The sequence below is a fragment of the Rhea pennata genome, chromosome 1 (genome assembly GCF_028389875.1).
Source record: "Rhea pennata isolate bPtePen1 chromosome 1, bPtePen1.pri, whole genome shotgun sequence".
Classification (NCBI taxonomy): Eukaryota; Metazoa; Chordata; class Aves; order Rheiformes; family Rheidae; genus Rhea; species Rhea pennata.
The window spans coordinates 31,417,325-31,561,503 of record NC_084663.1 but is presented as its reverse complement, the minus strand read 5'-3'; the positions used below and the strand labels follow the sequence as shown (position 1 = coordinate 31,561,503).

Sequence of the window (144,179 nt, the reverse complement as noted above, 5' to 3'; positions counted from 1 at the left end):
TCTGTAACCCATCTCTATTTCAGAAGGGGAAAACTCTAGGAGTCTGGTGAAAGATGTTCTTCACATAAAAGTACATCCAGAAGTAGAACTGAACAGCCCAAGGAACTATACTTACCTTCTTCAGGCCTCTGGGAACAGTGGTGTCTCGATAATTACACCAGTGATCTACAGGGAGAGCTCTGTAGTTGCTTGCTACAATCATTCTTGTCTATGATGGCAAGGGAACCTGGCTTTGCCACTTACCTACCGGCCTTGACTGAAAACATTAGTTTAATCAGAATGTAATATCAGGTTATACAAATTGGCGTATGTTCTGGAATGTTTGTTGAATAAGCATACTGCCATAAAAGAGCATCAGTAATGAGTGCCAGTAATAAAATTATTGGAGAGGGACATATAATCTACACAGAGCCACATCTTCCTTTTCCTCCTTTATGCTCTCAGAAATTTTTAAAAATATTTCTGCAAACATACTGTTTTGTGTCAAATATAAACTGAAGATGTGAGGATATGGTTTCTTTTGTTTGTGTCTGACAGTCATAGAGTTAGCCTCCTTTTTATATTCAGAATGATGAATCTATTTCAATTTTTAAACCTAATGTTAAAAGTGTGTACCTAATGCTTTTAGCTGGATTTGACTTATGGAGCATTGTGTGCTGTTTGTTAACCAAGAATTGTATTTAATAACTTTCAACAACAGAATGAATCCAGGTTTGAAAAATCAAAATATAAATTATAGATTCTTATATATTATTATTATTGCATATAAGATTTTAACATTTAAAACCTAATATATTGTTTTTACATTTCTTTCAGTATATCATTCCAGAAGCATTTCTTCATATGACCACATTATTAATGTTTGGTTTTTGTTTAATGGATCCATATTGAATGTTTCAAGTAAATTAAACACATTAATTTTTCTGCACTTATAATTGTGATAATTGTTCTGCTTTAGGGATTTTGAAGAAAGATTTTTTTTAATAAAGGTGGAATTTAGGTACAAATGTAGCAATAGTTTTAGAAATAGAAATCTACTACATCCTGTTATAAGAACACAATCACTTTCATCTATCAGACAGGCTCAATTTTGGAATAATCTTACAAATATGTATAGATATGACCAAAATAAAAAGAAACATATTTTCAGCTTTCCTAGAAATATCACATCATGTACAGATTTATACACATTGCATACTGCATGCCACACTTACGACTGCATAGCTGTCACTACGGAGGCCTGTATGAGTATTTTCAGCCTAATAAAAAAGTCTGAATAGGTTAAATAAATTCAATAATACAAGTTTTTTTAAAAATCCATGTTGGGATATTAAAGAACATTTATCATCTAAAATCACTAACTAGTTTCCTTAATCATCATGTCTATTCAGTGGAAGAAGGCTTAATTCTGTTTCTGAATGACTCTCTGATGTAGTCTCTCCATCCCCTCTCTTTAGAAAACAGCAAGAAATAAGATTACTCAAGTAACTTCCATGGCAAACCTAGGTGGCTAAATTTGAGTAATGTGAATATTGTTATCACATACCTGAATTCTATAGTGTGAGACATGATGACACCAAAATGTTAGGTAAGAAAACAAGCTAAATTTCTCTGACTTAGTTTTTAAATACCTAGGTCTGATCCAGGTACCTTAGACTCACATAATGTTCAGAGGAGAGAACTAGGATATATGAATCATCATGTAAATATGTCTGTTTCTCCCTTCTGAGTGATTAACTCAGACTTGAGTATCAAACTTTTAGATACCCAAATTAGGTTAGATGAATTTCACTGATATACTAAAAGCATTCTAAGGCATCATGAAAACTTCGCAAACCTCCTCCCCCTTCACAAGCCCTGAGAATGGAACTGAATTTGAACTAGGCTGTGATAAGTGATGAAAAGGTAGCAATAATGGCTACATATTGTAAATACTGTCCAGATTTTTTGATTCCAAGCTTCTACTAAAAAGAAAATCATTTGCATTTGAGTTTCAGCTGATACAACTCTTTTGTCTGTTAAGGAAAAGAAGATGAAATCTGCTAAGTGAAGCAATTATTGAAAGAAAAGAAACCTCTGCATAATGCTTGATAGCAACCTTGTCTCACTTTCCCAATAAGACATAGTAAAAATACTTAGTAACACTTCCAAAGATTTAACACAATTTGCTTCCAAACTGTTTACTGAAAATTGTTCTCAAGAGATTACATGTAATGAACAAAGTTATATCTAAAAGGGAATACATATAAATGGAAAGCAAACTAACACTTCTGTATGTTCTGAAGGTACTTGATACCGTAGTTCTCTAGCAATCAAGGACATTAAAAGATTTAATAGACATGGAAGGCCGGAAGTCAATGAATACTGGCATTTTTATTCCATCCACTGAAATCATAACAGTGCAACGTAAGAGCAATTTGATTGGGACTCATGTAGCTTATTTTGTAATTCTTACTGCAAGAATGTTTTTCCTTGCTCATTAGATTACTGAATCAAGTACTTCAGCTCTAGAAGACTCTAATGTTCATCCAAGAACTGAGGTGAAATTTATGAAGAATTCACCTAATTATCTTTTGAAAATTTTGCAGGATCTCCAAGACCTAATTCTTAAATTTAACATGATAAAAAGAAAAATACTTTGAAGAACAAGTATTAGAGGCTTTCTTTAGCTCCTGTGAAGTGATCAATTTTTATACATATATTTGCTGAATCATACTAATTGTACTATGCTGAGAATGTTGCACACTGTCATTGTTTTTAATTGCTGGAAAATGGCCAATATAAAGAAAAATTGGGAAAATGTTTTAATTAAGTGTTTTTCTGAACAAGCTCAGAAGAAAATTCTCTTTCCATATGACTCTTGAGAAGCATCTCTATCTAACACTTCATCTGTGTATTTCTGTAGTGCCTTACATCTAAGAGTGTCAGAGCTTCTTGCAGCATACATTGTATCTCATGGCAGCCTTATAGGGTAAGAAAACAAGTACATCACTCTGTGACAAACAAACAATGGAAATGCTGTAAATTAAAACAGTGTTACAATGGGTTTAAAAAATGTTAGTTAAAAAAAATGGTCTGTTTGTTTTGGGACTTTCCCCTCAATATTGTGGGAGAGCAAAGTGTCAGTTCAGAATTTCCCTCCTCACAAGACACTGTCACTTATAACACCCTCACAGACAATGTGATGAGGTACAGACTAGATAAGTAGTTGGTGAGTTGGACTGAAAATTGGCTGAACTGCTGGGCTCAGAGGGTTGTGATCAGTGGCACAAAGTCCAGCTGGAGGCCAGTCCCTAGTGGTAACCCCCAGGTGTCAATACAGGAGTCAACAGTGTTGAACATCTTCATTAACAATCTGGATGATGGGACCAAACGCACCCTCAGCAAGTTCACAGATGATACAATACCGCGAGGAGTGGCTGATACACCTGAGGGTGTGCTGGCATTCAGGAGGACTTCAATAGGCTGAAGAGATGGGCAGAGGCGAACTTCACAAAGTTCAATGAGGGGAAGTGCAAAGTCCTGTACCTGGAGAGAAATAACCCTATGCAGGCTAAGGTCTGACTGGCTGAAAAGCAGCTTTGCAGAAAAGGCCTTGAGGATTCTGGTGGACAAGTTGAACATGAGCCAGCAATGTGCCCTTGCAGCCAAGAAGGCCAATGGTATCCTGGGCTGCATTAGGAATAGCATTGCCAGATGGTCAAGGGAGATAGTCCTTCCCTTCTGCTCTGCACTGATGAGCCACAGCTGGAATGCTGGGTCCAGTGCTGGGTTCCCCAGTACAACAAAGACATGCACCTGCTGGAGCAAGTCCAGCAAAATGCCACTAAGATGATTAAGGAACTGGAGCATTTGTCACACAAGGATAGGCTGAGGGAACTAGGACTGTTTAGCCTGTAGAAGAGAAGGCTCAGGAGGATCTTATCAATGTGAATAAATACGCGAAGGGAGGGCCAGACTCTTTTCAGTGGAGCCCAGTGACAGCATAAGAGGCAATGGACACAAACTGAAACACACAAAATTCTGTTTAAATATAAGAAAACACTTCTTTACTGTGAGGGTGACACAGCACTGGAACAGGTTGCCCAGAGAGGTTACAGAGTCTCCATCCTTGGAGATATTCAACACCAGACTGGACACGGTCCTGGGCAACCTGCTCTAGTTGACTGTGCTTTGATCGGGGGGCTGGACTAGATGATCTTCAGAGATATCATTTCAGCCTCCACAGAATGGTGGAGGCTGAAACTGTGGTTCTGTGACTTTATCCTTTTCTTTTCAATATATGTATACACACACGTGTATGGACTGCAGTGTTTCATTTGTTTGCTTTAAGACTCAGGAAATCAGCTTAAACAGTCCTGAATCCTTCACAGTATGAAATATAAAGCTATACTTCAGCCTCCAAAGCTGATTTGAAGAGGGGTTTGGAATGTTTTTGTTTTTTTGAAGATAGTTTGTTTCCAAAGTGTCTTAAGGGAATCATTTCTATTCACGTTGAAAAACTAGGTATTTTTCCCTAAAAGCTCTTTACATTCTGTAAGTATGGGTTACATTATGGACACACACACACACACACGTTTTTATGCTTCCTATAAATTAAAAATTTTATGAATCTGATTTTCTATTTGGACTAATACCACTACTATTTTAAGTTCAGTACTTTTATCCTTATGTCTCAGCTACTAGGCAACAGGCTTCTGCTTTCATCTTTTCAGCCAATGTATTCCCATAATATACTAAAGCCACATATGCCAAGGCCAAAAAGAGAAATTTTCTGTTATATAGAATGTAATTAACTCTTAAGGAAAGTAAACAACAACTTCTACCTCCCTGCAGATTGTAAAAGTAAGCAGTAATAGTACCATTAGGACATGCACTTGAGCTAAGTGAGCCAAGTACCTTCAGTTCTACCTAATACAAGAGCAATCATGAAAGAAAGAAGGGAAAGAAATGACAGTTCTTGCCAAACTCCACTTCTTTTGCCTTTTTTTTAAGATCTGTATGTATCCTGAATATATGAGAACTAAACCAAAATGCCCACATAATGTTGTGACATAATTAACATTTACTATTTTAGATTATAGATATATTATGAGTTCACACAACTTTCAGGCAGGTATACGTTGGAGAAACACAACATCTAACACATACCTTGAATGTAATAGAAAAATGTATCATCTCTGCAATAAGTACGCCTGCCTACAAGATATGCCAAAACAGATTTCCAAAGCACTATCCTCTTTAAGGATCTGGGAAATTAAAGTGGGACTGTATGCATCTCCTTCCAATTCTTCCAATTCCCTTCATTTCTGAATGGACTTTCCAATGATTTATGTTTAATTTCTGAAAATTTTCAGGAGTTGAACACAGACACAGGATAGAATATTTCAAAATCCATCACTATACATAAAAGCAAAAAGCAAAAAGGCCACAAAAATCACAAGCAAAATTTACAACATTTACAGGTCTATCATCCATAAGTACAGAAAATAAAGCATTAATTAACCTGTAATCAGTAAATATTTAAACAAGCCACAACTTTGAAAAATGAATTAGAAGCAAAAGAACCAGAGACTCACCTGCCAACTGATCAAAGGATACTTGTATGCAAGGACATTTAAGATTTTCACCTTCGTAAATGCTTGCACAGAATATACAGGACGATCACAGAAGAAAAAAAAGACTTTGTTTAAAATAATTCCCAAAATTGCACATACTGTTTCGTCCAATTGATACATTACGCAAATGTTTGAGACTTCTTTTTGCCTTTTTTTTTCTTTTGTACTAGAATAAGCTTTCTCAAGGTTGCAGGACTTCTACAATAATTATGGCTATTATTTTTGCTGTAATTTTTTTAATATATGCTAAAATGAATCACTGCACTGAAGCAAATGCCAATATTCTTTATTTTCTGCTTCTTACTAAATTTTCTCTTTACAGTTGCTTACACCAACCCAACAACTGTTGACTCTAATTGAGGAAAAAAATGAAGCTACTGAGATGCAAAACACATCTCTGATTTGGATAAATGACATAAGATTATTCAGTTACTAGGAGCAGGAGTCAATCACAGGAACAAAATAAAACTGATAAAGATGCATTTTGGATTTTTTCTCCTCCAGTCTGGATGGTACTGATGTCAAGATTAGTACATTTGCTTTAGAGGCTAATTGCTATATAATTAAACTAGATAGAAAGCAATGGAAATAAACAGAAAGTATTTCCAATACAGAATGTCTCATTGCTTCTAGTGATCTGCAAATCTCACGTTAATAACAGTCAGCCATCAGCTTATTAAACAACCATGCAGAAATCTTGCCATCTGCATTAAATGGAGCTTTGCAATTTCTGTCCAAGGTACAGAATATGCATGGGATATTCATTCAAGTAATGCTCAGCTTCAGTCTAAATAAAGTATTTTCACTTGAAAATATCTTGCCCCTATTGTTCATTCTAATATTGAACAAACTTTACCTCCAGTGTATAAGAAATAATTTTAGGATAACTTTAAATGCTGTTAATGAATGGACTACTTTAACTGACCTTGAGAAAGAATATTGATGGACTACCTTTTGAAATTACTGATCAGAAGAGCTCAAATAGTAAGAATCTGTGAATTATATAATGAGAAGATACTAGGCAATCTATCTTAACCACAATATCAAAAAATTCTCATTCTTAAGATAAAATTATTGATTGACAAGCAGTTCACTGGTTGAAATACATTACTATTACAGTTAGGCTGATGATTTCAAAAAGGAACCAACCTGTGAAAATTCTTCTCTGCTTGAATAAATTGTGCACCTCCTCCCCTTTTTAACTATTTTGAAATATACTGTGAATTATTTATCTGAGTTCTGCATCGAAGAGATTAGAAGCAGGGTGCAGGGTGACTATCAAGAGGTCACTCACAGCCCTTTTCATCAGCCTGTCTGTGCTGAGTCAAAGTTAAATAAGAAAATCAGAAGCTATATTCCTTTCCAATTTGCGTAACTCAACTCAAAATCTTACAGGTTATTCTGCATTCATTATGAAATCTTTTGTAAAGATCAGATTTTGCTTCATGTTAGATTGCATAAGTCATTTTCCATATGCACACAAAAACTGTATTTTAAATCAAATGATTTTATTATTTTTGAACAAAATCTTGAATTGTCCATTGGATTTTCTTCAGCTTAGCCTTCAACATTTAATACTTAACATTTTAATCCACAAATGTCAGGCAAACACTCACTATTTCTCTAATGTTATGTTTTGATCAACACTGTGTGAATTGATGCTCTCACACACACACGTACGCTCTTTCTGTTTAACAGTGTCTTTTCAATGTAGTAACTTTAGGATTACTGCTATTACATAATAATTGCACTTCAACACACAACAAATCATATTTCTTCTCAATCAAGGGAATCCAAAGGTTCTTCCATTTATTAGATGCATGGAATATTAAATGCCACTAACGGAGTTCTCTTTATTTGAAGAAAGAGAATCACTTTTCCACAGGATTAGCAAACTTACAGTGTTAACCAACAAAAGCATTAGTTATATTCATCTACCTATGTCTTACCCTTTTCTAATATCCTTTGTCATATGTGATGATATGCATAACTTAACATTCATTTTCAAGAGAATAAAGAATTAGACTTTTGTGAGCATATTAAGTCATTGTAATATTTACTTTATAAATGCTGCTTTATTAATAAGCACTTAGCTGTATGCTTGCACTGATCTCAAATTAAATCATTTTTCCAGCTGTCAGTCATGTGCCACACAATTCTGCAGTACTAGATAAATTCATAATCACTTTGCTGATTGTGAGCACAACTACAATGGGGAGTATTCTCATTGCTGGCAAACAAATGCCAGAGTGCTCAGTGCATCATGCTGTGCCATGACTGCCACATACAAAACACTGGCAAGTCATATTTTGAGGAGACTTAACTACTACTCCCACTTGTAATTGGGAGTAGTAATTGTAATTGCATTTGTAATTGTATAAAATATTCTATTAAGATCTTTAGACCACATAGAAAAAATAAGATAATTGGCAACTAAAGTGTTAGGGAATTTTAAGTGGTTCAATCGTTGCTGGACTCTATCCAAGTCTGGCCAAAATCACTGAAGACTCCCTCAATGATGCAGGCTGTAAATAACATCCTTAAAATAAATCTTATTCAAATAAAGGCCTGAATACATGTTCTATTTTCTACATGTTTATAACTACTAAGAACAGTGAATTGGTACTGTTCATCAGCTTTATTTTTAGCGCACATCCCTCTGAAATACTTAATTAGGTAATCTAATGTTCCACTTTACTATGCCATTTATCTCTGCAGAGACACCAATAAATAGTAAACAAATAAAAAGTAGAGCAAGTCTAAAAGATTTGATGATACTTCTTCCAGAACTCAAAAGACAAAGAAAACATTGATCAGTTTACAAGACCAACAAAATAATCAAATATTGACACTCCAACAATAAACCAGCACATCTAATACTGCTAATGATTAAATTTATGAGAACCAATACATGAAAAAAGTCCATCATCGTTGCCTGGGTGTGAAGAACTGAATGTCTAGAGTGAATGGCTTTAACTTAGGGGTCATCAGGGATTCTTCATGACCACATCTTATGTCTTACTGGTCTTATCTGTATTAAGTGCTAGTGCTTTCACTTAGAATAAACATTACATTCTGGAACATTTTTTTCCAGGACCAAACAAGGTATTTTTCTTTGATACTATTTATATTAGGCCTTCCTGGGCAGTCTTTGTTCAAACATATGCTTCAAGTTAGAGAATCTTTTTCACTAGCTTTTGGAAAAGCTAGTGTGACCTACTTTAAAATACTCATATGCTGACATTGCTTTCAAATGAACATCTATTTCATAAGATTAATGACAGAATTGAATAGTATAATGGGATATGAGACTTGTTTACCCTAAGCTGAATGAAGACAAAGCAAAACAAAAAAACCCCAACATCCTCCACACATATGCAAAGGAGAGATAGGTGTTAGTGGATAAGGGCAGTGAGCTATGAATTAACTAATGAAACCCTGAACCCTGTTATTCCAAAATTCTCCTTTCTATCTTCCCGATAATTATTCTTTAGCATAATTCTCCAGACTGACAATACTTGTTTCCTCCTTCAATTACAGTCTGCCACCAAACCTGTATGTATCACCTCCAGAACAGCTTTGTCCAGGTAACTACAGTACGTATCCTGAACTGAAGATGAAGACAAAACAGAAGTAAGTGCTAGTTTATGACAAAAATAACATTCTACTTTGGCTGCAAAATCTCCCTTCAAAACAAATCAGTGCTTTGATCGTAGGGCACTACTTTTAAAAGGACTCTTGTGACTTACGCAAAATTGTAATTGCAGCATATTTACACTGAATCTAGTGTTCACACTAGCACCACCCTGACAGCATGAGAGAAACTGCATTAATCGCTCAAGAATTTACCCAGAACCTCAGGCACATTCTGCAGCCATTGTTGAACCCGATTTTCCTAGACTGCCCTCTTAGCAATTAACCCAGTTAAGCTCACTTAAAGTTAGCTCATGCGTGTCTACAGTGCTAATAACGCTTTTGATGGTTGAATGGGCACCTGCTGTTATGCACCTACATTGCAGTGCCTTTCAGTGGGATTTAGGTTGAGATTTGAAAGTTTTTCCCCAAACTGGGATTGATGATTTGGTAGATTAACAGAGAGCACACACCCACAGCTAACAGCTACCCATTTCCAGGGTAGTAAGCCCCAGGCAATGGATGACAGACGTTGAAATAAAATATTGAGTTAGAGAAATGGGTGAAAAAAATACAAAGAAGAAATGGAGGTGGGATTACATCACAGAGTGCAACCTTATTCTATCCACAAATATATGCATAAATCCTATGACCACTATGAGGGCAATGATAATACATGTCCCAGTCATTGTTTAAAGTATTCTACAATAAAAGACAAAAAAATATACTGTTGCATATTGTTTAGAGGAATGAAGGCACACTGGCAAATTAAGATTTTCCAGACCTTTAAACAAGTGTGTCACTTTTGCTATAGCTCCATCTAATGACTACAATATTCAGCAATTGTTTAAACTTAGTATACTTCAAGTTACTCTATGTTATTATGGCTCTGCCTACACTAGGAAACTGAAGATGCCCTGAACAAGGCACAGAGGTAAAATGCTATCAAATAGCCCAAATCCACACACCACACAGGGTGGCCATGTTCACACTGTCTATCGGGAAATGATTCCTGGTCCATATTCATTCCCAAACTACACTCATCATTGCTTCTGCAGGGTGCTACGTGGCTCCTCCAGGAGTTGTTCTAGCAAGTTAGCAGTACAAGCAACTGAGTCCTAGTGCACAAAGCTATTCCCTACCACTCTTTGATTAGTAGTACAGGTACAGTGCAAGTGTCCCAGAGATCACCAAGAGATCTAAAGACAGAATATTATTCTTACACACATACATAATGGACAGAATGAATATTTCAGATCTCATGTAGTTAATAGCTTCTTATTCTAATTGAACACTGATAGCACCTATAGTTCAAATATCTAGATGCTACTGTGAAAACTGCATTTTTCCCTTTAAAAAAAAGTACATTTTGGTGATTCAGACCATTGTCTAACCTCTTTCGGAATATTCAAATGCTCATCTTGCTGTCTTCATCAGAGAAACTGAATAGGCAATTTCAGTTTGACAGCAAGTGTAAGCCATCAGATTCATATCAAATTCAAGATGCTCATCCTAAGCTACAAAAGCCTATTATAAGTCTGAACATTATCTCTCACGATATAGGTGCTAACTGAGTTTGTTTGCTATCCAACTTGCCTCAGTGTCATAAATGCATTTGAAAAGGGAGATGCTCTTGCTGACACTGCCAAAATTGCCTTAAAACTATAGAGCACCTGGAAAGAAAAATCACGCAAGTTTCATACAAGCATATAATGCCAATATGAATTTTTAGCAGTTGTAAGAAACCGATGTTTGCATTACTGACCACAGCAGCTTTACAAATAACAAACATTATCAGCTGAAAACTGGGCATCTAGATTCCCCACATCAAAGTCACCGTGGCTGTATATATACCTCATTCTCAAAAGTACTGCTCTCAAGGTACAATGAAAGTCATTCTCTGGTTCCAGACTACCTTCTCGATATATCCTTCTATCTGCACTGTCACATCTTTATGAAAGAATGATATTTTTTTTTATTATGAGATGTCACTTCAAATGCAATTTGGCCTTTTGCTTCTGAAAACAAAAATACCATGGATGTTAGATAGGAAAATCACTATAAGAAGGTAGCATGAATCAAGCTGTGTTTTCAGCTACCAGCAAAGTAGAACGAATTAATATTTTGAAATCAATTCTTGAAGTACTTTCAAACCTGCAATTTCTGCAACTCACAGACTTTCGTGAACGAATTTCTGCAAACGTTTTCAACTTCAACCTGAATTATGCACCTAACTATGAAGACTCACTTACTAAGCCTTGCTGGAGATGAGTGCACAAGATAATAAAGGTCAGCACGACCAAAGGAAACACTGCAATTTCTGATGCAAATCTAAACAGCATTTAAATAATTAAATCCAAGTACAAAGCAAAACTTAGAACTGACAAATAAAATAAGAATGGAATAAGACTGATTTTTTTTCTGAAATCTTTTCCTTTAGTACAAAGAGTCCATTTTAAGAAAAACCTTGCTATTAAAAAAGTGGAAAGCTCTGTATCAAAATGAAATACGCCACTAAACTTTGTTCTACATATAAATTCATCAAATAAAAAAAAAGAAAACATTTTCTGGTAGTTATCCCATAGGAGTGGGAAAAGATACCAAAACAAAAAATTATGCTGCTAGTGTTATGAAGTTACACAACATTAAAAAAGTTTAAAATTTAGTACAGTACTTTAACTAAAGATGAACCAGTTGACAGTATGTAATTTAACTTTAACATGCCATTTTTCCCAAAAATGTTTAATTCTTTCTGAGACAGAAGAACATGACAGGCCAGCACTGTATGATGACTCATCTATCTGACCAGAATGCACTAGAATAATTTGTGTCCATATATAACAAGTAGCATATTGAGGCAATTATGATAAATTTAGCTGTATCTGTTGTCTTACAACTCCTTTTCAATGTGTCATTTTTAATAGAAGTGTCATTGGGGAATGGGAGGGACTAAGAAGTAATATTCATTGGGTACTGGTCCAGGATTTGAAGCATTGATTAAATGAAATTAAACTACAAAATGCATCTTATACAACAACAGAAAAACAACCCTGCTTTATAAAACCTTGAACAAACAGCAGAACTATCTGAAACCAGACCACTTATTTAAATAGGTAGGTATTTTTCTGCATTAACCACTTGGCCCAGATCTTACGTATAGTAGAGCTGAAAGCACTGATGGTCCAGTGTTTATAGAATGAATGTTTCTCTTAAATAATAACACAGAAAAGGTTGCAGAACATGTATATGTAACTGAAATATTAATCTATATATTCACCCAGTTCTCCATTTCCATGGTAACCACTAGAGAAGGGTTTTCACTCTGAAGGAATTTTTATTTTACGGTAGCACTGACCTTAGCAGAAAGCTGTCATTGGAGCAGCATTGCCTATTTGTTGCTCGGAGCATAAGAAATTCAAGGACAGGTATAACGACACTAACTCAAGGACAGGCTGGGGCCTCCTAGAACAGATCTGATGTTCCAGAGGTGGAAAAAAACATAGATGAGCATAGCTCAGAGTAATTAACCCTGCATCCCCTTCCACTTCCCTGTGCCAAAAAATCCCACAAGTGGAAGTAGGTCCATACCAGTTAATTTGTTTCTCATGAAAGAAATAGACAGAATGTCAAAAGGAAGAAGTGAGAAATCTTGAAAAATAGGAGGAGGTGATTCCGTATGAATAATATCACACAAATAATTTGACTGATATCTCTTGATGAGAGACTACAGCCCTTTTCTGATCATTACGTCATTCAGAATCACTTTGTGATGAGTCCAAAAAAGAAGACAGTCAATACCTACAGCCTGCAGTGGTCTAGCATCCACAGCAGCATTTCAGAATATTGTATTAAATGCTCAGGCTTCTTAGCCAGTGAATAAGAAATGTTAGATGCCACTACAACCAAACTGGATGCCTAAATTACTCACAGTGGGGAGACAGGCTCTAAGCAGTTTTTAGTCTTCCTCCCTCTATCATTTTGTGAAGCTCAATTACACTTAACTTACGGTTTGAACAGTCAAATTTTGTACTGAACAGTCTTCAGCAGGAAACTTTATCATGAGAACTAACAGCATTCCCTATACTTGCTGGAATTTCAGGATCAGCCATCATGCTGCCAGCCAAACCTTAATTTTTGGTTTCCAAGATAACATTCTTCTCACTGAAGAAGAAATCAGGTATCACAACCACATTATGAAATTCATCTGATCAATCCCTGAACTGTGAACCTGTTATTACTTCTCCCCAATGCATCATTTTTCCTTCCTCACATTACTCATAACTGCTTTATTATCCTCATGATTTCTGTTTTAATAAAAGCATGGTTTAGTGACCTAATCTGTTTGGGCTGAAATACATGACAAAAATCTCTCACTGTTTTAGAGAGAATACTAAAACCAAGCACAGCAACACAGGTATCAATTCCAAGTAGGTAACATGGCCCATACAGAAGCAGACATATGGGAAGCTATATCACTACATATAGAAGCTGACAAAAAAAAGAGAGCTTATGGAATATAAAATTTATACAGCATAAAGCTTACTTGGTATGAGTTAAACAGCACAGTATTTCACATATATTAAACAAAAAGCATGTTTTTGTAAATATATTTTCATGCTTTCAGTAGACTTGAAGGAGTTGAGACTTAAATATATGAATATTAAAGAAGTAGGTGCTTTACAATGAACAAGTGTCACTCAGTAAAAGATGGTTTTGGAGTAAACAAACTGTTCCAAGAGAAGAGCTACTGAGGTTTCCTAGGAATATATTCAATGCTCTACTATAGCAAAATGTAAATCCCCAGGCTTTTTCCTTAAAGATGCCACCTACTCCTGAAATACCTCACAGTTTTCATCCAGTCTCTTGAAAGCTTTCCAACAGCCTCTTAGATCCTGAATTAGCAGCACAGCAAGAGGTAGTTCCAAGCCATCCACTCATGACTGCTAGTAGATCAAACAAGATGGGTAGCTATTCTGTTTTGTTGATCTCAGGCTAAACATTTCCAAAAGCGAATCTGATAAATTTGGTTCATCAGACACTCTAGAAAAAAAGGGCTACTAATTAAAGCTAGTTGTGAAATTTGTAAGTGGCAGAGCAACGTTTAACACACCAATGTAGAGTCTGCTCTCTCTCTTACATTTTCTGAGGCAGACTATCAGCTTTCCTTACGGAATACAAATTCTAACAAGAATATTCAGTCACAAGTATATTCAGATTGAGGAAGGAATAAAAATATCTCAGTAACATGAATTTTTAACCTATAATCCTATTGTTCTACTAAAAAAAAAAAGTAAATAATAATTAAGAGATGGTTTTCCACAACTATTCCAAATAGGACAGCTCAAAGCAAGACATGCTATCATACCGGCATTCTTGGAGTTTCATTAAGTAGGATGTGTATTTTTGAGGAGGAAATTTATGAGTAGTAAAAAGTCATCGAATTGCTGTCCATTAGTGTGCTACAACCCGTACACTCCTACTGAAATATGCTAACTTCCAGTAACTGTTACTTACAGCACAACACTATGACAAAATAAGAATTTCATAATACATATGTTATGATAACTTAGATACGTTAATTTATATTTTGTTTGATTTATAAAGACGGTAGTGACAGCTAATAATTACTAGCACTATTTATTACAGGTACTTATCTACAACAATGCAATGATCCACAAGTCTCCTATCACGCAGTTTACTTGGCTGAGAAGTTTCGAATGCCTGTGAGTTGCTTTCCTTGCTCAACTAGTTGGCTCAATCCATGAGGCTGCTATTACGAAGGAAATCCAAAGCACAATACTGAGAAAATACTCCTAATATCAGAGTCCCTCCAAAATCCACAGCAGTAACAAAAGAAATAAAGAAGAAAAAAGATTTCGTAAACAAAATAAACAAAACCATCTTAGAAGAACACAAAACAACATTGCTTCTTCGCTGTCTTAGCTTGGTTTAGTAAATTAAGTTACGCATACCTGTTTGCTCTCCATGCTGAAATACAGGATTAGTATTATATTAGTATGTATAAATGTTTTTCTTCACAATCTTCAAATCCCTCCTCTCCTTTTTTTTAAATCTCCTGGAACATTAAGCTTTAATCACTGGTTTTTTGTTTAGTTGGTATCACTGTGTGTTTAGTAAGTTTTCTCGTTACCAGGCAACTATATATTTTGGTGAAAGCATCTGCTTATGCAACGTGATTGCTACTTACATCAGCAAATGGAGAGTCTCAAATCAAAATACTTAGAAATATTCAATTATAAAAAATTGGAAATGCCTGAAAAAAATCTTTGATAATAGCTACATTCATGTTTGTTTATCTGAAATGAACAGACAGATATATGATTAGTATCTTCTGTTCACTTACTTACAAATTTAGCATGTAAAAGCATGTTTGTCAAATACTTTTCTCATTTTTTGCTTACACCTATGTCTTACCAAATGAAAGTGAAAAAATAAACTATTACCACAATGAAGATGGGAATTATGTTAACTAATTTCTGTATATGTTCTGTTCTGCTGGATGGTTTTGCAGTATGGCTTGCTTAAATCCCACAGGAACCCATACAAATGTTTGTAAACAGAATTTGCTTTCATAGTGCTCAGTAGGACAGAAACATATTTCTAAGATATTGAAATAATTTCAAACCTAATGCCCTGTTTTGATTAAAAAGCAAAGGTTGAATAAAATTACAAATTTTTCATGCAATTGTCTACAAGTAACACTAAAATCTAAAGTAAAGTAAAATATTTTAATAACACTATTAATGCATCCATTTTGATTTTGTGGGAAATCTTTTGTAGTTCAGGATTTTGAGAGCACATCAGTTGTTCAGATGGCTCAGACATAAATTTACTTATGTCAATAAAAATAATTAAGTATCCTGGGAGGGGGGGTTGTGTGTTTGTTTTAGGAGTTATTCAACTAAAAGTGAAAAGAGGTTCTTAAATAAAAAAATGCAATAAGTGACAGTTATTTTAAATGTTCTCTAGTGCTCCCTTCCTAGAACTTATCAATTCATTAAAATGGTGATCTCTTTCTAAAAGTAAATTCTTCAGAGACAAACTAAAATCAACTCAACATCTAAACAAAAAAAATCAAGGGCAAAAAGCACTTTTGTTAGACTAGAATCAAATGCAAGTGGAACCATCAACACCACCTCTTTTGCCATAAAATTCAATCATGCAAATATTTAATCACGGACTTGGCAAACCCCACCTCATGACAGTATCAGCACCAGCAAATGATGCCCTGAAGTTTCAATATACACTGACTTTTCTATTACTTCATTTAGTGATAAACTCAAAAACAGAACATAAAAATTGACCTACTTCTTCCATTTTAGAGTTTTCATTTACTGCCTCTAATGATAACCAGAAGACTATTCTCCAGGGACCACATCAGTGTCTAAAACAGAGTGAGGAAATGAATATAATCCCCAATTTTCAATAGTCAAGCCTGAAATTCAATCCCTGATAAAAGAACATCTTTGCACATACTGTACAGGACAACCATCTGTCCAAATGTGTCGATACAGAATGTGCTCATTGGAACAGCTACCAGAATCTTGGAACAGAACACAAAATTTATTCTAGATTAAACAAGTGTTTTAGTGATTGCATTACACAGCAAAATAAAGCATTTCCTATTAATATAAACTGAAATAGATCTTCTTATCATGCAACGAAACTTGGTAATTTCTTTCTCTTTTGCATCTATGGTAATTATTGAAACTTTGTTCTATTTTTCTGACTGTGCATACACCTTGCAATAGCTCCAATTGATGTTAAAAAAAAAGGGGGGGGGAATTTTACATCAACAAGAACAGCACGCTCCATCACAGCCCTCCACCTGAACAACTAAAAGCATTACTTGATACGATACAATTATTCATGTGAGGACCCCCACATAGCCATATTAAATGCTTTGGTTTAAAGGCAATGAAACACTGTGCCCAGGAAGATAACAAGTACAAGCACTGTCTTCTGGGGATTATCTAGTAAGATTTTGTGCATGTCTGTGAGCCAAAGTAAAGCTACAGAGGCATCTGAAAGGAGACAAATGACACTGGCAAATAGCTTAAGGGAACTTGCTTTTAAAAGAGCATTGAGATTTTCCTGTTCAGACACTAGTTGTGGGGTCAGTGTGTTCTTCCTGATTCCCATGAGTGTGTTTCTTTTTTTCTGGCCAAGGACTCAGAGTTCTTCCTAACTAAATGGTGCAGTTGGGCGCTTATATTAAAATATAGAAAAAAACATTAAACTGTGAGAAGGCTAGCATTTTGATAAAAAGAAGGGGCTCAACCTCTCTTGAGCCTGTTCACATTAAAAAAAATGAATTACCAAAAAAAAAAGAAAAAAAATAGCCTCAGGAGGGAAAAATGCCCTAAAAGCTATTCTTTGTCATCTTTCTGTTCTTCTGCTTTCTCTTATATGAAGGATTACTTTGAATAACCGATCAGTTATAACAGCTTTAAAAATCCTACCCTAACCCACTACTATTTAATAAAGCCAAGATATTGTAAGGTGATTATTTTGATTTTTTTTAAGTGGGGTACAATAGCTTTTAAATTTTTCATCAGCTCATCCACTGAAAAAAAAAATACAAACACTCCCTGCATTTTAGTCAAAGTGAATACATTACATCTGTGGCAAATATAACAGATGAAATCACCTGGACAGCATTCATTCTCTTGACCTATTCATTTATTTCAATACTAAAACTATAGCTCAAAGAGCTACGAAATAGGTATTCAGACCTGTGTTGAAAATGCTTTGCATTTTCCTCCTCAAATGCTAGTCATTTATAAACAGCATATATAATTCTATTCCAAATGAGCATGCATTTTGAAAACATGGCACTGTATCTTTTGATAAATTCTTCTTCTGTATCTTTATGGTAGCAAAACTCAGAATTAAAAATTGGATTAATAATATAGTACTCATATGAAAAGAGGAAAAAAAAAAACAGAATAACTCCATTAAAATAAGGAATTGTTTATCAACAGTCAAAACTCAGAAATACTGCAAAAGTGTCACAACTATCCAAAAACCAAATGCTACAAAAACCTCTTTTCTCCCCTCCCCAAATATTCAGTACCACGTTTACATATAAATCAAAGAAAGGTTAGTTGAACAGAGGTACAGTTATTATCTGTAGGGTAACTGTAGGACAGCCATTACTTTTTGCTTTAGTGTCACCATGCAATAAAAATATAAATATGACCAAAACACTTTAATGTCTATGCACTCAACTTGAATAGATGTTAATTGTGTCTATTTACGGCGTCAAGAACTGCTATATACAAATTAGCTGTCACAGAATAGCCAATTTTTTTTAAGGTCACAGTACCCTTAGTTAAACATCACTGCTGCTCTTGCATGGTATTTTGGTAGCCTACAGTGTCATAAACTCTTTTTTCCCCTTATTACAAACTAATCAAATATTTAAACGTATGTCAATATTAACAATGGTGACAAATGCAGATAGTTTTATTATCATAATCACTCAGAACAAAAATGGCATCAAAAAAAGGGAGATTCACCGAGGAATGACCTGCTAGGACACAGGTTTTAGTTAATTTTAATTCAAATTAATTGTCTAATTTACTTTCAGGTTCTTGGAAAATCATCTCAAGACACAGAAAGTGTTAAAAATGAGCTATATAAAAATATGGTGTAATGATTCCTAGAGAACCTGAATTAGCTTTTTAAGTAGGAATGGAACTCACAGTTCATTATGCAGTTAAAAACTACAAAATACCTCCATAATTACAAGCTATTCATCACATTAAATTGACAATCTCATACAGCAAAATCATCAGGTGAACACTCCACTGCCAGAATGCTCAAAGGTATATATTCAGTACCAAATGAAATGTTCAAGCAATTAAAGAGTGTTGAAATGAAATTAAAATACAGTTTCATGTTGCAATCTATATCTAGAGGATATATGAAATGTTAAACACCACATATACACACTGAAAAGCATAGAATAGCCTACCTGACTTGTACAATGGTAAACCCAAACAGTTTGACGTATAATGCCAATTTTCATAAGAAATCCATCTTTTTTCAGAGGTGAAAAGCTCAGGCTGCCTTTATGGGCATGTTGGAGCATTCAAGCTGCCTTTAGCAAGCATCAAAAATTAAATGATCAGAGGCAGTATGTAAGATTTTATCTTCAAATACATTGTTATCGCATTTGCAGCCAAATCAATGTTTGAAACAGAGCTAGCAAAATAGTTTCTTCAAAACGATAATTTAAGTCCTTGTTTTAGATACCTATCTGTAATGCAGCATTACATGATGAAATTTAGAGATCATGTAATGGCTAACATTACATGACTCCACACAGGTGCTTATAGAAAACTTCAAGCAACTAAGAGAATAAGCTATAATGGGACTCTCCTAGGAGAACATTCATATATTGTTACTGTAGCAATATATGAAAAGAACTTAATATATTAAAAGTAGTTTTATTATTGATAGGACAGTAGTTGCAGTACTTCTACTGTTTCCAAGTCAGATCTTTTTATCTTACAGCAAAGAAATAGTACTTTCAGTGTTGTCCTATTAACTATACCTAAAAAAGTTGAATTAATCTACCTGTCTGTGAGTAAAGTAAGATCTGCCATATAAATTACTTCTAATCTTCAACATACTCTGCAAACAAGAGTCATTAAAATCATTTCTATGCAAGTGCTACTTCCTTGATGTCAGCTCACTCATATTCGCAATATATACTTTCATACGTGAGATTAATATCAGACCTATTAACCAGATAATCAGAGCAGATATCCAAAACATTTTCTGCTATTTATTTTCAGGAATTATAATACTTTTTCATAGAGGGTTCAATGTACCTTAAGGTCATGGTAAATGGCTAGACTGAAGTTCTTTACATTATTAGTAGCAGCTAGAAGCTTTCACAATAATATAAGCTTCAAGGGCAGAATTTTAAATTATGACAGTTTAGTAAAACAGAAAAGTTATTAACATTTGTGATTGAGAAAGGGGAAGAATCATCCTGAAACATAGGTGACTACTACAGAAATAGTTCACTCAGTTACATTAAATAAAATTGCTAGAACATATTGAATTACATAAGATTAAGAAGAAGCTACAGACAATTGTCATGAAACAATGTGACAAATTTTCATATACTATTTTTGTAACAATTCAAAAATGGCATTAGACATGGTCCTAATGGAAGACATAACTTTCATAAAGAATACAAAAAGGAAACCTAAGTTTTAAAATGATTACGGTCCAACTCTAAATGTATAACTAAACCTGAAAGAAGGTTGAGAAAAATGTTTCACAAGTCAATGACAGTTCATTGGAGTTTCACATTACATTAACAGTTGTCCCAGAGTTGTGCTGTCATAAAAATCTTGTCTGTGCTTGTTTGTGTTGTGTAAATGGACCCCACGGGTGTGGATGACAAACAGTCACCAGAAAATAGCATGCTAAGGAGAGGTAAAAGTATGTGCTGAGAAGTGCGTGAGTCTCCCACATGCTGATAAGCTCTGGAGACTTGTGGTCCTGTTGCATCTGCCAGAAATGTTAAAGAAAATCCAGAGTCAGCCCAAAGTATACATGGCCACCAGCTAGCATCAGCAAGGGACTGTACAACTGCAACCGCATCCAAGGCAGTGGTGGCTGTTCTATGCAGTTAAGTGCTATAGGATTATATTCACAGCTGGTGAAACACCGGACCCCCATGAGAGACTTTCTGAAGACCTACCTACAAGCCACTGGTATGTCAGTACAACTCCACACTTCTCAGTAAACACACAGGATTGGCCTCCAACCAGGTAACTATGAGTGACCATGCAAATGATGTGAGGGAAAAATTTAATGTACTGCACAAATAGCAACCTGTCTTTAAAAATAGTTTGATTTTATTAATAATAGTAGCTTAATTAATAAAAGGTGTCCTAGTAAATGTCAGTTGTGATCTGTCTCTCCTTGACTCACTCCCTTACTCAGGGAAAAGGGAATTTACAACAGTGTTTGGATGTTCTAAATGAGATAAGAATACAACCTTCTAGGCACACAGGCATGCATTACCTTACCAGCAGAATATATATATATTTTTTAATATACGTATTTGTTTCTCACACAATTGAAGCTGTCTCTGAGAACAAACTCAAAGAAGTGTTTATTAATAGACTTGGAAGAATATGCAGGGCAAACTCCAAGACATTTTCAAATCAGATTTTGCATCTGATGCATGCCTCTAGGCTCATGGAATTCCATAGATTTTTGTGAATTCTATCACTCTAATTTTAAGTACACTATGATTTTGCATCTATTCACACTCTCAAAATCTTCAGAAGCTGTCAGAAGCAAAAGACACCTAAACATCTTCCAGCAGTAAGATCCTGCAAAACAGACTCATCTTTAATTCTAGCAGTGCTCCATTAAAAATAAATAAATAAATAAATAACAGATGAAACTCATGTCATGTATGGTACACTGCTGACTCATCTGTGAAGGCTGCCCTTGCAACCCCTGTACAGAAGTATTATATTGACACATACAATTTTTATGTAATTAATAGGCTTCAAGTGATACCAGAATATGACTGTACTGTGCAATATTATTTTACATAGCTCATCAGAATATATAGTGTATTAACAGAATAAGTTGCATAATGGCTTTATTAAAAACTGTATTGTTAAAAGATTTTTTTTCTCCTCCTTTTGGATGAATATGACCACAATTTTCTGCCTTAAGGTAACAACAGTAATATAGGCCACACAGGACACATGTCCAGTCAGAAAGCTTTACAAAGGGATTCTAACAAATGCTTATACAATTTTCAAGAAGAATGCTTTAGTTTGCAACACATATACAATTATCTTACTTTAAACAAACAGTAAAGACATATGCTGTATTTGGCTAGAATTTCCTAAATGGTTTCAAATATAAATAATTATACATAAACAATAGAGCTATTCACCTATCCTAAGAATCATGTATTTCTTGAAAGAAAATTCTCTGAACCATGAATCTAAAGGAGGAATCGTTGTATTCAATGAGGAAGACACCAAGATATTCCTATCCTTTACACACATGCCTTCATGTTTCTAATAGTAACATTTTCACTTCCCAGTCTTTCTCATCTTTCTACAACTACTTAGCTGACATTTGTACAAAGTATGTTTGTATATCATCACGATTCTGAGTGACGCAGAGAAGAGTGCTGTTCCAACGAAAGTTAATTAATAAGCATTAATCTTAAAGATAGAAATGACTTGTAACAGAACCTCAGGATAAGAAGTTAATGTCACTAACTAACGAGTACATTTACCTCTCCTCTAATTTGCAGAGAGAGAACCTCTTTTTCCTCATTTTCTAGTAGGCAGGAAAAAAAATCAAAGGGAAAGAAAAGAATCATACTTTGAGATGCACACTATAGAAATGTTGTTCCTAATGAAGGGAAAAAAAAGGAGCCATTATCTGCCTAACTGAAGTTAATTTTTTAAAAAACAAGGTTATATTTTGCCACTCACTTCACCAATATATCCCTGTTTTTTCAATTGGCACCCACTTTAACTTTCAAACATTCTTCAATTGGTTTTCAAAAATTTTGGTGATACTGAGCTATCAGTCCTTAACTGGTTCAGAAAAACACATGCCATTCTGAGGACAAGTACTTCTTTCCTTATGCTGCTTATATCTATGCACTCTTTCTCTGAGGAAACTGGATAATTGCTGATTTTTTCTGGAAAGGGAACAGAAAAAGAACTTGTCTTCAAAGACGATATTGTAGCATGAGAGCAGGAGGCAATTTCCTTACCCAACTTCTATGCCAATTACCAAGCTGTGCAGCTTACAACTCTCACTTATTGGGAGCTAGCACCTGCCAACTGTCACCCAATCAACAGAGAAAGGAACACACACAGTAATGCATATATACAGCTTTGCAGTCAGCGCTAACACAAGAAAGCACTATTTTCAATTGTCTGTCAAAACCATACGAGAAACATTTCTAAAAGTATTTTCTGAAAATAAATAATACTCTTACTTTTATATCACATTGGAACGAAGATGATGTTTAAACCCAAAGATCTGCATCACCAGTATAAGCAACTGATCTATAACAGATTCTTTCATAGCTTCCAGATGTTTTCTAAGGTAGCCTTCTAGGTTTGGCTAACTGAAAAACAAGAATACAGATGTTTCTGCTTATCTCCATGTAATAATGCAGAATTTTGCAACTAAAAAGCTGCTGCTTATTATAAGTGTCCATATCTTCCTGCAAACTGACTGAAAAATAATACAAATTAATTGGCAGACTATGATTCCCTGCACAGAAGTGGCTCAAATATATACTAAGGGTTACACTGCATGCCAAAACTGTGTCTAGCATGTCAAATAAAGATGATTTTATTTGGAAGAATTTATTAGTTTAGCAGCATAGGTAGAGTAATGAAAGTATCTAAGATATAAAACCAACAACTGAGCAGAAAGAGGGCATTTTGTGCACACAAAAGTGAAAGGATTTAACTAAAACCATAGTTTTAGTATACTCAATCAATATACAGCTTCTGCCTGGCTTGAATTAAGCAAGCCTCAGATTTTCTTCTGCTGAATCATCACATAATGATTATAAATAATTATCCTGTAATATCAGTTTATGCCTTTGTTTTGGTTATGCTTGTATATTTAACACAAGAAAATCTTTTTTATCTAGTATCATTCTTCATTTTTCATTATCTATCCTCGAGACATTTTGAGATGTGATGTGTGTACAGCTCAAATTATGAATTAGATATCAAGTTTCTACATTATATACAGAGATCAGGTCGAAGCCCATAATCTTGGATTGGCAAACCTTCCGATGTGCCCTCATTCTGACGCTGCCATTTCAGTGAGAGTAAAAAAGGCCACCAACTTCAAGAAATGGCTGAGCCCCCCTTCAGCCCTTGGAGGGCTGGAGTCTGCAGTCACTGAGGTACGCCTGTCAGAAGAACAAATACTTTGAAAGACAACTGCCAGTAAGTAGATAGATAATTTTACAGGTAGTTACATTCCAAATCAGGGACATTTTGAAGGGCTTAACATGGCAATTGCAGGAACATGTGAACTGGCTGCATTTAAACTATATCCTGAAATCTGTCTCAGCTGGGGTTTTTTTTTGAGATACAGTAAATTTATGAGTAGTCCTAATTCAACCCAGTGTAAAGTCAGACTATCTATTTTAAATCATTACTGAAGTGAGTTTAAGCTCATGCAGACAACTGTGCCAAATCAGAAGTGCTTGTCAGCGCTTGCTCGTACTTCCTAGGGCCCAGGTCCTCACCATTCTTTACTCTGCAAGATCAAGTTTGCCTACAGGGCTCTCTCCAGGCCTTCAGGAGAGCTTCTAAGGATGATGAGAAGCATCCAGTGGGAAAACCAAGTTTACAAGTTTTAATGGGCCATGAATTTAAATTAAGAGACCAGCATAAGCACAATCAATATTAAAATACCCAGTAAGAGATAATATTGCAATATTCCAGGAAGATTAAGTAACATATTAAAATACTAGAACTCAAAATCACACACTTGCATTTTTTCACACGTACTACGTAAGTTCCTGAGGAAAGATCCCATAGAGCAGGAATTAAATGAAAGAGAAATTAGGATTAAAAAAACTACACACTGAATAGACACAAACCCACAAACATAAATACATCTTTTATGTATGTATTTTGCAACATCCTACAGAATTACTCAGAGGGACCACAGCTGTTTGTTCTGCAGGATAGCTCCAAAAACCTAAATGTTGTTATTTTACAATACTGTAAACATCTTCAGTAAGACAGATGTCAGTTCAGTCTAAAACTTCTGTAAAACTTCTGTTTGCATGACATAGTTTATAGGCCTAGTGCTAACAGCTAAAAAAACAAAACAAAACAAACTCTTAATTCCCCCTATATTTAAGATCTGGAAGCCCTTACTGAAATTTGTGTTCTGCCAAAAAGGATGTCATGATATGAAAAAGCAACAATCAAAAATTCTTGGGAAAACTGCATTACCAATTGATCTTCCCTGAGCAATACCAATTAGCTCCTGAATTCTCCATGGAATGATGACCTGTGTTTTATGAAGCTAGGAGTGGAACTACTTATCAGGTAAACAAAAATTTCTAATTAAACAAAAATTTATTAGCTACACAGATAACCACATTTCCCTTTAACAGATTTTCCTTTGAATTATTTTGTAATTTTACATTATAATGTCTCTAAGTCAACAGTCAAGTAACTGTTCTTTGGCTGGTTGTATGCTCCATTAATCTAGTACCCATACACCACAGGCTTTTCCCTGTATATAGAAAGAGATTAAAAACTCATTAACCATGAAAATCCTTGAAAGGTCAAGAATATCCTAAACATTTGGAGTGCTTTAGCTTAGGTTGTCACAAACAAATATCAAAATATTTCTATCTAGATATGCACTAAACAGCAAGAGGCCATGTGGAGATAGGAACAAACCTGTTGAAGTGAAAATTACATTTCAAGATGCTCCATATTCTTTACTATACCCATATTGATTCACCAATAGCAAGTTTTTCCTCATGCTGGTACACAAAGAATGCCTGAAAACTGAGTAGTTCTGCAACATAAAATACTGCGGGTGCTTTGACAGTGTTAAATAATAGAAGGAAAACAAATTTTGACCAGTTCTCATTGGTTTTGAATTGTGCAATACAGTATAATTTATTTGACAGAAGCCTAGAAGGTAAATACATTCCTTCCACGTTTTCCTTTCTCCTCCTATCACACTAGTATGGTAAACATTAGCACAGACTCAGAAATAAGAGTATTTGGTAAAACAAAATGAAAAAAAAAAAACAGAGAAAATTTTAGTGACTATTTGCAAGATTTATATAATCACTGTCAGATTAAATATTGTCAGCAACATTGCCAAGGATAAGATCAACCAACAAATGTTCAGCAGGCCATAAAAGCATGCTACGTAAGCATAAATAAAATCAAGACAATAATTAAGGATATGGTTATATACAAAGTATGGTTCTTTCAGAAGCTGTTCTAGCTGGAACAACTATCCCAAACCCCTGTGTTTCAGTATATGTACAGGAAAGGTATTATATGAAGCTGCTATTAGCTTCAGATATAAATACCACATTTGACTGGAGTTAATCACTCTGAAGAAATCTTTATATCTTTTGAACTCTTCGAATAAGACCTCATAGAAATGGGACAAAACAGGTTTTATGGTTCAGCCACATTTAAAGACTGGGTCAGCTGGTTTGTAGAGAACCCACAGAACATCTTACAATACAGGAATGCGAGCGGAAACAGGAACAGCTGTGCTTTATTACAAACCTGGCGTTGTTTTAACTACAAAACTTTCTTTATGCCTGTATGTTTCTGTAGGACTCAATGCTGTTCTGAGCAGGAGATTCAAAACTCCCACTTCCACAAAAGCAAAATAGTTGTTTCAGTCAGACATCAAATTTATCTTCCCATATATCTCATCTACATGACAAAGTACAAATTAATCTATCCTTCTCAGACATATGACTTTCTCCAAATCCCAATACCATGTTCTGTAATCACACAGTCTGATAACAAATGAGCTAACAACATTTGGTGATGAAAATGCAATCAAATATTTTTCTTTCAAAACTTTTCAGTTATCCCAAGTATTATTAGCTAACGAATCTACCACAGGTCACCATCATTAAAAAAAACAACTATTCAACATTTTTAAACCACTCCACCATCCCAGAAGTAGTTTTAACCATTTTTACTCCTATTACTGGTTCATACTCAACTTGATTTTTTTCAAGAAGAAACAGACATACTTCGGTATCAAGGAAATCCCTCTACTAATGACTCATTCTTTGCATATATTAGGTGAAGAAAGGTCCTCAGAAGAATAAAAAGCATCCATTATCAGGCATGTATAATTTACTTTTCTTCTTAGTTTCTTTAATACAATGCAGGTACATCAAAGTATTATTTACTTCAAAAATTTAATAATACATTTAGTACCTTTTAAACTTATTTATTGGAAATAATTCTTCTTGAAAGTGTCTGCTTCTCTTTCCTCCTCTAATTCTGGGATACTAATTAGAGATAACTTTCTCCTTAAGGGCACAATTTTCACACAAATAGAAGCGAGATCACTGTGTCAAATCTGACAGTTATATACTTTTTTCCCACTATGAATGTTTTTTTAATAATTTTAATTATTTTTCATCCAGTGTTTTCCAAAACTTTATTTTGCAAATAAAAACTGCTTTAAAGGAAGTAATCACTTCTTCTAAATCCTACTATGATTTATTTTCCTGCTATTATTTAACACTGTCAAAGCACCTGCAGTATTTTCTGCTTTAGATTATGAACTAAATTGTGCTACTTCATACTATGAATACACAGATAATCAATTTATAAAAAGACAAGAATTTTGAAGGGACTGAGTTGCACCATGAACCCTTCACCATACACTGATACAGTTAATGTAGCAATAAGCTTTAAAAAAAAATACTTTCCAAAGAGGCAGACTGACATTAAGAAATGGAAGGGTCAGGGAACTAGAATGAAGAGTCAGAGATCTGAAGAACTTTCTCAATGTATCTCCTAGAAAAGGGGAAAGGGAAGGAGAAGGGTACCATAACCATCTGGCAAGAATGAAGGCAAAACTGAAATGGAAGATGTTTAAACAACCAAATATAACTGAGCTATCACCCCAGTTGTTAGAATAAAAGTCAGCATTGGCACTATTCCACTACTACTTCTTTAGTGATATTTCTGCAGTAGCTGGCAGATGCTGCACAGTTCTCATGTACTATATAAACAGTCAAGGAAGAAGTGAAACAATCAAAATTAAATTCATACATAATTGTTTAAGCTCAGCTAATATTGCCCTCACACATTAATCAGTCTTCAGTTTGTGACTTTCAAGAACAACCTATTACATTCAAGCTGTGAACTCCTTTTGCTGTTTTGATAGCCTGATTATGCCTTTTCCAATGAAATTATGGCTGTATACCATGAATGGCAGAACTGGATACGTTGTCAATACATTAATATGTTAAAAATTACTGAAAAAAAAATCAGAGGGCCAGGAAAATTGAGAGGGAAAAAATATGGTAAAAAATAAAGAGTAAAGAGAGGCAGAGTTCAGGAAGTGACAAGATGAAGGGGGGAAAGGTGCATTTCAGAATTTTAACTTTCCCAAGACCTACTTCAGCAGCAGTTAGTGTATCTTTGAGGTCATCTGTAAATAAAAATCTATAGTGGGAACTGTTCAATATTCCAAAGTTCATTTTTATAAAAGAACTAACCTGTAGAAAACTGATGAAAGAAAAAATGGGCTTCTGGCCATAGTATAAAAGAGTGATGGACTTATTCTTCATAAAAAGAAATACAGAAAATGAAAAATATTTATTTCTACCTACTTTTTCTTATCTATCATAATCACTATTTTCTTCTTGCTTTGCTCAAAAATGTTTTGTAGCAAAAACATTTCAGCTAAAAATATTACTAGCAATAGTAGTAACAAAGAAGCTTCTAACTTCTAGCAACAGTAACCTTATCAGCACATAAATTCTCCCACCAGGAGCTAGAAGTTCACTAATAATGGCTCATCATGGTGGGTAAAGGAAAACACAGTGTTGATCTTCAAACACACCAAAATACTGTATGTCTGTTCTAGCTTTTAGGTCTTAACAATGAATGGCTGGCAAGACAACTGACTGCTTCTGCCAAAATAAAATCAACTTTATTTCAAGGTTCAGCAAAAGCATATTAGTTGAGAAATCAGTTCTCTAAAAGGAAGTCTTCCTTAAAAAATATTTAGATATAAGGCTATTTCTCTTTTCTCACACAAGAAGCACAAAACAAATTATTTTATTTCTCTTATGAAGTGATTAGGCTTGAAGACAAAGACCCCGAAGAAGAAACTTACAGAAAAAAACTGTATGAGAAAAGGTGAATTTATACATTGATATTCATAAAAAACAAGACAACTTTCAAAAAGAAAAAAATGGTTTATTCATTATTGCATCACTTATTACCCAAACTATAAACAGGTACTCCAAAAAAGTACTGGATTTAACACTGAAGTTAACAATGGACTTCTTACCAGTTGTAGTAATTCAATTCCCCACCTCACTACAGCTGATGTGCTAGAACCAGACACTCTTAACTTTCCTATGCCTCCGCCTGAACAGGGCACCAAGTTATCTCCCTCGTTTATCCAGCACTTATCACTGCCAGAAAGATTAGCACATGTTAGCAAGGCACAACAGTAAGATAACATTAACAGTCTGTTCTACTTGCTAACATTCAGTGTTTGTTTTAAATATTTACAATCAGTGTGATCAGATTAAATGTGTGAGATTTTATCTGAAAAATACAAGTTTCCGAACATAAAAGAATTGTATTACTAACAGGGACCCTTTCTTTCCTCTGAAGAGGAATCATTGCTTCAGTACTACAATTTATTACAACAATGCATAAATGTTAACCACCCTACACACACTGACCAAATCACTAAATCTTCTGTAATTCTCTCCACTAAAACAGATCTATAATATAACATGAAGTCTAACAAATGTGCACAGTGCATCTAACAGTGCACTTCAATCCAGTTACGAATGAAAACCTAAAAGGGAAGACAGTTTGTGATACGAAATATTTCAATCAGACATTAAACATTTTATTGGCACAGCTGTTCTTCCCCCTTCAGAAAGCATTGTTTCAGACTGTATACTAATATTCTCATATGGGACAACAGGATATTGTTATAAGATAATTCTGGTTATAAGGGATCTCAGGAGGTCTCTAGTCCAATCTCTTGCTCAAATCAGCGTCAGTTCTGATACCAGACCACATTGCTTGGGCTTTATGCACTTGGCTCTTAAAAACTTCCAAAGATGGAGACTGCACAACTTCTCTAGGTAGCCTGTTCCAACACTTGACTTTCCTTGATCTTTACAAACAAATTAAATTTAGCAGTTGTTAAACTGAAGCACCTTACTCCAATTTTACAGAGGAGAAAAACTAATGCATGAAGAAATTGAAGCAGCACAGCATTCAAGAGCATTCCTAACTCTTGAGTACTGGTTTGATCAGGAATCAACAGCATTACTTATCCCTTACAGGTAGGCTTGTGTTCAAATATTTTGCTAAACTAGAGAGAATTGAATTGCTTATGGTAACGCAGGATGCTTCCAATAAAGCTATAAAAAGAACACTGGTCTCATGACTAAGTCATGAACTCTACACTACAGTCTAACTCCATTGCAGGGAGCAACACAGTCTGGCCAATACATGTCAATTATAAAAGGGAAAAGATTACAGAAAAACAAGCAAAGATTTTGTCAAATATGTATTTTTATATTTCTTCATTTCAACATTGTGCTGCCCACATAAGTTCATTAGAAGATTCCATACATATGAAAATGTTTTTACATACTGTGTTACATGAATTACAATACTCAGTCTATGGTGTGAATCAACTCAGCTATCCCTCCCCATTTCAGATATGAGAGTTACTAAGTTATTGAAAGTAGTATTTTATTGTAAGAATAAAATTTGCTTGCTTATGCAAACAAAATATTATGGTGCAGTGGTAACTTGCACAGTGGTGTAGTGGTTGTATAGTGGTAACTCCACTAGCCACAGTTACACTCAGATTTCAGTTTAGCAAAAGGCTTACATCCTCATTTTGTAAATGTTTCTCTAAAATAGCTGTAACAAAAACACAGAACATAAACATCAAATGAATATATATATATATATATATATATATATATATATATAAATAAAATTACAAACCAACCCTAATTCATCAGACATTTGCCACCCAAGAAACCCACAAAACTTATCAGGATTAAGCAAAATAACTTAAAAAAAATATTTATTTTTTTTAAAAGTATACTCTCCAGTCAGAAAATGTATATGCTCCAGTTGGAATTGCTGATATCTCTTTATAATACAGCCTATTTAAGCTGCTCAGCATTTCTGATGTTTACTATTACTTACAACTTTGACAAAGCATGTATTCTGTTCATCTTCCTTGCTTTCTGCCAACATACATACACAAGCACAACACACACTTACCTGCTTCATTGCAACATTTGTCCACAAGTTCAGTTTTAAAAGAGAATAATGGAGGGAAAATATATTATCTATTTCAGCAAAATAGTCTTTATTTCAAATAGTTTTAGTGACTGTGTTTTGAAGCTAGTAACACCAGGCAGCAGGACAGCTTTGGATTACTAATACGCTTTTGCCTGTATCTCTGAAAGCATACCAAAAATTAACTAAGTTACAAGAGGAGAGTACTGTGTGATCTCACTGTAGATGAACAAAAGCCACACTATGCACTATGAAGAGAAGTAAAAATTGAGACCAAGGCCTGGCAGAAGTGCAGAAAAGGAGACTGGAAAGAAAGGTGGGAAAAGGAAAGAGAAAAGATTGAACTGATTCAGGAAATCAAGAAGAGGAAGCTATGGAGAATAAAGAAAAGTAAGTTGGAAGACTGCTGATAAGCAAAAAGAAAGGAGACACAGGACTAGCTGAGAAAACAAACAGAAGACAAATTTGGAATGGTCAAGACCAGAAATATCTAAGAAGAGCCAACTGAGACTGGCTACATGAGGATAAAGAGACTGTCATTAGGAGACATGTATGAGTGACACAGTGAAAAGAACAGTGCTTGCAGAGGACTAGCAAAAGAGCCCCCTCACTCACTGAGACACACTCTCATCAAAGCCCAAAATAGAATGAAGGACTCCAGTGTTTCACTGTACCTCTACTACTAGAAGCGTCTGTGGAAATCCACAGACAAACCACTCCATTCTGCTTTATGAGTAGTACCTAGAGGGGACTACACTCTCCTAATGCTAACTCCCTTCACTCGAAAGCAAAGAGCTTTTGCAAAGGATTCAACTTTTCCAATCCTGCTAATGACCACTATGGACCGAATACAAGCAATACAAGATGAAATTTAGGGTAGAAAATTTTCTAGGTTTTCTTGCTTGGGTTTTATTTTTTTTTAATCTTACTTCTTTTAGGTTTTAAGAAAGTATACGGGACACGAATGCACATTTTATTCAATATAACATGAAAGCATACTGTTAAGGTTGCAAAAATCAAACACTCAAAAGTCATGAAATGACAGAAACAGCATTACCTGTGCAACCACAATTCATTTCCCTTGAATGCATACATTATAATACAGTATTTAAATAGATAATCACATACTGCTTCTTCAGAGTTACCTTGCCTCATTCAATACACAGGATGAATATACACAGAAAATGAAACAGGAGATTTATGCAAGTAGGATTCTTGTCTCACCTACTAGAAAGACAGGAGTGTATGTAGTGAATGAGGTAGGAATTGCAGAAAGAGAAATGGAGGAGGCTTTATAATATGCCACAAAGGCTTTAAGGGTTAAAGAGCTCTCTTTTGCATTTTCCGCCATCCCTCTCATGCTCACGCACGTGATTTAAATCAAACTTTCCATAATTCATAACTAACTGTGAATTCCTCTTTTGCTATCCACTCTGCAGATATATTCAGATGTGTGGAGCATCCTGGGCTATCACTAAAATCAGTAGCAGTTTTAACTTCAGCATGCACAGAAATACTGATATTTAAAAGAATAGCAGAAGACTCAAATCAGCCACCTAAAGTTAGTAAATACTTTTTACCTAAACTTCTCTGTACCTCTGTTCACCATCTGCAAACATCTCATCTCATCTGACACAGTTTTTGATACAATAACAATTATCTGTAAGGCATTCAGATCACGTAATGATAAACACTTTAGCAAAGCCCATACAGATGTTATCAGTTCTGTCTTCAAAGCAGGGTAATGTGGAGTAAGTAAGTCATGGGCCCATCTAGTGATCAGTGAGGAAGATAAACAAAAGCAAAATACTGAATTGTGTAAAATGAGCTCCATCCATCCTGTGCACTGACTGAGACAGGGTTCCTGTAGAAAAAAAAACAGTATGTGATCATGTAGTTAAAGAATATATCAAAAAGACATGCTCAAAAAAGCACTTATGATTTCTTTACTTTATAAACTTACTAAGGAGGGTTTTCTTCTACAGAGTGTGTATGCCATACACACATGAAGATTTAAGAACCTATGAACTTATTTAAGTTCTTGCATTATGACGTAGCTACGTTATGGCTGTATTGCTTATTGCAGTCCATTAGAAGTCAACATGAAAATCTGCTGTCTGTTTAGAACAGCATTGTAAATAATACAAGCACGGAAAAAAAAGACATTAGTCCTTTGCTTAATATCTTATTTGTATCTTTTATCAAATTTCAAGGATAAATGACGTATGTTTTGATGCAACTTCAACTATCACTAAACACAAATATAAAAACTAAGCAACTGATGCAAATGGAGATAGTATATATTCAGAGGTAAACAAGTACACAAAAGCTCCACACTATATACCCTGCAAAACTAGGCAGTTTGTTAAAGAAGTTTGGGGCAGTTATAATTAATACAACAAGAGCCAAAGATCAACATGACATACGGATTTGTATGTTTGCACTGCAAGATAGACATTAAAAAGTTACTTGTGATAGGAAAGACAAATCTAGAATTTTTTAAACTTCAGAAAACTTTCCCTTGTGCTTAAGCACTTTCAAGTTCCGTGTTTGTTATTTTACTGTTTAACAAGTACTTTTATATGAAAGACTGATACTAAGTAACATACACCTGTGAACATCTCCTTTGCTCCTTCACACAGAATTACACTGCATTTTTATGTAATATTTTGGCTGAAGTGTACACACCAGTAGTAATTGTATAATAGTTTATTTTTAAAACCTGAAAGATCCTTTAAATTATAGTTATGGGCTTTAATATAATAACCATTAAAAATATCCTTAGCCTACAGATCATCGTTTATTTTAATTACTAAATGGAGTGTGGTCGATTAACTGCATAGATAATCTCCAGAACGCTTTATAAGCAACATTAAATAGTGCTTCACGGACCAGATGGAGTTCCTAAAGAGCTCCTCAGCCTGCAGCTCAGGCACAGCATCATGGGCACGCTCAGCCCCTTCAGGTGACTTTTAGCAGAGCGCAGCAAAGGCAATGTCGGCAAGTGATATTTCTGTTCTCACCAGTAGGTGCTACTACAGTCAGTCTGAATTACTGCCGTTTATACAAAAGTGACACAGAAAAGATGCATAATTAGCACTTTACAATGAGAAAACAAAGTGAAATGTTATTATTTGAACCGCAAAAAGGAGCGATGAAAAAAATCCTTTTTTAATTGACTACCATTAATACGCTCCAAATCCAAGCAAGTCAGTAAGACTGAGTAAGGCTGCCTCTGGGTGCACAGACTGGCTCAGAAGACGCCCGAGCAGCAACAGTGGTGCTGAAATGACGATACACGAACAGAATACAGATACATTTTCCATAAGCGGCCGAAATTCACGCCTATGCCAATAAAGAACCAGAAACCAAAATCAGAATTAGGTTTCCTCTGCAATATCCTCATCGAGCTCATGCCAACGAGCTAGACAGAAGACTGCAGAACGGATACACCGCGTTTCGCTACCCCCGCCCCCTTAGGCAGGCGGATTGCACTAGCGAGGGGACAGCGTTTTGCAAAACGGCTCACCCAGGGCACGCGTCCCACTTCCCGCAGCAGGGGTCTCGAGCAGCGCAGCCCCCAAAACCCGGCGGGGAGGCGCCCCCACGCCACCCCCCTCCCCGCGCTGCGCTGCCCCAACCGCCGCCGCCCCCAACCGCCGCCCCCAACCGCCGCCGCCGCCCCAGCGCTGCCCCCCGACGGAGGAACGCCGCGGCCGAGCCGCCACGGGGCCGGCGCAGCCCCCTGCGGCTCCGGCCTCCCTCCCCGCCGCCGCCCAGCACCTGCCCCCGCTCCTGCGGGCGCATCTCCGCCCGCGCCACGCGCATCCCGCCGCCGTGGACGCACCGGGAAAGTTGACTCGCCGCCGCGCCACGGCCCCCAGCCGCGCAAACCCACGCGCGGCGGCGGCGCCCCCCCTCCCGCGACCAGCCTTCCCCGCCGCTCCAACAACAGCCGGCGCCACGGCGGCGCGTCTCGTCCCCGCGGCATCCGCGACCCGCTGCGCTGAGCGCCCACGGAGGCACCGCCGCACGCCCGCGCTCGCTACGAGGACAGCCGTGTCCTACCTACCTGCGCAGCGCTGCTGCACAGCCGGGCTGTCACCGCCGCGCACACCCGGGAGCCCGCGGCACGGCACGGCGCGGCGCGGCGCGGCACGGCACGGCACGGCACGGCCCGCCGCCCGCGCGCCCGCCTGACAGCCGCCCGCGCGCCCGCCCTGCCGCGCGCGAGGGGCCGCGGGGCCGCCGGGGCCGCGCGGGGCGCGGGGAGCGGCGGCGGCTGATTGGACGCGGGTGATGTCACTCGTGCGCGCGCGCGGGAGCGCGGCCGTTGGGGAGGGCGCGGGCGGCGGGCGGCGGGCGCGGGCGCGGACGGGGGTGGGGGGAGGGGGAGGCCGAGGGCACGGTGAGGAGCGGGGCGCGGAGGGGGCAGCGGGCGGGAGCGGGGGGCGCAGGCGGCGGGGCAGCCGCAGGGCGGGGGGGCCCGCCGCGCCCCCACCCTTCCCCCCCCCCCACGAGAGCATTTTAAAAATGATGAGATTTTTCTTAAGCAACAGATTGGACACCCTCTGTTTATTTTCTGGACTTTTGATCTTCTAGGCAATAGCGGGATCATATTTCTTAATTCTTCATCTAGAAATTTATTTTTTAAGCACTCTTGCTTCTATCTTCTCCAGTGCAAGCCCTGTGGTGATTCCACTTTGTAAATGGCTGCAGGAACTGTAACTCCTACAGGGAAACGAACATTGGCAAAAGACTAGGCAGGGTTTGTATGAATGCATAGACAGGAGGATGCCCTGTCTGAAAATAAGTATGGGACTTCCTGGGTACCTGCTTGGAGGAGGGCAAGCAGGGCCAGCGTGGAGAAGTGATGCGGAAACCGCGTATTTGTGGCAGCTGCTGCAGGAAGGGCTGTGAGGGGTTGAACGTGGAGCCTGCATGACCAGAAGAGATGAGTTCCTGCTGTGTACGTGTGTGAAACACAGCTCTTTTGGGGAGCCGGGGCTGAAGCCGACATATCTACAGAGAGTGACAGATAACACACAGCTGCGAGCTGGCAGAGCACAAGTAACACTTGACAAGGTTATGCCATTTGCATGGCAATAAAGACCAGAGGGTGGAAAGGTTCAGCCAGTCCAAAGCCCTCAAGGCCTGGCAGCCTCTGGCCCCTTGTTCCTCCATACCTCAGTCAAGCGCATATAAGCATCCTTCCTGTGAGGAGTAACTCCAAAGGGCTTACATTTACCCTTGTGGGAAATCTGGTCTCTACCAAAGATGTCTGCAGTATTTTTTCAGCAAGTTGAATATAGCTGTAGGGTGAGGAGGGAAGTCAGTCAGGCCTGCTTCACTTTTCACCTCAGCTCACTACCCAGAGCCATCATCTCGGTTTGTTACCACTTGTCTGAAAGAGTCTGAACTCACTCCCCTAAAACAGAAAACACCACTCACCTTACTATTTTACAGTCTGCAGATTACAGCAGGTACCATTATGTCAGTTACAATGAGATCATACTCTCACAACCATATGGGTCAGCTTGTTGCTTAAGGAAAAAAAGTACTTGAATATAAAAATTCCTTACAGAGTCTCATTTAATCGCTCCGGTGCTGGAGATTTAGATCTTTAATTCCTGTGTCTTAATCCAACACTGAGCAGTGCTTGTGTACACAAACACGCACAAGAGGGGAAAAGCTATTATTGTCTGTGTGCACTTGAAGCAACAAGGATGGAGATAAAATTTACATGCCAAGGAGCAAAGTATGTACTACCAAAGGTACGAGGAAGTTTGTTCTCATCTGAGCTTAGATGATACATACTGACAAACAGTATATAGTAACAGAACAGAAGGCATTTAAAAAAAAAAAAAGCTTTGAAACACAGCTGGCACAGATTGCAGCTGAACCACAGTTTTAAGACACCTTAGCAGTTTATAGTGAGGACTACTATAGTGTAGTCCTTATAGTAGGGACTACAAAGGTATTTCAGCCCCTGTGCAGTTTAGAGCAGCCTCAGGACAGCACTAAGTGATCCTCAGTTCTAAAACTGCCTCAGGGTGCATTTTACGGCAAGCAGCACTAAAACAAAAAAGTCAACTTTAGGATTAAGATTTGCTGCAGAAGCCCCGGACTGCTCGGCGTGTCCTCTCAGATGTACAACACAGACATCTATATACTACAGCTGTATATCTAACATTTAGGGTTAACATTCCTCTCTGAAGGATGTTATTTCATAACACTCAATAATTTTAGTTCCAGATTTCATTGCCAGGACTTAAGATGGCTGTCATACGCATTTTGAGGCAGTGTAATTTTTTGCTTCAAGTATACCAGTGGGTGTCTCTGCACTGCACAGCACATCCCTTTCTTTCCCTTTGCATGATTCAAACATTCTTCGCTAGAGCCAGGGACTCAGCAAAGCAGGAACAGAGAGCATACAAAAAACCAGAAACACAGTGGATTCAATGCACTATGCATTTGTTATCAGCTGTCGGTTATTGCTCTCTGCTCCTAGAAGTTCATCTCTGTGGCTCATACGCATGCCTATATTCCTGTGTACTTGATGCCTGTGAAGAACTTGCTGCCTGGGAAGAGGTGGAGGTCGTTACGCATCCAGTCCTAAGGAGAAAATGTGCAGAGATGCAGCCAGCCAGCACCCAGGGAAGAACAGCAACCAGTGACCTCACTTTATACTTCTATTGCAAACATTCATAGCATCCACCATGTGAGGAAGGGGTGGCAGGGGGAAAATGAAGCAGGGACAACAGCTTTTTGTTATTATAATAAAGTGGGGACACAGGCCAGCGTGAGCTTTATTCACCCCTACCCAAGCAATCTTTTAAAGGATTAATAAGATTAGAAGCCCTATTGTTCAGCTAATGGCTGTTTATTTGAAAAAGAGCTTTTCTTGTAAACATACAGAAATGGCCATATGTTACTCCCACTCGAGTGCTGCCTTGGAATACTATTAAAAGCAAAGATTGAAAATCATATATCAACTGCAAATTTACAAAGAGAAACAATTAATTTGCTCATCAACTTTACCTTGGAGTCTTGTCTAGTTGAGAGTAACATATTTATTAGAGTGGCTTAATAACATTCTCTTTGAAAAATCTTGCAGCAGCTTATACTATCACATCATAACAAGGTTAACAATGCAATGCATTTAAAAATCCATGTTTTTTCACTTTTTCCATATTGAATTCCAGATATATATTTAAAGAGATCATTTGAACTCTACATTACATCTAAACCTATCATCCATAAAGTTGACACATGCTGGTTCCTTTTTGTTGCTCCCAAATGATGCAAAATATTCCCCTTCACATTAAAGATTTTCAAATTAAAGCTTTATAGTGTCAGATATCATTGAGCTGAACCATACTCTATTTGCATTCTAAATTCTCCAAAGTGAATGAAGTGTATCAGAAAGGTCATTTTAATTATACACCTTAAACTGCAGTGTATGTCAACACCTACTGTTAAAGTAAGCTCCAGTCCCATACAAATCTATTTTCAATGCCTTGTAATTTAATCGTTCAGGCTGATATTTCCTATGCTTGGCCTCTTGGCTTACATGTTTATGGAAAATTATTCAGCTGTTTTTCGGAATGAGAAAAGACAAAATTAGGTAATTTTAATGAGCTGTACCTTTTCTAACCACATATTTGAATAGGAGTACTGCCTCTGTATTGTCCTCCACAGGAAGGAATAGGAACTTGAGATCTAGCAGAAAGTTTGGGGCTTGGATTTTTCTATCTCGATGAAAATATTAAGATCTGTCAAGGAATTTGAGCAGATCAGAGAATAAGAGGATAAAATGAGAGTGTGTTTACATCTTCTTAGGTGTTATTTACATCTAAGTGGTGCTAAATAAAAATTCCTCATGTCCTTTTTTTAATTGTGCTGATAAGTACAGTTCTTCAGGGTTCTCCAAGGCTCTCTGGAATTGAAACTTTTCTTCCAAAAACACAGATGGGAAAAGATTTTAGTCTCTTCATTTCCATATAAGAAACTAAGACACAGAGAGACGTGTATGAGCTTTCTTAAGTAAATCACAACTGTCTCAGCAATTGGATGTCCAGCACAATGCTAATATATTTTCTGTCTGTTTTCTCAGAAATGCTGAGTATTTTCCTTACCCTTTACAGGTAAGTTTGAGGATAGAAAGAATTCCCAAGAATCAGGCCTTAAGCTGATACCTCAAGCTAGTTGATCAGAAAATGAAGAACATGTGTCTACTGCCTTTTGAAAGGAAAGAAAAGGCTGAAGTGTTTTGTGCAGTAATACATGATCTGTGGAAGACCCAAACATACAGCCTAGTTTTCTTGTTTTGCACACTTGTTTTAATCACTTTCTGCTGTTCCAAATCACTCCGTTTAAAACTTACAATAAACTAGGCAGAGATTTCAAAAATAGCTTCATTCACACTTCAGTAACAATGAACATATAATCTTGGCTTTGAACTTTCATTTTTTTTGTTATTTCAGTGTAATTTTTGGATGAAATTATATAACATGTATTTGTATGCTACTTTTTACTTGGTTTTGAGAGAAAATTAGACTCAAAAAGAAAGTAAGAATTCACTTCGAAGGATAAGAATCATTGTGCTTTAGGGTTTGAGCATATCTGTTGAGGCAGGTCATTTTAGGCATTTGGACATTAGGTACTTAGCATTAGCTGTTGATTCTTTTCACTAAGATGTGACTGAGGGTCACTTTTAGTTTTACTCTCACTAGAGTGCTTGTCATCACATATTAGCAACTTCAGATTTAACCTCCATTGTTTCCTAAATCTCATCTGAAGTCAACCTGACGAGACAAGGTACAGAAGAAGACACAGTCCTCGTCTGTTTGTTGGAGGAAATGGGAGAAAGACATTAATGCTAAAAAAATGTATGGTTACTGTCATTTGTGCTGTTAGTTACCCTCAAGACCAGTAAGCTGTGTTATTATTGCTGTTACCTTCAGCTGAGGGTTATTGACGTGTCCATGTCACATCTGGAGTGCTGCAGTGCTAGCAAAGTCACCATTTGAAGATTGCAGCATTCAAGCTTGTTATACAAAACCGCAAGGTCAGTTTGGTGGCAAAGGTGAGGCTGAGTTTACTGCATGCTAGCACAACCCTAACATATTCACCTGATAATCTTCAGTATGGGAGTTAACTTATATCTACCCGTGAAAATGATCTATCTGCTAGTGGCAAGGAGCATCAAAAGAATGCCCTAAGACTACCACAACCATCACTTAGTTTTTGTTCTTATTTTATGATCAGAACAACACAACTTCAACATTGCGTCCAACTATTCAACAATATATCCATCCAGCTATCTTTGTTTCCTTGATATCATGTCTTAGATACTCTTATTCCAGCCTTATCAGGATCATCCTACATCTAGTACAATTTTTCTTTCCTTTTGTCCTGATAAGATTGTACATCATTTGAATGTCTTAGCATGCTTTTATGTGAGCAACATACATCTTTGTCTAAGGCATGTTCAAATCCTACAGCTACAACTTAAGTGACACAGGAATTTGTTGTTCTCCTAGCAGTGCTAATGGGAAGGTTTAAGGCTTGGAATCTCTATATCTGAAATCTGTGTATTTGCCTTGCCTTGACTGTGTGTATGTATAGATAGATACAGATACACACACACAGACACACACACACTTACATGCATACATACGTACATGCATGTATAAATTAATTTAGAATACATTTAACTTAAAAAAATGGAAGGGACCTAGCTTTCACCCAATACATTCTTTTTACATAAATATATATATATAGCTCCAGAAAGTCTTTAATCTTCTCAGCTGAATGTAATTTAAAGAATGCTCATGGGACTGACATACACTGGTTGCTCATAGTCATGATCATCTAATATAGGGCTAATCTTTAAACTATAAAGACAAAAACTTCTACTTCAAAAGATTACACTTTTTTCACTCAAAAGTTGTATTAATGTCATTGATATATGCTTAAACAATGTGTTTCTTTCTAAAAGAATACAAATACAAGCAAGTACACAAGGGAAGTGTGATGCATACATTAAAAGTTTCAGATATTTTAAGATTTCCCTCACCACCTTTAATATTTGTGCATATCTAACACCTTTTACAAATAATTTTGCTGAATTTATTTTAATGAATTAGCTCAGTTTAGGAAAAAAAAAAAGATTAATGGAAATCTTGAAGAGATAGAAATACCTAATAATGAGATAGTATTACTGGGAATCAAGAAGTTCCTGTTTTTCAAACCCATTTCTGTCACTTATTCACTGAATGAGTATAGCTAAATGTCATAGTTTCTGAACAGTTTGGTTCTTTTCTCCAACATTTGGAATATTATTTCTAATGGCAAGACTGGACTGATGATAGTACTGCAAATATACTTTGAGTTATGGAGTCAGTTTGTTTTAATGTATTTTGTTACTTAACTATTACCACATTTTGAATAGGCTTTTTGAACTGCTGTCCTAGCTTGGACAAGTCATCTATCCAGGAGCAGCACCATGCTCATTGTCTCTAAATTCATTTAATTTATCATTAGAGTTCTAAATCTTAGAAATTTAAACTCTTTATATGTGTGGCTTTTGTGTGTACTGGGGTGGGGGAGAGAGAGATGTCTTCAGACAGCAGTATAATTCCCATTGTCCCCAGCTCTAATTATTTAGGACAGGATGACTCACCATCTGGAAGTCCCCACCACTTTGCTGGAATTTAGATGCTTAGCTTAGCTCACTTGCCTAGAGTGAGATGAGACGTGGCCTGCACCTAGTGAATGGCTTAGATATAATTCCTCTGTTTTCACTGGAATATTTTTATAATAAATAAATTGCATTAATGAAAACAGAATTTAGGGGTCGATGAGACCTTAAGTTTGTTTCATCAACCAGCTTTAACTAGGGGGAATGTCTGCTTATCATATAGAGATATGGCTAAAATATACTGCATAATTAGAATACACATACATCCCCTTACATATCAGCAGAAATATCAAGCCCCCAAATATCAAGAGAAGAAATGAAGAACTTAAATGATTTACTGAAACATGAGATTATGGAAACCCAACCCCACAGAGAGAAAAATCTGTTAATAATACTACAAAGTAAAAGCTAAAAAACAAGTATGCATGAAATTATTTATTCACCAGTTATTTAACCAGACTTGTTTACTAGGCTAGGTATTGTATAAAACAACGTAGGAAAAATAAGTAGCTGGATAAGAATATAAAGAAATTACAAGTATATAAATACAAATATAAAGATATAAATGATTTATATTATCTTAAGTCCACTTAACTTTAGTTATGGTAAGCAGAAGTTTTACAATCAGATATACTGGAACCGGGAGACAGAGATGTACCACGACTTCCCACAGGCAAAAGGTTAGAAAAACTTTTTGAGTTCCAAGTAGCCATTAAATATACTTTTGCCTTGTTTGGTATGATAACGTAATCATATCTGTTTATATTATACAGATTAAGATATTTCATGCTACTCGTTAAGGTAATAAACAGAGATTAAAAACCCTGATTGAATTCCTATGGCCTTTAACCAATATTCATATAGAGGCTCTTATTTCCAGAGACCAAAACCTATTTGAAACTGAGCGGCTGAACATAGTTGAAGTTTCTGCCCTACTAGATAGTTTCCTTGCAATAATACTATTATTGAGTTTGCTATTATTTTCATTCAATATCCATATAATAATCATTTACAAACATTTTCTAACTAATATTGCAACCTGTGGTCCCATCCTGTTCAACTTCTTCATCAGTGACCTGGATTGGGGACAGAGTGTCTCCTCAGCAAGTTTGCTGAGGATACCAAGCTGGGAGGAGTGGCTGACACACCTGAGGCCTGTGCTGACATTCAGAGAGACCTGGACAGGCTGGAGAGCTGGGCAGAGAGGAACATCCTGAGGTTCAACAAGGGCAAGTGCAGGGCCCTGCAGCAAGGGAAAAATAACCCTAGGCATCAGCACAAGCTGGGGGCTGACCTGCTGGAGAGCAGCTCTGCAGAGAAAGACCTGGGAGTGCTGGTGGATGACAAGTTGACTGTGAGCCAGCAATGTGCCCTTGTGGCCAGAAAGGCCAATGGTCTCCTGGGGTGCATTGGGAAGAGTGTTGCCAGCAGGTGGAGGGAGGTGATCCTGCCCCTCTGCTCAGCCCCGGGGAGACCTCATCTCGAGTCCTGTGTCCAGTTCTGGGCTCCCCAGGACAAGAGAGACATGGAGCTGCTTCAGAGAGTCCAGCGTAGGGCTATGAAGATGATCAGAGGGCTGGAGCATCTGCCCTATGAGGAATGGCTGTGAGAGCTGGGCCTCTTCAGCCTGAGGAAGAGAAGACTGAGGGGGAGGATCTTATCAATGTGTACAAGTACCTGGAGGAAGGGTGTAAAGGGAGTGGGGACAAACTCTTTTCAGTTGTCCCATGTGACAGGACAAGAGGCAATGGGCAGAAATTGAAGCACAGGAAGTTCCTCCTGACCGTGAGGGGGAATTTCTTCCCTGTGAGAGTGACGGAGCACTGGCACAGGTTGCCCAGAGAGGTTGTGGAGTCTCCTTCTCTGGAGATCTTCAAGGCCCGCCTGGCTGCAACTCTGTCTAACATGCTCTAGGAGACCCTGCTTGAGCAAGAGGTTGGACTAGATGATCTCCAGAGGTCCCTTCCAACCTTACTGATTCTATGATTCTATGAATTTTCCATGTCTTATCTCTATTGCATTGTTCTTTATTTACAGGTATTATTATTGACTTTTAAAGTATAATTTTTCTTACCTGTTGTTCTGAAAGTCTAATCTGGCTTCACCAGAATCAGGTGGCTTTCTCCAGCCAATATCTGAGGGTTCACAAGGTTCTTTTTTTTTTTGGTGGAAACAGAGTTTGTTGGATTCTTCTTATGAAAGTAATTTTACTGTCATCCTTTCTGTCCATCCTTTCTGAGAATAAAATAGCCTGTTATAATGAATACAATTACGTTGTTATTTTGTGAAAACCATGAGAAATATTTTTGCCTTTCAGTACTTCTGTCTGTAATACTCTGTTTAAAATCTCATTGTTAAAAAGTTAAAAACTTATAAACTATCATCAAACAATTCTAATAGTCTCCTCAGAATATACGGAGTGGAAAAAGGAGGTGACGGAAAACCAAATAATAGGAGTGAGTAATCTATTTCAGGAGAAATTCTGCATTGAAATTAAAATTTTTAAATGTGTATTTAAAAAGGACAAAGTTTTATATGAAATTCATGATTTGGAGTTGCAAATTAACTTTGTACGTATTTCAAACACCTGTAGGCATCTGTGAAAGACTTAGCATTTTTTTTAATGCTAGGGAAATTATCTGTAAATTAGAAAAGATTACTTTTGAGTAGGATACTGAAAAAAAAACCCATTCTTAAACCTATGGCTATTTGAAAATCTAATTGACATTTATAATGTTCTTTGTAAAACTAACATAGTTATTGTACTGTGTTTTGCATAATGTGTTTCAAAATTTCAAGTTTCGAATGATTTAACATTAAGGAACATACTCAGATATTTTCCCATGTTCAGTGAAAGAAAATGGAACCATCAGACTTCCATCAGAAATCAACTCTTAGGAGCTGGCAATGTACCTTCACAGCAAAGGTGGCCAACAGCCTCCTGGTCTGGACTAGAAAGACCATCACCAGTAGACTGAAGGACAGGATCCTGCCCTTGTCCTCAGCACTGATGAGGCCACAGCTGGAGTGACCCAGGCACAGCTGGAAGCCACTATGATGATTAAGGGACTGGAGTATCTCTCATACAAGGAGTGGCTGAGGGAGATGAGATCGTGTGGAGAAGAGAAGGCTGAAGGGGATCTTATCAAGGTGGATAAATAATGGATGGGGGGAGCAGTAAAGAAGGAGGAGCTATATTCTTCTCAGTGGTGCCTAGTGACAGGATGAGATGATATGGGTACCAACTGAAACACAGGAAATTTTATTTATTTTACATAAGAAAAAGCTTTTTTACTGTAAAGGTTATCAAACTCTGGAATGGATTACCAGAGAGGCTGTGGAATCTCCATCCTTGGAGATATTCAGAACTGGATTGGGCATGGCCATGAGCAACTTGCTGTAGGTGACCCTGCTTTCAGCAGGGGATTTGGACTAGATGATCTTCAGCAGTTTCTTCCAATCTCAACTATTCTGTGATTCTATGATCTGTCTATCGTCCTGTATGGTGTTTATAACAACAGAGATTCAAACTTTTAAAATATAGGGAACATAGTTTTGCAGTCTTTACATATTCACAACTCCTGCATGTTACTTCTCTGCATAATTCCAAGATCTGGCTCATGCTGTATGTTCAGTATATACATATTGTTTTTCTTGTCACTGTGATTCTTATATATATATATTTGTCTGCATGTATATATGGATGTGTAATATAAAGAAACATGAAGGATATTCCTTATATTTCAAGAGAAACAGAGATTTGATATTGGTTAAATACAAACATAAAGATTTGCAGAACTGGGGCTTTTATTATCTTTTTAGGTATTCATTCATTCACTATATGTGTTCATATATGCATTCATTATCAGCATTCACATGTATTCTTTACACATATTATGATATTTCTACAGCGTGTGTTACTTAATTCCTCCCTGAAATACATCCTCTTTCCTCAGTGGAATCTGTCATGATAAGCAACTCTAAACTGGAAACACTGCACAATGAGTTTCAGAAGCAAGAGCAAAAATAATCTCTTTTCAAGGAGAAATACACACGCACACATACACGTGCACACATGCACTAGTTCAAGAAGCTAGATACCAGTGATACCCTTGACCTTCCCTTTTCTCTTTGCATGCTATGTGATGCTTGAATTTTTTCATCTTTCACTGAATGTCTTTAGTTTGCTGTATATGGCATTAAAATGTGACCATCTGAATAGCTTTGACCTGCTGGCCAAATTTGTATTATTGAAGTGTCAAATTCATAGACATTTTGTGAAGACAAGGCAGAGGAGAAATACTTCTTAAATGGTCTGCTTCCACTTTAAAAAGTTGCATTCTATTAGAAAATCTGCATGAAATAATAGAAAGTCCCTATAAAAGTCTGAAATTCAACATTCAACATAAGTTGTTTCTAAGTTAAATTTATCCACAAGAAGAACTACCTGAATCCATAGGATTAGTGTAGTACTAATTCAAAATTGAGATTTCCACAGAGTGAAACAAAGGTACAACAGCATAATTTAATGATCCAGTCTGCTTTGTGTATAGGCCAAGATGAATTAGGGTCTGAGATTCTCTCCACCACTACCTGATTTTTTGCTTATACAATGTTGCTTATGTACTTTTCTTTTTGATTAACCTTGACAGATCAAAGCTAACAAAAACACAATAGAAATAAAAAATACAAGACAAATGCATTGTTATTCATATGTTATTTTATTTCATGTCAACAAGTCTATAAAAATTTGTGAAGTCGGAGGTTACAGCTCCAGTGAGGTTAGTGTTTGTTTTTTGGTGTCTTGGTGATTTTAGCATTTGGCAAATGCTGTACCTCAGAGAAAAAAACTCTAAACAGTTACAATTGATACCTCCATAGTCCCTAACAAATTCAGTGACTATTCACAATAATCTGCATCATTGCATTGCAGTACACACAATTCCTCTGTTAAAAGAGTGGTTCAGAAAGAGAGGTTTAAACTCAGCCTAATATCTATCTATTCTTTTTAATCCAGTGACAAGCTAATGTGAAATAGAGAAATGGTTCTGAACAGTTACCAGAATTTCAAGTTCTCTGTCCTGGATAAGTGACATCATCACTTCCTCATTTCTTTCCCTCTGAATAGCCTTCCTACCCCCTGCTCTTTTCTTTTTTATCTCCCCGCCCCCCCCCCCCCCCCCCATAGCTTCAATTGGAGACTTTGAATCCTGCTGAGATTTAAGAACTACATGACAGTAGGATGCAGCCTGGATTTGGGAGACTATGTGCTTCCTGGAACACATGTAAAAGCCAAGTGACTTCTTAGATTATTTGGAGTTATAAGAAGGTGTGAGTTTTGAGGATATGGGTCTTAGGTATCTGAAATGGCAATTAGGAGGCACTTCAGTCCTTTTGTTAACCTATGTGCGTGCTCCTCTCCAGATACGTCAAAAACAAATTGTATCAGGCCAGTCTAATCTCCTCATAAAGCAACCTAATAGATCTTACAGATAGATGAAAGGTTGTAGATGCAAATATCAGAAATTTATTGAAATTTTTAACACTATTTAACAAATGAATTAAGGAAGAAGGTTTAGATAAAACACTATAGATTGGTATAGAACTGTAACCAGTTTTATTCAGGGCAATTATCACTGACTCAGAGTCAAAAGAGAGATGTACTAAGATAAACTTATCATGGGCCTGTCTTGGGAAAGATATTGTTTAATATTTGCTTTGAAGAGATGGATGATGGAAGAGACAGCATGGCTTATTAAATTCAAAGATAGTCTAGATGGAAGGGAACTAGCTTGTTGGAGGACAAGTTTTAATTCCAGATGGAGTCTTGACAAATGGGGATTTAATCTGAGAAAAATAGTGCATACTGACAAATGCAAATTAGTACATAAATACAGCGGAGTAAATCAACTAGCTTAGGATTTATCCTGCAGAGAAGGATCAGTGGGTTACCCCAAACGACTTCTAAACATAGTATCATACTGCTGCACAGAAAGTAAACATCAAATTAGGACTTTGATGTTAATGAATAAGTTAATGAATAGAAACAAAATATAAACAAATAATAATAGTTAAACCTGCAGAACATGTGGGTTCATCTTTTCACCCTACCCAGGAGTGGTAAGGCCATATTAGAATACTGTGTCCAGTTTTGGGCACCACATATCAAGAAAGATGTGGAGCAGTTGAACAGAACTGAAAGACATATGTTCAGTAGAGTCAAAATTCCACATGGAAAAATTGAACAAAAGGAGATTGTTTAGTCTAGGGAAAGGGACCACATGATGACATGATGCCAGTCAAATAAGTCAAAGGCAAGTGATACCTGCTGGTTAATCTGTTCTTCAGGCCCATAGTAGAGAAAAGAAGTAATGAGTGTAAACAGTAACTAGGAAGCATCAGATTAGATACTAGGACAAGCTTGGGTGGTTTGAAGTTTCCAAATTGGGAACTTCTTAGAAGCAAGAATAATACCACTGAAGATAATCTTGCCTTAGGAATTTGGCTGGACTAGATGATCTCTTTAAAGCTCCTTCAGCTCATGATTGACTGTCTTATTGATGTCTAAATCTCAGCTACACTTTCCTTTTGCAAAAGCCTAAGTAATAGCAAAACTTAGACTTGAAAACTTCTTCATTTTTTTTAAATGTTATCCAAATCACAGTAATACTGCATTCTGAACCTGCAAAAGGTTATTGTGCATGTATGTTCTACAGTAATTGACTGGCAATAGGAACACCTACTATTTTCAGTAAGAACATACTGCAATATAGGCAGTGCTTACTTCATCTGTTGCTCTTCAGCCTCAGCCATAGCATAACTCATCAATTATGAAGACTGTGGCTAGATTAATCTCACCTACCTTCCTAAGTCTATAGTATAAACATCTATATCTGAGCTACCCAAACTGATCTCCATTCATAGTGAATAGAAAAGACTAGGCAATTCATTTGACCTGTTTTGGATGTCTATATTAGGGTGAGATGAACAGAAGTGCTATTCCTCTCTGCTGACTACATGAAGGCAGACTAGATGCATAGCTCAGGCAGGGCAGTTACATGGCAAAAACGCTCTCATTTTGTCAGATAAACTCCACCAATGTGCCAATTTCTGTGTTCAACCATCTCCACACAACATTAGATGCACAACATTGCTGATTAGCAACTATTTGAAAGGGAAAGTAATAGAGAGGAGACATCACTCCACCTCTCAATGAACTCCTACACCTATTAATAGAAGATAAAGCTAGGACGTAGCATTCATAAATTGTGCTGAAGTGACTGACCCCATGAGAAAGCATTAATAGTGTAATTTGAATCACCATTCAAATTATGTTAAAATCAGATAATGTATATGTAAGGTGAGGGCTGATATCCTTCAGCAGTGTACTGATGTTTATTTTAGATTACAATTCAACTTCTACTGAAAAAGATAATATTTCTTCCCTGGGGCAGTCCAGCCAAGGTCTTAAGACTATGTCCATGAAGCACCTGAGGCTATATATTCATTATCAGATTGTTGTATTTTCAATCATTACAGAAAATTGCCTTTAAAGGTAGAAGCACTCTGTGTCACTTCTAGCCCTAAGGGTTTTTTTGGTGGAAAATGGCAGCCTTTGTTATTTCAGTATATTCAGTAAAACTGTGTTTTGCAATTGAGAAAAGAGCAGAATGCATTTTCCAACCTCAGTTTTAGGGGGCTTTAACCCTGCTCATCTCTTCCAGGTCAGTTTTCTTCTACTGTGAACGCAACAATTGTGTGAAAAGAAATAAAATTGAAATTTTACCAAGAACTCACATGGTATTACTATAAATTCCTCCTCCTGAAAAGCCAAGCAGCCTGACTGCTTCTATGACCCCTAAACTTCCCAACTCATCCTTCTCCCCTCTCCTCACTTCCTCCCTCTTCAGCATTTTCCACTTTTATATTTCACTCTTCTTGTATTTGTTATAGTCTTCTGTTATGGGATTGCGTTTGCCACTTAGACACCATGCTAACAGCCAGAGTGAGTGAATCCAATTAATAGAAGCAGATGTAAATATTACTTCTGGTTGGAGTGCAGCTTCTCACCTGGCTCAGGCTACAGTATGTGTGCTACAAGGTGAACACTACGACTCTATGCAAATACCCCTAAAGCAACCACACATCCGGGCCATGGCTGATGAGTGAGATCAAATGTTATTTTTACAGCCTGCAATACCAACTGGTCCCATTTTCCTGGATCCTGCAAAAGAACCTATATGATATTACAGGTAAACAACACTGAGTTTCTGTTTCCCAGCAGAATCTGAGTTCTGATCTGAGAACATCTGAGAAATGAGTTGTCCAGTGAAGTCCAACAGTGTTGAGAGTTTTTAATGCATGAGGATAGGTTTCAAACATCATCAGTATACTAAATGATACATTTTCTGATACTAAATGATACATTTTCTGACAGAAGCAGATATCTCTGCAAAACAGCACAGCTGTACGCCAGAAAAACTCCCTCTACATACAAATCTGACACCAGTAAAGCACAAAAGAAAGAACTGCCGGTAATGGTTGCATAGCAAATGAGATTTTTAATGCTTTATATTAAACAAGCAAAAAGCCAAACTCAAAAAAGCCCCTGTTACGTAAGACAAATCCAAAAATCCCTAACATTTTGGCAGAAAACGATCTTTTTTTTCCAGGATTACACTGATTGCAAAGCTAGAAACAAATGGAACGAAGTAGCATAAGAATTTTCATCTCACAGCTGCTAAACCACAGCTGCAGACTCCTCCTGTGGCAGCCCACATGCAATTTGTGCATCTTTCTAACTGCCACGTTTGGTGGTCTGACCTTTAAAGGAGATACTGGAGAAGGAATACTCTGTTGTCTACCTGACAGAGGATGGCAAAAATGCTGAAAATCTTTTAAGGCTGCAGTGTATCCCAAAGATAAATTACTAGCTAACAGTTTGCTAGAGAGAATAAAAACTCTGACAAGTTAAACATATCCTTAAAACTTCTATAGCCAAATTCTGTAGCATTACTGCTCATGCAAAGAGCTTTTTATTAGTATTAGAATATTACCTATTCCATTAGGTATGGCTAATGGAATGACTTTATTATTAATGTTTCTTCGTATTTTGCATTAGGAATTTTTATTCCACTTGCATGTAGTTTTTCCAGATTATTTTTTTCAAGTAATGGCTTGACATTTTTCCATGCCCTGATGTCCAGCATTTTGTCTTTAGTGTAGTCAAAAGATGCTAATGCTTCTCTTTAGGAACTGCTAGGTTCTTTTATCCATTGGACAAGGACTTGTCATTTGAGAAGGAGGTAGTTTTTTTGCACTGTTTCATAACTTTGAGTCAAACTTGGGAAAACTGACTGCCCAAGGGAATAAAGACTGCTTCTGTTTTACAAGTTAAAGGTGAGTCAGTTTGATGGAGCCTCTCAGACTATATTCAGGCTAACAAATTAAACATGCCTGGTATCTGGTGCAGACACCAGCTGGCCTGGCATTGCCCGCATCATTATTCTAGTTTCTTTCTCCCTAAAGCAAGGGTGCATCATCTCAGCTGCCTGCTGCAAAAGGTCCCTGGCCATGCTAACTTCCAAATTGTGTGAGTTATTTGTCAGTGCTAGTCAACCCAAGGCAAAACTAGGCCAGGGACTCTTCTAATCACCTGATCATGTAGACCACTGAGGTTCTGTGCCCTGAGATTGTTTAATTAACTAGTACAGCTTTAGCCTCAGAGGTCCTACCAGAACTTATCCATGTGTCATCCTCACATTCAAGCATGCTTTAGGCTCTCACTGTTCCTATATAAGATTGAACTGCACATGAATGATCCCCACACTTTTAGGCCCAGACTTACCAGCAGAAAGCCAAATATTACTTGAAATGTACTTGAAATGTCCTTTTGCCCTTCCAGAAAACCCTGCTCCCCACTTGGAGTCCTGGCATTGTGCAGAAAGCTACCCCCTCACTCAGTTCATGGAGGGGTAACTACACACTAGATCTGGGGGGGGGCTCTGAGCAAGATGGAGCAAAGGACACCATGAGAGGTCATCACCAGGAGATGGAAGAGGAGTATTCCCTCCTGAGAAGTCCCAACCTGTCCCCATCATGTAGCTGAGTAGCTTCTTGATGCTACTCTGTGTTCTATTCAGGATGCTAGAGGAGGGAAGATCTTGGTGGAAAAAAATAATCGATGGTCGTATTATCAAAAATTATAATTCACACATAGAAAGGGCAAATCAAGGTTTCACAGGAGAGCTTGAGTTTGCCATAGTTTGCCTTTCCAATATTAGTAATATACTTTTGGAACAGATTTTCTGACTTATTTTTCATTTAAGATAAAAATGCACATGTGTCTGTAGGGTTATACATTAAGACATATATACTTACCCACATGCAACTGCAAATGTGTATGTGCATTTGTTAGTGTGTACAATAGTTTTTACTCATAAACTTTTCAATTTGTCCTTTGCATAAAGTTATTCTTTCCCTGTCCAAGGATAATATGAGTGTTTTGGGTAGTACGGCTTTTGTTAAATCTCAAGGAAATAGCATTTAGAAACAGCAAATTTAACTAAAGAAATTTTGCAGTTAAATGGTTTAAAAGTTTTTTGCTTTTTTGTTTCAGATAAAATTGTCATCGATCATCCTTTACATAGCATTTTGGAAGGATGGAACTATTGCATTACTTTGTACCTGCTAGCATCACCAAATTACAGCAGTGGGAATGAGCTGCTGACCAGGGTTTTGCTTTAATATAGAAAAAATGAGTTTAAAGCAAAAACAGCTTGTGGTTAATTACAAACATAACAATAGGGATTGAAACTAACCTTTTATATATGATACCAGACATAGTGGAGAAATTTGACACACAGTCTGTCTGAAGATAAAATTAAGGACTCACTGATGGTTAAATTTGTAAGGAATTGCCTTCAGATATGCTACTTGAACTCTTGTGCTAGTTAGGTATCAGCATCTGTGCAGCTTCAAAACTGAAGAAGCCAGTATTCATTTTATTCGTAAAGGAGACTGTCCTTCAACAATGCTTCCTGCATTTTTGGTAAGGAAGATGTGTCAAATTAGTTCAAAACTTTGCAGTTTTTCATATAGAAATATAAATGACGAGCTCTAATGTGCTAAGAAAATAGAAAGGATTTGGAACTCTTTTAAATATTAAGTAAATAAGATCTTCTATAAACTAATTAATATAATCTAGCCTTTGCTTTACTGTAGCAATATGAGAGATTCACAGATAATAGGTCAGATGGACTGACTCAGGCTGAATGGCATGATCTTTTCATACAGAGTTTACTTTAAATTTTATTTATTCATCAGTCCTCATACTTCAGTTATGAGATTTGGATATACAGTAGGTACTCATTCTGTTGCAACAATATAATCCCCCTCCCAATCTTTAAAATGAATCATAAGTACATTTTAAATAAAAATCTAGCACATAAGATTAAAAATAGGGTCAAACTCAGGATAATTAATTTTTTGTCACATCTGGCATTCAGTAATTATTTCCATGTCTTAAAATGCAAGAGTCCAATTCCATAAGAAATGGATTATCCATGCACATATCAGGAGGCAAATCCAGACGCTTCCCTAATAATAAAAACTGTCCTTTTATCTCGTAAGAACACACTTCATGATTCCCTACACTCTGCTGTATATTTTAGTCTCAGATGTACTGATGAAATTGCAGCGCCACGCTGAGGACACGGGTTAACATCGCTGTCAGACAACAGCACCATCTCCTGGCCTTGAACTGCCTTCATTTTTCTTGAAACATTTCGACATGTTGGTCATGATACATTTTAAAAAGCCAGCAGACTCATGTGCATCTGGATAGCAGTTAAATACCATATGATGCTTAGAGTCTTGCAGCACTAGTACTAGACTTCGGGAAGTATTTCTGTTTCAAGGAAAGAAAAAAAATGGCCACAGCTAGGATTAAAATTCAAAATTATCAGTGGCCACATGCCCATTAAGGGAGCAATTACACAAACTGCGTGGTTATGCCTGACTGTTTGAGAGAACTGATCTCAATGAATAGCAGAGGTTAGTAATACAACTGATAATCATTCAAATTACTGCTACATTAAAAACAGAGGAGTGTTCTCCCCACTCTCCCCTCAAGGAAATGATGTATTTTTTTTTAACTATGCAAGGCTGTTATTCAGGCACTCCTGTCTCAGCCCTCTGGTTCCTCTTAGATATGGCTTAGGCCATATGTAGATGTTTATTTGCACTTCTAGGTACTTCAGTGCCTCTTAAAATCTGGGCTCTAAACTATTAAGTATCCTTTTACCAAAATGCATGTGGAATTTCTCTGCAGATGCAGATTTTTGGCGACTGGAAGGTTAGCATCCATTGCATGGTCTGGATAATATAGGGATGGGGATGTAGCTCTGATTTCAGTTTACCTACAAGGGCAATGTGTGCACAGGGGCATCTTGGAGATACCCCCTAACTTCAGGTTCACTTGGGTCCAGATAACTCAGCTAAACATAGGCAGGTGATGGATCCACAGTGAATTCACAGCTTTGGTGAAAGGGAGCAGATATTCTCAGCAACAGATCCTATCTTTCATCATCTCCATGCTATCTCTGTAGCTCATCCTCCTTAAGATTGAAGGACATTATCTTACCTTACTAAATTCAAAGACTCCAGATTTGATTACTGTCCTTTCTGAGAAACTCTGGATATCTCACTTTACAATAGTTTTCTTCAGATGAAACTAATGGTGTTTTACACCTGTGCAGCAGAAGCACTTCATTCATCAGTGTTGGGCTCAAAACCCTACAGGCAAGATGGCCAAGACTGGCCTGAACTGTGGCGTCTTACTGCTCATAGAAGACATTCTGCCTGAGAAATACAGGTTATTGCAGTGCACTGGAAAAAAATTAAGCTTAAACCAAGCAGAGCTCTGTTCAAAAGCAGAGCTACTGCTTTCAGGAAGGGCTAGTCTGCCACCCTCATTTTCACCAAGTCCAGCAGTGCTGAGGACAGCCAACACTTCCGTGCTAGATCCCTTCCATATGCTCATCCTGCCTCCAGAGCTCCCAGAAGCAAAATTCCCTATTGTCCTCTTGGCACAGGAATGCACAATGCACTGTGAAACAACTATAGAGAAAAGTAAGTCCATCTGCTAACCCCAATTTCCAGTCCTAGCCAGCTGCATGAAAATATAAATAGCAGGGTTTTGACTAATTCAGTTTTCAAAATCAGTGCACAGCCCAAGCAACAGAGCTCTCCAAGAAGTGCCATGTTGCTCAAGCCCTGCTATGGTTCCTGACAAGTTTCCAGCACCAACTGCTTGGCAACATCTTGTCAAGCATTTTCTGTATACCCTCACTGGGAGCTGTTTGAATCTTGTAGGCTAAATACTGGGTCAAGGCTGTCAAGGCTGGTAGGGACTGTGAAGGCACAGCAAAAAAGACCTGGAAAAAATTTGGATTTAATAAAAGGTCTTGAGTGATTTTGGAATGGCCAACCTTAAAGATGCATGAGGAAGAGGAGGAGACTTAATGAAGGTGAACGAAAATGGCTTTGTGGGTCTTCTACCAGCTCAGTTAGCTACATATAGCAACCGTGGCTGTGCTGTCTGCCATCATGAGGCAGCAAGAACCAGAAATTCTATCATCAGATGAATAAGAATTGCGAATTAAATGTCACAGTGAATATCTGGATCTTTTCACATGTACTTTAATTGTCTAATTAATTCCAACATTCAAAAGTGCACAACTCCACTGCAATTACTAGCTCTTTTCTGCCTACTCAGAGCAGTCACCCCCATCCTCAAGAAAAGCAGGTCTGTGCCAGTCCATTTATCTAGTGCTATCTATAAATAAGATGTATCTCCTCTCTGAAGAACCTCTCATCCTGAAAACCTTTATCCTTATGCCTGAAGAGAGAGCCGTGTAAACTGAGATTGACACGGTTGTCTATGGACTTGAATGCTAAATTTGTACTCACTCCTGTAAGAATTAAGGAAACAGGGCATTTCATAGGAATTTTGAATGAGATTATGTTAAAAGCTTTTGGTTTCATTATTGTTGCTGTGCCACACTGATAACGAGAAAGATATGCAATATTGCATGCAGCAGCAACAGGAAAAAAATCATGCAGTGGAGTAATACAGACTTATTGGAGCACATTTTCTATGACATTGGCATGCTACATCAGGATATATAACCTGATTCTGCTCATTAGATGAATGCCAAAAGCAATAATCACACAGGCACTGGGAGCCGCTTCTGCACTCCTACAAAAGCTGCACTCATTTACTTTCTAGCTGTGGCTACCAGCCAGGTTAAATGGGCAGCTTAAAATTGTTAAACAATAAGCTGCTTCTTCAGTTGTGAGAATCTCTTTTCCCACAGACCTTCAGTAGCTCCTGGAGCCATTAAATCAAAAGCCTGATCCATTTTATACTTATATATGGGAACTTGGTCATATTAGCTTCATTTGTCACTTGGCTTGTGTTGAGCTTTCAAAACAGCACAACAATATTTGAGAATTGCTGATAGTGCAATTCCTGTCTTCCTTATTTCTTAAAATTTGTTTTGCATGATAAGAAAAAATATTAACATAAAAGTATTTTGATGAACCGCAGTAAAAAAAACATTGCTCTCTCATTGAGCTAAAACTTTTTTTCATCGGATTCACAAACTGTATTCATTTTATGTAATCTTCTTGGATTCTGTAGTTCAGCTTTTAAAAATCATTACCCTGCCTGGCCCCTGGCACTATTTCTCCACATCTGATCAGCCAGTCTTGAATACATGCATGTGTGAAAGGGTTCTTCGTGCTCCAGGGGATGTTGAAAATACAAGTAGCTATCAATATCCATTTCAAGCTAATGAAAACACCATCTCTACAGGGGCTGAACAAGCTGATGATTGGTTGTTAATTATATGGGGCAAGTTCAATTGCATTTCCCTGCAATGGGTTATATCTGTTTGGCCATGATATCTAGTTGATTTATGCACCCATTTAATTACATTACAGCCTTCATGCTTGCAAAATACAAACTCTTATTAAGTGAATAATTCTGAAATATACTGGTTATCTCATTTTTAAATGCTTATGTGCCAGTTTTATTATATAAACTCATAATGCATTTTCATTGTATATTTATGCAATAGACATACCAAAATACAAAGACCATTTTACCCTGTGCTTTAGTAGCTGATCTCTGCATTACAAAAGAGCGGTTCCTGGCCTTCTCCATTTCTCTCCCCCTTTTCACCTTACCTTTATAGCTCTACCAAATGAGCCATCTATGACCACTGTATTGAGTTCCTCTTCCCAGCTCTTTCCCACTTCCATATAGTTTGATTCCACCTCCCTTTTGAAACTTCTCTGCCCAGGGTTTTTACAACTTTTTTTTGGAGAAAGAGATACAGTTAGCATCATCTGCCTTTATATCTCTTCTGCATTCATCATAGTGGCTAGCATCTTTTTTCTTGATATCTCAGCCTACTTCCATTTTTCTAATCCCTCTTTAATATTTCCTTCTCCTGTTTGGCTCATCCTCCTTTCGCCTACACTTCAGTACAGTTTTCTTCCTATGCTTACTTAATTCATCTCATTACTCAGAGTCCATTTCAGCTTCTAACCTGATGCCTTGCAGAGCTACTGCTGCTTGTTGCCTTCCTCCATTCAGTCTTGCATCTCAGCCAGTTTCTCTGCCTTATCTTGGATAGAGGACCAGCATCTCAAACTTTGTTGTCTCAAAACTGAATACTTTATCATCTTTCCAGTCTCTCCCCCTGATCTGTATTGCTTGGCACAATTTAAAGCACTATTGTTACTGATCTCCCTCTAACCCTTCCATAATCTGGTAGTCATATTTGAGTTTTCCTTTACATTTTATCCAAGTCCAAATATTTCTAGTTCTGTCAAATCTCTCTCTATCTCTTGGGGAAGAAAAGTTATCATCCTGACACTAATTAGAATTCTTTGAGGTGTTTTTTTTTTCCCCATATATTTCCATACTTGGTAATGTGGCTCCTTTGCCACTGCAGAGTCCAGATTTGTTATGTTTCCAAAGCATAACAAAAGAGTGCCAGGCTTAGTAGTAAAGACTGTAGGAGTGAAGGATGCATACACTCATATGACCAATTTGAAGCAAGAGCCATGAGAGCCACCCTTTGCTATAACACATGGTCTGGACCTGTTCAGGTGGTAAATAGTGATAATGGTTCAGCTGTAGTTCATCTTCCCAGAAATCATTCTATATTACTGGGAAAACATTTTGATTTTGATGATCTTGTCATCATACCATCAAGCTCTGCCCCTTGCAGTTATGTAGGATCTGCTCAGAACTGGAGTCTGAATAATGTTTTCATCTACTCTTTTAAGACCTTTATACAGCTTCGAAAGCTGACTACAGTAGCTGTATTCAGTGCTTGGAAAAACAGTTCCATTCATTATCATCCCTCCTTGGTTTCTCCAGTACTTTTTAGGTAGGCAAATTGCCATCAGTGTTTTTAGTCTTAGTTTATCTTTGCATCCTGCTGGATCAGTTTGAACTATTTTTTGTTCTATGTTCTTTCAGGAATTGTAATTAAAAAACATATAATGTTAGAAATACTTTTTTAATAGGTAAGTCCAGGAGATGAAGGTGCTTATTTACTCGGATTCCTCGACTTAAAATTTGTCAAAGTGCTACACTATAAATCCTATCACTAATATCTATGGGCCCAGTGTGGGAGCGAAAGAGCTGGGATTCTGCTTCCTATTCCACACCTTTAAGGGCAATTGGAAATTTTATAAAATTCTATGTATTGTTGGTAACTCAGGAATTTCTGATGTTACCTATAGGTTCACACCTAATACCTAGGATATTCGGTGATAGAATATCACTATCAATATAATCATTAAAACTTTCTTATTATACCCAGGTGTTCTTGTAGCTATTTTATCTTGTTGGAGGTACTGACAGGCTATTTTTCAGGTATATAACATGATTTATGCCCTTTCTATTAGATGGAAACTTATGTCACTGGAGTAATCACGGTTTCCAGTCTATCTTTTATCAATGCCATCAGCTCGCTCACCAGCCTAATGTTCCTTCATCCCAGGACCATCACGTTGTTGTGGTATTATCTTTCCCTGGAGGAGGCCAAATTGCTTTTATTGCTTCCTGCTTGAGCAACTGCTAATCTCTTTTCTGGAGCTCTTCCAATAAGAGGGCTAGACTTCTGACACAACTAATTCAAATCACACTTGTCAGGATTAAACAGATCAAAACACCTGTCTCACTTTTTCCAAGGTCATAGATTTGATTTCCTTTAGAATCAGTGATTTAGAAGCAAGTATGCTTTAGGTTTGAAATGCTTTGTGTGGTTGCTCATTTATCCTTCTATGCTGATGAACTTCCCCACATCCTGAGTTTTCTGATACCAGACTGTAATCATTGATAGCTACAACCAGGCTATGGGTGTTTATAAGCTGTAAATTTCACTAATTTCTGTTACTATTCAGAATGTAAACTATCCAGAAGATGTTAAATTCATGTTTCCCTGAACTGACATTTTAGAGCATGGCTCCAAAACTGGTTTGCTAACATGAGCAGTTAAATCATCCCCTTACTTTTCAATATAGTGTTGGGTTGTCTAAGCTTTCAGGAACTTCATTTGCTTTCATGAAGTTTTGTTAAACCAGTACCTGAACTTTATTGCTGAATACAGAAGTCAAACCTTCTGGGGTCAAGAGCTTAACAGCCGTCACAATACACACTGTTCACAGCCTTCACCAATTTACTATTGTGGCTGTATGCCCAAAAGGTGCTAAAGGGAAGCTCACATTTCTAAACTAATAAATTAAATTCATTTGAGATCAAACAGTAAAACTGCTACAATGAACCAGCGTTCAGTTACCTTTGAAGGCAATGCCTGCAGCCCAAGACCGTTTGAGCCTCTACTTTTCCCTCCTCAGCACCTCTCGGAGTTATCTTTTGTATAGCTCACTGGTATTTTAACTTCATTCAGGTCAAGCCTGCTACTGTCCCAACCAGTCACTAAAAGATGGTATTATATATACAATGCCATGACAGTGATAATTGACAAAACACGGGACCTCATTACACACTGCTGATGTTTGTGTGAGGATTCTTGCTTTTTAATTTAGCATGTGTCATTATTTTGAAGTACTTTATTCTTGCCTTGTGAGTCAGGCTCCTGTTGCTGTGAGTTGATGAACTGAAGTTTCCATAGCAGCTGGTGGCTTTTCAACAGGACTTATGTGGCAATGTGTGAAGGAAAGCAGTTGTGGGGAAGGACAAAATAGTAGGGGATGAAAGGAAAAATACAGTGAAACTCTGTCATAGCTGAAAATACAGGGTTTTGTGGACACCAAGAGGCAGCAGATAATTATGTGTATGTGTGTGAATGTCTGAGATCAAATTTTTGAACTCTCAGGCCTGCTAGTTGCTAACTATGGCTGTCGTGGGCTGCACGTAAATTCTGATAACTCTTGGACTAATCAGAAGGTACGTGAAACAGAACCACTAGTTCACCACTGGTCATGCTTTGTGCTTTCGCCCATCAACTATTTAATTGGGAAAATGCAGGGCTTGAGCTTCTGGAAAGAAGAGGTGGTACCAAAAAGAGATGTTCCTGAAAAGAGGAAGTACTCCCCAAAAGGACTGAAAAGGTGGAGATCTTGGCTGGAGGAAAGATCCTGAAAGTGGGGGGAGATCCTGGAGATCAGGGAGATGGACAGAGACAAATGCTGGGGGACGCCCAGAGACCTTGAGGAGATGTCCGAGGAAGGGGACAGAAGAAGAAAACCAGAGCCTTTCTCATGACTGCTGAGAACCTCTCATGATTCCACTTCTTCACTACCTTGTAACAGCCCCACAAACAGGCCCTTGAAGTCTCCCTGACCTTACAAGAATCCCACTATTTTTCTCCCCAGTTCACCCACACAAACCCCCAGAGAGCACAGCTATCCTGCTGCAGCAGCAGCAGCTGTGCTGCTATGCCCAGCCTGCCCAGGCATCTAGGAACTGTATCATTGAAGCAAACCATATATCTTAGCTTCTGCTTTCAGTTTGTGGTGAGTATTTTTTTATATGTCCAGCCCTTGATCAAAACCCCTTTAGTTCTTGTTGAAGCACAGGAAAAATTAAAGAAGCTTCCTCCTGCTGAGGAGGCTGTTTACAATAAATCTCTCAGGTAAGTGGGGAGCTGCAAGTTTTAAGTCACTCCATTTCCTCTCCTAGTCTGTAATGTGCCTTATTACTCTTGCCAAAAGTATTTAAGCAACAGGCCTGAGTCTAATAGTTAGCTGCCACTTAATAGAATTGTCAAAACAAGAGAGAATGACTTATTTTCTGGAAATCCCTATCTGTCATCATTGAGTCTTGTGGGAGGACAAAGCTGAACTGAAAGAAGACAGCTAGCTTTTTTACAGAACTTACATTAGATGGGATACGCCCTACCCTATGTTTGTAATAACACATTGGGATCTCATGAAGCCTCTCTGAGCTGCTGTAACATAAATAACAACAGCAACAATTAGAAAAGAGAAAAAACACAGATGCAGAAGAAAATGAAAGCCTGCCAGACAGAATTATTTTGAGATCTTTTTTTTTTCAGAATTGCCTGGATTCTAATGGTCCAGATTTCCTATTAAAAAAAAAAAAAGTGTGTAGACTTAGCTACTCAGCTATTTTAAATCAGTCTGATCCTACCAGCTCAGTGGAAGCAAGTTGATATGGACTAGCTGAAGATCTGCTTTTGCTACTAGAAGGATAAAAACATGACGAATTTTCTAGGAAGAACTTCTCTGTTGCTCAGTTTCATGACCACTGTGGGCCAAAGGCCCGAAGAAACTGTGCTTTGAAGTGATCCAGCATTTGGCTTCAGTGACAAAAGCTGCAGTCTCAGATATTAGGTCTACTAACAATGATGGTATTTTTAAAATGGAGAGTGTGACTTGTTTGATTATCCATTTAGTCAGAACTTGATTGCTGAATACTCTTTAGAATAAAGTATTTAAATCAACCCAATTCTCTCCGGATGTAATATTAACTACCATTCAATAAAAGAGTGGCAATTACTTGGCTCTAAAATTGTTTTTTCTCCCTACAACAAAAACATTTTAAGGCATCACACAAGTGTACATGCAGCAGTGGGCAGGAAGTCTCGCTTTAGGTTTGGGCAATCAGCCATTCATCTGTTCTTTGTTTCCTCAAGGTTGATTCTTCTTTCATTGTGCTTTAGTGGCAAGAAAGTCTTTCCAGGAATAAAAGTCTTTTATTCCTAATAAACCCAATGTGAAGTTCTTAACAGATGTATCGCAGAGCTCTATAAGTAACTTCATTTGTGATAGAAAAAGTCTTGTCTTGATAACTAGGAATTTATCTCTCTGCTCATTTTCTCTTCTGTTGCTCACCTAATCACAGGATCACAGAATCACAGAATGGTTGAGGTTGGAAGGGACCTCTGGAGATCATCTAGTCCAACACCCCTGCTCAAGCGAGGTCTCCTAGAGCACATCGCACAGGATCACATCCAGGTGGCATTTGAGTATCTCCAGAGAAGACTCCACAATCTCTCAGGTAACTTGTTCCTGTCACTCTCAAAGGAAATAAGTTTTTCCTCATATTCATTGTCCGTATTCCTCCTGTGTCCTTTTCTTTAGCACCCACCCCTGAGTGCTGTTAAGGCACTAGTACTTAAATGTACCAGGGAGTATAATGCTTACATCAAACATACATAACTTACATCTGGTATTCCTACATCATATATTCTATATACCTGGTATGCATATAATACATTTATGTCCCCTGACCTGTGCACTTTTTCCTGCTTATTGCCACTGTTAATTTATGTCTTCTTAAATCAAAATATTTTGGCTTTCTTGAGATACACATTCTCACTGTAATTGTACAGATGTTCATGATCTCTTTGAAAAGTATACTTTAAATAAATGTATGTAACAGTACTAATTTCTTGTGTCACAAGCAAGTAAAGAAGATATGCAATTAAATTCCTTAAGAAACAGATTAAGCCCTATGAGTAAAGGAAGAGAGAGAGAGAAAAAAAAAAAACAATTTCTGATGATCTAACCTGTGGCAAAACTCATTGCTGATCGCAAATAGGGCAAAAGCTGAGCACAACACACCGGCCACAAGGAAACAATTCATGTCACCAGGACCTCCCATGTCCTGTCTTTGGCTGTGCAGCATTTCCAGTGCTTCAGAGGAAAGCAGGATATTCTCCCTGGTTACCACTTACAATTTTATCTTATTTTCAGATAAATTCTGCAGGGTTTGCTATCTCACTTTCTGATAAGTGTGGCCATTGCTCACCTTGGAATAAGAAAAATACACAGATGGGTTTTCTAAGAAAATTATTTTCTGGGTGGGGCCAGAAAATATGATTGGGTGGCTTTGGGCTATTTTGCTTAACGCCATTATTATTTGAGGGGAGTAGTCTCCCTTTCCCCCCACCCTGTTTTGAAGGGTAATACAGTTGCTACAGTTGTAACAGTTGAGGCAGTGAGCTTCATAAATGGGGAATAAACGTTACTTATGCTCTCGGATAAGAGAGAGCCAGGTAGCAGGTGGTGGCCCCCAGGCCAGGAGCACAGGTGGGTTTGTGCTGAGGCCGCACAGCCCCACCGTGGCTCTGCAGCCTCAGGAGCCTTCTGTCAGCAGCCACAAACTCGCTGAGATCAGCCCAGAGGCAGCATCTCTGTCAAGAGAGCAAAGAAACTCTTGATGAGTTCATATGAAACCAACAGGAATTGGACAACTTCAGTTGTTTGCTCAAATGCAGCATTAGGAAAACTAACAGGTTTCAAAATCATATTAAGGCTTAGCAACTGATGAGTGCTCTCAGCCCTTTTTCCAGCTTTTTGAGAAATTATGATTAAAAATATGTATATGCATATTTTAGCAAAAATATACATACTCCAGATGCTGTTTGAGCATTCCTGTTGCAAAGGTAGGGGTGCAATAGGGAATTGCAATATCTTGTTACCACCACTCCACCACATGCAGCTAGGCTATTTGACATTTACATTATTCAATTTATATTTCAAGGTTATCTGTTGCTTCATTCAAGAATACAACTCAAATATGATTTGGGATATCACTTCAAGCTTCAGCATGTGTGTCTCTTATTAAGATCTCAGAAGGTGAAAAATCAGTACTGGAAATTTTAATGACATCAACAACACTTCCTGCAAAGATGATGCATAGACCCATAACATAATTGAACTAGGATGCCTGGGGTTATTCAATCTGGAGAATAACTTTTCAATGAACATATTTATCTAGCCATCCAATATAAAAACATTTGAGCTTTAGAAGATTTGCACTAATGCATTTTCAGTTTGTTGTGTGTTGTTCATCGGGGACACTACTAGATTTAGAGACCTCTTCTATGCAGCAACATGTGATGCACAGCATATGACTGCGGCCAGCCTGCTATGCGTCAGCAATGTCCTCCTGTTTGGTGCTTCCTGTATGACACAAGCTTTGTCAGGATTTAGGGCTATGATTGTTTTATGTAGCCAGGACAAATAATCCCACATCATTTTCATCTCATATAACATAATGGTGTCTTCCTTTCTGAAGGGCATTTTCCCATTGAAAGTATACTGTAATGTTAACTTGTTTACAAATTACAAAAATCCTTGATGATATATTTAAAGGTCCTTCACAGATGTCTAAAGTGTCTCTATCAGAATTAAACAAAACTATTCTGTTTTTTAAATATTGTGCTATTGAACAGCATAACGAAATAAGACATAAATCAGAATCTCTTTATCACAAGGTCAATAACACTTACTTATTGATTGTGGCACAAAATATTCAGAGGATTCATTTTCAGTACTAAATTTGATTATCTGTCCTATCATTAGCTAACAAAGTAAGCATTTATTATGCACAACAGTATGAATTACCAGGAAAGTCAGCACAACTAACCAGTGACCTGACTTCTGAAAAAAGTCAATGCTTATTCAAGGAGTCAAAATTAACCACTATAGAAATGCATAAACAATACTTAGGAAGAAACACAGCCCTTCCCACCAGAGCGTGCCCCATCTGGACTAACACGATGAGGCCATGGGTGTCTGTCACCTGCTCTTAGCCTTTAGTCCAGTCCACTTGGAATCAGTTTTAGCAAGAGTGATTTAGTGTGGATTTAGGCGTATAATTCTGCTAAAGTCCTACTTTGGCAATCTAATTTCTTTCTGCCCTGGACTAGAGGGCCTGAACGCTCGCCAAGGTGAAAGCTTCCTGCCAGCCAGAAGGATGAGAGCACATCTGAAGTGGACGTCAGCAGTTGCCTTTCTTTTGAGCAGGTAAGCTATTCCCAGGCTGACAGAGGTACTGTGTCAACTAACTCCTTGGAAATAAATGCAGCAGTTTCTTTCCTTGTGCTAAGGCAGAGAATGATTCAATAATGCAAATCTGCAGTTAGTAAAGATTAAAATATGGAAGTGAAAAACTACAGGAAAATGGCAAGATAGTGCCTGGCAGACCCCAGAAACACGTACGGCAAGTCACCTATTGCCACGTACAGGATACCTGGCTCGCCAGCAGGAAGAAGGGCTCAGTAGCTGAGAAGGAATGCAACCGCGTAAAACACTAAGCACTAAATACCTGAATATGTAAGCGGTTGCCACGAAGAGTCTGGGAAAGTTTTTCTTTGTACACACACTGTGACTAAACACAGCACAGAGGGATTTAATCTCTCTTTACTTCCCCTTCACTCCTCTCTTCCGCTCCACGCACGCTGAAATGCATGAGGAGTTGCTGGAGCTCCGCCAGCCCCTGCTTTGGCAGAGACCCCTGTGCCACCAAGAGCAATGCAGAGCCTGCAGCGAGGTGGAGGAACATCCTTTTTAAGAAGAAAAGCATGAAAGATGAGGCCAGCAGAGAAAAAGATACAGAGTTCCCAGCAACTAGGTATTCCTTAAAATCAGCCTTGCAGAGCATTTACTTGCTAAAATAGACCTACCTTTCCACGTTTTTTATAACAGACCAGTTAAGTCTCATGTATCCTACCTCAGGCTCAAGCAGCTGGTGGCTGCTGCTTTTCCTCTCGTCCCTGTCCCAGCAAAGCCTGTGATTCCCAGGCCCCCGGGCAGCGCTGCAGCCCCTCTCCTCCCCTGGGTCTGTTTTCATCCAGCTCTGCAGGGCGTGTATGGATGTGCGCGTGCACACGAGCGCCTGCGCCCACCCGCGGGCGACTGCACAGGGTGCCATGGGCTGAGGCAGTTTCCATACGCGGGCTGTTCTCAGGGTGCCTTTGGCTTGGTGTCTACCAAGGCACCTGTTCATTTGTATTTGCCAGCCTGAGCAAAAGGTGCTAGGAACCTGGGTTTAGTCTCCATTTCTTTGTCTGCTTGAAGAAATAATTCTAACTTAGTCAGTTCTTCATAAAGATACCAGTTATTTAAAGCCCATAATGAAATATTTATTAAAATAGTGGAGTGGTTGCAGCAGCAGTATTCGTGGGAGCCACTTCCAGCAGCTGGCCCACTACTGACCAAAAGGTTTTGTACAGAGTTTTGAGACGGAAATGTGTAAGTGGAAGTACACAGAAATGCACTTCAAGCACTCACGTTTCTTTACTGTCTCCTCAATAACTATTGCTCTTGGGAGTGTTTTCCCAGCTGTGGAATTTTGAGAATTGAAAACGCACGGACACGCGTAGAGAAGAGCCGACTTCTCAGCATTGAGCATAGAATTAGAGGAAATACAACCGTTGTTGTTGAGCTGAGACATAACTTATGACAAAGTTATTAGTAAAGTTATCAGTTCCGTTCCTATTGGCTTCACTTTACCTTGTCTTTGGTAGAAATCAACCCTAAAAAGTTTGCCATATTTCCGTTGATTTTGAATTATAGCAATCCACATATTTCATACATTAGCCTTTATTTTCTCAGCTGAAGTAATTAAAATTTTCAGATTCAGTATGTGTGTATTTTATGTAATTTTAGGTCTCACATGGGAAGTTTACTTGAAATTAAAAAATGAATTACAGGAAAAGACTGATGCTAAATGTGGGAGCAGGCTGTATTGATTGTCATAAATAGATCTGGTATTTAACAGAAATCTTCTGATGCTATATAGCCTTTTTCTCTGAACATCTTACTGAAAACCTCATCTTCCTGTGATGAATAGATCACTCTTGAGACCTATCTTACAGGATGCATTAAAAAAAAAAAAAAAAAAAAGAAAGAAAGAAAGAAAAAAGCCTGTCAGGCAACCAAAACCAGAACCAAACCTGCAGAAAACTTTTAGATTGGTGACAAGGCAAAGTAATCTTATTCCTTCTGTCATCTTTTACAGACAAGATCAAATTTCAGTCATTAGAAACAAAGAATTTTATCTACAATTAGGAAGGATGCTACAGTGTTTCTTCCCAAGCTTTTGTGTGTAAGATTAAAATTTAGACTTTCCTCTGGAAAACATGGGCTATGCTTCTGCACTGGTTCTCTTATTTTGTTTTCATTATTATAGATCTTTAGTGACTAACTGACCAGTAATAATCTCACTAAAAATTACCACACAATTGAAGTATTCTGCTTTTTCAACATTGGTAGTACAATGTTAGTATTCTGAAATACATAATTCAGAAAAGAAAGATCACTGTTCTGTGACTTGGCTGTCTCTAGCATATAAACTAGCTGTGGAAGTTATGACCCTGTTATGTTCCTGCTGGAGGCTGCTGTCATTAGTGGAAAAACCCTGACACTTTATTAGACAGTCATTCAGTAAAAAAAAAAATTCATTATGCAAACCTCTGCCCAAAGACCAGCATAAAAGACTTCTGCCACAAGCAACAGTCTCAGCTGGCGTAAATTAACACAGCTTTGCTGGCTTTGTCTCCATCTGAAAAATCTGCCCTCAATTCCAGATTTCAGCTACTCTGCTCTCATTCCCAGCAGAAGAAATAATTTAAAAGAATTAATTTGCTAGGCCTTCTTCGTTATTAAGCATTAACCATGTTTACTCCCATCTCTAAGCTCAGACTTCTTACAGCTATGTATTTTGCGTGACACTGATACAAAACTTTTCCTTGTAGTGTGGTTTAGACCTTGACATAACATCTTGACAGCTTTTATTTTCTTACCGTCTTAGGCTCTCTTGTTTTATTCCATCCATGCAACAAGCCTTCTGCTACAAAGCTGGGCACGTCCCATGAATCTCTTCCCCTCCACCTCTGCTGGTGTTGCGCAGACAGCGTGATGCTAATCCCAATGGGCAGAGCCTCTCTGCTCCTCTGATGAAAGGTCCTGACAGCCTTGGACTGCTACTGCTGGCAGAGCTGCTCTGAAGATAATACTGTCTGACAGCGTGAATGGCTCGGGCCAGATCAACGTGTTGTTTCTTCATCTTTCAGACACAGGGGACTCCTCAGGTTGCGATATCAAAACCACACTGTTCGTTGCCCGAAAGGTGATGGGTAAGTGCTGTGCTACTCAAAGGGGTTATAGCAGTAACCCTTGGATGCACTTTGAAAGGAGAGACTTATAAAAGTCTCAGGCTTACAAGGCAGAGCAAGCACAGCACTCATCTTCACTTCCACTGTGGTGGTACCAGTGGTGACCCAAGCACATGTTATATGTGCCAAGCTATTTCGATCTTCGTGCTTTGAGACCTCAATCCTTTCTTCTTTTACACAGATAAAGCACAATCCTGGCAAAGTCTTCATGAGACCAAGTACCAGACCAAGTTCAGTGAGAGGAACTGCTAACGAAGGCAAGCTGGAAACCTGCACTTGTCGCAAGCTTGAGTGCGTCACCTTTACTTTAGCAAATTCAGCTGAGAGCAATACATCGCCTTTTTCTAAACATAGGCTGAGAGTTTGGAGTCTTTAACAAGATCTGAGCTAACTGGCTACAAACAAACAAAATCAACACCTTTTCTTTACCTTTACTATTTTACAGCTGCTAAACAGTGGTTCATATATACACTGGTCTGGGAACTGACCAAATAGAAAGATACTCAGCTTGCTAATTCATTCCTTTGGTGGTTCTCCAGCTTTGATCTTCAACATCTTGTTAGGTAACCCACAGAGCAGCCTCTGCCATCAAAAATTGCCATTTCCACGTACCTTCGGTATTCTGGGACAGGGTGAGGTGCTGTATTGTGTTCAGGTCAAGCCTTCCCTATACTGCTCACAATCCTACACTTCTTACCAACTTACTTTTCAAACAGTTAAAAAATTTGACCCAAGCATCTGTTGTAAAATAGCCATAAAAAAAAAACCTTGCAGCCGAATAAAAGTTTCTGCTAGATGACTGGTTCACTAAAAGTTCGAGGTATGTAATTATACCTAAAACTATGGTTTCTGGATATCTGTAAAATTAAAGCTCCAGTATTCATTTATGGGAGGTGGAACTAACCACTCTTTCTATTTCTTCCGTATATGGCATTTCTAGAGACTGTCAGATGACCGAACAGTTTTCCCCTCCTTATGGAACATGAAAATATTCCAGTCTCTGTCAGCTTTACTCTCTACTCAATCTGTCCTCTGACTAGGTCTGAATTTGTTTCTATTAACTGCCCCCTTTTCCCCATTAATTTTCCTCAAGAAGTTCTTCAAAAAATACTGATTTCAGTATTCCAAGTTTGAAGATCTCATCATGCAGATCCTCTCATTTACCAAATAATTTGCAGGGCTCCCTTGTATCTTCCTGCAATTATCTAATGAGCTTGGGAAATCCTCACTTTCCTCACTCGTCTTAAAGCAAAGCACTGTGTTTCCCAGATATAGTTTTATCTTGGCTTCCAGAAGTAAGGAAACTAAAACAACTGTCCACCTGAGCGTTTCACTATGAACCATTTTCAACTAAATATTATAGAAGTCTCAAGGACTAATCAAGGTTTTTTAAGGCTTTTGAAACAGTAGCTGGATAGATTAAAACAAAACAAAACAAAACAAAACAATATTGCCTGCAAGGAAAGTTGAGGAAGCATTAATCTATTTTATGTTGTTTGTCAGCAACAGCTAATTAGGTCTATGTGCAGGGGATTGGGCAGGATGGTGGTCATGGGCCTCCAGACTAGCAGAGCTCCTGCAGTTTCCTGCATGGACAAGGGAGGTTACTGCTTGGGAGGGTAAATTAGCTGATAGAAGTCAACAGAAAATAAGGTTTTGACAGCTTTAATCATCACAAAGCTCATTTTTGATATAAGAAAAGTAGCCTTTGGCAACTTTCTTCTTTTGTGCCTTCAAATACCATCCTTTTGCTCTTTCATTTTCTGGGTCCAGTTTCATTTTCATTCCCTCTTTAAAAAGACTAGGGCCTGGATATTTTTCCTCTTTTTCACTTGTATCAAAAATGTAATAGAAAGCCAGGCACAATTAAAACCCAATTTAGACGAGTGGCTTATATTATTACTTGATGTCACGTTTGCTTCAGCTGACAGGGAAACAACACTATCTTTTAAATTTATTTTACCTGAGAACCTCAGGGAACAGCAGAACAGGATGAAAGCCTGACCAGCTCCTGCAGACAGGAACTATCTACTGCCCTCTGCTATTCTTCAATTTGTAACATATGCAAATCCGTTACTTGCAAGCTGGCTTCAATTTTATGCTGCTGGTTTTCCCCAGAGGGCAAAGCCAATGCTGCCAAATTCACAGTTGGGCAAACTTCTCCAACCCCTAAATGAAGGTACCATTTTATAGGCATTATGCATGTTTTGAAAGCTTCATCAACTCACCTACGTTTCCAAACAACAAACAATTCTGTGTATTTTTTTGTTATCAAAGATTGTAGATCACAAGGGTCAAAACTGGCTTGTTTGCTTAGAATCACGGTGCATCACATCTACTGTCTGTCAAAGTCCTGTTGACATGTATTTATCCTGACAGTTTGATCTAAAGTTTCCACCTCACGTGTACAATGAGCAGCAAGGGAAAACACTAACCCCGTCACAAGTACAACGGCCAGTTGTACTTGTGCATCCCGGAGAGCGTTGTGCAGGGGTAGATTCCTACCAGCAGCACATTCAGTTATTTCTGTCTTCTATGATACCACTCATTGCTTCTGCCAACTCTCTGAAATGTTCTTCCCTAAGGTGGTAGAAGAAAGGGGAAGACTGAGAGAGAGGGAGAGACAGGAACACACAACAAAGTACAGTTACTTTTGAAAAATACTTGAAAATTCCATCCTCCTCCTGCTTCTTTCCTTTTTTTCTAATTCTTCTTTCAGAGAAAAAAAATGCTTTCAAGCTATACACTATATTTCATCATATATTACTTCTCTAGGCCACATCTTAAATATGGGTCAGATTGCAAAAGAAGAGAATTTAGTTCACAAATCTTTTGCCACTTTGCTTCTGACATGAAAAGCACATGGAAACTGTACTTTCCAAGGAACAATGTGAGAAGATCACAAGGAACTTTTGTTGGGCTACTGTCTTCAGTTCCCTCTGGATTTGTACGACGACTTCAGTAAGAATAAAACCAAAAGCAAAAGCAAATCATTAGAAGGAAAATCCAGTGACATTATGCATTAATACACTTTGGGGAAAAATCACAAAAGAATGTGTCTAAGGTGCATCTCCACAAATAGTTATCATACAAAGCCTTTCATTCCAACAAAACTGCGGGAATTCAGATCCCTCTTTCTAGGAATTACCAAAACAGAAACAATTGTATTTCATACATCTCAATCAGCACATATTGCTGGAAAAATCACCATACATCTGTACAGAAAACTAGGCAGCTCAGTTTTTGAAGGTGCCATAACTGTGACTAAGCAGATGACAGAGGCTGGAATAGCCAGAAGGTTTCAATTACAGGGCTAACTTGGTGAGCCAACAGCCTGGCTTCTGATAAAACCCTTCTTTCATGTATCATAGCCAAACATCCATTTTTTTTGATGTATTTTCTGAATCCATACCTCTCCTTTAGTCTTCAGAGTAACTGCGCTCCTGCCCTGTCCATTTCCATTCAAACACAGAATAGACAAGATATGAAAAGAGCATCACACTGGATTTCCTGTACCGTAAGCGATGTTCTCTCACTTTACGTACTGTTGAACATATTATTTAAAAAATGAATGCTCAGTATTTTGTATGTCAGGCAATTTCCTCATTCACAATCCTTTCTGATGGTTCTCATTTTGGAATATATACCTTTATTTGCTCTTATTCACTCCTGCAGGTATGGAACATGTCCTTCCTCTTTGCCTTCGCCCTTGCTATTTTGACTAAAGCATTCATGGAAGGAAATGTAAATAGCACCTAATTTAAATGGGAAATGGTCAGAGACATTCACATTTTTTCAAATGGCATTAAGTAAAGATATGCAACATCTTGAAAATAATACAGTACATAAACTCCTGCAATATGATGGGAATAACTTCTGGCAGAGTTGTTTCATGTTTTTTCCACTTTTACTTCTTAATTATCTGATGTGATTTTTACTGCTAATGTAAACAGAACAAACAGCAAAATTTTAAAACCACATTTATTTTTAATACAAAATCTGTTGCACTATTACAGAAGTGAGCCTGTATGTTTACCCCCACTTGAACAGATTATTCAGCATCTACTATCAAATAAGGGTAAAATTATACTTCTCTTTTACCAAAACCATTGACAAATCTTATCAGAAACATTCTCTTTGTGCTTTGTAGTCAGTGTTTGCATTATTCATTTCTTATTTTTGCTCCCATTAAGAAAACTGATCAATGGAAGGCTCAGAGGTGCAAAAGAAGCTTCTTACAGCTAACTTAGATGTGTGATTACTGCAGTTGTGCTTTACCTACAAAATATACATGAAAGCTGCAAGAGGTACTACAGTCTAATGTAATGCACTGGCAAAAGCTCTGAGTGGTTTAATTAGGAATCTGCAGTAAATAAGTAGAACAGTTCACTATTTTGTTTTCACAGCAGAAAAAAAATATGTATTTAAGTAGATGCTTTAAAATACCATGCACACCATTGGCTATAGTACTTCTTACACAGTACAACATAAGATTTCTTGTTTTATTTGTAACATCTAGAAGCATATAGCATCTACATTTAAGTGTATTTACAAATTCAACAAAATATCTACATATAAAAAGCTTACTTAAAATTAAACTTGATGCAAGTTATGAAAAACCAATTTATTGGCAAATGAAACTGAGCATTCCTTCAACCATAGGTTGTTATAAAAATTTATATTTGGAGGTAAACATTTGATTGATACAATATGTGAGAAAATAATTTTGTAACTGATAAAGGTAATCTTTAACCACTAAACTTTGTTAGCACTTGTCAGATTCCTTGAATTCTGTGGTTCCCAGTGGTAACGCTCACGTTGCTTCCAGGTGTGGATAATTCCAAAGATGCCACGTTCATCTGGCCATGATACAGAGGGAAATGCACTCTTGCTGGTGTAGTCGGTTGGTTTGCTTTGTAATAATTTATTTTTCAAGAGTTTATAATTTTGCTGTGTTATTAAATAATTTATTTCTGACTTTTTTTTTCTTAACAAATCTTCTAAGGCCATGAAAACTTGTTGTGCTCTGTCTATAAAGTGAGTATTTTATTTTCAAGGGGAAAATATCATACTGCTTTTTGTGTAATTTAAAACATTGAAAACCTTCCATTTTTTAGCACAACAGTTTCATAACACTTTTTTTTTTTTAACATTGTTACTTTATTTGGCAATGATAGTAGTCCACTAATCACAGTTTACTGCACCAACTGATTGAATAGTACAGTGCATTATGGAATGCATATTGTAAAAAGGCACTGAATGTATTTTGCCCTGTGTTTTCTGGAATAGTTTCTCTCATTTTAAAGCATTTCTTTCAGTGACTGTACAAATTCCAAAATGCATTGCAATGCGTATCTTTCATGCCCTAAAATCAATCCAATGTATTTTGATGTAAAAATAGAACACTGTACTGCTGTAACACTTGATAGATTAAGAAGGCTGTAAAGTAAGAGGAGCAAAGAGCAGATAATAGGGTCTCATTAAGCATCAGCAAATGCAAGTGTCATACTTAAATCATTTAGCAATTATATACTGTACATACTGTTCCTAACTGTCTTACAAAAAGACATATGATAGCTAGACATTAAGTCACCAATTTCACAACAATGTCCACAAAGACATTGAAGTTCTATATAATACTACTATAACACTCTGACAATGAAAACAAATTCATATCCAGGGATTCAGCTGAGGACTGCATAACAAATTACCAAACCATAATTTATAGTGTACACAAGATTATCTGTGAATTGTGTAGCATTTTTTCCATGCATTATACTGTATTTTCAACAGGAAATATTATTATCAATGTTATTTTTTGTGTCAGTTTCTTTAAAAACGATAAAGTGAGAATACTCAAGCTTGGAACCAAATTCGAATTTCTTGTTTTGATTCATAATAACATACCACTTAATGTGTGTCATTATACCGTATAATTAGATTGGCCTGCATATTCTCACAGCATAAATATCTTGTAGTGAGGACCTCTGTTACCTGCATGTTCATATTTCAAGAAGGAGGATGTACAAGTGCTTTAAATATAACTGAAGATACTGTGACAAGGGAACAAATTCTTTGATTACACAAATGAATTCATGGCATTTACAGGAGAAGGAGCCTCAGAACTTTCATTTCCTTCTACAGGTTCTTTCTCTTTTTTACCACTGTATTGTCCAATAAAGGAGCCATCCTCATTGAACTGACCATTTACACCTTCTCCATAGTCAACTAAACTATCATCACTGTCTTCTTTTTTCACAGTCCTGTCTGAAGGTGTCCGGCTTCCTTTTTTTAGAGGTTTATGGTCCTCTGCATCACTGGAGACACACACACACAGGCACCAAGAAAAAAAAATTAATGAATATATTATTTATTCAGGCAAAATCAGCCATGCATGCAGAGTTTTAAAAAAAGCATGTGCACAGCCCTGTAACCCTTTAGCAATCCCATATCATATTGTAGAGACAAATCAATATGATGCAGCTGACATGAACACATGGTGTAGTAATGGTTTAAACAGAGAGCATCTTCAATGGAGGGAGGGGATTTTCGTGGTTTCTTTTTCTTTTTTTTTTTCTTTTTCTTTTTTTTTTTTTAATCGTGCATGATATTTCAATGGTAAGACTTGTGCCCTTGGCTTAGAAGCAATTTAGATGTAACTGCAAGCATTAAAATTGGGTTGTGAAGTTACATAAAAAACTAATTGTTCTTCAAAGAAAATAGCTTATAATGTGCTGTGAAGTTAGTCTGTTAAACTTCTTAATTTCTTTGACTCCTTGAATGTGAATGAAGAATGAATTTAGTTAAATGAAATATACTTTTTTAAAAACTAGTAAAAAGAAAATAAAAGTGCTGCATTTCAAATAATTTGTTATATAATGCAGGCCACACTTGCAATTTTCAACCTTACCTTTCAAGAGACCTACATATTCCATTAAAAGGGTGCAGAAGAAACAAATGAAAATAGCCTAAGAAGAAAAGCAAAGTCCATATCCTGATAGTGATCAGTATTTTATGAAGCTGCTCTTAAAATTGCTAAAACATTTACTGTGTACAGGTAAAGCAACAATTTAGCTTATATTGGCTAGAAATGAGCAGTTATGAGCATGCTTAGTTTTTTTTTTGGCAGGCATGAAGAAACGCTTTACTCTATTTGCTAACCTCACCGTGATGCTACTTCCACACTTTCATTACTTATCCGATCAACCTCCCTACCCTAATCTTCAACTGATAACATGTTCTAGCAATGATGATTATGATTTGGAGGACAACAGAAAAAGGAAAGGAAAGATAGGCCAGAACTTTACAGTATATGCAAGATCATATAGATTAATTAATGCCTATCTGAGAAGAATTTCACTAAAAATCATTACAACAATTTTCTGTTAAGCTGCTATTTCTCATAGATATTTCATCACCTTTTTTTTGCTTTAGAAGATACTGAATTATTATATCCTAAAAAGATACATCTCTAATATGGATATACTTACAAAAAGAAAAGCGTAACAGAAGTTTTATTTTTCTATATAGGAAGAGAGAAATGGTAGGAATATAATCATATTTCCATCTAAGAAAACCGTCATGTTAAAATTAAAATACAAGAAGGCAAAAAATCTGAACTTGACTGTCAGTTTGACTTTGTGGCATGAGAATAAATATCGTATCACTGATCTTCTGTGCCCACTGGTATCGCAAACAGACAGTGTTTAACACTTACAAAAATTCAACTCCAAAATGCCAAGCCTCTGGAAGCAAGGTGAAAATGTTTGTAATAGTACAAACACAACTATCTTGCAAAGTATTTCTTAAGAGAGATCATTTTGGAAGGACATTGCATTTAATAGGTCAAAGAGAGAATACAGTATTTAAGCATTGTAGGTATGAATGCCCTTGTCAGAGAGAAATGTAGTTTGTCCGTCATCCTCAGAGTGCATTAGAGTCATTAGAAACAGGCTATACAAACAAAATGAACACTAAGCCCTCACTTTCAAATAGTAGTAGGTTCTGCTCCCAAAGAGAAATGATCTGCAGTGTTCAAAGCTTGCTGTATGAGAGCATCTAGTAAAGAGTATTGTACATACAATTTACTGTTTTACAGCATAAGTAGGAATGAGAATAAATTAAAATTGCATTTGTATCATATTCCAAATTGACAGAAAAATGTGCAAATATTCTGAAGTATGATCCTATCCAATGTAATTCAGTAGGCTGGAATATACGATAAAGTACCTCATCAATATTTTAAAATTATTTAGACATCTTTGTGTTTAATCCAAAACAAAACTAAAGGTTAATTTATAAACTACATAAATCTGGATACAGGAACTTTTACTTTGTGTTGCTCTTACAGTTTTCTTGTTCACATTTTTTGTTTATAAATATTTTGCATTGGTTTCTAAATAAATAAAATTTATTTATAATCTAAACAAGGAAGAAATACAGTTGTCTGCATTGTATCTGTGATTTTTCTATATTTTAGTAATGATGCAGATTCTACTGTCTGTATAATTAAAAAACAAACAAACAAAACTGCAGATTTACCTAGGTGTACCTGCATGGATGTGACTACTGGTGTAACTGCACACATAGAGCAGATAAAAAAAAGAAATCAAGTTTGAACCTGGGGATTCCCTCCCTTCTTGCACCACAGAAGTCCAGAGAGAAGTTCTGCCCGGACTCTGGTGGTAAAAAGAGAAGTGGGATTACCCAGAGAGCTTTCCACTTGTTTAGGAAGAAGAAACATATGCCACCGCACCATGATTCTTTATCAAAGTGGACTATGATTGTGACTCCTGTACTAGATATGAATATAGAATTTTTGATGGAAGCAGAAGAAATTGAAGAAGAAACAGTAAGAAACAAATACGAGAGAGAGAGAGAGAGACAGACAGACAGAGGCAGAGAAAGTGAAGACACCAGTGTTCTGGATGGCAATTTTATAACCCTCAGGGTGCAAAACAGAGAAGGGTCCCTGGTGCTATGGAGAAATAATGGATTTTCTGTGTGCCGCCAAGAAGCAATTTGAAAAAGTAGCTGGATTGTCTCATTGTGAATACCGAAGCACAAAGAACTGTAAAATACTGGCTATGGAACACATAATACTACACTGAAGAAACACGTTAAAGCCAGAAATTCTAATATATCTTCTCTGAGGCTTGCTAATCTTGTTTATGATCTTTCATAAAACTGTTCCAAAATGCAATCATGATAGATAATAATTTCTTTTGGTTTTTGCCCGTGGTTTTGTTTGCTGACTTTTATACTTACCTAGTGCAGTATTTGGAATGGAAAATAAAGTACAAGTTGGATTGAATATAATTACTATGGAAAATTTAAAAGTATTTTGAAATATATCACATAACTGTGCCTACAATTAATAGTGAGACCGTAAGTACTGGGAACCAAACAGGAGGTGAGTATGTGTATGAAATCTGCATGTAGATAAGACAGCCATGAAAGTTAAATCCAGCGATACTTTTACTATTTGTTGTCTTACAGATAAATTTCATACTATTAGCTTTTTAAGGATGACAGTATCTTAATGAAGACTGATATTTACAGATAATCAGGCCATTTCAGTAACTTGCCATTTTAGTAAGAACAGTGTGTTTAATATTAAAGTATACTCTGAAAGCATGATTTAAATATTTTTCATAAATTATTGCTAATATATGAATACATATTTCTTTTTCTTCTTAATTTCATGAAACAAATAGCAAACTTGCAGCTAATGATTAAAAGATATAAAGAAGTAGGAAGGTGATAATGGCAAGCACAAAGCACAAATTTACTTTAAAAAATAGTACTTTCTATTTCACAAGCTTATCACAGTTATTGAAAATGTGTTACCTTCAAATCTCCTTTCTTCCTTCACCTTTCTAATTTTTCTTCCTTAGAAATGGGTACATGCAGCAACCAGTCAGAATGGGGAAGACAGTTCTATGATGCTTTTGCAGTCCAGCAGGCAATTAGTTCCCGCTAAACTTTGCCACATTAATAAACATGCAAAACAACTCAATATATGGTTAGCAATATACTACTTTTCCTTATAATACAGGTGTCGCATGAAAGTAACACAAAGCAAAGAAAATCCATTCTGGGCTATGGGACAAGAGGATGCGGAAAAGACCTGTTGGGAATATATTCCCTTCTTCTGTACCCTCAGGTCAACAGCCCAGAAATGTTTAGGTATAAACATTCACATAAAGCTACAGAAGTACCTTAGACTATGGCTTCTCTGTAAATTTTAAGAGGAACTCTGCTCTAATACTGAACATGTTTTTGCTCATGCTTATAAGTTGTTAGGGATCTTGAAGACAGGTAGATGAAAAACTCTTTCCCTGTACACCTATACTTTTTTTTCCCCTATGTGTTATGACTCAATCCAGGTTTCAGAACTGTTTACTATTTCTAATCCAGTTAAGATATACACACATCTATATTAGTTTTTTCCAAGTAGCTTGTGTCTAGCATCTCTGCAATACTGATCTTCAGTCTTAGCAGAAGCTGTAAAAACTGGAATACTGAGCTCTTCCTCTAACTGGCAATAGATTGAAAAAACTGTTTGTCAAATAATCCGACTCTCTCCTTGTGAAAATTCTAAAGAAAAATTTGCTTGAGATAAAGTCAATCAAATTTTTCACATTTACTATGTCTTCTGGACAAAAAACATATAAAATGAAATCAATGTAATGATTCAAAAAGCAGCAACATGGACGTTCCAGAATTAAGTTAGGAACCATCAAAGAAAGCATGTGTGTGTGAATGAGGACACAGTAAGACTGCTGCCAAATCCAATCAGACTATTCAGAGGTAAGACTCCTCAGGCAGTCTATTGACATTATTTCTTGTGTTAGAAGCAACTGAGCTTAGATGGAGAGTGGTGATGGCACAAATATTTGGCAGATCCTCCAGAAACAAACCTGTGTAGCAGTAAAATTTGAAAGAATACAATAGAGAAAAATACTATTGCAGCTATAAACTATATCCACACTGTTAATCAACCTAGAGAAAGGTGGAAGAGTAGTATATTACTTAACAAACTCAAAGTTGCCCACCAACCATTTCCAGAGCATCTCTTAGAGTAGCTAAGAATTTCTTGGAAAAAATACTTTGTGCATCAAAACACTTGAGAAAAGAGGCAAATGAATTCAGTTAAGTGTGCAAACAGCCTGTGCAATGATACTAGCAGTCCTACCACTGTAGAGGCCTTGTCCTATTTGACCTTCCTGAGCACATTTCACAGACTTTATCTTATTAGAAGAAAAAAAAACACAGATATCATGTAATAAAAGATGTGAAAAGCTTCCCTTTCATATCTCCCACAAAGTTTAACAAATTCATACTTGCAATCTCTCCCCATCCTCAAATCCAAAAGTCTGAAGATGTTATAACTTAATTTCTCTTGATTCTTGTCCCAGCACAGAAATTTATTTAGGCTGATAGGTAGACCTGTGCTGACCTGAGCAGGAGCTCTTTGTCTTTATTTTTTCTTTAAACAAACATTCATTTACAGCATTTCTTGCAGTGGTTTGGTATAATCATTCGCTGTTCACAATTAACTTTATCAATCTTCTATAACTCAAAACCATTAGGATTATAATGCAATTGCTTTGCTATGAAACAGACTTCCAGAGGCACTGTTTTCCCTTGTTATGTGAAGTCCCAGTTACATCTCCAGCCACAGGAGGATTGTGTATCCAGTTATTCAGTGGTTTCCAAAAAAAAAAAAAAAAAAAAAAAAAACCAAATTTCCTAAAGCATTATTTCCTTCATTAGACTGATATGGCAGAAAAATCCCATGTTGGCAGGTTCTGCAGGAAGTATGCTCTCAGGTGAAGAAATACAGCTGAAGAGTGAAAAACTTTAAACAGGTCCAGACCATGTCAAGAATACTGGGAAGCCTACCGACTGAATATGAAAAAAGCTCCCCCTAAATCTGAGAGCTATGACTTTTCTGGAAAATGTTAATTAGTGGCAAAATTACTTAAATCTTACTTTGAAATGACCGATTTCCTAAGCATTGGGCTTACTTGCCCAAAAATACTGGTGCTTTTTCACCATAAGTTTCCAAATCTCCCACTTTTCCCAGTTCCTGAGAAAAACAGAAGCAAGTCTATATTGTCAGAAAGTTCCTCTTGATATCTCTGATGCCTCTAGGCAAATGAGATGTCCTTCTGTAGTTGGTGTGAAAGGACTGTGAGACCTTATACTTTCCCTTCCCTCCTTTAAACTTAGGAGCAGAACGGAAAGAGCTCAGACAGCTGTGAGGATAAGAAAACAAAGAGCTTTCAACAGATCTTTTTTTCCTCAGATGATAGAAGGAATGTCTGTGCTCTGAAAATTTTTTTATGATCTTTACCGCAGATTCGCCAAATAGTTTGCCACCTGTATATGGTAAGGACAGCAGTCGAGATTTTAGATCTAGTGATGAGGTCCAAGGCCGTAACCATATAGCTCTCCAGGCTACTGTGAGGCAGGCCATATTTTTAACTGTGAGTCTTAGAGAATCCTCAGCTGCATCATGGATGAAATTAGCTGCAATTTTACATAGCCTACGTGTCCTCTGCCTGGCAGTGGATTGGACCGATTTCTTTTTGGCTCTGTCTTGTTCCTCCTCCAGCCATACTAGCAAGGCTCTTGAAACATAGGTGCAGTAGATGGATACTCCAAGTTGGGCCGCAACTAGCTTGAAAGACCTTTTGATTGCTTCCTCAACCTTTCTATCAGTAGGATCTTCAGACAGAGCATCCACATTAGCAGGTGCAGAATCTCCAGTAACCACTGCCCTGTCCACCTCAGGCAAGGCCCCCCACAAAGCAGCTTTATCTGCTGGAAGAGGATACACCTTACGTAGGACTGCTGGGGGTTCATGTTTTGCCTCAGGATTACTCCAAATCCTATGGACAAGATTTTCCACTGCTGAATGGATAGGAAGGGCATTGTCTACCTTGCCTTCTTCAGAGGGGATGGGCAGCTCCTCTGAAGGGCATTCAGATTTGGAAGATTTCAACATTAGCACTCGCTTAATGTGCTTGAAGAGGTAATTCTGATTCTCTATGTCAAACTTACGCACATGATCCAGTTCCTCTTGGTCGTCTGTAAGGGACTGAGATGACACCTCCACATCTTCAGAGGATGACTCCAAGGCCTTGTCAGCCTTAGATTTGTCCTGTCTAGAAGCCATTTGTTCTTTTAAACTGTCCACACAGTCAGACTCAAAAGCTTGGGAACTGTTCCCAGTTGCTTCTAGAGGAACCACAGGAACTTCTGTAATTGGTACCCTGGGATGCTTTACTGAATGGGAGCTAGCTTGTGCCACAGAAGTTATACTTTGTCTGGCTGCTGTCAGTGCATCCTTTAACACAGTAGCCAACTCAGGCAATATTATAGATCTTACTATCGTATTTTTTTCAGATTCGGAGAAATGAGTAGTAGTAGAAGGTCTTACCTTCTTGTGGTAGGAACTTTGAGAGTCTTCTGAGTCTGAGCTGTAGTCTGGGGTCTGGTTGAACCACTGCTGGAGAGAAGAACGTTGCCTTGCCAGTGAGCCACGAACTGAGCGGCAGGCGAGCCGCTGCTGGAAAGGGGAAGGCTGTCCTACCTGAGAATCTGAGCCCTCCTCCGACCCCATTATCTGTTGCTTGGAAGCATGATGTCTAGAGCCATGCCTGTATTTCCATTCATCTGACCTCTTTTCCTCTTGGCAGAGGGAAGCAGAGACAGAACTAACCCTTGTAAGCTCTGAAGGCTGCCTAGCCCTCCTCCTGGAGAAGGAGGTCTCTGATCTGGTGCTGGAGTATTGATCCCCTGACCTTCTGAAGAAGTTGGATCTGTCAGATCTCACAGAAATTGCTTTGGTAAAGACAGAGTCTGCTTCAGGAGATTTGGCACAGCTACCTTGTCTTTTCTTGTCCATTTTCTTTACTGTCCAAGTAGACATGGACCTGAAGTGATGAAAAAAGTTCAAAATACTCGAATTCCTAGACTTTTCAAAAATTACTTTTTCTTTTTTTTTTCTTTCTTTCTTTCTTTCTTTCTTTTTTTTTTTAAGTGAAAACCTAAACCCTTTTTCCTCAAAGAAGCACTGCATTGTGACCAGTGCCATATGAGACAGACAAACTGGAAACTGAGTGTCTGCAGTGATGCTGGGCTGCAGAGAGGATGCCATGATATCTTCTGTAATCTGACTGGTTGCTGCTGCTGCCCTGTCTCTAAGGAAAAAAGAGGAAAGCCCAATACAGACTAATTAAACAAAAAAACCATATAGAAAAGAGGTTTTGCATGGTAAATAGGATGAGCTTCTTCATATGAACAACTTTGAAAAGCCATGCATGCAACTGTCCATATTCACCAGACAAAAGGTTGATAAATGCCTTATAAAATCATTTAATGATGCACTAGATGATTCTATAGATTAACTGAAGCCATTTAAATATGGAGACATACATTCAAATTTTGCTACAGACCACACATGAAAACAGGTTGAATAGTCTTATTCTACACCTGAGTAAATATGTATTCAAGCCACACAACTTGTACAACTCTGTAGATCAGCTGAAGATCAGTCTCAGCTAGCGAAAGATCCTGATATAGAAAAGCAGAGGAGCCATAAAGTAGAATGCAAACTGGACTACCTAGGAAATCTTATAAAATACTCATGTACATCTGCATCCAACCACTGCTTCACACCTTTCTTTTTATCAGATAAATTTAATTACCTCATACATGCTTAAAATAAAATACTGCAATAAATCACTACTCTGAACAACAGATTTTTTTTTAATCAATAAAGAATTGAGAGAAACTGCTCTTTGGTATTCAAAACTGTGAACCTCTTCCAGCCTTATATAAAGAAACTACAAAACAGAGTGAATTCTTCTTAAAAAAAATCAATCAAAATAATTTCTTTCAATGCACTTTTGTAAATTTTACAGCTATAAAAAAATAAACTGCCTTTACAATTTTTTGACACAGGAACACACTTTAAAATGTTTCATAACACCCAAGTAAAATATAGTGGCATTGACATATTTAGAAAATAACAACATTATTTCCTGAGCTAATCAAAATACAGCAAATAAAATCCTTCTTTGTTAATAAACAACCGCACCGATATTTGTTATACGAACAGAGTTGCCAAAGTGTGTTTTCTGTGTTGCAAGGAGATTCAGTTAACATATATTTAGGATAAAGGAACACAACCAGGAAAAAAAGCTGGTGGCATGCTTTGAAGTAGCTTGCTATATTTCTTGCACAAAAAAAAGATGAAATAGAAATTTGTTTTTCTTTTAGGCCGTTCTCTCTTTATTTAACATCTCTTTTTTGCTATTGGATTAAGTGTTAGCATTGTTAGCTATTTGAAATTAGCTTATTTTCCAGGCAGTGGAACACCATGTTGTCTTTATTAATTTCTATAAGAAAAGTATTTTCCAAAAAAGAACGCAGTTATGTGCCATAACCCTAAGGATGCAAGCATGCATTATCTGAAAAGCACATAGTATCTGATATTTAATTATCTGAAAGATGGGCTTGTAAACAAAGATTCCTCACTTTCAGACACTTTCGAGTTGAATTTGGACTTCAACTTGAATTAGTGGACAATCCTTAGAATACATTCTAAGCTCTCTCAATTCAGAAATCTTGGGTGTTTAACATTGCTTCTAGCGGTCTAACTGAAATACCATCTACAAATAGTACGATAAAACACTGAATACAGAATATTTGTCAAGAGTGAAAAATGTTACAATTTTGAATTAATAAGTGAGTTATTATATGAAGTACATGTGTGATATGAGTAGTGATCATGACAAATCACATCAGCTACTCACCTGTATTCTCCAAATGTTCCATCATCTTCTTTCATAGGTTGTATTTCTGGATCAGCATGTGCATCCTCCTTTTCCTTCACTAAAATATTTGAAATTGGAATTTTCATCATTAAATTGCAAGACTAGAAAGACTTAGGATCCTAATTTCACATATTGATCACATTTGGCAGGAACATATTTGAGTAAAGCCCGTTCTCTGAACTGAAGTCTTAGGCTGTTACATTTTTCATTTTTAAGGAAAAAAATCTCATAATTAGTTACAGAATTTTATCTTAATTCAAGTTAAAAATATTGCATTTCATTTGGCATTAGTAAAACTTCCTTTCACCTCTAGCATTAAAGGGAGTTTTCGATTAAAAAGCCTACTAAAATACTTATGTTATTAATAGAATTATTGTTTATTGCAATCTGAATAATTTTGTTTTACTTATCCATACTCTCTACTCACTCTTGATATTCCTTTCATACTGACCGATAAAATTGAATCAGTATCACATATGTTCACTGTTAGTTTGTAGCCATTCTCCTTTCACATTATGCAATGCAGTAAAGGTTCTCTAATAGACACTCCAGGGGAATATTATATCGTATTTTAAAAGTTACTAAACTTGGGAAAAAGCCTTTTAGTCTGTTCATTCCTTCTTTTATATAACATGATCAAGAGTAAAACAAGAATGCCTACACTAGACCTAAATTTAACATAATTGCGTCCCTTACAGAACTTGCAATTAAATACATCCTCCTGATAGGTTTAGTAAACTTGTAATCACTCACTGATAAGAATAAAAGTGCATGCAACTAGTCCTAAAAATACCATGTATTTTTACTATGTAAAAATACAGTCTTTTGGCACTGAAACCCACTAGTCCCTGAGAAAACAGTTGTTTATATAAAATACATATTCCTATAAATTGAGACTGTTGACAAGAGGATAACAACGTATTGACTTCTGGAACTACTGTTAACAGTTCTCCTCTGTGCCTTTGCATTTATGTTTTTCTAGTTTTCATTCAAATCCTTTCCTTGTTTAAAAGATAATTACATCCAACATATAATCCAACATATAATCTCATAGTCTGGTAATTTATACACTTAATTTGCATATAATTAATTTACATATCATTTTTTAAGATAATATGAGTAATTACTGATGGTTATCTCTAACTGTGAAATGATGACAATGCATAACACCTTGAAATGTATCTGGCTGTTAAATTTTCGTATTGAAAAGCTCAAGATGAGATGCTAAAACTAAGACAAAAAAAGTATAAATAGTTGTGCTTTTCATTTGTCAGTTCATCTGCAGAACAGGACATTTGCAATGACACCAGAAATATAATTAGTTCTAGAGTCACTGGTACAAATGGATATAGGCTGACCCTGGAAATCTTATCAGACACAGCTGAAGTCCACCACATCTTGTCAACGGACACGCTACAGTGAGAACTTCCACAAGCTGATGACGTTACCAGCATCCAACTGCCTTCTACACTTTTACTCTAGCTATGTTTTGCCCTCTTCTGAAAGACGGCTCACTCCAAGTCTTCCTCTGCTTTTGTTTTATCACTTCACTTATTCCACCCTCCTCCTAACTGTCCTTCTCATTTCTCTCAACTAATAGTCACTTCTCCTATATCCTCTCATTTTCTCTTAACAAACTCCAAATATTAGGAAAAATAACTGAAATTTCTTCAGCCTATCATTCAACTTTTACATAACACTGCATTCCTTAATCATCTGGCAAAAGCTTTTGGGTCAGAAGCTTCCCTTACTTTATTTTTGCTGTACTACAATTCTTCATCTGTACCATAAAACAATGAAATAGTTAGACTCTCTGGGCAGAGTAGGAGTCTTTTATTTATCAAGATGATTTTATCTTCTTGTAAAAATCACCTGATATGTTAAGTCCTGCTGTGAAAGATCTACCTATACACAGAAGAAAATCTTTAAATGCTCACTAACACTAGTTTTCAGAAGTGCTAATTGAAATAAGGCATTGATCAAAAAAGTGGCAGAAATTAAAATATAGTATGGATTTTTTTTGTATTTGTATAAGCATATCCATTGTGTTCATGTTCAAACTGAAATTATACATTTAAAGTTAAGCTTGAGTTGACTTTGACAAATATTCCAATGCCTGGATACTTATGTAATTTTCCAAACCTTTGAAGTCTATAGTACTGGACAGAAAATTTCATGAAATTATTGAGAAAAGATATATAAGACACAAACACATGAATGTATACATATACATCTTTTACAAGAAACACATCCAGAGGGATTGGAGTTTTGATAGAGGAGGCACATTCTATAGGTCCTATCTTTAATTACAAATTATGAAACATATTTAGCCATTGCAGGGCCTAACACTCAAATAAACTATAAAGAAAAACCCTTCTAAAAGAAAAAAAAAATCCTAACCGGAGGGTTAAGACTTCAAATTTAGCTCCAACAACACAGAGCTTGAAGAAGACATAGAGTCTGAGTAAATCTGAATTTAAGGAGAGTAGAATATTTGAAACAAAATAATCTATGAAGGGAATTTTCCTATGAAATGCTGTTTTCCCAGCACATTAAATAACAAGGCAGGTATGATCTGGCATGTTTCCAGGCCTTCAGACTAATGAAATTCTAACTCAGCTCAATTTAGTGAGTTAAACCCATTTGTGTTAGACTTCAGAAACTGGGGCATATAGTACCTGCTGGGAGAGCCCTGTATTCCCAAACAAAGCATCAAACACTCTAGGGCGGTAATGTATAATACCCCCCTCCAGGAAAAAGGGAGATACCCTTCTTACACTTAAATAGATTGTAATTTTCTACCAATAGGCAGATTGCTCCCAACAAGCCTACCAAATGACAGGATTGATCTCCCATATACATAATGTAAATGTCAACCAGCAACAAATCTAATTTCTTCAATAAAACTGAGATCTGTCCTACTAGGATTACCAGCAATTTTTACTTGTATTATTATATATCATACCTGGATATTTGCCACCTTTATTCCTCCTTATGAAGCAAACAATCAGTAAAATCAAGATAAGAAGAGCCACAGCACACATAAGACCAATGAACCATCCTTGAGTAGCAATGTCTACCTGCCGACTTGCCATTGCTGCAGAATAAAAGAAACATGAGATTTTTTGCTGCATTTAGATGTCAGAGTAATTCATATAAAAGCCAGTATCCATTGTTCATTAATTACACAAGAATAACACAAGAGTAACACTCACTATGAAGATCAGTAATAAGAAAAAACATGGTATTACATTTGGGGAATATTTCCATTATTTAAAATGTTTGCAAGTACAAATACACAGAACTTCCTTTTGAATATATAAGCATTCTGCCAACTTAGTTCATCATTTATGCTTAGCAACTATTACTACTGCGTTGCACATCCCACATTGCTTTTCACAAATCTCAAAACTATTCTGAACCATTTTACACTGATTAAATTACTGGAATGAAATTGCAATTATAATTAATACAAACATTTGGATTGCATTCTCAAAATGAACAAAAAGCCAATACTCATTAGCTAATGCACATCCATTAGTCGAAACAGGGCAACAGATGGGTCATTCAAGACCTTAACATTCAATTTCAACTAGTAGTCAACAACAAAGCATCCTTTAAAGCCTTATTAAGCATTATGGTTTCTTCTTCTCCTCAGTCTCCTATCTCATCCTACAATTTTCATGATTGCCATGATTCAACATTACTGTATGACCTTGCACAGTGTGACTGAGAAGCCCTTCACTGGCACTCTTTCTGTCCAGATCTTGACTCTAGTTGGAAGATAATGCAAGTGAGAAACAAACTACAGAGGAAACACTATAGTCTTTAACAAGGGCAACAATTGTATCTATGAGATTTAGGGACACGAATCTTACTGTTAGTCTCCAAGACATTATAGAATTTCCTGGTGAAGCCTATTCCTACTGTCCTATTTGGAAACCCACTACAGAAACCTGACCTTAGGATTTACTGTTGAGATAAAATCGGAAGGGTGAGGGGAGTGCTACAGATAGAAGTCAACAAGAAATGGGAGGAAGATGGACCTCCGCCCAACCTTATTAGTTCGTTCTCTACCTTCGCCTCTAGCCCCAAATCTCCTAGGAAGTGTTGCCCAATAGAGCTCTCTCGAGATGGGGAGATAGAGACAAAGATCCTCTTCCCACACAAATACGGAAAGTCACATGCAAAAGGCTTTCTATGCATACCTCACATGGCCTTTTGGTTCAGCATTGTTTTTTTCTGGCTTCATGAAATAAGGTAAGACGGATCGCAGTCAATAAATTACCCAGGATTTTAGTAAGGGTCAGAAGTGCTTTGGATATCAGCTTAGTGGACACTTTGCACTAGGATGAGTTATACTTCACACCTTCAGTCAATCTCTTTTTTGGTGTCTGTGAGCACATTAGCTCTTACTGCAGAACATATTTCACCCAGATCTTTTCCTTAAGAGAGAACATGTCCACTCAAGTGGTGGGGACAATGTGAGTACATAGCCATACTCCCAGAAACGTCGAAGTCCCAGAGCCCCATAAAGATTTTCACCTCTCTTTACAGAAGATACATCTTTAAGCGAAAGCTCATGGTGACATGTCCCAGAGAAGCTCTTTTCAATGAAGCATTGACTGTTTTCTAGCCCCAAGTCCTGGTGATAGAGCTTAACTCTCTTCCCCTTCCAAAACTTGGACTCTTGGGAAGAGTCACTGGCTGGGGTTGTCTTTTGAACTACACGGGCATTGTTTGGCAGACAGCTGACTGGCACTGGGCTGGCAAGCACACTAACAATAAAATATAGTAATATTCAGTTACGGCCAGAATTTAAACTCCTATCTCAGTCTCACTTCACTTATCAGTCATATATCTCAGAGCCTGGGATTGACCTAGTCTGGAAACATGGGCTGTGTGTGGTCCTAGACTCCTGAGGATTTTCCATGGGCTGTATGAAAACTAAAAGTACGTGTGACATTTGGAGATAGTACCTAGTCTCCATTCTATATAGAAATTTCATAGAATTACTAGGCTAAAATTAACTCTTTATTTTGCTGCCTATTTTTGGCTTTATTGAGCACAGTTATGATTTGATTTTCAGTTAAACAGATAATAAATTAATGTGTTTGGTTATTATAGGATTACATTTAGGAGATTTCCCAGCCATTGGTAAAGACTGTGCTTTCTGGTATTTGATAAATTGTTTCCTATATGCCTGACAATTTAAACCATTTTTGCATAAAAATGGCTAAAAGTTTTTTATATATGTGTGTGTATATACATATATATAAAGGCAATCTTAAAAAACAAAATCACAAAGGCAATCTACCTCTGAACTATAAATCAAATTAATACAAACTTTTGCTTCCACATTAAGGTTAAAATTATTTTGATTTTTACAAATGTGTGTTTATAATAAGGCATTAAAGGTTGTATAATATATACTATAGCAAGACATAAAAGCACATTTAACATTCAAATGCAGTAAAAAGTAGCATTGAGCAAAACAACCCATGCATAAAAATAGGCAAGGTAGATGAGAAAGAATAAAGATGAAAACTTACTTATGCAGCTTCCTGTATTCTTTAACTTACTGTATTTCCAGCAGGAAAGGGTTTCTACAGCCTATAGAACCCAGTGCTACTTTAAAAACGGCACATTTCCTGCTCGCTCTAAACAAATTATCTGCTTCAGGCAGAAAGACATTTATTTTTGTAAATACAGAAGCTACTAATGCAGGAATCAAAGCAATAAACTACACTGATATGCTCAAAAAATAAAACCATACACTATGAAGACGCTCTACAGGAATGCTTGCTGAAGAAAAAGTTGCAATAAAAGCCTCATATGCTAAATCTTGCAGTTTCCTTCCTTATTAGATAATTCCTTCCTAACTGGAATACGGACACATTCCATATTCCAGTATTTTGCTCTTTTGTCCATTTTGTTTTTTTTTCCCAGTGTCTTAACAGCTTGGATCTAGGCTACAGTGTGATACAACATTTTTGTGCAAGAAATATGGTATGTATATCACTAGGGTAAGAATCACAGCACTGTGCATCAAACCCTTCCTTGATCAAGATCAGAAAAGACTACCTTTAAACTCCCTTCTTCCTTAACTGCTCAAGGGCATAAGACAAGGCAACTGATTCTTTCAGAGGTATGTACAGGACTGCTTATCTACCGACTCAGTATTTTCCGTTCAGCAAGGTGCTTCTGGGGACGTTCCCATTTGGCTTGTTTTGAATTACACTACAGTCTTGATCCTTTGTTTACTGCTGCTTTGGACTTTGGATGTATGTTTGCATGAAGTTTTACATATCTGCTTTTATATCATTAGCTGTTCTAGGCATAAACAACCTCTGCATTTAGCCCATACATATTGCTTGGCACTATTATTTGGTACCATATTTTCAAAGCTTTCCTATAGCAACATGATACACTGTGAACAGAAATGGAACAAAACAAAGCAAAAAATTATGATTTTAGAAAGTACTCACTTTCAAACTGACATATTCATTGCCATTGTTATCTGATAATTATTTCATATTGTTCAGGCATATTTTCATATTTAAACTACTTTCTTAAATCATAATATTCTGTATTTGGTGAGACTACTGCTAAATAACTATGCACGGGCCAAAGTGCTTGGAATGAGCAGAAGTGGCTAGCAAATACACAACAAATGGCAACAGCTAACCAAAAACATGCTATGTTGGCAACAACGTATTTAGCATAACATCAAAAAACTCCCAATAAAGCCCTCTCTTAGAGTTAAATGAAGAAGTATTACTAATTTGCTTATATTTGCTATAGAAAATATACGTAAAGAACTTGAAACAGCAGGCAGTTTGTGAAGTAAATATTTACACGAAACCAGTATGATAGGAAAATACATATTTATAACTAGAAATCCCGTAGCAGTAGTTTAAACAGATTACAGGAAACATGAAATTGAATCTGCACTTCTGATTATGTAAACATTTTAGATCAGATTTTGGTATTGAAAGTATACATTTTTTAAATACAGTAGTCTAATTAAATTATTTAAAACACAAAGTGGAAGCAAATGAAATAGTCTATCTCCAGTGCACAGCACACAGAGTGTGGGCAGTGAGCATCTTGCCCCTAATACAAATAACAGACAAGCAGAGTGTGTTGAAAGGATGAAAACATTCATAACCTACAAAATAAATATGCTGGCGTTTCTAGCAATTCATAAAATAGTTCAACATTGCTCTAAAAAAGGAACATATACAGATGTCAGCTACAACATCTCTTTGCCAGAAGTCGTTCAGTATTTCAGCGCTCGGTCTATCACAATTCTGACTACGATACAGAACTGGTATAGTGTGCCTCACCTGGACCTGTCTCAAACACATCCTCTGAACTCTTAAAACCAGACAGGCCCTCAGCACCAACCCGGACTTTATATGCTGTTCCTGGTGTTAAACCCTTTAACACAAAGAAGCTTCGAGAACCATTTACAATTTCTTTTTTCCAATCTTCTTTGCCTACAAAAATTTTAGGAAAACAACATATTGGAATTTTATTATCTATGTGTTACTGAAAGCATCTAGACAAAATACTACCGATAGTTAGTTGACTAAGCTATTAGTTGGTTGAAAGAAGTAATTACTCTCTCAAAAATAGTAAAACCTTATATAAAATTATAACTCAAAATAATATATTGCATGCAATATCAAGACATTATACACGAATTACGAGAACTATTTTAAACATTTGTTCCATTGTACTACAGAAATTCTATTTTCATCTATTTTCTGAATTTTTCATGAATTTTCAATTATAGTAAACATGAAAATAGATTTCAATCACTTAATTAGATTACGATTCTAGTAGTTAGTCAATATTTATTTTGGTTGACAAGTTCGACTTCAAAATCTGAACACATCATACTTCCTGAACATTCATTCTCTTGTATCTTTTTCTAATAGAGTCTCAGCTACTTTTCTGAACAATATCCAGAAAAAAGCATTTATATTCCAATTTTTAGACTGACCATCTTTAGTCATGATTTTAGAAGGACAGTGTATTTGAATAAAAGTATTTTGGTTTTATTTACTGACTTTCTATGTTTGAATGATTACTAGGACTAAAATAAAAAAGGTATTAAAGATTGAAAAATATATCAATAAAAATATGCAAATTCATTTATATCTTTTTAAAGTTTAATTTTACTACTACAATTGTTCCAATTTGGTCTTTTATTTACTTTTTTTCAAACTGAAATGAACATAATTAAGAGAACAATTATATCCTGTTTAATTATAAGTAATCATATTTTCATACATGTAATTACTGCATGATAAACAATTTAAATCAATTTGTGTTTTTAGAAGTTCATGTTCAAAATAATTGAAAAAAATACAAAGGAATAAAGACTGATAGCTGCTACACATTGATGTTTATTACAATTAAAACTGAGTTCCCAATAAAATTAAAAAATAATTCTTCTCGACATTTAAGAGTGATCATGAACACTGGATCAATTTAGGACCACATTTACTACCAAAATATTTTAAAATGTATCTGAACACTTAGAATAATTTAATGAAATGACTTCTTACTGCCTGCTACACCATATTCAACATAAAAGCTCGCATGATCTGGTCCCTCATACTCCCAACTGATATTGGCATAGGTCTCAGCAGCAGCTGTTGTAACATTTCTGATCCTTGGGTAAAGTGGTTGCACTGAATACACAATAGAAAAACAAAGCAGAATATGAAATTGTGACTTCATATATAAAAAAATTGAATTTAAGAATCTACTATGCTAATTTAGACCATATTCAGGGAAAGTATAGTATATGCATCATTGTTTCAATTTTGGGAAATTAGTGACTGAATTAGTATATATGGTAATTCAATCATAAACAGTTACTATACTATGAAATTAGAAAGTAGAATCTCTGTACTCTACTGAGCATGCCCTAATTCACTAAGATTGCCAAATACTTAAAAATTCCTAATTGCCAAAAATCTTCAAAAACATTATTCCTATTCATCTGAAAGTAAAGTGCACAGCCGAAAATTGAAAATATTCTAAGGGTAACAGGCAATGGCAGGAGAGGATGGAGGGTATAAGGGAAGTACACTTCTTCCTTTATTCCAAGTGTCATTGAATGCACTGCAAATGCCTCAGCTGCAAGCCCTTTACAGGATTTTACCTCTACTGTATCGGTAATGATAAAAAAGGAAGACAATACCCTTATAGAATGTTGGACGGACAGTATGCATGACTGGGGAGGTTGCAAAAAGGGTTTCTGAATATCCTTCATGATCAGAGATAGTAGGAAAGAAAAAATAAAGAATAAAAACACTTTGCATCAGAAAATAACATTTAAGTAACACAGTAAAACCTTACCTGTTAAGTGAGTAACACATGCACAATCTAAGTTCATGCAGGATTCAATCAGTTTTACTTGTTAAAATATGAAATGGCTAATTCATACAATTCATTCAATGTTTTCATTTGAAAACAAACTGATTTTTGTGTGTACTTTTACAGAATATTCCTTCAATAACATTAGGGATTTACTGCATGTTAAGCATTCGTTCACCTATCAACAATTTCCTCAAACCCTAGAATACCAAATTTACTCCTTGCATATTTTACTTTTTGCAGAGTAATCATAAACATCTTGAAGAGCAAGTGGTTTTTGGGTGGACACTATATTCGCAGGAGGAAGGGGTCAATTACCCATAGAATTTTATTTCTTGGCTCCAGAAAATCAGTTAAAATAGGATACTAATCAGGGATACTAATATTACAGTTCTTTATGTGGTGTTAAACAAAGAGAGAGAATTACAAGCCTAAAATTTCCAAGGGCCACTTTTACTCACACTTGTGTGTACATACAATTCAGATATAAATAAAAGGGCCTTGTCATATGAGTGATGTCACTGAAAAAATATTAGCATTTTTAAACTTGTATTTTGAAGACTAGAATTCTCAGCTGAGATTATATAAACCCTTTCTCAGAAAAAGGCATGTATTTTTATTATATACCTCATTACTAAATTAGTCTATGAAAAATTGATCTGTCAAAAATCTCAGGTACAGTTAACTACACTGGTGATGAAGTTCACAACTAAAGACACAAAACAAAACTTGAAAAAGTTTGAATTATGGCCAGGTAAAACTAATAAAACTAATAAAATTAATTTTTAATAGATTGAATTTGTGATGATCCTCTTTAAACTTGTTGATGAAAGCTTTCTTAAAATGTAGTAGTAGCAAAATATCTGGAAAGCTAGCATGAAAATATTCTGACTTGTAGTATGCAAACCACTGGAATGTAAAAGGCTATGTATTTTAAGGTACAGTGTCTTATTAACATTTTCTTTTAAGAGTAGTATTTTACACAAATATGCACAATGTCCTTATCTCTGAAAAGCCTAATATTACTGAAAATAGATTTTAACAGTCTACCGCAGATACAAAGCAGATGTTCCTCAAAGAGCAAGACAAAATTATTTTTTAACGAAAGTGTTTCATTACTGCAGTACTGTTTGCACCAGACATTTCTATCCTGCTAAAACCGTATCTTTTATGTTGGAAACCACAACAAAAATGCTTTTCAAAAGACCATAAAACACCAGAGGTGGAATTCTCACTTCAGTAAAGTCAAATAATAGAATTCCAATGGCTTCATATATACCAGGAAATAAAAGAAGCAAAGCCCTGTTCTCAAGCCAAGTGGTGCTGCACAGTTTGTATCCACATAGTTAAATTATTTTCTCAAAAAAACCCCTCCTGTATATAATCCACTAAAACAGAGTAAATAATAGGAGTACAGTGCCCAGAAAACTGTAATTTCTTAGTCTTTTTAAAAAGACCTAAATAATAAAAATTGCATCTTAATAGATGAAATCTTCTTAATTGATAAATAATAGAGGATATTATCTTAATAGATGGATACATTTGAAAATGTTTTCTAGCAATTATAAATTTTCACAATACTAGTTTATCAACTTCATTCCACTAATACAGATTGAAATGATGAATGAGAACTAAACTTACTATTCCCACCTTTGATGTTTGTATCATTAAAGTGTTTTTTTGTCTGTTATTCATTGTAGGTAAGTTGTGCTTATATGCTTTACATATCAGCCCAAATGCTTTTCACCAACCAAAAATAACAAAGAATACATTTATTTACTCTTTAAAATGACCTCAGCAAAAATGAAATAGAAAACCACAGATTTAGAGAAAAAAAACATTCAGATTACTAAATCAACAATGAAAACACTAAGAAATACCAGAGCCAGGGTGGTCTATGGAGAAGCTAATATGCAATTATATACAGTATGGTGACTTAAGGGATCCTACTTCTCTATGCCACTTCAAGGTAGTGAGAAGAAAGAATAGCAAATTCTAAATTTAGAAGGATGCAGAGTCCTAGATCCTTCTTCATTTGTGCTTTGGAACAGGTGTACAATCAGGATCTTAGTATTTTTTCTGTGCAAGAAAGCTACAGGGTTGAAAGCTAAATATAACTTGTTCCATTTCCTTTCATTAAATCATGTTTTCTCAAACCCGTATTTTCTGATGTTTTGGTCTTCCATAAGACACAACTGACTCACAGCAGAACTATAAGACTGGTATTTGTCACCAGATGGTAGAGCCAGAAGAAACTATTAACAGTAGTGCAACTCTTGCACAGAAAGGTCCCAGAACTCCACCTAACGTCTCCCTCTGCAAGCCCAGGCACTTGTGGATGAAGTAAACTACCTTGTCTAGTGCAAAAGACTCCAAATGATACACAGCTGCTGACACCCCTTGGCATATTGCTCCAGTAAATAACTACCTTTCCTGCAAAAAATGGCATTTTATATCCATCTTTTTTTCTTTTAACTCAGATTTCCAGCTTCTTCTCTGATTAAACAGTTGTCTGCTAGATTTAATACCTACTAGGTAGTAAATTTCTTTCAGCTTATGCAAGTGCATATAACAAGTTGGGTTTGAAAACTGTCTTCATTCTCTTGGTAACTTATTTTCCAAATCCTCTCAAGTGGATTTACGCTTACATTTCTCAGGTGTACTCTTACCCGATTCTTACCAGTAGCTGTTTGTACAGTTATCCTTATGTAATATTTTGTCAAATTTAAGTTCTATTTTTTATTATTGAAGACAGTACACCAATGAATTTGTTCGGTAGCATATCTGTTTTCAAAATCATCAATTTTGTTATTCTTCCTCTTTTTCACTACTGATTGGTCTTATTTTCCCAGCAGGCCTACAAAGTTTGTTTTTAATCTGTTCCATGTGCCATATTTGCAACATGAATTGTGACACATGTAAGACATGGATGATGAAAGCCTGAAGTCAAAATAGTTGTATTCAAAGCTTGTTGCAAATTTTTCCAGCCTCTTGTCTTCTCAATCTAATTACACCACTGATTACAGATAACCTTTTCTTTCTCTGGTATCTTTCCTCACACTCTTCACAAATGCAAGATGTGTAATTGTCAGCTGGAAGAAAGTCTCAGTGTGCAAGTGTCAGTTGCCAAAAGGGAGAAAAGTTTTGTGTCTGGGAGAACTACTTTTATTTTCATTTTATTTATTTATTTATTTAAATCAGAAAAGCACTATGTTCTCTAGATTTGTTATCAAAAAGACTGACTCTAAAAAAGGTGGGGTTGGATTATTAGTAAAATACAATTTTTACAAAAAAAGCTTCTTATTCAGCTACCTCCAGAAAATTCAGCTCTGTTTACCATGCTGTGATGCAACGCAAGATTTAGTTGGCATTTCTCAGCAGTTTCATTCTGGTAGTGAGATATGTTATACAATCATTTGCCAATCGTTGAGAGAGAGACCTGTGTCCAAAGTAATGTTTTTCTTCTTCTTCTTTTAATTAATTCCTATGCTTCTTTAATGCTTTTTGTATATTTAACCTTACATCCCTTTCAGGAACACAGTTCCTCCAAATAACACAGTTAGACCTGGGCTGCAGATTCAACAAATTTTAGCAGGATAGACATGAGACATGACAGGATTTTAGCAAGGATATACTCTCTCTCAAGAGAGATCAAAACTTTAGCAAGCTTCATGGGATTCACCAGATCCCCATGAATAATGGCAAGTGATAAGCACACATTCAAAGGATAGTGTCAAATGAGAGAAAAGCTCTTAAGAAATATATCATAAAAAATTAGGCAATCCACATATGTAATGTGGAAAACAAATTCAAATGAAAAAAATACACAAGAAAAGATGAAGGAATAAGGTAAGATATTCTGCTAGAATCTGTAAGACAAACATAGAGGGGTTTTGCTTTTGTTTGTTTTTTAATCTACAACTTTTACGTTACAAAATTCAAGCCTCAAGACAAATACAAGAGCAAATTCCATATACTGGCATTAAGAGATGGGTAATTTATTTTTTTTATATATATAATCAGCTTCTTACTCTCTAATTTCTTCTCTTGCATCTGGCTCATACTTGTCAGACAGATGTCAATACATAGAATCGGTAAGGTTGGAAGGGACCTCTGGAGATCATGGTAGTATCAATGCATACTGCTTATATAATATTGGGCATATGCATTTTACCTAGACAGTTTTCAGACACATACATTTAGAATACAAGTCGCTAAAACCATTTTTTTTATTTGTAGTGTCATAATTTTTATAAGTCATGCATAGTATTACAGAGTTGGAAAAGGAAATGTAAATTGGAGTATAAACAGTGTAAGAGGGGAGCTTGCCCATATTCAGCAGAAAATACTATGTCTCACGATTTACTAATCTAAGCTTGTGAGAGAATGACATGAATGTCCCCTGTCCCATTAAGTTACCCTGAAATGTAGAGCCTAAGAGAAGACCAAAACTCAATTCTTTGTCATTTGCCAAGATCCACAGTATTTCAGTCATTTGATGCAACAGCTTTTCTAGTCCAAAGAATCTTTTGGTTAAGACAGTGGCCACCTTAAATGAAGACAGTAACTTCTTCCTTATCTTGTCTCCAGTTTGCGGTAATATTCTGTCCCTCTAAGTTTTTTCAAGGTGTAACGAAAAATGATTCCTTTATCCAGACCTTTTATCTTTGTCCTCATATTCCACATTTTCATCGAAATGGTTATTTTACCTTATGGGAAAAATGCAACAAAGCTTGCTTCTCTACTTACTGATCTAGAAAAAATTGAGATTTTTTTTTAAAATATCTACATCAGTGCAGTCATTATGATCAGAGAAACTCAGGTGGGGCTAATGTTAAGAATGTCAAGTGTAGCAGTCAGCAGTCTTGGTTATTTTTAAAGTAACAAAAGACTAAGCACACTGTGTGCATGTGTGTGTGCAGGCACTTTTGTCTGTATGTATAGTGCCAAGAAACGGAATGTATTTCAGACTACAGTAAGGATACTGAGACACCACAAGATTCTTAGGCGTACTGTAATGTTATTTGCTTCCGCCCTCTTTTTTTTTTTCCACTCTGAGAAATGTGTCTCAAGTAGCATACTTAGCCCAAGTTTAAATGTTTTGAACTCTTCCAGGACTTTGTGTCTAATGTTTCTGACTGGTCCTTGGTAGGCTTTCAGAGGCAGGTACATCACTAGGTACAGAAATTTGACTGAATTTTGGCTGTCTGAATTTGGATCCTATTGTCTTTTTAGCCTCCAGAATGAATGAGCTTAACTTGTAAAAAGAAAGGATAACTGCATCACTCTAGTAATTCCAGCTGCTCAAAAACTGAGATGATGTTTTTGATAGATCACAAAACAATTGTAAATATCTAAATTTCATATTCTATTTGGTGTGGCTTTGGGTCCACATTAATAAGAATGGATTATCAAGTGCTCTGCTGAATTGACAGAGGAGAAAAATTCACTGCTGGGTATGGCTTCTTCTTAAGTAGGCTGAGTATTTCTGTCTTCTAAACCTACCTACTCACGGGACCAAATAATTTGGCACTCGATCTTAGCAATATGATCCTCCTTTTCCTTCCTGGTAGTCCGTGATCAGTAGTGAAACAGTTAATCATGCTGACACAAGTGACCACTGAGAACATTCATCTGAAAATTGAAGCAACTCAGATGTCCTAACAGATGTCATGCATTGCTTCCATTCTGTTTACTGTTGCAGAGTTTTCATTGCAAGTATAAGAGCTAGATAGTTAAAGGAATACATGAAAACTTCAAAACCATAAATGGAACGGAACCAAAAGGAGGCATCTGTTTAAGTTTTCAGAGAACCTAAACTGACAGCTCTGAAACATAAGCTGCTCCAACTGAGCTTACAAATAAGATGCTTTCTTCTAACTAAGGACTGTGATACAGCTATAACTAGACCTCAGTTTCACATAGAGAATCCATTTTTCCTTGCATGAGTTTTTATAGCTAGCTACAAATGATAAGAACTTAATTTTCATTTCTGTCACAATGTCCAGGACTACACCCCAGTTTTACTGTACTGTGCTGACCTACCAGCTACCAGGGCTGATTAAAAAGCAGCAAGAAAGACTTGTCATTAAAATATATCTGCAACCTTATACATTTACCAGAAATAGATTATTCTGATATTACAATCTCCTTATATACACTTATGTATAAAATACATTTATACATTATATATATATACACACAGGTATCATAGAATCATAGAATCAGTAAGGTTGGAAGGGACCTCCAGAGATCATCTAGTCCAACCTCCCCGCTAAAGCAGGGTCACCTAGAGCATGGTAGACAGGGTTGCATCCAGGTGGGCCTTGAATATCTCCAGAGAAGGAGATTCCACAACTTCTCGGGACAACCTGTGCCAGTGCTCCGAAATTCCCCCTCACGGTCAGGCAGAACTTCCTGTGCTTCAGTTTCTGCCCATTGCCTCTTGTCCTGTCACATGGGACAACTGAAAAGAGTTTGTCCCCATCCCCTTGACACCCTCCCTTCAGGTACTTGTACACATTGAGAAGATCCCCCCTCACTCTTCTCTTCCCCAGGCTGAAGAGGGCCAGCTCTCGCAGCCGTTCCTCATAGGGCAGATGCTCCAGCCCTCTGATCATCCTCGTAGCCCTGAGCTGGACTCTCTCCAGTAGCTCCATGTCTCTCTTGTCCTGGGGAGCCCAGAACTGGACACAGGACTCGAGATGAGGCCTCACCAGGGCTGAGCAGAGGGGCAGGATCACCTCCCTCCACCTGCAGGCAACACTCTTCCCAATGCACCCCAGGAGACCATTGGCCTTCCTGGTCGCAAGGACACATTGCTGGCTCATGGTCAACTTGTCATCCACCAGCACTCCCAGGTCCTTCTCTGCAGAGCTGCTCTCCAGCAGGTCAGCCCCCAGCTTGTACTGGTGCCTAGGGTTATTCCTCCCTAGGCGCAGGACTCTGCACTTGCCCTTGTTGAACCTCAGGAGGTTCCTCTCTGCCCAGCTCTCCAGGCTGGCCAGGTCTCTCTGAATGGCAGCACAGCCCTCAGGTGTATCAGCCACTGCTCCCAGCTTGGTATCATCAGCAAACTTGCTGAGGAGGCACTCTGTCCCCTCATCCAGGTCATTGACAAATAGTTTGAACAGGATGGGACCCAGTACTGATGCCACTAGCCACAGGCCTCCAACTGGACTCCTCGCCACTGAAGACAACCCTCTGAGCTGTGCCATTCAGCCAGTTCTCAATCTACCTCACTGTCTGCTTGTCTAACCCACACTTCCTGAGCTTGCCTAGGAGGATGTTATGGGAGACAGTGTCAAAAGCCTTGCTGAAGTCACGGTACATGACGTCCACTGCTCTTCCCTCCTCTACGCAGCCGGTCATTCCATTAGAGAAGGCTATCAGATTGGTTAAGCAGGATTTCCCCTTGGTGAATCCATGCTGGCTACTCCTGATCACCTTATTTTCCTCCATATGCCTGGAGATGACATCCAGGATGAGCTGTTCCATCACCTTTCCAGGGATGGAGGTGAGGCTGACCGGCCTTTAGTTGCCTGGGTTCTCCTTCTTGCCCTTCTTGAAGACTGGAGTGACATTGGCTTTCTTCCAGTCCTCAGGCATCTCTCCAGTTCTCCACGACTTTTCAAAGATGATGGAGAGCGGCCTGGCAATGACATCTGCCAGCTCCCTCAGTACTCGTGGGTGCATCCCATCGGGGCCCATGGATTTGTGGATGTCTAGCCTGCCCAAGTCTCTAATCCTATCCTCCTCAACCAAAGGAAAGTCTCCAGACTTTCTCCCTCAAGTCCAGGCTCCGGGATTCCTGGGGGCTGCCCTTAGCAGTGAAGACTGAAGCAAAGAAGGCATTCAGTAATTCTGCCTTCTCTGTATCCCTTGTCACCAGGACCCCCGCCCCATTCAGTAGAGGGCCCACGTTTTCCCCAGTCCTCCTCTTGCTGCTGATGTATTTGAAGAAGCCCTTCCTATTGTCCTTGACATCCCCTGCCAGACTCAGTTCCAGCCGGGCCTTAGCCTTCCTCGCTGCATCTCCACTTACTCTGACTGCATTCCTGTAATTCTCCCAAGCAGCCTGTCCCCTCTTCCACATTCTGTGTACTTTCTTCTTTTGTCTGAATCTGGCCAAGAGCTGCTTGCTCACCCATGCAGGTGTCCTGCCCCTTTTGCTGCACTTCTTACTCAAAGGGATGCACCACTCTTGAGCTTGGAGGAAGTGATGTTTGAATACTAGCCAGTATTCACTTATATGAGTGTAATTCTTTTATTTAAATTATTCAAATTTATTTAAATTCTATTATTCAAGATACCTAATAATCAAGCAGGAAAAATATGTATAATACGGTTCATGCTGTTTCTTTCAAGTTTGTAAAGAAATGTCAGACAGAATACTCATGCACAGATACGAATTGAGATTTTTATAGTCTGAGAACCTGAAACATGGATGTTCATAGGTGTTAACGACACCTCTGCAGTAAAATGATACATACATATCAAGACACCTTTGTGGCTCATAACTACTTAGAAGCCCTCAGGACTATCTTTATTTCTCACAATAAAGTCATCAAAATGCATAAAAACTGTGTGCAAGAATATGAATAATATCACATTTGACAAGAGAACCATATCACAAAAAACTGAGCATTACTAAAGTCGAGAAGAAAAATAATGTTTCAATCAATGAAAAAATCTCAAATGTACACTCACAAGATTCATGAACCTAAGAAAGAGCATGAAATCATCGACCTGTGTATTCAATTTGATACTTGAACTGAGAAGCACACAGAGGGTGTTGTCAGTTATCTGTGTCCTATGCACAGTTGCCTTATAAATAAAATAAATGTGATCAAATGGATAGCATTTATCAGCAGTGGGAATCTACTTCTTTAAAAAAAAATGCACATGGCACACACAGTAAAAAAAATATCCTTTCTAAAACTGCCATTTTTTCCACCCTGGCTAATCAGTGCTAGTGCACCTGGACCCTGAATATTTATGACAGTGACATACATCTGTTAAACGTTGAGAAATAATTAGACTTTAGTGAAGCAAGACTAATGAATTCCCCCGGAACTCAGTGGCAAAATAAACAGATGAAAGGTATTAACAAGTATTTTGGATTTTTATCATAAATGTTTCCTCTCAGTACTGATTAATATTTTGTATATTAAAATACAGTCCAAGATTTCCTCTCCTTACCACTGCAGTTTCCCCGTTAGCAACACTGCAAAAATCCACACATTAACAAATCATGCAGTTTTATTTTACCTTTGCCTGCACCTACAGCAGGACGGAGAATACCAGCTTTAATGGAGGAAAACAAAAATAGGAACACTATATAATTAGATACAACACCACAGGGAACATACATACATAATTTCATTATAAACCATAAAAGCATGCAGACTGAATAAAATGTACTAATTCAAATAAATTAGAAACAATAGACTTATGCTGAACACTGACAGACTATTACAAGACAAAAAGTTAATATACATGCATTTATTAAATTTTATTTTCATGCTTGTTAAAATTCATGGTTTAAAATAAATACAGTTCATATACAACCTTAATATACCATTAGAGAAATTGTACTGCGTATCAACCTAGCTATGGCAATTGCAATAAACTGTAATTTTACTAACTATGAAAAACACATGAAAAGATGGTAACAAAATAGACTTTTAATATCAAGATGTGCAAAATCATAAAATGTTAATGTCCTAAATTTCCCCTTGATTTAAATTACTTTTCTTTTATTGAATTTTCTTATTTAAATAAATAACATCTTCATCAAAAAAATGGACAAAATCTCAGATCTATAGTGGCTACAAATGTAAAAATCAACAGTGATAAAATCAAACACCAAAATTAAGATTCTTTAAACATTACACAATATCACCAGTTCTCTGAGGCCCGAGATGATAAATTTATTACTGCAATTTTTCAAGTTATTGCCAGCTCTGTGGTAAAAATTTAGATCTTAGAAAAGCTATTGCATACTTTAAAAGAGAAATAATTTTCTCAACTAGCCATAAAACTGCATCATTTAAGAATTTTTGTTGTGACCAGAAGAGGTCATTGAAGCAGAATAGGTGAATGGAGGAAAACCACTTAAAACGTAAAGTTACATGAAACAAACTTTGAAAGTTTCTAGATACTGTCAAGTCTAGAAAAGACAGAATCTTAGATCTCGTAGGTTTATATCAAATGAAGAGGTTTTATGTGTCTTTTGTGCTTCTGCTGCAGTAGAAAACCTTTGCACATCTTTTCTTAAAAACTATTTTAAATCTTTCATTAGTGCACACTAAAGTTAAGAAAGCGCTAGAAAAACTTTTAATAGAGACTATTTCCTCAATGTACCAAAAAAGTAGTAACATTTTAAATAAAACTCAATTTTTTTAAAACTCACTGGATTGTCTTTATACATACCCATCTTACCTTCATCCATAATTGTTACTGCTTCCTCAGTTATCTGACTTCCTGATCCAACTGATGTTTGGGCATTAAAGTAAAACTTGTATCGTGTGCTGTAATTTAAATTTTTTAATATCAAGCTGCTTTCGTTGGCAGGTATTCTTATCTCTACCAAGGGACCTAATTCATGTGTGTTGTTAACTGTTATTACAAGAAAAAAAAAAAACAGAGTTAGTTAGAAAAAATACCATTGTGTTCAATCAGGTTTCATCTTTTGATTTTGCTTGTTTGTTTGCTGAACAGTGGTTCATTTCAGATAATATGAATGATAATTTACGATTTCTAAAGAAAGTCATGTATGGGGTAAATAGGATCTATGCAAGGGGCAAAAATTTAACATGGAGACAAGAAATACTTACGTGTTTTTTAAGCTCAGCTTCCACTCTTGTAAGAAATGTATACTGAGAATATCCACGGGTATGTCAGCATTTGGACACAGCTGATAGCAAAAGCGTTCAGACACTGAACATCTGAATCCGAGATAACTGAGTCCACATCAAATCATCTGAACTAATACACTTTTGAAACACTGGTAATTAATGACTCTGAATTAACTGTCTAAGAATAAATTCAGTATGTTTTGGAATAAAAATACTGACATGATTTTCTTATGCCAAAGAACACAGGAAGTTGTTAAGTGGGAAAAGAATAAACTGCTTGAACTTATTCCATGTACAGGAGACTCATGATTTCAAGCGTCACTGCTGACAAATTTCTGGGCACAGCAAACATACAGTGGCATGTGGATTCTAAGGAAATGATTAGCTGAATGGTAACAATGCATGTTTAATTTAAAGCTTGTACATTTCTGGTATCTGCAAATGGTCCTGTGATTAAGGATTCTTATAAAACTACATTTATTATTTTTTGATCTGAAAATTAAAAGACTATGAAAATTGGAAAAGCAGATAGCAATAGAACTGGATGTATTTTGTTCTACTTATAATAGCATTTTCTTTGCAGCTAGAACATAAGCTTTATCAGTGGTAGCATCTTGCTTCTAACTTAGCTGTCAGTTATATGTAGGACTTTACCTCCATTTTTCTGTGAAGCATGGTTTGAAGAAATGAAAGAAACAGAAATATCCTAAACATGTATGTGAGCATGTGAGGTTTTCCAAAAAGGCTCATCTATACTGTCAACATACTAATCTTTTAAAAATTAGCCTCTACAATGCAAATTATAGGAGTATCATACCTTTCGCACATTATAAATTTAATATAATTTATTTTTAAAAGATAGATTACTATTTCAGATGCATGTAGCCCAAGAGAGAGTTAGAGATTTATTAACAACTTACTTGGCTGAAACTTCAGTATATATGATGTCAAAACACCGTTTGGATGAGTAGGTGAACCCCACTCCAGAGTCAGAGAGTCCAATGTTGGATTAGTAATCTTCAAAAAGGAGGGTGAACTGGGAACTTACATGAAGAATATATAGTAAATACAAAGTAGATGACCTTAAAATAGCTCAAGAATTATTAATTATTAAGAATATGACTATACTAAGACAAGATGCAAAATCAGCAATTACATCCTTAGCCTTCTGTTTCTGAATATAGCACACTATTTATTCTCTAGCTTTTTCATTTCGTACCTCCTTCAGGGGTCTTAAATACTTTGTCTGGGCTTGCAGGTCCTTCTCCTTTACCATTAACAACTCTAACATTTAGCTTGTAAGAACTATAGGGCTCCAGTCCGGGCAACATTCCAAAAGTCTTATTTCCCCTGAAAGTCAGGATCTTTTTTTCTACATGCCTCCTACTCCTTCTGGATAGACTCTGCACTTTCCAGTAGTAAACCTAAAGACAAAAGAAAATCTATAATGAGCATAGAGGTGTTTCAATTTTGCAAACTAAAAATTCCATGAATATTCATGAATTATGGGCAGGAACAACTGAAATTTTAATAAACTCAGGTAAAAGCAGCATAGACCTTTGCTGTGCTAGAAACAGACCTTGTCCACAAATGATCATGTCTATATGAGTGGATAAAAATCAGCACTTGCCAGTTCTGCTTATTATCAGTTTGACACAATTTCTGGTTTGAAGCTGCACTAGTACCTGATAGCTCTCATGCTAGCAAGCCCATCTGAGAGGTATTCATACTGTCCGTTCTTGCACTAAGGTGCCTATACAGCTTCTAAAGCAACCTGCACTCTGCCACCTTGTTACATAAATAGATGTCATGCACCTGGCCATGCAGCTATATTCGTTGTGATGTGGAAGTCAAGTTGATCTTCTTAAATGTGAAAGAAGCAAAATGATTTCTCTAGGCTGGAAAAACAGACAAGTTATGAAAAGACTTTGATGTTACAATTACAGAGTGACAGGCAGGAAGACTGCTTTTATATGATAAGATCAGAGTACAAAGGTGACTGATTTCAGTGTCCATTTTGCTGATTCAGTTTCCCAGAAACTCACAAGTAATTACTGGAATCTCCTTGACTACCCTCTCTTTACCACTCAGTATCCCTACCATAACTTTTGGAAAGACATTAGCAGTTGTCTCTAAAAAGACTTGTGTTATGCCTAGAAATGTTACTCTCAAATATACCATTATTCATTTTTCACAGGACAGATTTTTGTGTATGTATGCACATGTGATTACACATGAAAACTGATAAAGTAATACAAATCGGTAAAATCACGATTCCATTTAGGCCAACTGCTTGTGTCTATGGCTTTTTCTATATTATTAATGATCTTTAACAGAAATTTGGTGGGATTATGAGCATTAGCATTGCTGTAACTGGACTAAAAATAAGCATTAATTTCATTAAATTCTAATTCTTTGATCCTTGTATAATGTATGTTCTTTTGATTGCCCATTTGTATATGTAACACCATGCTGATATGCACGTTCTCAGCAGGGTTTATCATCTAGGGCAGAGCACTATGCTAACTACAAATATCTATGCCAGCTCATGCAGAAACTACTGCGAATATCTCTCACAGTGATATTCTGTGCCAGGAAGCGACATCCACATAACAGGAGTTCATGTTCATTTGGTAACCAGATGTTAGGTACTCAAGTTTGGGTTCAACATAACTGTACTCCAGAATGCTAGTCCTCCATCTTATGACATAAATTTCTTTTTCTCTAAATCAGGCCTTGCATTTAAACAGAAATAGTCCAAATTAGCCTGTAAAGTAACCTAGTTCAGCCTGTGTTACTGATTTGTATGACTGGAATATATTTATTAGTACACTTGCAGAGAAATAGAGAAGTAATTATATTATACTTTCTTCTGTTATTGCATATGTGGTCACAGTGCTCTCAACATTCCACCTTCCTCTCTGCAAGAAGTCTACCATGGTCCTGCAGCTTCCACTCTTGAGTTCCCTCAGCTGGACTTCTAGTGCAACCTCCAAAGCAACTCATTTCGTCAAATTTTTTCAGATCTCCCAAGGAATTAAATTCCCCAGTTTCTTACTCTGAAGTTCTTCTGTCTCCCATTCTGTATTATTTGCAGCCTTTTGTTTCCAACATAGCCTTCTCAGTTATCAAAGTCAGTACATTAAACTTACACTAAACTTCTTTCAATTATACATGCATTATAAACCTTCTGCAATTTCCTACCATTCCCTGTTTTAAACCGAGCTTTTTCCTGGCCTCTTTTCAAAAAGACAAAACATCCAGCATCAGCTAGTAAGTTGCTAGTTAGTCACAATTAAAGATACTGTTAATCAAACAATGGCAAAAGATGAGTGATCTTGACATTCAATAGCATCAGACCCAGAAGGGATTTCTACAGCAACCATTTCTCCTCATCCTCTAAATACCTTTTTGGAAAAAAGATTTGTAATACTGTCTTCATTTTTTAATCTATATAATGAGTTCCAAGTCAACTGCAAGCACATCTGTTTTTCTTCAATAACTATATCATAGAAGACTAATACTACAAGGTTGAAAATTTGCAGAACTTTAAACTGAATCTTATCAATGTTGTTCACGGCAGCAAAACTCGTTAGTTCATTGGAAAGCAAGAAGAATCCTCTTAGATATCAGTATGCCAATATGGATATAATTTCATATATGAGAGTGATCTATTTTAATAGACAAGGAACTTAAAGCTTCTGGTTTCACTTACTTTGTACCCCTGAAGATGCCCTCGGACAGTTTTTAGTGGAACTGGGTCCCAATGCACCTTTGCTAATGTGCTGTTAAGAACATGAACCTGCACATTGCTTGGAGCAACCATTGGCACTGTGTGGAAAGGATGTAATAAATACCTAGTTAGAACTCAGCACCATATGAATATACTTTTTCAGAAAGATTCTTTGCATTTCATTCAAGGAGTAGTTTAAAATGTTGCTCCTATTTGTTACACAGCTGACCTCAGGATTAATACTACAGTGTTTTATAAAGCCTTGTTATCTTCAAATTACTTCAATTTAATTTAAAAAGTATCTACTATCCTCAATTTTCAATATTTCAATATTTTAAAATCCCACCTAGGTTATGTATTTAGTTGTTTTTTGTTAGTAAAACTGAGTCACTCTAGGAAACTTACAGTCTTCCCCTGAATGTCCAATCACCTCTGAAGGTTCTGGAGCATATCCCAGGTCATTTAAAGCCTGTACTTTTATCTCATAGGGAACAAAAGTTGGTGTACCAGACACAATATACTTAGATACATTTGCAACTATAACGGAAGTCCATTCATCATCAAAATCTTTCTGACGCCAGCTGACTTTGTACTGAAGCCCGGGTCCATTAGACTGAAAACCTTTTAAAGACTGAAATGAAAAGAATAAATGAAATTGTAAAAAAGATTTCCTTTGTGACTTTAGTTTTTCAGACGCTTCAAAGTACTTTTAAAACAACTGCACTGAAAATTTATCACTATGTTTTATGACCGAGAAACACTGCTGAAATTCTCAAGCTATACTATTTAATCTTGACATGAGTATAGTTCAGTTGCTTTTCATTCATTAGTAAAAATCATGTAAAATGGTTTGAATAGGAGACTGGCTAATCACTGTGCAACCATATAGTGTGATTTCAGTATAAATATCTTCTTTTCAGATATTTATTCAGAAGTTAAAGAAGGAAACACAGACCTATACCAACTCCATATAAACCATGTTCCCTAAAGAATGTTTCTTCCTTGGGGTGGGAAATTGGTTTTATGCGACTCTCATAAGCTCCTGTCGTGATGGTAAGGACAAGACAGACACAAGGGTCTGTAGCAGAAGAATGCAAAAAAATTTATTTTAACACACAAGTTGAGGGGAGATTTAAGATTTTACTTTGGAATTTAATCTAAACATAGGAGTCTGCTTGAGATAAACTACAATTTACACATTCAAGATTTTCTACATAAGCAGAAAAACATCCAATATTACCAAATGAATGACTTGTCTTGGAGAAAACAATAATCACTCAATGAAAATATGGCATTTTGAAAAAAATATTTTTTTTGATAATACATTCATCTTTTCCCTGAAAGTGAACAAAGGAAAATGTTGGATTTTTTATTCCTTTTCAAAAATGTTTCCAACAAGAAATAAATATAGCTTATCATGAGGTATTCACAGTTAAATCAGTGTTATCTCTCTACAAGAAATGCTACTCAGACTTAAAAGTAAACCAAAAAAACCCCAAACCCAAGCTTACCTCCCATGTTATCACCAAATTATCAGGTTCTGAGCCTATCCCTTGGACATTGGAAGGATTTTCATCAGGGTCTAAAAATTAAATATTTACATGTGAAAAGGATGACTTCTGTGTGTGTTCCAAGCAAATTCAATGACATTCAAAATATAAATCAAACATTCACAAATGGGAATACTTATTTACTTGCAGCTTTTGTCAAGTATTGCTCAGATGGTTCACTCGGCTGACTTCTACCAATCTCATTGACAGCTATCACACGGAATGAATAGTTGACATATGGAGATAGCTTCAACTGTACTGTTGTCTGAGTCCCAGGAACTTCTGTCTGGTAATGCCATACCCCTGGTTCATGCAGCCCATCTTCATACTCGATAACAAAATCTATGAACAAAAATTGCATCTGCTTTTTTGTCAAAATCTTCAATACACTCCAAGATACGCAGAGTCATTTCTAAATGAGCTAATCAGAACAGAACAATATAATCAATCTTTTTTAAACATGAAAACTGAAATCTGAGAACAAAAAACTCACCCAAAATCTACAAATTGGATCTCAAGAGTAGTGCTTACACAGAAATGTAATAGAAACACTCTTTTTATTATTTAGTATTCTTACTAGCGTAGCAAACTGTCAGGTAACATGCTATTATGAGAGCTCTCTCTCAGGTACTGGATTTAAATGTAACAGGAACATGTGAACTATCACAATGAAGTGGAACAATGGAATTTTGATGTAAAAGCAGTATTTTGCTCTTAGTTGTACGAAGCTGACAATAAAGTATCTATACAATACTAAAACTACTTGAATATTCCATTTTCCCTAATAGGATCATTTTAGTAAAGAACTATTTAAAGTCAAGAATCAATACTTGAGGAGGTTTTTGGTGCAATATTCCGTATTTTCAAATTAAACCAAGGGGTGTATGCACAGCAACTAAATTTCTTGCAAGTTCTTGGTGTGAACGTTACTATGATTGCTGTCAGGGCTTTGTGCTTCAATCCTGTAGAATATCCTCTGGGATAAATGAGTTTGTAGAACCTCAAAAAGATAATCATTATCAAAGAAAAAAGGGCATTTTCTTCAGCTGCGGAAGACCCAAAAGAGCCTCCTGCTCTTAGGTATTTTCTGCAATCCTTAACAAAAGTTAGTATGATATAGTAAAGAAAGGGGAGAAGAATGTGTAGTCTAAGTACATTCCACATATCCTTAAGTTTAGATATTTGAACTTTAGACCAGCATCAAATGTCTGTGGTGTTATGTTGAAAATTTTGCCCTATCTCATTTATAGATAGGTACAAGAAGCTGGAATATGACTTAGAATATATCTTCTTTGTACTTCTAAGGTAATTATGAAGGGCTTCTTGAAATTGGTTTTAGAAGAAAATTGATGATAATATATAGAAATCATATTCATCTAGCAGTGATCCACAACTATTTGAGGATCCAAGATGTCTAACTAGTACTAAGTATAAGCTTCTGGGCTTAAAGCTGGAAGATTTAATCCTGATCTGAGTGGGAGGAAGGTTGGAGAACTGACCCCAAATTACTGAGTTATAGTTGTTTTTCAGTGCTCACACATAAAGTTTTTGGGATACAATGCCTTCTTGATGATCCTCTTCATTGAAATGTTATATATTTTACATTAAAAAAAAAAAAGACAAGCACCATCAAAGTTTTCATAGTGTTTCTTGCTTCCCTTGGCATTTTGCCTGCAACTGTAGAAGAACAATTCATATGAAATGTCAAAGAAAATTATTCTACTTGAGCTTTCAGATAAATTCTAGCATGTAAACTGTATTACCTGTGTAAAAGGATCATTCATTGTGAAGTGCTATCCTTGAGTCTTGACCTATACTTTGAAGTGATAAGAGCTGCAGTAAGAGGTTTACTTTTGAAACAAATTTTTCTCGCAGGCACTCAAGGAACCAGAAAGCAATTGGAACTGTATTGTAATTAAAATCAGCATTATTTAATAGGAGAAGTTCAAATTTCAAATTTATGTTTCAGAGTATAATATCTCACTTCCAGAAAAACTCTGACATGAGTCAACATCATCTAGTACTATCTCTTATGAAGAGAGGATCTCTTTCTCCTTCAGAAGCACATAGGAGTAACTTTCCATGCACTTGTCACTTGTCAGAAAGAGCTCATGTCAGTGCCAACTTCTATGTTTACAGTTGGCTAGGATAGTTTTTTGGATTAAAAACCCAGCTCTCAGGGCAGAAAATAAATCTTTCTGCTTGACTATATAGCAGAGAACAATCAGCAAATTTAGTTAGGTAAATAAATGGTAAGTGTAGTGAATGAATTTGCCATTCTTACGTGCTACATACAATATTTATCTCAGAACTCATTGGAATCTAAGAACAGTTAATTTTAGAGTGTTACTATAAATATAGACAAACATACTTGTAATTGGACTGTTATTTTCATCTCCTGGGATCCACGAGAGTTCTATGCTTCTTTCAAGCTGACCTGTCAATTCCAAATCAAACGGTGGATTTGGCCGAGCTATAAATCAAATGAAGGCAAAGTAAATACTCAGACCAGAATACGTAGTTTCTTCTACAAAACAATCTTTATATTCAAATCAAAACATTTAAAATAACATAGCAATGCAGATCTACTTTAATTATGTAAGCACGATTTAACGACCAGTAGCATGCAATTGTTATAAAATGAAGAAGAAATGATGTATCTGGAAACTTATTAACTTACTAACTTAAAAACAAGACTATGTTCGATTTTATCTACATCTGATTGAATTGTAAGGAGAAGCAAAGAAACATGAAATGCATGTTTAGTGAATATGAATGGTAATCTATTGTAACTAAAAATAATAAAACATGAAAAATAAAGAAGCACTGACATTAGAGAAGCTGTTTCAGAATCACTACAAATATCTTGCATGTGAATTCAAAACAAATGTAGTGCAAATAGAAAGTAACTGGTAGTCACTAAGCAATTTATTTTCTGCGGGTTTTTTAAGAACCCTAAAATATCAAAGGAGCTGTTAATGTACATCCTCATCATGCATAAGGATATAAACGTCCATTCTAAATTGCTGAAAATAATTTATTATATGAATTACTACTCAAAATCAAAACTAACGAGTAGGTTCATTTAAATATACATAAGCATTTAAACTGAACATGATAGAACTTATATAAATGTGCTCAAGTTACTCATACTTTAAACTGTTTTCAGAATCAGGCATACTATGTTGTATCTTCAAATGTAAATTCAGGAAAATGTCATTAAATTAAAGACTGTATGTGACCAATAGGTTTTTTTTTTTTTGATAGAGTAACTTTAATTTAAAAATCTATATCAGAAATTTCATCAGGCACAAGTTGATTAGGCAATACCATCCTATCCACTTCTACAGTGAAGTAAAAATCAAGACAAACTATGAAATAAAGTACACCACACCTATTAAGTTGTCTTTGAAGGCAGTAGAAAAATATACCATAATTTGTATAGTACAAGATCTTTCACAGTGAATTAGCTTTCAATCAAGATGTGAATTTTCCTTTTGAATCTTTTTTTTTTCCCATTTATAACTAATTTGCATTACAGTGTTCAGTATGGAAAAAAACCCACACCACAACCAACTTTAATTAAAAATAACTGAATTCCGCAAATTATTTATTTGCTAAAATACAAAGCTTTGATTCTACAATTCCAAAGTCTAGTACTCCAGTAATGAAGCAGTTGGTAAAAGAGAATGATACTACACACACCCACACACACACAGAAACACAGAAGGAAAAAAAAAGGAAAAAAAAAGATATTGCAGTTCGCAACAGGCAAATGAGAAATAGGTCTTTCAGATGATGTAGAAAGAGAACTTTGCATTAGTTTACCGTAAATGATAGCTGGAGTTGGGGGAGCAGCTGAAAAGAATATTAATATAAATGGTTTAATCAGTTAGTAGCTAAAGAAACAGAATATTGCAGATAGTTAAAGACTACAATTAATAGAGGAAAATATAATTTAATTGACTTTAAATCATATACTGGTGATTTTTCACTGAAAAGAGATACAAATATTCTTTAATATTTTATCCAATTTCTTTAATAAAATAAACAAAGTAACAATCTTTTAAAAATCTGTAAACAAATATTAGATGTTAGATGTATGTCACTCCTGAATAGGTATACGATCACAATGTAATTTTAAAATACAAGTGTACTTGACTTCAACTTTTAGGTTGAATATCAGTTCAGCTTAACTTCATTAGGTAAGAATCACGCAGAAAATTATTTAAGACTCTTACAGATTGTGAGCAAGGGCAAAATAACACATTCTACCAGCATTTGCAATGATAGAAACTTAACATAGAGAACTAATTTACAAAGGAAATCCTTGAAAAATCCTAAAATCAAGCACGCCCAGTCTTTCTGCAGCAGAATTTAGCAGCCAACAAAGTTCTTGTGATAACCTGTTTATGTTCAAATATTTTATCTTCTTTGTTATCTCAGGTGTGGTATAAATAAAAACCTATGCAGCATGAAACTGTGTTATCTGAACTGTTTTATAAGTTGCTGAGTCAATGGTGAACTTGAGAGCAAGACTATTATTATTTTTTTTAATGTAATGCATACAAAGAGGTGAAATTTGCTTTATTCTACCCTAGCTACCAAAACTATGTTTGCATTTTTCATCTCAGATCTAATACTGTTTCCAAATTTAACAGAAATTAAACACAGTTCTGCTATTACAAAGTTTTAGAGTATTCTTACCAACAACAGTAAGCACAGCACTTGCTGAAACACTGTCCAGAGTGGTATTAATTATGCAAGTATACGTTCCATCATCTTTATCAGTTACATTCATAATGGTCAAGTTGTCTTTACCAACTAGAAACCTGTAAATACAATAAATTCAGCCACTGATTTTTCAATAACTGGTACTTTTATAGGAAACTTGCATAAAAATATTGTTAAAACCCCGATACTTGTGTATTTCAGCAAACATTTAGAGATGAATGTAAATTACGGGACTATCACAGCCTTTTCTGCATTACTATTAACCATTTTCCCACAGTAACTTCCTCTCTTTCTCATATGTTCTTATTTCCAGATATGTTTAATCTATTTTTAATTTTCTGCTATCTACAGCAAAATATTTCTTCCATCCAGAAGTTTGGCTTCTTATGCCAATTATCTTCTCCTTACAATTGATACACATTATCAATATGCACATTCAAAATCCTTACACCTCATTTTATTTGAATTCTATCTTAATATTGTATCCATAATAAATACGGCTTTTAGTCACCAAATACGTGACAGTGATGATATTTATCGATCTTCTTCAATACAAGTCTTTCAGAAAAGACCAGGAAAAAAAGCAACCACAAGAAACTGGAAAATAAAAATAAAAGAAATTAATTTGTCCATACCTTTCGTCATCTGGCAGCTCTCCATTGTCTTTCAACCATATGACTGTTGGTATTAAAGTAGGATCATGTTTTATTGTGCACTCAAATGAAACTTGGCCAGCTCTCTGAATCACTTTGTATTCTGGTTGTTTAATTATCATTGTTGGATCTGAAATTTAAGATCACTATTAGATATTTTAAAAGTCTGAAATTCTGTATTAACCTGTGATGAAACAGTGAGTCATTTCTTACCTTTCACTTCCAACTGCACCTCATTTTGTATCTTTCCTAATTTATTCCTTGCTACACACGTGTATGTACCAGTACTATCCTTCTGAGCCACCGGAATTTCCAAGGTTCCATTATCATGGAAAACGTATTCATTTCCACGCAAGATGCTACCTTTCACTCCCTTAAACCTTTATATTAAAAGTAATATCATTATCCAACATCATACTTTAATTCTATCAAATTTCATTGTCAGAAAACACAAATTTGGACTACAACAGAATCTACAGATGCTAAAGACAGAATCACATACTGAAAAGAAAACTCTGTAGGGACAACTTAACTGTTGCTATGTTAAGTATGTATTGTATTAACATCAAATAAAGATAAATACAATAAAACAGTTCTAAAGTTTTAAATGTTTAAATATAGATATGATTGCTTTTTTAACATATTTTAAACACAACAATAGCTTACCATTCAATTTCAGGCTTAGGTGAACCAAAATAAGCACAATCTAGCAATGCAGGAGTATTTGCAATGACCTGATACAGTTTACTAGCAGGAGTTAGAATTCTTGGTGGCTCAGCTGAAAAGACAAAGATAATCTGCATACAGATACAAAGATGAAAATACAAGATACTAAGACATTAAGAATGCCCTTAAGAATTATATGTTAACATTTTTCTGATCTCAGTCCATGTCCAAATATGTTCTGCTGCCACTAGCCTGAAGAAATTTTAGTATAGGAGAATTTTCTTGTTGAAAAGAAAGCTTCCTCCCTGATTACAAGTAGTAGTGATGTGCACCAAGACAAACAATTTCATTTGGAAAATTTTAAACAGAATGTATTTCAAGGAAAGGAATTGTTGGGTACAGTCTGAACTATACATTCCTAAATCTGTAAGTAGGAAGAAGCTAGAATGTATATTTGGTGAAATATCTGCTTTTTTTGAAAGAAATCTTGGATTCAGAAGGAGTTCTTTCATTTAAAAGACAGTGATCCTCAACTGAAGGACCTGCTAGTTCTTTTAGGAATTGTTAGAGTTCCTTCTGCCTAGAATTTTGCTACTAGTTTTATTAAATTCAGAGGAAAAAAAATAGAGAGTTCATAATATCTCCTACCTAGAAAAGCACTCTTGGAGGCCTCTGAGACAAACGCATAATCACATCCCTTTGCAATAGCAATTTACAAAATCTTTTCTATGATGGAATTTAGCTGAATCCTCTTTGGGGCTTATCTGAAGAACGGATCTTGGCAGAAGGAACACTTAATAGACCTAAAGAAAGTTTTGGGCATGCAATCTCTGCAACAGGAGAAAACAACTGAATAGTGTGAAGATTGAAAAATGGAAAAAATTGCTTCTTACCCAAAACATTCACAAACGCATTTGCTAGCAGGTATCCATATTCATTAGAAGCATTGCACTGATAGACAGCACTTGATCTTTCTTGCACATCTGAGAAAATAATGGTGTCACCATCCACCTTTCTGCTTGGATCTTCTGGGGCAACTGTTGGTGTTAAAAAGAAAAAAAGAAGGTTGTTTTGTTTAACTTGTTGTTGGATTATTCATTTTGTACTTGTGAAAAGAAGAAGCAATGTGAAGGAGGCTCTTTATTTTCCTGGATGACTATTTACTCATTAAGATGTGAATTCCAATGTGCTTAGGCAAGTCCTGTCAGTTTTGCTCATATTTAACTCAGGATGGAAGAGTTCACATTTTGTGTGTATGTGTTTTCTTTTTTAAAGAAGTGAATTCAAGGTCATATGTTGCATGCATTTTGAAGGGAAAAAACTGATATGACAAGTTTCAGGCAAATAGAGACAATACCTAGAAAAATAATTTTTCCATGTCAAAGAATGACATTGGACCTTTAGAATCTTCTGTGACTTAGCTTTTCAAATAAATTGTTATATGCATAAATATTTCTCCAAATATAAAATTAGCCTTACTCAGTTCAAAACTATCTCAGAGTAAAATATAAGTAAGTTTAATTCTTTAGCATAAAATCAAGAAATGAAGAATATTCATGAGAGCAGTGATAGTAATTCAGTAGGTGGCACCCTTTCCTTTGAGTAAGTAGTAAACAATGCCATTTCCTCAACTGTTCTGTAGTAACGTGAGCTGTATCCCAGGATAGTTAAGAATATAACAGAAAATAAAATTCTGAGATACTTCTGAAAAATAAAGCTGCTAGTTTTAATATAACTAGATGGAGTTACAGAGGTAAAACAGAAGAAAAATAGCTTGAAGTAGCATGATGCATAAAAATGCAAATAGTTTAATATTTTAAGTAAATATTAAAATAATATTTTAGCAATGCATTATTAATATTGAAACATATTTCACATTAATATATCAATTTTATTAACAAGTGATAACTCCTTAGCTTCAGACAATATATCTATACTCAACTGTGAAGAAAGGAGAAAAAATTTTCCTATATTTTCTCATTTGGATTTAGATATCTACTACTGAATCCTGTAAGAGGGAAGAAACTGGATGATAGGGACTACAGTTCTGAGCTCCTTCTTAAGGATATTTCATCTTGATTGAATTCTAAGGCCTTCTTACATATAAATTAGCTACACCAGTTTCCAAAAAAATACCTCAAGAATAGTCTTTGACTCTATTATTTTACTCCATCTTAAACCACTTTGAGTTCAAATCAACATCATCAATACCACAAACCTAAAAATTCAGAAAGGGAAAAATAAGAAAAAGAAGGAACTACTAGAAATTTAAATGCTTAACTTTTCTCTGGGCTTCTGGACTTCTAGCACTTTTTTATTCCCTTTTGCTTTACTTCCTATTGTGTTCTGTTTCATATTGCTTCATATTCCATTTACATGCCACTTGCATTAAGAGATTTATGGTCTGAATATAGATGGAGTAGCCTAGCAGACTGGCCAATCATCTGTGATAAGTGGTCTGTTTCTGCATATAAATCACTGTTAAATGGAAAATACTTACAACCATCCTCCACAAAGCACAGAACTTCCCACGCCCAAGTGGGTGCTCTGACCCCTGTGCTACTCCCGGTCCCTTGCTCTAGGTTTCCATTCTTTCTTGTCCACTGAGTCTTGGATCGTTTTCTGCCTGATGACTTAGCTTTAATGACTGCACAGAATACCTCCCTCACACACACTTCCATACATAACAACTTATACAGGGCTGCTCCTTTCGGGGAGATGGAAGCCATTAATTAGTTCAATCTTCTGCAGCTGAAGATGGAACCAGATCTTAAAGAAATAACCTAACCATTAGATCTTCTCTTCCCACTGCTGCAGTTACAGAAGAAAAAGAGAAATCCCTCTTCAGTCCTTTGAAGGAAAATAGGTGGATGCTTGTTTTCAGAAAAAAGAGTTTCAAGCTGTGGATCCTTAGAGGGAAAATATGTACCTGAGAAAAGTACCAGGTTAATCAGTGTTTCCATTGGACCCATCTAGCTATTTGCTTGCTGAACAGCAGTGCTTTTAGAAAGCTGCCTGTTGAGATCACTGTCCATTACAGATTGTTTTCTGACACACTTAATTCTCCCACACAACACAAACAGCATCTACATGTCTTCATCCATGTGCTACACTTCATCTTGCATGGTCAGGCCCCAGAAGTTAGATTGTTATATCACCCAGCTCCTTTACTGATCTTAAACATTCAGCTGACAGCTATACTCAGGCACAGCTTACTTGATTTACTGTCAATCATTTGATTTAGATTTTCATACAGGATGCTTGTCATAATTCTACCATTACTGTAATTCTGTCTAAGTTTATGCATAGATAATAGTGAAAGTAAACTTGCGGCTGAGACCAATCATGGCTCAAAAACATGATTTTCAACAACTTTAACTTCAGAAATAGTTCTAAAGACCCTGTTATTGTGAAAAAAAAATAAGAAAGTAAAGACAATTGTTTTTTTTTTCCTTGATACGAATTTGGAAACATATGGTCCTTGTCTAGTGATGCTCATGTATGCTTTTCAAGTTCTCAAAGGATTGCAGAGTCACCTGTATTACAGTAACTTTTGCTTTTTTTTATTAACCAACAAACCAATAAAGGAGGGAGGAATATTTTAGCGTGTAGTCATTGAGGTGGCTTGATAAGAAGGTATGTCCCTAATGAAGAGACCTCTTGGTTTATTATAAAATCCACGAATGAGCATCCAGTTAACTCAAAATAGGAGATATTATGCAAGACAAACCTACCCTCTCAAATCTGTGATCATACTGCCAAAATATCATATTATATATGTTACGGGATGTTATGTATGGTTTTTTTTTTTTTTTTTTTTTTTTTTTTTTCCTTTTTAGAGGAAGTTGGAGGAAGAGGAAGGAAGGATAAGGTGAAGAAAGGGAATTTAAGCAATGGTTCATGGAACTACAGATGTATTTCTATCCAGATGAACACCGACTTGGTGGTATATGCAGAAAGGCTGTAGAAGTTCTGAGCAGGCAAAGGCTCAGGTTATGCTTTCAGAGTTGAATACAGGCAGGACAAAAACAGATAGTGAAATAGCAAGGGTGAGCATAGTGCAGCAGACATACTTCAGAACTATACAGTAAAATCAAAATTGAAACTAAGTAATAAAAATGAGACCTAGTAAAGTAATGCAGTTTTGCCTTACTCTACCCCTTACAGTGAACTGTCAGACTTAATTTTGGAAGAGATGGGACATGGAAAAAGATGTCCTCTTCATTTTTCTAGTAATCCAACTTGCTTCTCGGAAAATTTTTTTCCTGAGATTATTCTAATCCTTGTTCCAGGGCGATTTTCTGATTTTGACAGTAACCCCAAAGGGACAACAGAATATTACCTGCATCTTCTGTCGCTATTCTATGCATTAGCCATAACTGTTGTTTGACTATCTTATGCAGAATACAAAAGCCTCTGATACTCAGTTTTATGTATCTGCTACAGTTATTAGGCCAGATGCATAGTTCCAACATAACGATAGCAGAAGCAGTGTATAAATGTCTGCCCTGACAGCTCTCTCCTCCTTGAGACTGAATTCCTTGGGGCATCAGAGTCCGGCAGATTTCACCCCACCCTCCCACGGCTGTGGTAACAGCTTGTGTGTACACCCACAGAGAATGCAATGGATGACAAATCTCTCAGCCAGGGATAATCAAGCCCTTTCATGAAGGAAATCTAAGGGCTAATGTTTTTCCTTTAAATTCAATGTGATTACTAATGGAGACTAACTAAAAACTACGATTTAATGTGAAATGTGACATAAACAAGCAAAGGACATGTTGAAAGAAGATAAATAGCACCTTTCAGTGCATGACTTTGTCTAAATCTAAGTGTGTGTATTTAATATTTAGTAGCTCACCATGAACTATAAACTACTGAACCAATAAATTAGTCCTTTGTGCAGTATTTGAAATGCTTTCCTGAAGTCCAATTATGAGAGTGTTTCCCTTCCCCAATTACTCTGAGTTGTTACTTTCTTAAGAAAATCGAGATACTTTATGCATGGTTTCCCTTCTGTAAAACCATGTGAACATCTAAGCAGTTAAACACAACGGATTATGAAGCAATATAAATAATGCAGAACTTCAGCGTTAATTGAAGCACAAGGCAAAGTGGAGTCATGGCCTGAACTTCCAATTGCTACTTTCCAAAAGTAATTCTAATTGACCTCAGTGGGACTGTGTATGTAAGCTCAAATTACTCCTGTGAGTAAACATTATATGGTTAGGTCCTTATTGCTCCCGGATGTCTGAAACAGCTTAAATTTAAAGTAAGTTTTTTCTTTTAAATATTACTGTTGATGAAAATGAAGTAAAGACTGAAAAGGAATCTAAAGATCTTCCTTCAAAAATGCTTTTACTCTCCATAATACAATCTGGCAAAATGCACACCTTTGCTCTGTTTTCACAGATACTTAAAATACATTCATTTTTTAATTTATTTTGATATGAAGCTGCTCTTCATCTTTCCTCCCTTTTCCTTCTTTCTTTCCTCTTTTGCTATTTAAGCATCACCTTTTGACTGAGACATGGACGAATGGCTTTTTCTTCAACATTCTCCCTTCCTTGTCTGACTCTATTATGGAAAAACAAAACCGGAAGAATTAAGCATCTCCCAGTTGTGCTTTCCAATAGAAAATTAAAGTATTGCAAACAGATTACTGGGCCACAGGAGGCACATTGTGAGACACATGATGACAGCAGGGCTTTGAAATTCAAATGTAGCTCTTTTTCTTTGAAATGCTGCCACGGGTGTAGCGCTCTCAGCACTGCCCTGAAGCTGAAACAGCTGCTTTAGTTTCCTTTTACAGTTTACTAATAATTCAGTAGAAAGAACAGGGGCTCAATTCTATCACTTAGTAACAAGTGAACAAAAGGGCAGACTGTAGTTAGGAGTCTCCAGACCAGCTTCTGGTAACTCAGAGCATTACAAAATCAAAAGATTCATAAGAACTGCATCTTACTGTGCTCATGCTGCTTCTCTTGCTTAGATGCCCTGAGAGATTCAGCGTACTGGAGCATCCAGTAAACTTTTACTTAAATATTTAAAGTGGATAAGACTCTATCAGGGTCTAACTGCATCCAGGCAAAAAAGAAAAGGTAATTATATAAAAGATAGAAGACCACCCAAAAACCCAGAAAGGAAAGATCAGGACAAGTACAAAATTCAGTTATAAAATAGGCATTAAGATATGCAGAGGTCTGATATTTAAATGTATATATATATCTCCTCATTTTTTCCCCCAAAGTTGTATATTCTTTCCTTCCAGTTCAGTTTCATCGCTCTTGTATCCAAAATACTTTGAATATATCTTGTTCTTGTTCTCCTGTTGCTACTTCCTAGATCATCACTGCAGAGAATTCTCCTCTGTGTCCTAAACTCCGTGACATTTACTTCATCAACATGCTTAAACATCTCCTGAAACTCAGTCTTTCAGTTAGTCTTTTATACTTTCAACGCACCAATATTTTAGACTATATTATCTCTAGCAAGGCAACAGGGTAGATTGCTTGGTTATTGCTTCATGAAAGAAGGATAAAGGTAAAAGGACCAAGAGTGATTTTACGGTACTGGCTGTGTTGAGTGCCAAAAGAGCTGACAATACACGGAGGTTTTCTCCAGCAAACCCTTTTCAAGTTATATTACGCTATGTATAGCAGCTGTCCTGTGTCTGCCATACAGCATTGCCAGTCATAACTCTTTATCAATTAAGTGACTCAATGACCAATTCAGGGTTGCTGTATATGGATACAGGGAACCAGTTGTTTCACTGTCTTGGCCTTTCCTTTTCTTCGACATCTGCTTGGCACAGATTGTTTTCTAGGCAGTTGCTGACTCATCCAATCAGTTTTGCTACTGATTTTTAGGGCTGAAGCCTTGACGGCTAAAACGTATTCTAAGCTGTAAACCTTGCAAAAGTACATCCAAACACCTACCCTTTTAGGGAACCTTTCCAACTCTTAGATAAAATCAGCTTTCCACCTGGGCAGCAAACGAGATGGCAAACATGACTGCAAAAGCAACACACTGGTAGAAATTCTACTCCCATGATATCTCTGTCAAAGGAACATGGCATAGCTTGGTGGCTATGATTGGTACACCCAGTATGATACGGTTGCACCCATCCCTGCAGCTATATCCTCAGCAGAACACCAGATGGGATAACCAGGTGTACAGTCACAAACTCTAATGCTCTCAAGCACATCAGAGGCATATTTTCTCTTTCCATCTTTACCAACTCCAGCATTTTTACCACCTCATTTATAATTTAGTAATAACCATCAGGCTAAAACAACTCATACTGACTTCATTTATATTAAAAAATACATTTTAAATGTATAAAAAAAAGACAAAATTATAAAAACATTCCTCCTATTCCCTTATTAATTCTCCTATAAGATAATTAAAAATCTTACTTGCTATGGGAACGCCATTTGTTAACCAGCTTATATGAGGCTTTGGGTTGCCATTAGCTCTGCAGATCAACATCCCATCCTCTCCAGGAGACAAGACCAGGTTTCTGGGTGCTGTTATCCAGTATGGGGCAGCTGGGATTAGGAAGAGAAACATAGCAACCTTTTTCCAAAATGATATACAGAAAATCATATAAGTCACCGTAACAATAAAATAATTCAAAAAGCACATAGAGCTAAACACTTGCATTCTTATTTTTTTATATCTATGATACTCAAAAATTAACCAGTAAAATTGCACTTTGGCTAAACAGAGTTATTGATCACCTACTGCACTGAAAAGGGGGCAGCGGTTTACTTCCAAATTCTGAGATATAACGAGATTCTTTGCTTTGTTTAAGGGTGTTATCTGCTTTTAATGTAATTTGCTTTTCCTAAAGAAAGCGAACTACAGCATATACAGCAGACAGAGTGGTGTTCTGATTAAATTCAGAGATATCCATGGTTACAGTATTGACTCTGATAGAACTGGAGTTAGGTTAGATTATGCAAATTGATTTAATGTCAAGAGTGAAACTTAGAAATCACTGAATTCTTCATCTCTCTGAATTGAATCGGTGACTGCAGTAGGGCCAGATGTTTACCTAAGACAGTTGAAAGATACACAGGTATCAAAATGAAAGAAACATTTTCCTGACCAAAAGGCCTTCATCTATGCCACCACCTTTCGTATAATAAATCACCACAAATAGCATATGTTATCACATGTTGCAAATACATTTCAGATTTTAGATTGATGGATAGATGCAAATAAAAAAATCAAACTTCTACTATTAAATAGAAGGTAGAATTTGACCACAAAAGCATATTGGACTAGAAAAAGATCACATTAATAAAAATGGATATTTAGCATGCCAAATGAACACTGCAGCTGATTTTAAAAGACTAATTAGCTCTAATCCTAAATATTTTCTTTCAGGATGTTCAAAACAAATTTTTACAGGTCATATTTAGACCAACATATTGTGTTTTTAGAATTAGTAAGATATCATAATTGGATACAAGTGGTAAAAAACATGAAAAGATTAAGAGAGAAAAAGGAAGAAGACTATAGCAACATGAAACAAATAGACAAATGAGAAAAATATAGCAGAGAAAGAATCAGGGCTATATTAATGGAGAGCAAAAAGGATCAAGAAAATAAAGAGAAACCGAAGAAAAAAGATGGAGAAGGATATTAAAAAAAAAAAAAAAGGAAATAAGCAGTTTTATGACACGTAATCTAAGGATCTAAAGAAAATGTAGCACAGGTACAAACTAAGAAATTATTTTACAATTATTACAGTATTACAGTATGGTCTCAATAGGAGAACAAATTAAAAAGAGAAATGTGTTAGAGAAGTCCATCAGATAACAGAATTAGTTGGTTTAATGATTGTTTTGTCACTTCTTTTTTTAAATCATTATCACTCATTCTTGCAGCTATAGTTCATCCTAGAAAGCTTTTCAAACAGAATATGTTCATTCTTGTATTTTGGATGTTGATGCTATTAAATTAGGGATTATTTGAGTATTACCTTTAACAGTTACTGAAATGACATGGTGAGTAGAACCTAATATATTTCTTGCTATACATTTGTAATTTCCAGAATCAGCTTCAGAAACATCTATGATCTTGAGAGTTTTCTTAAAGTTTTCAAAAAACGTTCTGTTGGCTGGCAATTCCCCACCCTCTTTAATCCAGCGGATTACTGGTGTGGGTCTGGAGAAGCAAAAACATAGATCATATTTAGGGACCAGGGAAAAAGGAAGACTAGGAGACCATTCATTTTTCAATAAATATTTCAAAAATAATTGTATTAAGAGCCTTTACCCACATTCTGGGGCATGTCCAGCAAATCTGCAAAATATGCCAGCATTTGTTTCTAGGAAATGACAAGCCTCACTAACACTGTCAATAGCCATCTGTTTGCAGGCTCAATAATTATGGAATACATTTGCCTGCTGATAATCTAGAATCCCTGATAGCTAACAAAAACCATACAAATACAATTAAAATCCTATTGCACTTATACAATTTTCTTGTGGTAAAATGATGCTCTTAAAAGTTAGCTGCCAAATAAGTTTGCAATTGTCTTTCACTTGAGCAATACCCTAATATTCCATGATAATCATAAATTTTACAGCAGTGCTATTATCAGACAGAAAATTTTCCTGTGAGAATTAAAGAAAAATATCAGTGCTTGCTCAGGTATAATTACCTGGCACTGCAGTGTATTTAAATCTTGGCTAAACTCCGTGTTGTCCACGGAAGTTGAGAGTTATCCAAACTCATGTAGATATACTTCTAAATTTGTAACAAATTGCAAGTTGTTATTTACTGAGTAAAATGTTCCCTCTCAAATACTATGATTCAAAGCAAATATTCCGCAAGAAATCTAGAATCGCATATTTTATAACAGAGACACATAGGAAAGCTGAATTTAAATCATGGTATCAATGATTTGAAATAGTTGCTTTAGACAAGTAGAAGAACTGAATCTGGCCCCTTGTGGACATCTGTGTGAGCTTCCCACACTGCAATATTTAAAAAAGAAAACTACATGAAGGAGCTTAGATCACTGAATATTTTTATTGCAGGGTTATGAAAAAGAACAAAAGTAAACTATGGATGAAGATTATCAGAGTTGATTCTACTCCCACTCATAGGTGTGGTTTTGCAGTAGTGCATGATGCAAAGACACTTGAATTGACTAGAGCTGGGACGGCAGCAATGCATTTATGCTTGTATCGCACTGTGTCAAGCTATGCCTGAGCATGCCTGTGGAGTTTACACAGGTGAATACATCTGCATGATGCTCTGCTGCATCATTTGCAATTTTGGGCTTGCCTTGTTCCTCAGAAAGCTCTGCATCACATGGCTTTGTGCACTGTAAACACACTCACAGTGATGAAATAGGTACTAAAAGATTTTCCAGTTCTGCATTAGTGATGCACACTTCCCTGATTTCTTCTTGAGAATGAAACGGATGTAAGATCAAACTAGTTCATGAAGTTAAACTACTACTCAGTCATTTTCTACTTGCACAATAACCAGCAGAGATGAACATGGATTACATTGAAGAAACAAGTACCAATTAAACTCAATTACAGTGGGATGTTAAATACAAGGAGTTGAAGGTATGTTCTAATAACTCCCACCTAACTGATCTCACAATTAATTTTTAGCAGTGTGAGAGTAGCTTTTTTAGATTAGACCAGCATATTCTTATTGATTTTAATACAACTTGAGGGCTAGCGATGGTAAATTTAAGAGAATAAAAACAGTGGCTTGATTCAGGCATTCTAGTAGAGCATGATGACAAGTCATCAGTGTAATTCAGCAGATGTGTGTCCAAGATAACCCTATGATGTTTCTTGCTTATGTCCTGAAAAGGAACAGTAGCAAAACCTGAATCCTAACTATAAGAGGTTGGTGATATCAGAAAGCAGGGGCCACAATATTTATGTTCTTAGTTTTAAAACCTACTGATGCCCACATAAATGGCTGACTTTAAATCCATTCTATTTTACATACTGTCTCTGAGGCTGTAATACTGTCACTTTAAAACACCTAGGTTCTTACAGCGGTAACTTTTTAAGTGTCTCTGAATTGTTTCTATGTTTTTTTTATTTTTAATTAAAGAAACACTGGCTAAAAAGTAACTCACAATCCTGCTGCAATGCACTCCAACAAAAGCACATTTCCTCTCAGTTCCACTTTGTTACTTGTGCTACCTGTTGGTGTTAGAAGAACTGGTTGCCTCTCTGTAACTGGTTTGGCTGAAACAAGAGAAAATTAAAATAATGAATTTCTAAACTTTATTTTAATACTGATCAAATGCATACAGCCATTCTCATGTTTTGGACGGAAATATTGCTGCACAATGTCCATTTAACTAAAAATCATCATGTTACACAATGGTCCAACAAGTTAGATTTTTGACAGACATAATATAATCATATCTCAGCCTGACAAATGCTGTAATTTTGAACACATAAATGAAAAATCTTATATAAAAGAGGGGAGCAGTTGATATAGTTTTTACATAGGCAACTATGCGGCCTGAAGGCTGCACACAGAGCCCTAATCCTAAGCAGCTCCTATTCACTTCAGCAGAACTATTTCGAAGCGTGAGGAACAACCGATATGAGTCATACTGCAAGACTGAAAGCTACCAAAAGTTATAGGGCTTCCATCAAAACATAAATAAAGCAAGGTTATTGTGTGCAGAAATATAAACCAAAGTGATAAAAGGGAGAATCCACTGTGCACTATGCTTTATTCATTATATTCTAGAGTGTGAAGGATGTCTCTTGCAAAGTTCAGAGATGTCTTCTCCTCTTGCTATATATTTATTCAAAGTATTCTCTAGTCTGATAATTATGAACTATTTTTCACAAGAAAAAAAAACATAGTCAGCAGACAGCCAGAAATTGTATTCTGTTGGCTTCCGAAGTCTACTATATTTCATATGCCTTCATAAAAATCAGAATAATGGACTGTGTTCCATAAATACTCTAACATTCAACAGCAATTTTATAATATATAATTAACTTGCTGTAAAGTGCAGTAGTCTAAATCATTACAATAAATTATTGTACCATCTAAAAAATGTGGGTAGAAACAAACATTGTTCTGTCTTGTTTATTACAATATAGGATTTACTGATAGATTAATATACACAGACCCTTAAAATAATTTTCATACAGTATGTACCCTGACTTCCTTAAAAACTAATACAGGTATGACTCTCTAAATTGGGGGACAAAAAAGGTAGAGTGAAGAACACTGCCAGTAGTCACAGGCAGTAACTAATTTGTCCAGTTTCTGCTCTGCAAAGGACCACTGACTCACATTATGAGATTACAAAAATTCAGGATTAGCTCTGGTATTTCTGAGCTATGAGACAACTGAACTGTTTTCTCTCCACTAATTGCAGTTACTACCTCAAATTGCGCTCAGGTAAATACTTCATGTTTGTTCATGAAAGGAAATTATTTTTATGCAGAGAATTAAAAAGATTCCATGCTCCTGCTACATTTTAGATATCAGTAAATTAAGGTTTAATATCTACAAAGCCTCATTTGACAAGGAAAAAGGACAATACACTTCATTAGTTCTATTTTGTTATCTGTCTCAAAGTATTAACTGAGGGGCATCTAAAACTTCAACTCATATGAAATCAGTCTTACTCCAAAGCTGCCTCACTATAAACACATGTACACCTGTTGAGGAGGATTTCAGTCACAATATACAAAAGACGACCATTCAGCTTAGATTAATGTAAAGATCAGCTCAAACAAACAAATGCAACTCCCTTTTCCCCTACGAAGTTAATTTTACAGATAGTGTTAAAGTGTTTAGATTTTAATTCATTCCAGTTTTACACTCATGAAACACATTAAAAATGAATGGCACATTCAAGAAATTATTAAATGTGAAATGCATCTGTTAAATACTTAACTGTTATTACTTATAATGCAGCATGTGATATTGAATAGTCCTAGTGATAATGAATACATCCAATTATCAGTTAAATTGGAGGAAAAATATAAACAAGCAACACGTTACATAAGCAATCAAATAGATAATTTGCAAAATCTGTCCCAGTGTGTAAGGACTCATTTATTGTAAGAATTGTGGGTGCTTTTTTTTTTTTTTTTTTTTTTTTTTTTTTTTAAACGAGCCATGTTACATTAATATTACATATTTTAAAGGATCACATTGTGCAGTCCCTTTCTAAAGCAAATTATTATCACCAGTACTAATAGGCACCTTCATTAGAAACTGGAAAGGGAACAAAGGTAAGTAGCCATGGAGGTGAAGTTAGTTAACTAAATGCTACTGTGAAACAGGGAGTATCAGTGGGGACCATGTAACTCACCACCATAAATATCAGTGTCACTCAAATTAGCAGCTATAGTGTCATTCAATGAATCCACTGAAATAAACAGAATATCATGAAGAATGCATATAAGAGGGATAAATCAAAGTACTGGGAATCAAAACGTGATGATAGGGCCATGGTGAGTTAATCAAATGATCGATTAATTTGTTTCAATAGTTACGACAATAAATTGGTATTCTTATACATGAAAACCATTTCAAAACTGTTATTTATTACACTGTAATTTTTCATTTACTCAAATATTACAAAACATTTTTTCAAAAGAAAAAAGCCTAATAAAGTCAACAGCTTTTACAACAAATTATATATCAAGAAAATCGGAGATTACATTCCAAGGTTTATAGAGTAATTTAATTTCTTATTCAGAATTAAAATATCAAAATTACCTAGTGTAGAACTATTTAACTGTTGGCAAATAGCTAAGAATACTGGATAAATACAATGTTAGGATGTGATTAGGTACTGCAATACTTACTTGAAAGAACCTTTACAGAAATTGGTTGCTTCTGCTGTATGGTTTGTGTATGATTAAATCTTGCATAGCAGATATAGTCTTCACGGGTGTCTTCTGGTTGTACATTAGAAAAATAAAGGTCTCCATTTAGACCTTGGGAAACTCTTTCACTTTGAGGTAACCTTTGGAAAGCTAAGCAGAAACAAGAACACATTTATTTCAACTATAATACACACCTATTGTTATGACCTGCAGAATTTGTTCCATTACACTTTCTGTAACAGCTTATTTCTTTGCAACTTTCCTGTAGTCTTTTGGACATTTCTTCTGGAGCGTCCTTGTCTTCCCTTTCTTCCCCAATGTGTTAATTTAAAATGCACACTGAGATCTCCAATTGCTTTTGAATTTATGCTCTTGGGCTGCATTACGCTTGCTTTCTCATTTCAATTTCAATTCAATTTCATTGAATTTTAGCTTAGAGCGAAACTCCGCCATCTGTAGTAAGTCTTAGTAAGCACTGATGAACTGCTTATAAGAATTGAGACAAATACAGTAAATCTTCATAAAAAACAAACTTACCATTATCCATCCAAAAGATGATAGGTGGTGGTAAGCCAACAGGAGGTCTGCAGTGTAGCACTAGAGAATCACCTTCTCGAACTTGATTTGGTTCTAGTTTTTCTTTAGTCCACAAAGGGGATCCTACAGAAAATAATTTCAACACACACACAAACCATAGATTGACAAAAATTCCAGGATTTAAGGAAGAACTACACACACAATTCCAAACATATGGAATAACTATATACATCAAAAATTTGGGTCCTATAATATTTATTAAAGATTTAATTTTTACTCTTTATGTTTTCCTGGGAGAAAAGAAAGTTTTATTTAAAATATTTTTTACAACAGCGATTCACTGTTGTATAACCAATTTACTCAAATTATTTTGGCTAATGACTGAAGCTTCTGCAACAGTTTCTCGAAATGCAAGAAAAAAGTGATGCACACGATGAAAAGAGAAGTTAGACCTTCAGAAAGTAGTATTAAAACTGATTTAATGAAATATCTGAGAACAATATGCTTTAAGCTGAGAAGCTTGAAAAACTGATCTGAAATTAAAATGACAGAAATATCAGTAGAAACAGTTTATCATTAATTAAATGAATTATATTAGCTTTTTCTCCTTTTTGGTCCCTATCTGTTCTATGTTAAAGCTACTACAAAAACTATGAAGTATGTGCATCAGAAAAAGAGAATAAAGATTGTCCTCAACAAAGATGTACATTAAAGATTTACAGTTTTCTTTTCTAATTGTAATGTTGTATATACTACCCAATTTTAAACATTGTAGGTCATCCAGATGTACCGAAAAAAAAAAAAATCAGAAAAACATTCTGGGTATTTAATATTCTAAGAAATTTTAGAGAGCACATGCAATATTTTATTAACTGTATAAAATACAATACGTTCTAATCAGACCACTTTGATGATTAAAAGGTTGTCTTTTTTAAGAGAGGGAAAAAAGAGAATAATTAAAGCAAAATGTCCCTAAGAAAATAAGCAAATGTAAGTTTTTCACATCCTAAGAATATTAGAGTTTCACTTACTGGATGGCCTTATGACAATATTGTTGGAAATGGCTGCTCCTCGTTCATTCCTTGCTGTACACTGGTATATGCCTTCATATGCTTCTGCCTTTCCACCGTTCATAATATTTATGACAAGGGTTCCTGAATTTGGTTTCATTGTTACCTGTGCATCTTTATCTATATCAAAATGAGTTCCATTGCGTGTCCATGAGAAGCTACAGTAACAAAGGCAAAAATAAAAAATTGTTTCTTCAGTAGCTTATGGTAGATCACATGGAGAGAAATAAAAAAGCCATTTTTAGTAACACACTGCATTTTTTCCTTCAGTTTATAAATAATATTTGCTCTCAAACTAAATCAACAAAGGAAGTAATAGAGCGCTTCTTTAACAGATCTGGCAATACTTTAAAATAAAAGGTTTGGGGTAACCTGGCCATTTCAAAGTCAATATTTTTATTTTTAAAAATACATAAAAAAAGGTTCGAAAGATAATTATATACTGAAAGGAACTGCTTTCCTTTCTACTAAAGATGATACAATAATGTCTGCTAGAACTGATATTGCTAAAGCTGCATTAGCATTTCTGCTATAAAACCTGTTGAAAGGGTTTAGAAACTCACCTTTAAAAATCTGCTCTGGGCTGAAATGTGTCCCAGCAGAAGACCACGTCTCTTAATTGATTTGGCCATTTTTAAGTTACTGAAGTGAATTAAAGCCTGAGTTGTGAGTTTAATTTCTTTTTACCACTCCAATTCAAACAACCGTGATTCATTACATGAAATTTTGCAGTCTGATAGTCCATAACTAACCTAGTAAGCTCATACTGGTGTTACTCAAAGCAAGAGATGTCTACTAAAGGAGCAACTTGAAATGAAGACTGTTAAAACTCATTAAAAACTCATTAACAAATGTAGAAATCACAGATTCACAGTGTGCAACTTTTACTACTGTAAACACTAATTCCTGCCTTATACTGTACTTTTGGCCGTTAACAATGTAATGCGGAGCTAGAGCTCCGTTCCCCATGCTGTGAATAGCAGTTTTTGTACTTGTTACACAGCAGGTTCATACCCTTAAACACAAACTTGACCACTACATCTGATTAATGGTTAGCTTGTTACCTAAAGAATAAATATATGCAGTACTGGAAAAGTTCAAATTTTAGGTGACGTGGCCCTGATCTTCTGCAGTAGGAGGGCAGTTTGTACATTGCAGCGTGGGACTGTGGAGAAACAGGGGCCAACGAAGAGCACTGCAACACGGTGGCAGTGGTTTTGGGAGGACTAGAGCCCTCTGAGCTCGAAGTGTGAACCTATTCCCTAGGAATCTGCAGGTGAAGTCACAGATTGTGGGGTTTCTGTAACCCTTAGCTACCAGGAACACTGAAGGATGTGGGGAAACAGTACAGCTTCAAATGAAAGCTGGCAAATGGGGTATGAAATCCTGAACTTCAGATATCTGAAAGTGAGAATCTCTGCTGGTCAGGTATATTAAACAGCCCACCTATACGCTTTTATGCCAACTCTCTGCAGTAAAAGTCACCCTGCTTTAACGAACAATTCACACTCACTCTGACTGAGAAAGTTTAGCGTCAGAGCTTTCAAGCTGTTCAAACTCCAATATTCATTTGTAGGACCAGATTCAAGACTAATGGACCATGTTACTTATTGCAATAAATGATCTGGATGTGATACCTTCAAAAATAGGCAAAACAAATTACAAGCTATTTCACGAGAAGGGTGAAGCTGTACAGCAATAAGCCCTGACACATGACTACGGTATTTGAGTCTCATGGACAGTGCTCACAGTCTCTTAGCTAAATTCACCCCAAAAAGGAGTTTAGGAGAAACATCTGCAGAAACAGTACAGTGGTCCCAAAGCACACTGTAATCACCCAGGATTCTGGAGAATAGCATTATGCCTGTTATTTTAAAACGCTGGTAAACATAGTAGTATTATTGCACTCCTACTATTAAAAGAACATTAAAAATCGTGAGAGCATCATAGAAAATCTCTGTCTTCTCTATTCTGCTGCCCAGCATGATAATGATCATGACTCCAAGGCAACCAGATAGAATAATGCAGAAAAAAAAACCCTTTTTAGTCATAAGTAGAAGTACATTTAACAAGCTCTGTGTGAATCTGAACAAGCAATTATAGGCTAACCTTGCTAATAAGTTGTAGCTTACTGAAACATATTACTGAAAACACAGAGATGCACATTTCTGTCTTATAATCTCTGAAATGGCAAAGACAGAATACATCATTCCAACCGCTTTTTCCAATTCAGATACCAGCAAAAAATATTCAGAAACTCCCTATTTCATGGTACTGGAAACAGGGCTTTCCAACAGAAGACAATTAGGAATCTGGTGTATGCAAAGGGTTACCATTTCTGCCAAAAATAAAACTGTTTTAAGGCTGTAAAATGCACCTGGCAAATCAAGGCTTACTGATCATTTAAACTGATAAACATATCTTAACTTCTTACAGAATAAAGTATTTTAAGTATTTTACAGTATTTTAAGATGAATCACACAGAATTGAGTGATTTAGAAAACATGAAATATACTACAAGAAAAAATTTCTCATGTCTCAAATTTGAGTCTCTTAGGGTTAGTCTGAATTTATTCACTGTGCATATTTATTGAACATCATGCCAAATACTGGAATGTGATCCAATTCATAGAATAGTATCCTTTATAGTGCCATGGGCACTTACTTATCTCTATTAGTGTCATAATCTATTATTATGTCATTGGAGCTCCGAGGAGAAAAAAAAAAAACTAGTTGCTTGATGGTACAGAAATGAGACTACAAGATGAGAAATATTCAAATTTGTATCACTTCCTAGTAGCTGTTTAAATTACAAAGGATTGGTGCGTGCATGTCTGTGTCATGCAAGCACACATATATGCACTAACTTGTTCGCTTACAAAAGTTATTTTCTCCTACTTTTCTGATGCTGTTAGGCCAACAAAAGCAAAATAAATACTACTAACCTTGGTGGTGGCTTTCCTTTTGCTTCACACTGTATTACAATATTCTCTCGAGGGTCAATAATGTAATCTTTTGGAGATTGCTGAGTTATTGTTGGAGGCTGAGACACTTCATTGTGGAATATAATTAAGAAAGAGAGAGGAATTTATTACTTTCAAAGCATCAGCAAAAGCCTTGTAAGTGGAGAAAGCAGAATTACAATTGACAACAAAATCAGCAACAAGAGACTGCAATTAAAGTATCCTTTGTAATTTGGCTGAAACTCTCTACTCTCGCAAATCAGTGCAGTTCTACTGTACTGTTTACTACAGCAAAACTACCTTCAAATTGAGTTATACCAATTTACAGCAGATTAAAATCTGGATGAAAATGTTAATGAATACCATTTGCTATATATCAGATTTCAAACAGTTTTCATGAAGTCAAAGGACACTTCAATTCTAAGTCCAGTATATACATCTGAATAAACAGCCATGGGACCTACTTCCACACACAAAAAAAGATGTTTTCAACATACAGAAATAACAAAAAAACAATATATGTTATTTCTAAACATTGGATGTATTTCCATGTTCTCTATGCATGTAAAATTTTTACAAATTTATTGTGCTCAATAGATTGAACTAATCTACAAAGCATGCTCCTAGGAACTACTTTTCAGGAGTAAAAGCTGTGTTTGAATACCAAGAGGTAAGAAGAACCAGGTAAGAAAAAAATAGTAATTAGAAGTTTATGAACAGAGTAAACATGTGAGAAAGGTCTAGTACTGATTTTCCTAAACCAAACCAAACCAAAACCCTCTAAACAGTCAATTTTCTGAACTGATCCAGCAGAAACAGCCTAGAATGAGCAGCATAAAATGAAATCTAATTGCCTGACAAAGTAGCCAGTGCCTTTCTGAAGTAATTTATAATCTATTACCATTATCTATAGACATATTTATAAAAAAATGTTTTTATGACGTTAAGATAGTGATAAACGTGTCTTCCTCAATATTATTAATCTGTTTATCAGTTAGTATCAGCTAAAGGAACCAGCTAACAGCGTTCTTGAGAAATGTGCAAATGCTGTTAAGTATCCATCCAGTAATACACTCTGTGACTGCTCTGAGGTCTGTTTTACCATTTGAGCATAATATTTCAATCATTAGAGATTGCTGTGTTCTCATGTTGCATCCTTTTATCTTAGCCAGTAAAAATTGTAAAACTGGGATTTTTATTTTAAGCATCATTAAACATTAAATAAGGCCTCTGTTACATAGAAAGAGGCAACAGTCTGTAAATCACTACCCACATGAAATAGCCAGAAAAAAAAAGTCAGATTATGGAATTGTAATGTTATATAATAGCTAAGCAGAAAAAAAAAAACACGCCATGAAGAGCTAGATTTTGCTGTTCTGCCTCACTGCAGAGAGGGAAGTGATTAGAAGTGGGAGAGAACATTTTTACAGGATGATGAATTTTCTGTATTCCTTCAGAGACGCACTCTGAAGGTAGTCTGCTCTCTCCCAGAGGCAGTTCTCAGAATCAGCAGGCATCACACGCTTACTTGGGAAAAGTAAGCGCACTGAAAAGAGATATGAGAGGAACATTGTGCAATGTACAATATATTCTACCTGATGATGCACATCAAAGACCTGAAGTCTTCACTCCTGCACTGTGCACCGCATTGCACTTAAAACATTAAATTTACTTAGCTACAGCTGAGTTAGGAGATCCCTAACTTGACTTAATTAACTGCACACTTTTTCTTTTTCTTTTTTTTTTAGCAAAATAAAAGTATCTCTAACTCAGACATGTAAAATAATTAAACAAATATCTTTACTCCTGAAAGTAGCCTCAAAACATTGCTCCTGCTGATATTGAATATGGATTTTGATGTTCAGACAGCATACAATTGAAAACCATACACAATTCATTTTCTTACATCCTAGAATGATTTATGTACAGTAGTATTTTCTGCATGCACAAAACATTTAGCCACAGCAAACCAAATTATGAACAAAAAGCCAGAATCACACATTTTTGGATTGCAAATTAAATTTGCAACACAATCAGTACTAATTTTCAGCAGCACAGTCTAATTTTTGTGGACAGGAACTTACATTCTTCTAGAAGTTTTGCTTTTATTCCCCCATCAGAAACAGCAGATGAATGGGCAAATGGAGATTAAAGAGAAATACTTGTTAGTAAAAAGAAAATTAGCATTTTGGGAGGGAAGTAAGTATCACAGGCAAGTACATAGGTCACCATTAAAAAGAAAACATTTACCACTGTAACCCAAGCAGTGATTCCTGAAATTCCAAAGATTTTTGTTATATCAGAAATACCACATTCATCACAAAATTCATGGTATGAGAAATTCCTCTGAAATATTGACTTTTTAAGGGCAACCAAGGTATGTGACTTTGGCCCCACAAGGACGAGAAGCACTGATAGAGATGAGACAGGAAATCAGAATTAATGGAGGGCATTGCCCTCATGTTGCAGCCAAAATCAATCCACCCAAATGAACATATGGAAAAACAAAGGGAATGCTTCAGGCTAAAATTACAAAGACAAAAGCATCTAATTCTATTCAACAGACATGCAATTACTTTTGATTTGAAAAATAACTAAAAAATCCAATTAATCTAGGTTGTCACATATTTATTGCTTATTTTAAACAATTTGCAGACATGGCCCCTCGTCAATAACATTTTAGAGCAAGTCAAACTGCTTTAGGTCAGCTACATTTCTGGTCATACCTTACAAGCTTTGAGACACTGAAAAGCATACGAACTGCTAACCTAGATGAAATCAAAGGCTGTTCTTACTATCAGGTCCCTGTGGTGAAGGTATAGGGAAGAGCTACAGAAAATACAACCTTGTTCTCTCCTTGCAGTACTCTCCCAGCAGCCATTCTAATCACTCTTTATGAAAACAATAATATAATTACAGATATAATTTTGGTTAATACAATCTTTGGCAACATAGTCATGTATCTAACCAGATCTGACACAGTTATAGATGTCATAGCAGGTAACATGTTCATTAAGAGTTATCATGACACATATAAAAGGGTTATTCATTATCATCTGTTGATGTATTGCTGGTTAATCTAGCTTGCAGTGTTGCTCTGTGCACAAGCTACCACAGAACTGAACAATTTATAAACATTTCTAAAGTGCAGTAAGAGTTTAAAACCCTACTTTTAGGCTGAAAAAAAAATGTTCATCCTGTTTTTATAAGCCACTTACTGTTTTAAGGGCATTTAGAATGCTACCAGTATGATGTCATTTAGATATATAGATCTTGCTACAGAAATAGGGATCAATGTTTTAAGAGGCTTGGAAAAATGTACAAGAAAAAAAAAAAAAAAAAAAAAAAAAAAAAAAAAACCTTCACCAAAGAAGTTGCGAGCTGTGTTGATAATTATTAAAGAAAAACATGCATGCATGGTAGAAAGGTATCAAAAATATGGGGGTAAAGAAAGCCATGCAGATTAGAATCACAGGTGAATTTACTAATTTACTAATTCATCAACTTCACAGCCTGATGTCCTCTTTTCTGGCAATTAGTTTTACAAATGAATAGTCAATGTGAGGTAGAATACAGCTCACTGAATTTTGAAAATGTGATCATGCTTATCTTAAAACGAAAGGAAAACCTGAAACATGAATAAATTCATAGAAATAGCTATTAGAGCCAGATACAATGATACAAATTACAGTATCTAACATAGTATTTCTATAGAATTTAAGTCCCTAAATACAATATTCCACAAGCTATCTAACGTCCCCTGCCTAATGTGCCTAACTCTAAATTTTCCTCACATTAACAGAGCTAGATCTAGCCCACTCTTGACAGGGATGAGCCACTCAACAATTCACTTGCCGTTGTGCCTGACTTGGCTATGGAAACTGGTCATTCTTCTGTGCAGCAGGAATATTCTGATTATGCTTGACACTCAGCGTTTCTAACAGGCCCTTAAAAAATGCAGCAGCTATTATTTCTTCCTTGTCAACATGGAATGCTGCCTTTAAGGCTCTGGTCCCCCAGGAACACAACTCTGAGTAAGACAAGAGAATTTCATACCATGGGATTTTCCTCCATACAGGTGTTTCCTCACCAGTTAATCCCAGAGTTCCCTGCTCAGCCCACTTTTATCTTAAAGCTTGACTCCAGGAATTTAGGAAACCTAACTCAGTAGTAGCTTAACTCAGTATTCTGGGTCAAAAAGTAAGATGTTTCCAGTGTCCCTGTTTTGGGTATTTGAATCTTTTACTGGATGTCACCTCAGCCCCTAGAAACTCTCTCGCTGGAAGATAAGGGTAACTGTTTTACAGCAACTAGGAATAGCCCTGGTACTTTCAGTAAATTGACAATATGACCTTAGCGCCACAAAAAATTACATTCTTTGTCCTTCTTCATTTTGATCAGCGAAAGTGTTAAATAAAGGCATACAAAAGTGTGATGTATTTCTCAGAATCCTGTTAACCTTTTTCAATTGACTAATGATATTTTGTATGTACAGTTTTCAAAAATCTTCAATAAATCCACATAAATATTCATAATCACTGTGATCCGACCAAAGGGAGCAAACAAATTTCACATTTAGTTCCATGTTGGAGTTATCATCATCTTTTTGTATATAAATTATGAACTAATCTTCCATTACTCTGCACTTATTTAGGAAGTTAATACTTACAGTCTAGAGGTACATCCAATGCAGAAATCATTTGGCACAGAAAGAGAGCCAAGGAAGCTCTGCTTGCAGATGTGCTCTTCTTTTTCATCATGATTTTAGGCTGCACTAAGTAACTCACACTGGAAGAATGAAGTCCAACTTCATCAGACTAGTGGCTTGGAATAGTTATGTAAATATAGACAAGAAACCTGGTAAATAAAAATATGAGAACAACAACATGGAGACATTATGGAGACCTGAATGATGACATCTTAGTAATGTTATGAAGTACCTGTACTCTATTCATTATATCCAAGGATAAAAGCAGAGAACAGTAATTACATAAGGTGCTCTAATGAAATACAAGCAGATTTCAGAAGCTCTTAAGATCATGATACTTCCCTTAATTCCTAAGGAAGCTAGTGAATAACACTTACAACCTTCTTGAAGTTTAGGTAGGCTTCTGATTACACACAAAATGTATAAGTGACATGTGTTGTCATACTGAGCCCTGAAAATCAAAAGCTAATTAACTGGCACTACACTGCCAAACTCTCTTCTCTCCTTTCCTGGGTCAAGAGGTGGCAGAAATTAAATTTAAGGGAAAACTGTTCTTTGAAATGTTCTACATTTCCCCCCTCAAGCAAGTGTGAGAGATCATATCAAACCGAGGTAGAAGAACCATTCTGACACCTCCTTATTTCTACTGTATTCAGGAGTTGAATGTTGAAGGATTAAAAACTAGCTGGCTGTAAGCCCCATCATCGTTACTGGTGACCTACCTACAAACAGCTGTAAGAATGAAGCTTTAGAAATCCAAGATAGTTCTCTTTAATTCTTAGGCAATATATTTTCAGTAGTTGGACAATAGCTGAGAAACCACTTTCCAGATGCCAGACTGATCAGAAAGTTCACAGTGACCAGCATTAATTTACCTTTAAGAGAGCACTTCCCAAGCCATGCATACAAACACAGAACACAATGCTATAAAGTTCACAAGGAGTAAACGTTGCAAAGAAGCAGCTGACTTACGCTAAATGAAGAAGATTACTTGTATTTCCTATGGCTACTTAAGCCAATTTATGCCAAGAATTTGCCTTAATATTTAGGTTATAGAAGAAATGATGTCTCCTAATTGCTTCTGTAAATGGACTTGCTCTTTGTGTAGTTTTCTGATCAGAGAAATTGGAACTGGAAAACAGCTCTGAGGTGAAGTCAAATCTCTAGACCTAGCATAGAACATCAAACTCACTGATTCTTACAGGCTACTGTAACACTGATGTGTTACATCTAACACTGATGTTTGTTTAAAAAAAAAATATTCCAACAGACTGAACTCCAAGACACATCCTGCTCGGATATCTTGGGAACTGCTGATCAAGGCACCACATGAAAGAAGGAATTGCTTACTCACGTTCAAAGTTATCTACACTACCCCACACCATAAAGAAGTAACTAAGTATTCCACGTAGCAGGTAAGAGAGACTACAAAACTCATCAGAACAGACGGTGCCTGAGTCTTAGTCTTTGTATAGTTACTTACACAAAGTGAAACTGTGTGAATGGATAAGATTGTAAGCTTAACGGAAAAATACCAGGCAAGCGGTTAAAGTGTACAACAGGAAAGCAGGGTAAGTTGATTCAGACTCTCTTAGTCAGAAAAAGAAACTGAACTTGGCTTTCCTACATTTCAAATGTGCACCTTAAATCATGTCAGTGAAATCCACCCCACTCTCCCACTTCCCCCCATTTGGCAGATGACATCAAAATAAATAACCCATAGAACCTACATGCATTTGGAGGGAGGCCAGGGGGAAGGGAAAAACGTTTCTTCCACCCCATATTAAGCACATAAACTAGCTGATTAGTGTCCTGTGATTCCTCTATTGTAAGTAAAGACAAAGGCTTCTCTTGAGCGTGATTTAAAGCACTCAAGTTGTTTTCCTGCACTGAAGAGCTCTTCAGAGAGCTGATTTCATTCCACTGACTGTAGCTGTCTGTTCTCCTTTAGTTAAGCTAGGTTTTCACAAACTACTCTCCCGACCTTCACGCAGTCTTCTCTTTCACAACATCACTGCAAGTTCAGATATGAACTACATATCTGAATGACAATTTAAGAGATGCCTTCTCTGAACAATGTGTTTGATGTAGGATTTACAGGACAATCCTTAAAGGATTCTACAAGTGAACCGTGAATTTTATTACTTCTTCTACAAGCAGAATTTCAGTTCTCTTTAGGAAAATGCAGAGAACCTGATTATCCACTTTATTGTCTTGTTCTTTCATCAGGTAAAATGAGTATTAAATCCTACTGCAGTGATTTGAGAGGTATTTTAAAATTAAATTGCATTCTCTTTGAACAAATATAAATGGATACTTAAGCAGTGGTGAAGTAGGCTCATACATGTACAATTAAAATGATTGTGAAAATAATACCCTTGAGAAAAAACCTTGCACTGTCTACCTCTGCTATTGCAGACACCTATTTAGTCTATCGCTCTAATGTCTGGATATAATATGGGAATTTAAGAAGCAATGGGAATTATAAAGCTGAGCTGGCAAAATGACTTTGTCATTCTTCATAGAGGCAAAGTGCCCAAATGTTTTGTGATAGAACATATTTAACTGAAAACGATTGCAAGTTTGTCAGCACAACTGGATGCGCTTGTTGAATATATTCAAGATTAAATCTGACATAATTTAGTATGAATACAACAGCTGCTGACTAGAACTAAACATTGTTGTGACATAATATCACCTGCTACAAAATAAGGCTAAGCACCAAAATAGAGATCAATGTATAAGCTTCAATTTCAGAACTCAGACTACTTACACAACAGACTGCCTTTTCCTACAGATAATTTGTCTAACATCTCATAGCTCAGCCGCTTTGTCCTACTTTTTTCATAGGGTAATGAATAGATTTTGACAGCTCATTCAGATGTCTATTCACTGATTTGTACAAAAGTCTGTATACCTACCTATCTCTTACTTACATAATAAAATATCACTTACTATGTCTTCTATGCTTCTTGCTGAAATGTTAATTAGTGAGTAAAAACAAAAGGTCAAAAGTCAAAGCTATGGTTTAACGAGCGACAGTCAGGATAAATATGAATGCACAAAGTATAATAATATTTCATCAAAAAATATAGTATCAAAACTCAAAGGGTGAGCTTTCTGTGTATTAGAAATGGATTAGAATCAAGTGAGAGACATCTACATTTATTTTTTTTTTTTTTAAGGACATGTTATGTGTCATGTCCTAGCTACAGAAAGACATAGCTGTAAGAGTGAGAGCACCAGTGAGCCTGAGGTAGAATGTTTGGTAGTGTCACAGCACATGGTTCATGCCAGTGATGTCTTTGCTGTGATTCACATGTCTGGACACTTTTGGTCAGGAAAAAAAGAACAGAACGATGAAACTAGATACTTCAAAAACAGTGAAGGAGTCGAGAAAAAACAGCATGCATATAGAAAGGAGGTGGAATCAGAGGGCTTTTCATACTACAGATCAAACGGGCCAGGATTTTCCTAGCCTTAAGAGCAAATCACACACCATGACTTGCATCCATACAAACTCTCTTCCCTTCTGAAACAAGGAAGCCTCATCCATACTCGCTGCATACTGGCAACAGTCATTGAGCGAGCTGTCCCTCGGGTCCCCCCTGCCCAGGCGCTGTCTGGGAGAATTATGGTTTGCCCAAGTCAAAACCAGTCAGAGAGAGTTTTAACAGTATATATGATCATAGAACATGGTATAATAAAATATATGTATTCTATGCATATTAGTAATTAGTATTACTAATCATTAATCAGTGCATTAATACCCACACACTCACACACTCTCAATGGACATCTCAAAGTTTGATCAAGGCTCCAGCTGACAGAGGGAACATACTTTTCTTGTGGCTACAAAAGGGGCAAAACAGCCTCACATCATCTTCAGCATAGGCACACTGCAACCTTGATTTCCTCCACATGCAGCTGCAATGTTTCTCTAAGAGCGCACAAGTGTAAGAAAGTGCATTTACAATTATTTAGAGTAATGTAAAACAACAGAATGTATCTTTCAAACATAATCTTGTTCCAAAGAGCTTTGATGTATCAATCATTAATATACTTGATAGATTATTCTAAGATACCAGGATCTGTATGAACATAACCGAAATCAATGTTAGAAATGTGAAAGGGTTATAAAACTGCAACAAAAAACAATCAGAATACTTCATGCATGCTACAAAAAAAAAAAAAAAAAAAAAAAAAGAAATTCTGTTCTGTGTAGTCTTGAGTAAATTAGCAGGAAACAACTTAGACAACACATACAAAAGGAAAATTAATAATAAGTACAAAACTTTTCCTCTGCTTCATTTGTCTAATACATTTATTTTTTCTCACAACTAAAGACATGTTTCATTAGAACACAGAAAAAATAAACATTTTTCAAGAAAATCTATTTTGGGCAACCTTATGTAGAGTTCCATAGAAACAATGAATAAAAGCATTTTAAAACGAGGTAAATGGATTTAATGACTTATACATAAAAAAGAGTATGTGCTAATAATGCACACATTTTATCTATATAATACTTCTAATAGAAAAAGCACAAAGTGCTTGCTTTTGAAGCTAACTACAATTCCCTTATCAGTTAATGACATCTTTGTAGAGTTTACGTATTTTACACAAAACTACACAAGTATCAATAATTTCATCAGAAACCTTTCTGAACAACCAGTTTCAAATTTAATATTTCTTCTTCTGCTTACCTAACAATTACAACAAAAGTTAGGTACCATTAAAAACTGATTAGAAACAACAATTTGAAATCTTTCAAATAAAAACAGCTAATGTACTTAGTGTCATATTACCTATGTGGTATGGACAAAATACTAATAGAAACAATAATGCTATTTAGATATATTTATTCACCCTACCTTAGATACACTTATATATCTTTATTCTACTTCTATGGTGGTAGCATGACTTTATAGACTAAGCACTCATTTAGGAGTCAAGAGACCTGAGTCCTATTCAAACCTCTACTCTTGCGTAATCATAAATTTAATTCAACCTGCAATGGTTTACTTTCTATTCCTGTCTTACCTAATAGATGTA

The 144,179-nt window shown here is 36.3% G+C and overlaps 1 protein-coding gene across 29 annotated transcripts; it reads right to left on the bottom strand.

The window, feature by feature from the left end:
* Window positions 1–74,501: 74,501 nt before the first annotated feature.
* NRCAM (neuronal cell adhesion molecule) lies at window positions 74,502–134,450 on the bottom strand. 29 transcript variants are annotated; one of them, XM_062567179.1, is made up of 28 exons: window positions 134,399–134,450; window positions 131,415–131,611; window positions 130,384–130,506; window positions 129,826–129,996; window positions 129,327–129,383; window positions 127,110–127,221; window positions 124,977–125,161; window positions 123,403–123,534; window positions 116,878–117,021; window positions 115,985–116,096; window positions 115,532–115,698; window positions 115,301–115,448; window positions 114,639–114,763; window positions 113,760–113,789; window positions 112,303–112,404; window positions 110,076–110,273; window positions 109,893–109,963; window positions 108,787–109,012; window positions 108,364–108,479; window positions 105,868–106,072; window positions 105,569–105,691; window positions 104,224–104,409; window positions 103,060–103,095; window positions 92,973–93,098; window positions 91,743–91,895; window positions 87,359–87,490; window positions 84,373–84,451; window positions 74,502–74,859 (listed from the first exon to the last, which is right to left on the bottom strand). In XM_062567179.1, exons 2-28 carry the CDS (start codon window positions 131,551–131,553, stop codon window positions 74,622–74,624), a joined length of 3,636 nt encoding a protein of 1,211 aa, XP_062423163.1. In that variant the 5' UTR covers window positions 131,554–131,611; window positions 134,399–134,450; the 3' UTR covers window positions 74,502–74,621. The 29 variants fall into 29 exon arrangements, with proteins under 29 accessions (XP_062423163.1, XP_062423172.1, XP_062423181.1 ...); XM_062567188.1 differs by having other exon boundaries at window positions 104,233–104,409; XM_062567197.1 differs by lacking the exon at window positions 103,060–103,095 and having other exon boundaries at window positions 104,233–104,409.
* Window positions 134,451–144,179: the final 9,729 nt, after the last annotated feature.

Coding starts and splice junctions, on each gene's coding strand:
- NRCAM (XM_062567179.1), bottom strand. CDS start 131,553: ATGAAACCAAATTCAGGAACCCTTGTCATAAATATTATGAACGGTGGA. Junction 109,013..109,892: donor ATTTGGTGATAACATGGGAG/GTAAGCTTGGGT, acceptor TTTTCATTTCAG/TCTTTAAAAGGTTTTCAGTC. Junction 105,692..105,867: donor ATTTAAGACCCCTGAAGGAG/GTACGAAATGAA, acceptor TCTTCATGTAAG/TTCCCAGTTCACCCTCCTTT.